At 54.9% G+C, this 113,698-nt stretch overlaps 5 protein-coding genes and 1 long non-coding RNA gene across 14 annotated transcripts in view; 4 read left to right on the top strand and 2 right to left on the bottom strand.

Moving 5' to 3' along the window:
- The window catches only part of FGF17 (fibroblast growth factor 17), a 15,670-nt gene extending 12,653 nt beyond the window's left edge, over window positions 1-3,017 (top strand). For both annotated transcript variants that reach the window (XM_074939998.1, XM_074939999.1), the window contains exons 4-5: window positions 1,541-1,647; window positions 2,261-3,017. In XM_074939998.1, coding sequence (XP_074796099.1) covers window positions 1,541-1,647; window positions 2,261-2,557 — 404 coding nt within the window. In that variant the 3' untranslated portion in view covers window positions 2,558-3,017. The remainder of the gene's footprint in view (window positions 1-1,540; window positions 1,648-2,260) is intronic.
- A 10,992-nt stretch (window positions 3,018-14,009) lies between these two features.
- DMTN (dematin actin binding protein) lies at window positions 14,010-49,782 on the top strand. The gene is made up of 16 exons (XM_074940324.1): window positions 14,010-14,158; window positions 37,018-37,081; window positions 37,880-37,936; window positions 39,876-39,950; window positions 40,441-40,596; window positions 41,903-42,011; window positions 42,487-42,543; window positions 42,662-42,814; window positions 43,182-43,291; window positions 43,480-43,585; window positions 43,972-44,036; window positions 44,774-44,822; window positions 45,979-45,986; window positions 46,655-46,714; window positions 47,112-47,192; window positions 48,647-49,782. The coding sequence occupies exons 3-16, from the start codon at window positions 37,919-37,921 to the stop codon at window positions 48,758-48,760; spliced, it is 1,161 nt and encodes a 386-aa protein (XP_074796425.1). The 5' UTR covers window positions 14,010-14,158; window positions 37,018-37,081; window positions 37,880-37,918; the 3' UTR covers window positions 48,761-49,782.
- Window positions 49,783-53,263: 3,481 nt separating this feature from the next.
- On the top strand, window positions 53,264-77,466 carry LOC141978208 (actin filament-associated protein 1-like 2). Of its 4 annotated transcripts, XM_074940115.1 has the most exons (17): window positions 53,264-53,376; window positions 63,989-64,117; window positions 64,818-64,910; window positions 65,799-65,875; window positions 68,194-68,293; window positions 68,808-69,025; window positions 69,637-69,816; window positions 70,728-70,823; window positions 71,462-71,561; window positions 71,830-72,041; window positions 72,446-72,567; window positions 73,044-73,164; window positions 73,331-73,436; window positions 73,853-74,002; window positions 74,223-74,383; window positions 74,956-75,066; window positions 75,200-77,466. In XM_074940115.1, exons 1-17 carry the CDS (start codon window positions 53,361-53,363, stop codon window positions 75,224-75,226), a joined length of 2,019 nt encoding a protein of 672 aa, XP_074796216.1. In that variant the 5' UTR covers window positions 53,264-53,360; the 3' UTR covers window positions 75,227-77,466. The 4 variants fall into 4 exon arrangements, with proteins under 4 accessions (XP_074796216.1, XP_074796214.1, XP_074796213.1 ...); XM_074940113.1 differs by lacking the exon at window positions 53,264-53,376 and having other exon boundaries at window positions 63,743-64,117; window positions 73,334-73,436; XM_074940112.1 differs by lacking the exon at window positions 53,264-53,376 and having other exon boundaries at window positions 63,744-64,117.
- Window positions 77,467-79,416: 1,950 nt separating this feature from the next.
- Window positions 79,417-98,481, top strand: FHIP2B (FHF complex subunit HOOK interacting protein 2B). Of its 4 annotated transcripts, none has more exons than XM_074940260.1 (17): window positions 79,417-79,544; window positions 80,756-80,834; window positions 83,026-83,195; window positions 85,476-85,580; window positions 86,117-86,239; window positions 87,263-87,496; window positions 87,708-87,904; window positions 88,565-88,673; window positions 89,864-89,940; window positions 91,353-91,548; window positions 92,299-92,468; window positions 92,551-92,688; window positions 93,578-93,668; window positions 94,050-94,187; window positions 94,866-95,006; window positions 95,262-95,362; window positions 95,745-98,481. In XM_074940260.1, the coding sequence occupies exons 1-17, from the start codon at window positions 79,500-79,502 to the stop codon at window positions 95,848-95,850; spliced, it is 2,220 nt and encodes a 739-aa protein (XP_074796361.1). In that variant the 5' UTR covers window positions 79,417-79,499; the 3' UTR covers window positions 95,851-98,481. The 4 variants fall into 4 exon arrangements, with proteins under 4 accessions (XP_074796361.1, XP_074796359.1, XP_074796362.1 ...); XM_074940258.1 differs by having other exon boundaries at window positions 94,044-94,187; window positions 95,745-98,480; XM_074940259.1 differs by having other exon boundaries at window positions 79,485-79,544; window positions 80,759-80,834; window positions 94,044-94,187; window positions 95,745-98,480.
- Window positions 84,373-97,740, bottom strand: LOC141978274 (uncharacterized). Its single transcript, XR_012636361.1, has 4 exons — window positions 96,953-97,740; window positions 95,251-95,404; window positions 87,786-87,921; window positions 84,373-85,155 (listed from the first exon to the last, which is right to left on the bottom strand). It is a non-coding gene; the product is annotated as an uncharacterized LOC141978274 (long non-coding RNA).
- A 241-nt stretch (window positions 98,482-98,722) lies between the features above and the next one.
- Window positions 98,723-109,006, bottom strand: NUDT18 (nudix hydrolase 18). Of its 2 annotated transcripts, XR_012636360.1 has the most exons (6): window positions 108,961-109,006; window positions 106,942-107,102; window positions 103,784-103,997; window positions 101,722-102,334; window positions 101,202-101,382; window positions 98,723-98,738 (listed from the first exon to the last, which is right to left on the bottom strand). XR_012636360.1 is itself a non-coding variant. In XM_074940262.1 (5 exons), exons 2-4 carry the CDS (start codon window positions 107,098-107,100, stop codon window positions 101,727-101,729), a joined length of 981 nt encoding a protein of 326 aa, XP_074796363.1. In that variant the 5' UTR covers window positions 107,101-107,102; window positions 108,961-109,006; the 3' UTR covers window positions 99,834-101,382; window positions 101,722-101,726. The 2 variants fall into 2 exon arrangements, 1 of the variants encoding a protein (XP_074796363.1); XM_074940262.1 differs by lacking the exon at window positions 98,723-98,738 and having other exon boundaries at window positions 99,834-101,382.
- Window positions 109,007-113,698: the final 4,692 nt, after the last annotated feature.

A 113,698-nucleotide genomic window follows, 5' to 3' on the forward strand; every position in this document is an offset into this window, starting at 1 on the left:
GTGGTCAAAAGTCTAACACAGCAAAACACACACAGTATGCAATGGTAATAATACTGTGCCTAGTCCCATCCTTTGTGCAGCGTTAACCTTTTCTTTCCTGTGTGTTTTGATGACACTGAATACTGGCAGTGGCCATTTTTCATCACCTGCCCACGTGAAGTGTTTGTTCATTGTTACCCGGGACAGAGGCAGAATTACTTAATTGTAATATAATTACTATTACTTCTGGCCTTGCCCCTAACAGCTTACACTATAACACACAATGGGTGGGAGGGGAAACAGAGAAAGAAGTTACTCGGCTGCAGACACGCACTTGGGCCAGGAGTTGACCCTATGTCCCCAACTCCTAAGCCAATATCTTAGCTACAAGAAAAGGAGGACTTGTGGCACCTTAGAGACTAACCAATTTATTTGAGCATAAGCTTTCGTGAGCTACAGCATCCGATGAAGTGAGCTGTAGCTCAGGAAAGCTTATGCTTAAATAAATTGGTTAGTCTCTGAGGTGCCACAAGTCCTCCTGTTCTCTCTGTGGATACAGACTAACACGGCTGCTTCTCTGAAACCTATCTTAGCTACTAGACTGTGCTGCTGTTTGTAAATAGATGCCTCCTTTATTTCCTGATTTGATCAAAGCAGCAGCCCTGGCTTTCACCCTGTCCTCATAGACCCTTCAGGTAAGTGGGCAAGTTATCTGTGCTAGGTATGTGCTTCCCTTTGCTTCCCGGATGAAAGGGGCAGTGGATTGCTAGAGATGTAAGAACAGAACTGCAAACCAGAGGCTTGGACACTCCAGCCATCCCCTCTGGCAGCTTTCCTGCTGGGTTACTGAAACTCTGATTTCTGTATCATGGTCCTGTTAGCTGCAGAGTGGAAAGCACCATGTACTGGGACAATTCAATGAGATGTGTCCCCACAGCCCCCCTCTGAGGCTGGGCACTGCTGTTATCCCCCTGGTACAATGGGGACCTGAGGCACACAGAGAGTGAGGGTGTGCCTACACTTCGACACTAATCTCCAGCTCGAGGAGACCTATGCACACTAGCTCTGATGGAGCAAACGTGCTAAAAACAGAGCGTAACCGCAGAAGCATGAGCAGCTAGCCACCCCAGCCCACATGCCTGTTGTTTGGGAGGAGTGCATACTCAGGGCAGTTAGCAGCTACACTTTATTGTTAGCACGCACAATTGGGTTCCTCTTCTTGAGCTGGGAATCCTACATCCAAGTGTAGATGTGCCCTGTGTATCTTGCCCAAGGTCACCTGGGGAGTTTGTGATATAGCAGGGAAGTACTAGCCAGGTGCCCTAACCACTGGGTTGTCTGTCCCCTAGAGCCGAGATAATGTAACCGCTGGTAGCGCGGTCTGTGTGTGCTGTTTGGGCATTTGTTTTTAATGCACTCCCTATGCTCTTCTGGATCTCTGCATGGGCCTGAGTGCGCACACTGACCCCCGGGCACGCAGACTGGCCGGCACTCACTCTAGCATCGGTGGAAGGAGTTTGGTTTGGTTTTCTCCCTCTCTCTCTTTCTCTCATCCTTGCAGCAAAGCTGATTGTGGAGACGGACACCTTTGGGAGCCGTGTGCGCATCAAGGGAGCTGAGAGCGAGAAATACATCTGCATGAGCAAGAGGGGGAAGCTCATTGGAAAAGTGAGTCACAGCCAGGGAAGGTGGGACAAGAAGCAATGGGCTTAATCTGCAGCAGGGGAGATTTAGGTTAGATATTAGGAAAAACTTTCTAACCTAAGGGTAGTTAAGCTCTGGAACTACCAAGGGAGGTTGTGGAATCCCTGTCATTGGAGGCTTTTAACAGCAGGTCAGAGGGATGGTCTAGGTTTGCTTGGTCCTGCCTCAGAGAGGGGGCCGGACTGGATGACCTCTCAAGGTCCCTGCCAGCCCTATGATTCTATGAATCTGGCGAGTCTTGATCCAGTTCCCACCCCCCGATTAGCATTATACAGCCCCCTTGCTGGGAGCCCCAGAACAGCAGCCAAGGACTGAATGGGACAGAGAGACTGGACTCCCTTCCTACCCCTGAGTGGTGGGGTTCCCTGCCTGGCAAGAGCCTGGGAAGCCTGCCCGGCTTCCATGAGGTCTGGCAACCCGGCACCCTCCATTGGCACTAGATCCTCCCAGGCCTTGATTCTGCTCCCACCGAAGTCCAATGGAAAACACCAGTGGCCCAGGATCAGACCCATCCTAACAACACTTAACCCCTTCCCTGCTGGATTAACCCACTCTCTCCCCCCTTCCTTCCCTCCAGCCCAATGGCAAGAGCAAAGACTGCATCTTCACTGAGATCGTTCTGGAGAACAACTACACAGCCTTCCAGAATGCCCGCCATGAGGGCTGGTACATGGCCTTCACGCGCAAGGGCCGCCCTCGGAAAGCCACCAAGAGCCGCCAGAACCAGCGGGAGGCTCACTTCATCAAGCGCCTCTACCGCGGCCAGCTGCCTTTCCCCAACAACGCCGAGCGGCAGAAGCAGTTTGAGTTTGTGGGGTCCTCCTCCCCGACGCGCCGGACAAAGCGCACCCGCACCCCGCGGCCCCGCACGTAGGGCCCTGCGCTTTGTCTAGTGCTGCTGACCCCTGCTGTGCAGAGGGCCGGGCTGTCTGCCCTCCCCGCCCACAGACCCAGGCTGCTGCCCCATGCTGTATGTAGGGCCGTGCCGTCTGCCTCCCCGCACACAGATCCACTCTGCTGCCCCATTCCGTACCTAGGACTGTGTGTCACTTGCACACCCTGTGCCCACCACTGTCCCATGCTGCACGTTGCCGTGTGTCCTGCCCTCCAAACACACCCATTGCCCCAGGCTGTACATAGGACTGTGCCCCCGCAGCACCCTGCCACTCCCCATATTTTATTTTACAAAGATGCTCTATTTTTATACTTCGATTCTCTTAGGCACAAAGAAATATTAACTCGAGGAGCAAGCGTCAGGTGTGGGGGGGTTATTTTTTGTATATAGATTAACCCCAGGCAGGATTCCCCTTTGTTCTAGAGCACCCCTGTGCCCACCTCCCCTGTAATGACCCCCAAGATTCAACACCCATTGCTTTGCCTGCTCTTCTGTGCAGCGATCCCTGCTGGGAGGGCAGCAGACAGCAACTGGTTTTGGAGACTTCTTCTGACCCTGTTCTCAGCATCAAAGGTGCTAACTCCACCGTGGCGGCCAAGTTCCTGTGGGACCAATCCTGGCAGCTGGTTGGGTTTTTTTATTCTACTACACGGGCTAAGCTCAAAACTTCTGACTGGTGCGATCTTTTAGACTGTAGGACAGTCTCCCCATGTGGACAAGTGGAATAAGACTGCCGAATGGACTGTAGGGAAGAATCCTGCCTTGGGATAGGGATGAACTAACAGGACTTTTTTCTCCAGTGTGCATGGATGGATCTAGCGAACAGACAGCCGGTATGCAGGAGACTGTCTGCAAGGGCCAACAAATCCAAGTGACTTGGAAGCCTGTAGAGCAGCAGAAGGGTTGAAATCATCCTGCCTTCCCAGAGGGGAGGTAGATGTCTGTCTGTCTATGGTACTTAGCTGGCCCCATTACTGTAGCCCCTCACAATCTGTAATATATTTATCCTTGCAACACTCCTGGAAGGCAGGGCAGTGCTATTATCTCCTTTGTACAGAGAGGGAACTGAGACACAGAGAGACTAAGACCTGGTCTATACTTAAAATATAGATTGACCCATCTACATCACTCAGGGGGATGAAAACATTTGCACCCCCTGAGCTCTGTAGTTAAGCCGATCTAGCCCCCAGCATAGACGTGGCTAAGTCGGTGAAAGAATTCTTCCCTCAATCTAGTTGCTGCCATTTCGGGAGGTGGATTATCTAGATGGAGGGGGAAAATGCACCCTGTGACTGCTGTATAGGCATGCTCACAATGACTTGCCTAAGGGCACCCAGAAAAGTCCGAGAAAGATCAGGGAATTGCACCTAGGTCTTTAGAGTACTGACTTAGCACACTAACCACTGGGCCATCTTTCCCCTCCTGGGTGGTTATTTCCCAGAGGGAAGAAGGTTCTGGGACTGAGGGGTGGGCGTTCCAGCATGGAAAAGTTGAGCACCACAGTTGCAGAGGCTAGGTCCCAGCACTTGTTTTCAGCTTGTCACAAGCCTCTTTATTTTATTTATTTTATTGTAGGGTTTTGGCTTCCCTTCTTCCCTCAGTCAGGGGCTTTCCTTTTGCTTCAAGAGACCAAATTCCCAACCACACTCTCACTTTGGAGGAGAAATAAAATGAGGAATCCCCGTTTGACTGGCCAGAGAGTGACCTGGCCTAGTGTGTATGATTCCCTATCAGGTAAAGAGAAACCACTTTTAGGTTTTTATAATAGATTCCCATATTTCCTTAAAGAGTTGACTGCTGTCGGTTTAGGCCTAAACATTTAGACTTTGGGATTTAAAAAAAAAAACCTGAAATGAATAAAAATTAATGTCTGGTGTGTTTTTTTTTATTTCAAGCACAGCATGTTCTGGGGGCTCGTCTGTATGTTTCTTTTGAGATGTAAGTGTTGCTCTGCTGTACGGGAGACCCAAATGCAGCAGCATCAGAAGGCCGGTCGAGCTGCACTTCCCAAGTTGAGCAAAGTACAAAGAGTTAAATAAACTGCACTCGTGGCAAAAAGCAAATGATTTTCTCTCCCCAGTGATTTCAGGCAGAGTAATCTTTGGCTCTATTTCTAAAGGGCTGTCTACACAACGCAAGCTACGCACAGGCTAGCGTATTCAAGCTAGCTTTAATCTAGCTAGTATTGGTAACGCTATGAAGTCAGCAGAGCAGGCTGGCAAGTTGCGTATGTACCCAACATCTGCGCCAGGCTCGCCTCGTACTATCCGAGCTGAAGCCCGCACTGTGCTGTCTTCGCTGCTACTGGTACCCACGCTAGCTGGATTCAAGCTGGCTCAATAGGCTGGCCCCTGCATCGCTTTTGCTGTGTAGACAGACCCTAACACAGGCACAGATGTTTGAATTTGTTTAATGCCTTAGAATTGTGGTATTCCAGTGCCACCCCCAGAGTCCGTTGTCCTAGAGGCTGCACAGGGGGATAGTAGGAGACAATCCTTGTGCCAAAGAGCTGAGGGTACAATTTTCAAAAGTGCCTGAGTGACTTGGGAGCCTCCGTCCCATTTTCAAAAGTAACGTAGGCCTTTAGGAGCCTGTGTTGTTTGAAAGTTAATGGGACTGAACAGAAGAACGGCTGAACTGGGTCAAACCAAAGGTCCATCTCACCCAGTATCCTGTCTTCTGACAGTAGCCAATGGCAAGTGCCTGAGAGGGAATGAACAGAACAGGTAATTATCGAGTGATCTGTCCCCTGTTGTCCACGCTCAGCTTCTGGCAGTCAGAGGCTAGAGACACCCCAAGCATGGGGTTGCATCCCTGACCATCTTGGCTAATAGCCATTGACACTGTTAAGTCACTTAGGTGCTTTTGAAAATTTTACCAGCCCAAATAGCCAAATCATATGGGGCGGGGGGATAAGAGGGGGGAAACTGAGGTACAGAAAAGTGAAGAGTCTTGCCTAAGGTCGCCCTGCAGGTCGGCGGCAGAGCTGGCAATAGAAGCCAAGATCTCTCTATTCCCACATCTGGTGCTATAGCCACTAGTCCACACTGCCTCTTGAAAAGCTAGAACCTGGTTAACTCTATTCGTTAATCAACGAATCCTATCAGTTTTCCAACAGCCCTTCCCCCTGTCACTCTCACCCCATTTCTCAGCATGGTTCTGAGCAGAGTGCCATGGTGAGGTCTTCTATTACCAGAGAGGAACAGTGGTTTTGTGATTCGAACTGGCGAGAGGCCTGACTTCTATTCCTGGCTCTGTCCGTGTCTTGCTCCGTGACCTTGGGTGAGCATTTACAGGAGAGGTCATTGATTTGAAGTGCCAAGGGGTGGGGGAAATCTTCCATAGTATTGAATCCTTACATCAAGACCAGGGCTCTGGTTCTGCTGTCTCTTACACTGGAGCAACTCCACTGACTTCAGGGGGTTGCTTCTGTCTTACACTCGTCTAAGTGAGCACAGAGTCAGGCTGTAAAAGGCTCTTTCTGAGATGCACTAGCTTCTCTGCACTGACTGAGTTTGACTGAGTGGAATTTTCTGGCTCATCTTGATGCAGGGACCAGACTGGATGATCACAGCAGTCCCTTAAAGGGCCTTAAAATCCATAATCTTGAGGCACCTTTGCCTGGTTTCCAGAGGTGCTGAGTACCTGCAGCTCCCATTGAAGTGAATAAAGCCCCCCAATTTAGCTGTCATCAGAAGCTAGTCCCAGCCTTGCAGAAAAGCATTACGCTCTAGCAAGCCGCGCTTTTCAGAAAGAACCATGGAGATTTTTCTACTGCCGCATCCTTGGTTATTTTTATCAGGTTTCCCCTGATGGACCTAGCGTGAGTGACGGGCTGATCACTGAAGTCCCTGGAAAGGCTTCCAAATGGTTTCAACGTGCTCTGGATCAGGCCCCAATTCAGCAAAGCACTTGTAGCTCATGCCTCAAGTTAAGCATGTGCTAAAGTCCCATTGAAGTCGAAGAGACTTCAGCCTCTGCTGCAAATAAAACTTGTGCTTTGCTGTGCACGGACAGTAAAGCCCCAGCTCTCAGACTCATGTGATCACACCATGTTGGGGGTTTTAAGTAAATATCTAACTTTTGTAGCTGTGGATAAAAGCACAAAAAGGCCCCCAAAACCCGAGCAAATTAAAAAACAAACAATTATTTTAAAAAATTAATCTCATGATTTTTAAGCCAATCCTGTGATTTTTGTTTGTTTGTTTTTGTTTTGAGGAGGAGAGAGCTGGCTCATCATGTTTGAACCAGACCTTTAGCAAGGTTCTATGCGATGGTGTCTCTTTAAGGCAAGGAAATGGGAAAAGCCCCTTCCTGGCACTAACTGTAGCTGGGTCAGGCTGAATACCTGGCTACTCTTTAGACACAGAGGGATTTCTGTGAGATCAAAGGGCCGCAGGGGCTGATTGAAAGTGGGGGCCTTGGGGAAGGAGCAGAGAGGAGGGGAGCTGGGGCCAGAAGAGGACCAGCCAGCCCGCCCAAAGGTGATAATACCTCTTCTTGTTCCTTGGCTGGAAACTGGCTCTAGCTCCTGGGAATGAGGTGAGAGGGGCCGTGTCTGTGGAGACAGCACCTGAAAGGGAAACATTAGACTCCAATCAATCAGCAGCAAATTAGGAGCAAAGCAAGGTGGCTTCCGTGCACACACAAAAGGGAGCTTTGCTCTGCCTCCTGTCCATCCGTTCCTCCCTACCCCCCATCGAAGCATGAAGGGCCCAGTGTGCACCATCAGGGTGACGCCGCCAGGCCTTAATCCCAAGGGGTGGATGCCATTAGAGGGGATTTGCATGCCATGTGTGTCTATGCATGGTCAGGGGCACAGGATACCGGCAATTTGAAATGAGTCTCACAAGGAGGGGGCATCATTCAATCAGACAGCGGGTTAATTTGTTCTTGGGAAAGAGGCTTCAACACCATGCTCTGGGGGCTGATGCAGTGCTCCTGTCTCCAGCTTCCCCTGCAGAGATACCGTCCTCTTTCCCCCACCTTGCTGCCCAGGATTGCCAGGTGCCCGCTGCTCTCTTCCCTGCTGTGACTCAGGGAGGGCGGAATGCAAACCCCGCTGGGGTTGTTGGAAGCAAACGTATTTTCAGAAGCCAAATTGCAGCGTCCCCTCTGAGATTCTAACAGCAAAGGAGAGAGAATGTATTCAAAGGGGTGGATTGGGCACTTTGCAGACTGTCTTTTTGTTCTGTGTCTGTACAGCGCCGACCACAATGGGGCCCTGATCCTTGACTGGAGTTCCTAGGGACTACAGCAATAATAATGATTATAATGAACATGCTTTATTTTAAATGCCAATTTCCTGTTAAATTAACCAAAGAAAGCAGCACAAGCAGAGACCACTTCTAGCACACTTGGAAGTCTTCTGCTTTCAGATGGGAGCTGGGTGGTCTGAGCACAACTCTAGATTACCAAGACCAGGTCTGCTGTTGGGAAGTACTGGTGAAATGGCAGTTCCCACCAACTGGCCTTGGATATGCCAGGGAAGGGAGGCCACATGTCACCACCACGGCAGCCCTTGCAATGGTGGCGGCTGTAGTGCAGAGGCTTCTGTTGGTTTTACCACTTGGCGATCTTGCCCTTTTGTGAGTAACAAAATTACCTTTTGGGGTTCTGGCTTCTTCTGGTTTCTGACTTCATAAAGTCATAGAGTTTAGGGCCAGAAGGGATTATTAGATCAAGTCTGACCTCCTGTATATCACAGGCCAATAAATTTCACGCTGTTACCCTTGTATTCAGCCTATGTCCCCAGCACTCCCCGCCAAGGGCATTATATCCTGGCATTTCATGGTGGCTTTCCTATTGTTCTGTTAATACTGCCAGCTCTGGAGCTTATCTTAAAGCCCCGGTTCCAGGAGTCATGTGATTACATGAGAACCTCAGCTTTCATTTTCAAAAATAGCATGTCTCTAGCACTCCCGGTTGGGGAGAAAAGATGAAAAAAGGAGATCCCTGCCAGCTCTGATGCCAGAAGGCCAGTAAACAGATCCTATCAAATACTGATATTTTAAATCTCATGATTTCTAAACCAATCTAATGAATTTGTGGGCCCTGACTCATGGTTTCTGAATGCTTGGAGTTGGCAATACTGCATACAGCAGAGCAGAGTCCACCTGACAGGCTGAGTTGGTGCGCTGACATGGCCATGAAGAAAGGTATAGGGCTTCGGGCCAGGATCTGTTCTTAGGGACACCAACATGAATCCAGAGCAGCTCCTCTGACTTAATGCGGTTACTCCAGCATAACTGAGCTCAGAGATATCTGATTCTCCTAACAGAACATGCTTGCCACTGCCAGCCAGGGCCAATCGTTCTCCATGTCTACTAAAAGTAGGACAAGAAGTTATCAGCTTAATCTGCAGCCAGGGAGATTTAGGTTAGATATTAGGAATAGGAACAACTTTCTAACCATAAGGAGAGTTAAGCTCAGGAACAGGCTGCCCAGGGAGGTGGTGGAATCCCCGTCACTGGAGGTTTCAAGAACAGGTTGGACAAACACCTGTCAGGAATGGTCTAGGTTTACTTGGTCCTTCCTCAGCATGAGTAGATGGACTGGGTGACCTCTTGGAGTCCCTTCCTGCCTTAAATTTCTATGATTTCAGGACTGCTTTCAATGCTGCTAAGCCCCCAGGATTCCCTTTGAAGTCAATGACAGCCATCCAACTCTTAAGGGGCCTGGTCCCTGAGGTGGCTTGCAGTGAGTTCCATGGACACCCCAAATCCACTGCTGCAGCCACATCGCCTCTTCCACCACCACCCGACCCGCGCCGTCTGACCGCTCCCTGTAATTGCTTTTCCTTCTCACAATGACGGGGCGGACGGGGATGAAGAATCTTAATCCTTTAACTGGGTCTAAAAAGAGCCGTTTACAAAGCTACACAAATATAATGCGGCAGGGATGCCGCTGAGGTAGGGTGAGGGGGAGGGAGAGCGGGTGGAAAAAGGGAAAATTATAACAGTTTGAGTTAAATGAAGCTTTAAAGCAGGAGGGAAATGCAACACCCAGTAATTACTGGCTAACAATAAGGCCAGGAGCCCGCTCCCAGGTGTGACAGTCAGAGAATTAGCACAGGGGCTGTTTTAGGGGCTGTTTTTTTTTTCTCCCTTCGGCCTCATAGAGTTTGGTTCTTGTTTCCACAGGAATTCGAGACATTCTTTAAACTCAGAAGGCTTTAAAAGGGCTGGTTTTGCCTCCCCATTCCCTCCCACCCCCACACACACCCCTATTTAGCCAGAGCTTCAAAGGTGGGGGAGTTCCCTTTGTGTAATCTCTGCTTTAATTTTTTTTCCTTCTTTCCATCCCCTTCCCCCCTTTTATTTTATTCCCCCCCTCCCTTCTCATTCTTCTTGACCTCCCCGTATAGAATGGAGTCTGAAGGGTGAGTCCTTTTTAATTATGGCTGGGGAAGAAAAAACTCACACTGTTTCTTTCTTGTTTTTTGAGGTGAGACTTGGAGAGGGGAGGGGCGGGGGCTGGAGGGGAGGGGACTGGAATGTCTTTCTGTGCAAAAAGTGCAGTCAAGGATATCCCACCCCGGCAGCATCCTGCAAAGCATGATGGCCCCCAAGTTAAAAGCAAAATGTCTTTCCCAAGGCTTTTCTCATCGGGCCGCTTAGTTCCTCGCCGACTCTGGCTGGTAGCTTGAAAGGTCTTGTGTGTGTGTGTCTGTGTCTGTGTGTGTGTGTGTATGTGTGCAGGGAGGGGTGTGTGGAGTGGGAGGTGCATTGGGACCCAGCTGGGGATGGAAGGGTCTCAATGCTGGTGAGATTAACTCGCTGGAAGGGGAAGTAATAATGGCACCTCTCATGCAATTAATAAAGTTAGTGGGGCAGGGAGTCTGGGAATGCGAGTCGGGGAGGCCGGCATGGTCGGAATGAAAGAGCAGATGCCAGCGAGGCAAATTAGAGATGAGCCCGAACCCCGGGAGCGTCTCCCCTGAGGCCACCCACCCCGAGCGTTGGGGGCAGAGAGGGGGATGGAACAAATGGACCCCAGATCTGAACCTGCCCCACTTCAGGGTTCGCAAAAACCAGGGCTGACTGATGAGTTTGCAAAGCATAACCTGCCTCTTGTTTTGCCCCACTTGCTCCAAGCAATCGCAGGATCAGAGGACAGGCAATTCCAGCAAGGAGAAATCTAGCTCTAGGCACTGGTCCCAGGAACCCTGGAGAGTCCCAGTTTCAGGGCACTTTGGTCTGGTCGGCAACTGAATTTGGTGGGGCAGAGAGGAGGTGTTCAATTAGATGGGGGCAGTTTGCTTTAGTCAGTCCCAGGGAAACTGGATTCCCAGGGCCCAATTCCCCACGGCACTGCGCCTTGTGCAGTCATTTCCACCAGTGAAAAGTGCGTGAGGAGGGAGCGGAAAGTACCACCCGAGCAGCATGTTTTGTGTTTGGTTTGCATGGGTGTAAAGGGCTGTACGTGGTACAGTCCCTTCTGCTTCTGTCGCGATCTACCATAGACTCAGCGTCCGAGGCATCAGCAGCACCGGAGGTGGGGAGCTAATGCTAAAGGTGGAGCAGGAACAGCAATAGGTTTGGACACAACAGACACTGGCTTCCAGAAGGATCCAAGCGGCAACCCCACTCTGCTCCCAATGAAACGCCAGCTGGGACTGGTTCCAGACAGGGCTGTGCGCCCTGCCCCTGAGAGTGCAATGATGATGTTCTGCAAGTGATTTGATTTGAGAGAAGGACAAGGGGAGGGGAGAGGAAGAGGCTCAGGCTGGGTCCTCCTGATTCTCTGGGAACTGGGTTTATCCTGTCCAGCCCTTTGCCTCTGACCATGAATGTGGGGGATAGGAAAAGCCAGCTCCAAGCACCGCTAAACTTCTGGAGCTTGGAATGTGGGTCTTCATGGTGGTACCTTGGCCCATGGCCAATTGTCACTGCGATTATTTGGTGCAATTAACACTGCTTCACCTGGACTGTGGTATGCTGGGATCCCGTTATCACTCTGGGCTCCTGAGTCCTTCTCTGCCTGGCGTACCCAAGAGCCTGTCTGCACTAGGGACCCTTGCATTGGGGTAACTATACCAGTGCTCTATTCCTCTGCTGCTTTCTCCCAGCTTTGCCCTCTCTCAGTGTCTTCCCTGCGCATTAATAACTACGTTAATGTTTAGGCTGGCTCAGCAGCACCTGGCTCTATCCAAACCAAACAGGTTTGTGACTGAGAAGAGGGAGGTAGGAGCTTGCTTCCGCCCTGGCCCAGGAAAGATTCCCACTGCATGAGTTTGCTGGCAGATCCCAGTGGGCAGGGCAGCCAGGGTAAGCCGAGCCGTTTGCCAGGGTTCCCTGGGCAGGGAGAAGATCCTAGAGAAAAGAAGGTGGGTGCTGGTCCATGACGGAGTCCCAGGGGCACCACGCTGCCTAACCGAGGCCCCACATACCCAGGAGATCTGGTGGAGCATGTAAGTGCTGCTGTAATGCTCTTTAATGCATATTGGTAACTTGATGCCAGGAGCTGAAAGGCACCTTATTCCTGTGCAGAACGAGCACCCTGTGAGTGCGACATGTTACTAAATCCAAACGTGGCATTTCACGCTCGCTTTGCACAGGTGTAAACAGCTGCACCAGGTGCAGGGCAATGGGGAATCAGGCCTGAGAGTCCAGTGATGCTGGCAGGACTCCTGGGTTCCATTCCCAACTCTGCCACTGGCCCCCCCACTCACGGGGAGCCCTAGGACTGCACCCAATTTGGAGAGACCTTTAAAATGATCAAAGATGAATGCAAAGAACCACAGATCAGATGTGTTCTGGGAGCTGGACAGAAACTATCATACAGACAAGAAACCCCAGGCTTCTCTGGGGCCCTCTGTGGGGTTCTGATGTGTCCATTCATCCCTGTGAATTGCCCCTGTACACTGCATGGCAATTGCCTGCCACATATTCACACCCCCATAGGCACCTGGAGTACCTCACCCTACAGCAGCCCACCCATCTCAGGCATCAGGGGGCTCCAGCGTTTTGCAATCTCCGTGGCTTGGAGTGGAAAAGGCAATTAATTCCGTCATGTGTTTGGCTGGTTGTCAGGGGAAGGTGTCTGGGATTTTTTCCTTCGTGCTCAGATCAGGAACTTCCCAGAGCATCTGTGTCAGTCTGTCCAGCTCAGAGCCTTTGGCAGGGACAGGGAATTCCAGGTGTGGTGTTTGTACAGTGGACGCAGAGGGGTCCTAGGGTTTCCAGTCACTGTTGCTTTTTGTTTCCCAGGCACTAACCTAATGGTACAATGACCAGGCAGCAAACACATGGCAGGAAACCCAAACAGATGTTTGCATTGACAATTAAAACAAAATTCAGGGCAGGGGGCAGTGAAACCAGCACAGGGCTGGGAGAGGGAGCCGCTCGTGGGCACAGGGAGTGAGACCAGCACAGGGGCTAGGCAAGGGGAGTCAGGTGGGGACCCGGGGATGAAACCAGCACAGGCCATGTGCTCGTGGTACTGGGGACCGTGCCTTTAAAGGCTGAGCTTCCCACAGAGAAAGTCTGGGTGGGGGCACTGGGAACCCTGGACACGGATGATAGCAGAGCTCCAGCAAGCCCTCAGCGATCACTGAACGCCACCACACGGAGGGTCACGTGGGGCTGGCAAGGCATGCTAAGTTTGTCAGGGACAGTCTCGAAAGCTTGTTCCACACTTACCCAGCATTCGTTCTGCTGTGTCCCCTCCGGCCCCTCACACAGGCTCTTGCTGCGACTGGGGGAAGGAGGAAAAGAGAGGGAAATGAAATACTGACCAGGCAGTACCACTGCTACTGAAGCCACGGTGTGTACTCGTGTGTGTGCCTAGGGATCGCTCCTGTGTAGATGGTGTGAGAGAGACACACCCCAGGCCTGTGCCACAGTGAATAATTGGGAGAAAAACTCCTGCAATTCATCCTCTGTGTGTGTCATATCTGCACAGCAGGGTGGGTGTAGGCAGTGTGACAAATAGACAGACACCCACAATGGAGAAATTGTGTGAGTGGATGGGTGAGAGAGAGAGAGAGAGAGAATGGGTGTACCTGGACCTCCCTGTGTCTTTCTGTCTCTGGGTGTACACAGGACTCTTCTGTACAAATTAGGCCCTGTATCACAATCCTCCCCATGGCAACACCGCGTGGCCCGGTGCAGAGTTGGGTTCATCCTGATGACAGGGTGTGGTGGGGAAGGTGCTGCTGGGGAGGCTTCTTTTAGGCCAATCCAGGGAGTCCCTAGCCTAGATTTAAAGCTCTGACCGGTGCAAGGGCTGTGGGGCAGGGAGCATGGAGAGGGAAAGGTCTCATTTCCCAGCCACTCCGAGGGACAGGGAATAACTTGCCCCCTTCCAAAGAGCCCCGGGGCCCTCACTGAATTCTCTCCCTGGCCCTTCCATGGCCACTCACATGCCAAGCAACCGGGGAGCCTGAGGGAGGAATAAGGAGCTGCTGCAGATTATCCCTCCTCGCCAGCTCTGCTGCTGCTGCTCACTCAAGCCCGGGTTGCTGAGAGGGGCGGTCGCCGTAGCAACGTGCAGCGGCGGGGAGGAGATGCTCAGAGCAGGGATGGCTCCCCATGGAAGGGCGAACCTGCCTGCAGCTAGGGACAGGCTCCCTTGAAGGTAGGTCCAATTTGCTGTGTCCCTCTCCTCTGCCTCTCCTGTTGCCATCCCCCCCTCCCCACCCAACACCTACGGCCACTGTGGTTGTCAAGTGAAGAAGGCTGCGTTTCTGGCTGGCTGCTCCTGCTTGCGCGGGGGAGGCCAGAGTTGGGTGGCAGAGGTCCCAAGCATAGGGGTACAGAGGGCTCCACCGTGCTGGGCTGGGGGGGTCCCGCATCGCCGGGGCGGTAGGGAACACATGCAGTATCGGTTAATCCAGTTACAAAGCAGGCACGGTCACAGGGGAGGGTGAAAATAACGAGGAGTCTTGTGGCACCTTAAAGTAAATAAATAACTAAATTGTCTAAATAACAAATGTATTAGAGCATAAGCTTTCGTGGGCTCTGACCCACTTCTTTCACTGGAGTGAAAATTACAGGGTGTGTCATTGATGGACTAAGTGTGGTGCTGGGACTGTGTGTGCATGGGTCTGAGTGACAATGTCTGTCAGGGCAGGCGACAGTGTGTCTGCATGTCCCTCTCCTGTACATATCTATTTAATAACACCTCCCAGCCCCAGACCTGGGCTGAGAATCCACTGCTAAGAATCCATCTCTCCCCAGAAGGGCTTGGGTGACTTCCATCCCTGTTTCAATGACTGCAGAGCACCCACACCCGTTCCTCGGGGGCCCCACGAAGCTCTGACAGCCCAGCCCAGGTGACGGGTTTGGAGATGAGGCTGTCTGAACAGATACATCACCCGGAAGATTTCTGCTGGTAGACGAGGCTGCGTTGCTTTCGTTGCTTAGTCCTCTGAGGCCCTGTGGCTCCTCCTTGGCAACCCCCAGGGCTCTCTGAGGGAACAAGAGTCTGAGCATTCAGCACCCTGCCCCCACAGAGGGGACTGCATGTGAGGTCGCACTGCCCATCACCAGGAGCGGTAAGGAACCCTAGAACTACACCCCTGGGGAGGGCAGCTCTGAAACTGGGCCGTGCATGTCTCGATCCTGGCCCAATGGATTAAGAGCCCCTGCAGGGAGTCTGGTTTGTTAATCGATGGAACAGGAGGGGCTGGGTTGAAGTTTCCCGCCTCTGATTTCTGGGCTGATTTCATTAGCTCCTCTTATTGACCATCATATTCTGAGGCGTTAGACATTAGTGGACTTTGCAGCATTCTTAATGCATGAGAAACAGGGTTCGCATGAGTACATTGGCCACGCGACGGACGACTATTGATCATTTATGGGGCGCCTGGCTTCTATTCCTGGCTGTGGCTGGGGGTGGGGTGTGTGGTTAGAGCAGCAGGGTGTGAGTCAGGACAGCAGTGTTATCCCTGTTTCTGGGCGAGCATGGGGTCTAGTGGCTGGGTACTATGCCCATACGGTAGAACTGGGCAAAGCAGTGTCTCAACATGGCTGCTGATAATTTCTCCCCTTTGCAGAGGGCTCTTGGTAAAAGGTGCCAGAGAAATGCCAAGTGGTGTTCTTGTCATTATTGGCCTCCTCTTGCTATACCTGCTTCCCTGCATGTCCCGAGTGTATGTGGACAGCTGGGATACTGCTAGAGACAGAGAGAGGCCTGAACCCTCCCTCATCCATCTCCGATAGTCTCCATTTCACACGGAGCTCTCTGGAGGTGGCCTGCTCCCTGACAGCTGGTGGTCTTAGAGTCAGATCAGGAACACCTGCCCCCGCACCTCCAGCTGCAGAATTGTCGGTGACTATTTAGTCTCTGAGCCACTTCCCTCCCTGCCCCCCGCCCCCCAGTTCTGTGCTGTTCAAGCTGTGTGGGGAGAGAGGCTACTGCTCTTTGCTTTCCCCCAGCTGTGTTGTCCAGTGCACTTGCAACCGATGATGATTAAGCAGTTGTTGCAAAGGAACTCCTGAAGGGGGAGCCCTTGGATTTATTTGGGAACATGGCACTGCAAAGAATGCCAGGTTGGGAAGTCACAGGCTCAGGAAGGTCAGAGGACAGGTCCCTTGCTAGGCGTAGCAGCCCCTGTTTCCTGGCTCTGTGGAGCCACGAGGGGTATTCTGGAGAGCTTAGGGCCTGGTTTTCATAGTCGGCGAGCACCCGCAAACGCCACCTGCAATGGATTGGAGCTGTAGGCGCCTCTGAAAATGAGGCCATTAATGTTTCCACCCCATCAGGGCCTACCTGTAGGGTCCCCGTCCCTTTGCATGTGATCTGAAATAGCAGGCCCCTGTCCTGCATCCGTGGGAAACATGCATTCTGGCATCTCAAGCCAGAGATGAACCCAGATCACTGTGCTAAGCGCAGTGGATTTGGATGGGACATGGATGGGAGACCTCCCAGGGAAATCTAAGCTGCTGCCAAAGTTGGTGCTGATGATTCAGCAGAGGATGCTCTTTCTTCAGGGTCATCAGTGAATGGGTTCCCCAGCCTTGTGCAAAGGGGTGCTGGAGGCACTCCCTCTTGGATCAGGTGCGACACCAAACCCCAGGTCATTTATGGGCATTACAGATCCTGCAGCATCTTTTCCATGAGATGGGGTGTCAGCCACAGTGTCCATGCCAAATTCCACCATGGGGTCTGCATTCTGCTTCCTTAGAGAGGGCTGTGACTCACCCTCCCTGCTCCAACCCCCCTGGAACTTTGTGGGAGATCTGATCCAAGTCCGAAGCCGGTCTCTAGTGTCCATACAGATACGATTATCAACCTAAAGTGTTATAGTGCTGAGTCCTAGCCAGCTGCCACCTTCCACCCCAGAGGCAGCTGCACTCCAACAGTTGGCAAGGTGGGGTGATGTGGGAGGAAAGGTGGGTCTAGACGTACACTATCCATGAGCTATAGCCAGCTGGAGCAAAGCCATTTCTGCAGGATGACATCCCGTTTGTCAGCCTGTTTCCTTTACATTGCATTGCCTGAATTTTCTGGGGGGGGAATTCTACCCATTGCTCCCCAACCCACTCCTCTCCCTTCCATTCTGCCATGTTATTTTTGGCACCGGCACAGAGCGTTTATTTCATTTTATTTTGCAACAACAAAAATTAACAGAGGGAGGGAGAGAGAGCAAGATGGAGAGCCGCCACCTCTCACAAATACTGCTTCGTCATGATGCTGGTTAATTCTCCTCTTGTTCAGAAATGGACTGAGCCAGCAGCAGAGGTGGGGAGCTGCACACACACACGCTCTGACTGGCTCTGTAAATCCACATTGCTATCACCACTCGATCCTTTGCAGGCACTGCCTCTGGGGCTGGGAGATATACACACACACACACACAGGACTGTCATGCTGTCAGATACACGCCAACAGCACAGCAGCTGAACCCAGCAAGGGCAGCCGGCTGAGGACTCGCTGGGATACTCCCAAGCAAGAGGCAGAAGGAGGGGAAGGAGAGGCGTTTTGCAGCAAGAGAGGGCAGGGGAGCAGTTCTCTGGGCTCCTGGGGCTTGTTGTTGTTATCGTTCTCGGCTTGTTTTTCGGGCTGGGAAACCATGCGAGATTCCTGGAAGAGGCTTCCATAGCCCCAGCTGGGTGAGTCAAGAGGGCTGCCGTGCAATCTCATTGAGCTCGTACTTGACCCCTGCCATGGCTCGGCAGGCATGAGGGGTGGGAGGGCACATTCCAGGCAGATGCTGTTCCACTCTGGTGCCTGTGCCCAGGACTAACCCAACCTGCAGCAAGCGAGTGTGCAGAACCGGCGGGGACTAGAGTTCAGCTGGTATGTTGTTAATAGCATCAACTCTACCTCCTCCTGCCTTTCCTTCCTCATCCTCTTCTTGCTTTGCTTTCTCCCTCCCTTCCCTCCCTGGCTGTTGGTGCTTTGCTCTTTCTTTCCTTCTGTCCGGCCTCTTCCTCCTCCCAGGCACCTGGAAAGGGGACAGCCTTGCTAAGTGAGGATGCTCACCCTCCAATGCCAGAAGCATCACTGCCAGCTACGACAAAATGTGTATTTTTCATAAGTGGCTTCCGAAATGCAGGCCCCACAGACAGCCTGGGCATGTGCTGGCCCGAGGGTGCTGCTGGTGATGTGGGGCAGCAGGGGTATGGTGCTGCTCGTGTGGAGCTAAGGTATTCTAAGCTGGCACTTGGTTGGCAGGAGCTGGTGTTGGTAGTATAGGCCAGGATGCTGGTGCCAGCCAGGCACAGATTAATAAGAGCCGTCTGGCTGGGCTCTGCTAAGGGGATCTTGCTGGGCTGCGCTGGCCTATTACTGGTTTGAGAGGCTGCTTAAAATGTTTTGGTTTTAGCGTTTTAATGCTCAGGGCTAAATGTTCATGCATAGGCAACTAAACAAGGCATTAGCACCCCAGCTTCGGCCCTGCGGTTAGACCTTGGGGCATATAATGAGCATTTGTGCTCTGAGGTTCCGAACCAAGCATCCAGGTGACAGGGGCGGCAGGTTTGTATAATTTTTGGTGGTGCCCAGAACGGGTCCAAGTCCTGCTCCACCCATACCTGCCTAAGGCCCTGGGAGGGAGTTTGGATGCGGGAGGGGTGCGGGCTCTGGGCTGGGGCAGGGGATTGGGGTGCAGGAGGGGATGAGGGCGGCGGGCTCTGTGAGGGAGTTGGGGTGTGGGAGAGGGTGAGGGGTGCGGCTCTTACCTCGGGCGGCTCCCAAAAGCAACCTAAGGCAGCTCCTAGGTGGGGGATGTCGGGAGGGGTCTCTATGTGCCGCTGTCCGCAGGCACCGCCCCCAGCCAATGGGAGCTGTGGAGTTGGCGCTCAGGGTGGGGGCAGTGCGCGGACATACACATCCCCCCCCGGGGCCACAGGGATGCGTCGGCTGCTTCCGGGAGCAGTGCGGCGCGAGGGTGGGCAGGAAGGCGCCATAGCCCCACTATATTGCCGGTGGTGGCAGTGGCGGCCGGGGCTCCTTTTAAATCGCCTGGGGGCAGCAGGCGGGGTCAGGAGATGCTCCAGGGCAGGTGCGTGGGGACAGCAGGCAGGGCCAGGGGAGAGACCTGGCCCCGCAAATTGGTGGAGCCGGGCCCCTGGGTCCTGAATATTCCTGGAGCACGGGCACCACGGGCCCATATAACTCACCGCCCCTGCCAGGTGAGGAATTTGGATGTTCTGGGGACCTGTGTTTGACAAATGAGTTCCCCAGCTCTCTTGAGCCCATTCCCCATGGGCTCAGAAATCCAGTCCAGTTCTTTTTCTCCTCTCAGGGCTGCATCCGGAGCCCATTCCAGGTGGGCACAGAAATGCAGTAGGTCCAGGCCTTTAATGTCCATTTCCTACAGAGACACAATTTTGTGACTAACAGGAAAGCTACAAGGCTGGCAGGCAGGCTGCTTCCACAGCTGCACAGCTCCCCTTCCCCCAGCCATAGACTCCCTCACAGCAACTGGCTCCCTACAGTTGCAAATTGAAATGCAGTTTTGGGCGTCTGGGGATGCTCCCAGAGGCCCTTGTATCATAAGGGAGTTCAGAAGCCTCACCTGGGACCAGCTGATTCCCAGGCCAAAACAGGAATGAGACAAGGGTTTGCACTGTTTGCAACTCGGGGAGAACTTCTCTGTGCAGAGAGTGAATGAGGTAGAGGAGGAAGAGCAAGGCCTGCAGAGTAGTGTCGTGTTAGGTGGAAAGCGGGGTATGGCTGTAGAGGAGGACATAGGCAACAGGCAGGTCGAGGATCTATCGTATGGGGTCAAGAGGAAAACATCTCAGAAGAAAAGTAGATTTTTGCTCCCAAGGGCACCGGTTTGAAAGCAGCCCAAATCAGCAGTGACCAGAAGCCATTCCCATCTGATAGACCTCATGGTCAGTGAGTTACAGGGTCTTAGTTCAGTTTCTAGCAGGACAGCATCTAGATCCCAAAAATCCCCACTGCGATTGGCCTTAATTTGCCTCCACCCTTATGGGCAGGCAGAGGGAGCAAACAGCCTGAGCTTAATAGGCCACTGAGACTGAACTCCCCTCTCATTCTAGAGAGGGATCCCTCTGGGGCAGGGCTGAGAGGCATGGGAGGTTGCAGCCCATATACTGTGGGGACACAAGGACATGGTGGGTGTTGCAGATTTTGGGATGGGATCAAGGTCTCATAGGCCCATCTGCCCCTCCCATCACCTATCCGATGGCACCGGAGCTGGGCCGGGACACACAGGCAGATGCCAGCGCCTCCTATGCTAAAAGAGTGGGGATACTACCCGCTTGCACAGTGGGGAAAGGGGAACTGGGATCGCTGCCTAGATGGGGTGACTCTCGTCAGGATCGAAGGACAGAGCTATAGAGCAGCCATGGGGCCAGCCCACTCATGTGCCTGCCTTAGGGTTTCAAGCATTGTCGGAATGGCTCTTCGATTCTCCCATGACAGGCGCGTTAGGGCACCAGAGAGAAATGCACGTCCCCCGGTTGAGAGATCTGAGCTCGAGCCACAACCTCAACTGGACACTCCAAAGTCTCTCGGCTCCAGAGCTTTGTTTTGACTCATGATCAAGGCCTTTAGCAAACTTCTGACCCAGGTCTGGGCTGGGATTTCAGAGTCCTCCATGTTCCTGCTGGGGGCTCCGATCCAGGGGGTTGGTACAGTCCCACTGGCAGGAAACTGAGAGGGAATGTTGGAAGGGCTGCATCTAGCCACACCCAGGGCCTGGCACTGCCACCCAGCTGGGTTGCTGGGACAGAAAGGGAAGAGCCCTTCCCTCTGTGATTCCTCCAGGGTGTGCCAATATGTAGCGCAGGTTTCCAGAGGCGCTTGCTGTCCAGGCTCTGGGAGGATGGTTTGTTTCTGTTGTTCCTCGCAAGCTGGGTGTGTTGAGCTGGGCATTATCAGCTGGTAGGAAGGCTCAGTTTCTTTGCCGCCCGGCCTCCCTATGCCCCTTCCACATCCTCAGCTACTGAGACCAGCTCTGGCCTCTTGGTGAAGCACATGCTGTTAATGCCCAGAGCTGGCTTGAGAACCCATTTGTACCAGAGCAGTAGAAGCTGAGAAGGTGGAACTGGTTACGGCTGCCAAGCTGAGACAATCAGAGTGAGAGAGGCCTGGGGAAATGCAGGGGACTCCATGACTCCCTCCTGGTGAAGGAACTTGCACATGGTTTTCTCTGACTTGTCTCTAAGGGGAACGCCTGCCTTATTAGGCCGTTGGTGGGTGTCAAACACCACACCCTCCTACCCCACTCAGCCAGGGCAGAAATCAAACCGTCCCGCTGGGTTTGGGCAGGATCAGCTGAGCTCAGAAACAGCCGCTGGCCAATGAGAGAGCCAAGGCTCAACTGTGCTTTGCTGTGGTGGGTGTTGAACTCCACTAACCCTGTCTGGCCCGGGGAGGGCGGGGGCAGCTGTATCCAGCGAAAGGGAGAGGAGAGCAGTGTTTGATCCTGCCATCATATGCAGGGAAGGCAGAGCAGTGTGTGTGTACATCTATCTATCTATGACTGCCTAAGAAGAAGTACAGCAGAAAGGGATCTGTGGGTCCTAGTGGATCTCAAGCTAAATATGAGTCAACAATGTAACACTGTTGCAAAAAGTAGTGTGTCCAGTTCTGGGCACCACACTTCAGGAAAGATGTGGACAAATTGGAGAAAGTCCAGCGAAGAGCAACAAAAATGATTAAAGATCTAGAAAACATGACCTATGAGATTTTAAAAATTGGATTTGTTTAGTCTGGAGAAGAGATGACTGAAGGGGGACATGATAACAGTTTTCAAATATGTAAAAGGTTGTTACAAGGAGGAGGGAGAAAAATTGTTTTTCTTAACCTCTGAGGATAGGACAAGAAGCAATGGGCTTAAATTGCAGCAAGGGAGGTTTAGATTGGACATTAGGAAAATCTTCCTGTCAGGGGGGTTAAGCACTGGAATAAATTGCCTAGGGAGGTTGTGGAATCTCCATCATTGGGGATTTTTAAGAGCAGGTTAGACAAACACCTGTCAGGGATGGTCTAGATAATACTTAGTCCTGCCATGAGTGCGGGGGACTGGACTAGATGACCTCTTGAGGTCCCTTTCAGGCTTATGATTCTATCATTCTATTTAGTGTTCACCATGATATCCCAGAGAGACCCCTCCGGCTTTGTGCTGTGCGGAGAGTGCCCAGCCAGGATGACATAGACCTGATCTTGGCTACCCCTGTGTGTTTCCTGCTCTGTATAAATGCTTTGTAAGGATAAGACAGGATCAAGGGGACAGAGCTCTCCTTTGTAGCTTGCTTCTTTGCTCAGAGCAGGAAGGGGCCTGCCAAGGAAACTCGCCCTCCTGAAGAATGATTCCCCGCCCCGTTTTCCACAGCCCCAGGGTGACTCCTGAGGGTGCCATGTGGTAAGGAGCCAAGCACTTCCTGAATCCAAGGCAGGTCGGGTTCAGCTGATAGGGCAGCTTTGCCAAGAGGGTGTGAAGTTAGGGACAGAGGGAGCCAGGTTTGCTCTGAAGCCCCCCAAAGAACAGCTGGCCTGTCTTCTTCCACCCAGCCACGTCCACAGTGTGCCCAGCGAGACGACTGCCTTTAGCGCGGCTGCCTGTTTCCAGCCTTGGCTTTGCGTCTCCACAGCAGCCGGCGGGGCCGTTGCTATGGCTCGGGATGTGGAGAGAGCTCTAAGCTTCTTTGAGTCGGCAGCCTGCAAAGGGGCTGCGGCTCCAGGAGGTGTGTGCAGGCGGGCGGCCAAGGCATCATGGCCCAGTTATCCCTGGCTGAGCTGGGGATGAAGATACCTGCAGTGCCCTCAGGTCTCTGGGACGCTGGCAGAAAACAGGGCAGGAGGTGTAGTGGGATTGGGATCACTTTTCCTGAGCTGGGAATTGGATTGGAGATGTCCCCTAAGTGTAGCTGGGAATGGGGCAGGGCCCCAGTGAGGACATGTGCAGAGTGTACCATCCTTATGGGCTGTCAGGGTCCCCCATGGGGGATCGGCTCCCGTAGGGTATGAGGGCTCCCTGCAGGATTGCCCAGGGAGGGAGTTGCCCGCAGGGACGGCGATGACACAGGGAACAGGCTGTCAGGAAGTGAAGGGGGTCCTGGAGTCCGAGGCTGCTGGGGTTTGGCTGCTCCCTGCCAGGCTGCAGTCACGGTCGTTCTGGACACATGCACGCTGGTGCATTCGCCCCACATCCGTGTCTACGCCTCTCTGGGTGCTGCCGTGATCAAGTCCCCTCCCATTCCCTTTACATCATCCCTTAGTCTGTTTCCTTCTGCCCCTAAGAGATGCTGTCATGGGAGGTCTCCCACGCCCCTCGCATACAGGATGAGCTGGCTAATCCCATTCTTAGCCCAGATTGCAAGTCACATGAGCCTTTTCCTCACCCCGCTGCATCACAACCACAGTCTCTCCAGTACCCAGGGGCTGCTAAAAGGGCATCGTCTCCCTTTGCAAGGCCATGGGGCCACTGGTGAGCTGCGCACTCAGGCACAGCAGAGCAATGGCGTCGGCGTCAGCAGGGTCACAGAGGAGTGGAGCAGAACTTGGCCCACTGCGCCCAGCTGACACGCTCTGTTTCCCGTCCCCGGTGAGAATGACAGCACTGGATCTGTGGGAGCTCATCTCTCCACGCAGGGAGCCTCAGATGCAACAGCGATGCTCAGTGCACGCCACAGCACTTTGAGATCATGGGGGGAAAGGCACTATTTAAATGCAAAGATCCCCCTCCTGCTCTGTCTGAGAAACCTGGCCCTGGTTCTTCTGGGCAAGAGCCACCCATCGCTGCTGCAAACTAGTACAGCACTTCCTGGGCTTGAGGAGCAATGGCCGCTAGCTCCTGCTAGAGCTCAGGAACCAGGGGATTATAGCAGTGTCACAAATATCCACCCGAGTCTCAGGTCTCCTGAACCGGGATGGTGAAAATGGCACCTCCCATCCCCCTGCTCAGCTCCGCTCAGCTGTAGATCTCAGAGTGCATTGCCAAGGGAGGTCAGATAACACAGTGCAGTGCAAAGAAAGGGCCGTATCACGCTCCCCATTTTACAGCTGGAGAAACTGAGGCACAGAGAGGGGGGACTGATTTGCCCCAGGTGAGTGGGGGAGCTGGGAATAGAACCCAGGTCTCACCCTTCTAGCCTGGTGGCTGATCACGGGATAGTGCCACCATGATCTCAGTTATGCAAGCATCACCTGCTGAGAAAGCACAATGCACCCTAGCCTTCACTCCCTCCCATGCCGTCTCTCTCTTCTCCTCCTCTCTGAAGAGACAAGGAGGCAGCCAAAGTGAGCAATACGCACAGGCTCTTATCTTGCAGAGCCTGACCTGGGAGCAGCAATTGACACAAACTTCATTTAGTACCAAGAAGCCTGTGGGGTGTGGGCACGCTGACTGGAGCCACTCCCTCTGCCTGGGAGGCTGCGGGCCAGAGCCTGTTTGATGACTGGGGGCAGGGACCCTGTGAGGCCCACACGGCACTTGCCTAGAAACACTCCCTGTTGCTCATGTGTTTTGCAGCAGCCTGCTTTCCTGAGTGAGCTTGAAGGGAGCTGTCTGCCTCTCCTCTCTCCTGCCCCATCCCACTGCTCGCCCCACAGTGAGTGAGAGGCCTCACCTCTGACCCACTCTGCTCGGGGAAAAAATATCCCACCAGCTGCCAAGTTTTCTGCCTGTGCAGCCCATATTTTAATGTGAATGAGTCATCCTTTCTCCAGCTGGCACCTCTGCCGGGTGATGCTAAACAGCGTGGAAGGAATAGATTGTCAATAGCACCGGGTTAGCATTGCCAGCCTCCCCGAAGGCGTTATTCCAACACATTCGGGAGGGACCGGGGAAGAGAAGCTGGACAAAGCGGGAGATAGATGCCGATAAACCCAGCCAAGAGTTGTGGATCTCGTTTCCACGTCTTCCCTGGCGCTACTGCCACCTCGCTGCTCTTCTAGCAAAGCAGTTGCACCAGGCATCCGTCTAGATCCCAGGAGCCGCTTAATGGGATACCTGCAAGTCCATACAGTCCCACAGGGCATCCAAATCACTGTCAGGAATGGGGGCACCTAAGCCAGACGCTAGGTCATGCAAGTCATGCATGTGGCCCAGCCACTCAAGCTGCCTCTGAACAGGAAGACCAAGCCAAAACCATCACACAGGGCATCCAAACCACTGCCTGGGCACTGGGGCCATTCTGTGGTGACCCCATGCCAAGTCCCTGCAGGGGCACCCAGTTCTGGGCATGGAATGGCAGCTCGACAGAGACTTCCCATGTGGCTTTGCCCAACCTCACCCAACAGACAGCAGCCAGGGGCGTGATGCAGACGTTCCTTGCTGCTCCAGGGTCTCAGGCTGCTCTTTGCTTAACTATCCCGTGCCTGTAGCTGCTCTTTCTCTCCAGGGGCTAGTTGCTTGCCCGGGATGCATGGGCATGGGGGGACAGGTGCAGGAACCGAGGAGGACATGGGCTCATGCTGCCTGGAGTTGGGGGAGCTGGGGGAGCTATGTTCTGACAGCCAAGTCTTTCATTCTAATGGGCCTAATTAGGCCGGGCTGACCACTCCGAGAGGAAGCTGGCTGCCTGGTGTAATGGATGGTGCTGTGCAAATGGCTGTCAAGGCAGAGAGCCTGTGTGCATCCGCTATCCCTGCTGCAAGTGAGAGCTGACTGCCTCCCGGATGGTAATTGATGTGCCATTATCACCGCTCGCTCATGGCATTAAGATTTCATTGCTGGGGCTGCGTCTCTAATGGACTTGGCAGGTGTTGGTTGGGGGCTGGGGTGGGTCCGTGCACACAGAACAGCCTTTCAGCAGGAAGCCTAGCGAATAGCTGGGAGCCAGAGTTCAGCGGGACCGGTGGGAGCTGTAGTGTAGACTGGCTCAGCTGAAGACAAGGTGGGAAAAATTCCTGTGCCCTGTCTCTGCTACAGCTTCCTCTGTGGCACCTGCAGCCGTCCAGGTGAATTAAGGCTCCCTTTTTTGTCAGGGAAGATGTGAACAGCATGTGCAAACTCGCTCCAGGATAGTAACACACCAGGAGAGAGGAGAGAGGCCCCTAGCCTGAGAATGGAGTGGGGACTGGCTACTGCAAAGAGAAGGAAAAAATTTGAGTTCCTTTACCCCTGCTAGTGTCCACTTTCAGTTCTCTTCCTCTATGGGACCACACCCAGAGCCTGTTCTATATGGGCACAGAAATCTGGCCCAGGTTCTTCTCTTGCCAGGAGGAAACAGGATGCTTTGTGATTAAGATACTAGACTGACGTTCAGGAGACCTGGGTTCAGGTCCTGGTTCTGTTACAGACCCCCTGTGTGATCTGGGGCAAGTCAGTTAATTGCTCTGTGCCTCAGTTTCCCATCTGTAAAATCGGGATAGTGGCACTGTCCTACTTCATAGGCAGGTCGTGAGGATAACCCTGTTAGTGTTTGTGGGGTGCCAGGTACTGGGAGGGAAGGTACTTGGATGAGGGCCATGCAAGTGCCTTGGTAGATAGTTAAGTTAGGATGAACATATGGGGTGGAGATGACACATTGTGTGGAGTACTCCTATGTATTTATTGAATGGCCAGGTACCTGTCTGAGAGAGGATGGGGGCAGGGTGGGAGTGTGGCCTGTTGGGCAAAGGAAAGGCCTGGATTTCAATGTGTGTCAGGACTCCTGGGTTCTGATCATGCTGTAAATTGTATGGGCTCTGGCCCTACTGTCTTCAACAGTAGTTGCATGCAGGAGTTGCATGCACATGGTTGATGGGATAACTGGACCCTTGGGTGCTCTGCCCCTGGCTCACTGAATGACCTAAGGCAAGTCATTTCCTCACTCTGTGCCTCAGTTTCCCACCTTTACCGCCTCCTGCAGGAACATGGGGCTTAATTCACTGACATGTGCAGGGCTTTGAGCTCCTTGGGTGGAAGCCTCTATAGACGCCAGCTTGCAGATGCTGGCTCACAGTGGATATTATCAGATTTCCCTCCCGCTCTCCAGGATATTGGCTCTAAATCCCCCTGGGGCGGGGAGGAGGAGGCAGCAAGGCTGGGCTGTGGCTGGAGCTCCTGTTGAAGGATAGCGACTGGAGGGCAGGTCAGCCCAGACGCTGAGACAGCAGAATCTTTATTCGGAAGCCCTTGTCTCTTCTCTGTCCTAGGAAGAAAGCAGGATGGAGAAGGGAGCAATTGCCCCTCGGGTCGACAGGGCTGGCCCCTAGCATCCCTGTACAGCAGGCGGGGGCACTGGGATGGGGTGAGGGTTGTTGGGGAGGGGCATTGTTGGTGTTTTAGTGGGAGGGGGTGGCTATCAGCGAGGAGGCAGGAGGAGCAGAACTGCAGGTCCTAAGGCACTGTCCAGGATGTTCCCCTGGGCTGGGTGGGGCACTGGTGCTCTGCCCATCCTTCTCTCCGCTGTCCTGGGGCAGCGCGAAGAGGTGTCCAGCCGGGCTGGGTGTGTTTCCCCAGCCCCCTTCCCCACGCGGCCACGTGCGTGCTTGGCTCGCGGGCCCAACTCCCCGTCTGTTTCAGGAACTTGTGACCTAGCATATCCCTCGCTTATTTATGGCTGTGAGTCTTTTCCATAGCAACCCTCACATGACGCCGTGGAGCGAGGGAGGGGGAAATGCCAGGGGAGAGAAACAATGAGAGATGGAGAGAAAGAAATAGAGGAAGAGTCATGCTGAGGAAGGGTGAGGGAGAAAGCGGGGATGAAATGCTGGGAGGGAGGGAGAGGAAACGGGGGTGGGTGGGGATGAGAAGGAGGAGAAGAGAGCGAGAAGGAGAGAGTGGGAGAAGGAAGGAAGAGGAGTGCATGAGCCATGCATTATACCCTCCCCCATCTCTCTCAGGCAGTAGCTCTCTGGAGGAGCTGCTCCTGCCCTGGCCCCTTGCCCACAGGCTGCCGCAAACTAACATGCTTGGCTGTTGTGAAAAGTCAAACCCCGGATTTCCTGGAGTGGGGGGAGCCGGCCTCCTAAATCACCCATGTCAGCCCAGCTTTGTGCACTGAGAACCTCCTGTCCCCAACTCCCCCCCGCCCCAACATTGTGCTCTGAAAGGTTACTATGCTGGCAGTGCTCAACGCCGCTCTGTTCTCTAATCCTCTTCTGTGTCTGTCCCGCAGGCTGGGGAGAGCATGGGACATCCTACTTGCCAGCCCCTGCCTGGGCACCACCCTGCTCTGCTATAGGAGCTGGGAATCTGGGGCACTTTCCCCAATCTCCCAAAAACCTTTCTAGGGGTCGGTAGGTTAAAGTGGCCAAATGCAGTGATCTAGCTCTCTATCATCTTTTGCATTCTGGTTTGACTGCATGACTGAGAAGAGCTTATTGAAGGAAAACTAAAGTTAAGGGATTTTTGTTATTTGATTATTATTACTATTATGAATTATGATGAGACGCTGAGATGATTGATTATTATTATTATTTGTATCCAGGATCCCAATTGTGCTAGGTGCTGCACAAACACAGAGAAAAAAGATGGTCCCTGCCCCCAAAGAGCACACAATCTGAGTAAAAGCAGGCTAGCAGAGTTTTGCATTTATTTCTGAGCATGGTAAGGTATCTTGTGGCAGTGAGTTCCATAGTCTAGATCTAGCACCTGTCAAGGTTCTGTTTCCTGTACATGAGTCTCCCACACTGGTTGACAGTGTCACAGTTCCAGTGGACTGGGGCTGCTGTGAAAGGATGTTCCAGTGGTTTGGTCACTTGTCTAGGACTTGGGTGGGACATAGGTTTAATCCCTTTGTCTGCCACAGATTTGGACAAATTGCTTAGTCTTTCTGTGCCTCAGTTCCCCACCTGTACAATGGGGATATAAGTGCTACTGTACCTCCCAGGGGTGTGTGAAGGTAAACACCTTTCAGAGCGAGAAGTGCTTGGAGATCTGCTGAAAAGAGCTGGGTGTTACTCTTCGTGGGAGGCTGTGGTCATGGGGGAAGAGGCATCTCTTAGGTAGCCAGTGGCAGGCTTTGAATGTCAGGAGAGAGCTCCTGGACTGCGCTCTATGTTTTGCTAGGGAGCCGGTGCAACTCCTGGAGCTCCTGGGCCATGTGGCTAAGCAGACAGGCTGCTGTAGTTTTCTCAGGGCATGTGGCTTCATCCTTACATAGAATAAACCCTGGAGGTCACCAGTCATCTCATCTGTGTCTCAGAGGATAGGGCACAAGCCACTGGCCAGCTGCGGAGGATAATGGGCACCAACAGCACCAAGGAGCCCAAAGGGGTCCCAAGGCTGCAGATTGGTTGAGCCTGAGAGGTGAAGGCTCAGTAATGGGGGATGCTTGAGGAGAAGGCATGTTCTTCCAGGTGCTTCCCCCTTCCCACCAACATCACCTCCGGCTTGCCTGCTGGGCTCAGCGTTAGCCAAGCGCTCTGGGTCCTGCCCGGTGCTGATCTCAGCCCACTGCTGGGAGAGTTGGGTGACAGGGCTGTATACCTTGGAGGTAAGGAGCCACAGGGCTGGATAATGCTGGCACTGCAGCCCGCACTGGCTCACCCTCTTCACGCAGATGCTGAACAGCCTCAGGGAGAGAAGCAAGCCTGGCAGGACAGCGCAGGCCTGGGCTCTGGAGAGAACTGGGCATTGCCTTAGCTTTCCCACCTCCCGAGGATTTGGCTGGCACTTGGTCAAACCCATCGGCGCCATAACTCGGTGCGGAGCATGGGCCAGTCCCAACGCCCACAGCCCCGTGCTGCTCCACCCAGCTTTGCTTGGCTTTCGGCTGTTCCTTTTCGGCAACCAGTCTCAGTGCCCAGTCCCTGTGGTGCTGGGGGATGGATGGAATCAGTTTGCTCCCTGGTGCAGAGAGACCTGGATCCCAGCCCCCGGTGGCTCACAGCTGGCCTGTGTGAGAATCCCAAACATGGGTAGGATCCAGCCTTATCTCTGATGGCACCCGCAAGCAGCCAGCACGTGTGCACTCAGACTGCCTGCCAAGGAGAGCCCGAGCGGCTGGAATCACTGGCCCAGGGAGATTGGTGGTTGCTATGGAGAGAAAGGCTGCTGATTTGGGCGTTGGCACTGCTGTCTGCTCCAGATAAGTATGTTCTGGTGAAGTGCCCTGAAAGGGTGGGGTCTAGGCCACGGGAGCTGAAGGCAGTAGGTGAAAGGGACAGATTCTCGGGACAGTTACAGCTCTGCCTGCCTCCTCCTCTGGGCCTCTCATTTCTGTCTGCCTGCCTCCTTCTCTTCATCTACCGTGTGTCAGACTCTCCTGTCTGTCTAATCGTCACCATGCACATCCTTCTCTCCAGGTATCCCTCTGGCTCATTCTCACTTTTCGTCTGTCTCTAATCTAGCTGCTTGTCCCTTCCTTGATCCATCTGCCGGTCTGTACGTCTGGAGTCCTGTTCTTCTTCTCCTCATCTGTCTCGCCATATATATATTACATGTCCATTCGGGGCATGGGCACAGTGAATTGGCGGATGACTCAGGGTGCATGCAGAGCCCAGTCGTGCCTTGTATTGATCTGTGGCTGGCAGGCCAGCAACTGGGTGGTTTGAAAGGTGTGCGGCCCAGACGCTGTTATTGCGCAAGGGAGAGTCTGAAATGTTCCTAAGCAACTGCCATGTCTCTGAAGGAGCTCACCGTTCCCTCGATGGGAAACGGCTTTTGGCTGTTTCCAGCCAGGACCTAGATAAGGGCCCCAGGGAGGGAGTGAACCCCTGGGCCAGGGCATGGGGAACGGGTCCGATGGGAGCTGGCAGCTGCAGGCACATGGGGGGCAGCCAGGGATGGAGAGCAATGTTCTCGGTGATTATTTTGGATAATGTGATTATCATCTACGAATACCCACGGGTCTGCCTGGCGGTGAGGGCCAAGCAGCTGCTTTTGTCGGCTTTGTCAAAATGTTCCAGCTCAGCCAGATGTGACTCCCGTGACCCAGTACAGATAGTTGCCTGGCCAAGCATTGAGTGGGGGTGAGGTGATCCCAGCCTGCATGCAGTCTCTTCCGATGCTCCAGCTTGCTGATGCTCCCCTGGGCTCCATATAACTACCCAAGACTTGCTCCTCCTTTCCTGGCCTCCCTTCCTCACCCTGATTTCCTTCCTGCTACTCTCCCTGGACCATAAGAATACCTGTCATCACACACTGGGATAGTGGTTCATCCCCAATTTTTGTGCCAGACATGGACCACCTGGGACATGTTACCCCGAAGGCAGTGCCCTGCACTCACTTGGAACATCCATGGAGGAGCACTGAGCGGAGCATTCTGCACCTCACATGGAATTAGATATGGTGTTACATTGAAGCGTGTGACGTACCACTGACTTGCACGGATCACCCCAGTGTGTGTGTGGGACATGGCTTAATGTGGAACTTCTCCAGTTGATATGTGGGATGTGGCTTCACAGGGTTTCTCCCCAGTGGATACCTGGGATTGGCTTCATGTATTGTAGATCTTTACCATTGAATACGCAGGATGTGGCTTTATGTGGATTGTCCCAAGTGGATACGCAGGACATGGTCTCATGTGGATTGTCCCAAGTGGCTACATGGGACATGGAGTCACATGGTTTGTTCTTATTGAATACATGGGGGAGCTGGCTTTATGTGGATCATCCCCAGTGGATACGCAGGACATGGTTTCCTGTGGGTCATCCCCCGTAAAAACACGAGATGTGGCTTCATGTGGATTATCCTTACTGAATATGTGGGACTTGGCTTCGAGTGGATTCTTCTCGTTGAACATATGGGGAGTTGCTTCGTATGGATTGTCCCCAGTGGGTACATGGGAGGTAGCTTCGCATGGAGATCATTCCCATTTAATACATGGGACGTGGCTTCACGTGGATCATCCCCAGTGAATGTGGCTTGATGTGCATCTGCTTCATATGCTATGTAGGAACTAGCTGATAGTTAGGTTGGGTTTGGTTTAGCTAAACAGAGTGTGAAATGTGCTTACGTCACCTACTCCCGTTCTTTGTATTTCCAAATATACTACTTGCTGCCAGGCACCAGGAGAACTTGGACTCATCCAGAGGGGCGGTACAACGGACTAGGAAATCCATGAGATTTACACACAACAAGGCTGCGTCCAGGACATTCGTGGTTCCTGAGATTCCAGTGCACAGTGTGTCCCCGTGCGACAGGCGTCAGCTTCCACCGAAGCCCGAATCCCCTTTACAGCAGGTGGCCTGGGATTTCCAAGGGCTCTCCTTATCTGCTAACAGCAAATCCCAGTGTCAGGAGGAGCAGGGCCTCTGCTGAAGCCATTCCCAGGAAGTCAGGGACTCCACCCCTGGCTTTGCCTGCAACGGTGCCTGTGGAAAGTCTGAGCTCATGTATCCTGTGCTAGTCAGCTACTCAGCCGGCCTGGTCCCTACAATACATCGTTATCTAGCTAGCGTCCCCCATGCGCCCTGCTGTGCCGTGCTGCCGCACAGAGAGAAAGAGGCTTTGACAGGCAGACGAAATAGTCCTTTGCCCTTCCTGGCGCCGTCCATTGAGGATTTCGTTGCACTTCACAGGCACTCATGAATTAAGGCTCACAGCCCCATCCCTGGGAAACATCCATCCCTGTTTTATAGATGGAGAATCCCAGGCACAGAGAGGGTCTGGGTGCAGCCTCTGGAGAAGGGGAGAAGAAGTGGGGCTGGATTTCTGTGCCCACCTGGAATGGGTTCTAGGTGTGGCTGCCTGGCCAGAGGAGAACCAGAGCTGCATTTCTGCCTCTGCTGGCCTGGATTCTGGCAACACAGCACCAAACCAAAGGGTTATTTGGAGTGCGTTTCTGGCCCAGAGGTGGAGAGATTCCCAATGAGACTGATGAGCCCTGATGGTGACTGTGTCTCCTGGAAGACAGATCAGGGTGACATATCCTGGGACCGGCGGATGCTCAGCCTTTGGGGGACCTTAGTCCCTCCCCTCTTCCATTTCGGGAGGCAATGGCTGAGTGTTATAAGCCTCAGGTTTGAAACTCCAGGGCTCCTCAGAATCAAAGGCTAAAAGTCCAGCAGGGCCACTTCAGCTTTTCAATATTCCATGGTAAAAAAACGCTGAGTTCCAAGAACGTATTGCATGTGAGCCTCTCCTGGAACAATGGCCTCCGGTGCAGGTGTGCAAAATTCTCATTATACAGGGGTACACTGCACCTTGGTCCCAGATAGCACTGCTGTGCAATGAGCTGCATGTCACCCCTCCAGCCCAGCCCAGAGGTGGCCACATCTCAGAGTCCCATCAGGGTGACAGTTTCTATGGAAACTTAAGAGATTGACTCAGTGCAAGACAGTGTAGACCCTCCCCATTCGGCATATGAGGATTTTTTGCTCTCTCCCCACTCCCGCCCTAAAGGAGAATTTCAGAGAAAAGCAAGAAACCGGTAAAAAAAGGAAAAGAGGGGAATACAATCCCTCCCCTTCCCATTCCCTCCCTCTGACAGCGCCAGCCCCTTCTGTGCTGGGTTCTTTTCCTTCCCAGAACTGCACGGCTGCCTATTAGCACTCCAGGGCCGTGTGCTAAGTGCAGCCAGGCTGCTGCCCTTGCTCCCCACCGGGGCCTTCTGAACCCAGCGTGCTGGCTGGGACAAAAGGCGTAATTAACTCTGCTCTGTCAGCGCCCGGTCAACAAGCGCCTGCGATAACAGGCCTCGGAGCTGGGCCCTGGCACAGGACCACCTGCCCAAGGCAGAGCGGGGCCGGGGGGGCATGCTGCAGTCCCCGCAAAGGGGAGACAAACTCCTGCTGAGGAAAAGCCAGACGGAGCGGAGCCTGTTCGACTCCGCTGGGCTGAGGGAGGCCGAGGCCTCTGAACAATAAACCCATTGTGTCCCCCCCTCCCCCCGCCTGGAGGGCAGGACTTACCTACAGCATCAGCGGCTGGGGATGGCAGGTGAACAGGCCTCCTGGGCTGCATGCTTCAGGTGGCATTGCTGGGGGAGTCCCTTACAGACTGCCAGACAAACGCCAGCCCGGCCTGAGCCAGGGCCGGGAGGGGAACTGGCCCCGGAGGGGTCTTGGCATGTCTGGGTCTGCGCCATGCCTGTTATATGAGGGAAAGGCGAAGGTCTCCCGACTGTTGTCAGGGAGATTGAGGCAAGGCCTGGGCTTGTGCTGATTGGCTCAGAGCATGGAAAGTGCTTCATTCTCACGACCGCTCCGCATCGGGCCCCGCGCTTCTTTGGATAATCTGGGCCCAGGCGTCCAGAGCGCCGTGTAACCAGAATGAACCCTCACAAGCCCCTGCACTAGGTCCTTTTACAGATGGGGAAATCGCCCTTTTACAGATGGGGAAATTGAGGCATGGAAGAAAAGAGGCCACTGATTTTGGGTGCCTCGGGGTTTCACCAAGCAGCTTCCGCGCATCCAAAAATCAAGACAATCAGCATGAGGAGCTACTGCCGAAAAGGTTGACCTGCTCCAGGTCACCCCACAAGCCTGTGTCAAAGGCCCCCTGGGGATCCTGGCCCCTGTGCTTAGGCCACAGGCGTGTTTTCATGTGTCCTCTGACAGCCGTAGAATTGAGCTTGGTTTGGATGCTAGTTCCCAGAGTCTGGAGGAGGACAGTGCTGGATAAAGGCTCCCCACTTTGGTCCCAAGCAGGGCCCGCGGAGCCCTCCCTCCCGGAGCCTCAGCAGCTGGCGGCTGCTCTGAAGGCCGAAGCAGATGGAACCCAGGAAAGCTGGAGCATATCGAGTCTCTCCCTTAGAGGTGGCACATGCCCCCTCTTCCCTGCTGTGGGCACTGACAGACTGGCAACCTCTTGCAGCCTGGGAGGCGAGGAATGGGGGAGATGGAGGTGTGTGTAATAACTGGGCAAATTGCCCCCCACCACAGCCTGCAACACAGGGAGACTAGAGATGGCTCCGGAGTTGGATTACTCTGTTCCCCGCTAGCCTGGCCCAGTGAGACAGGCCACGACTGCAAGGATGCGTTTTCCAGGCAGTGGGTTGGGGGGGGGGGGGTATTGATCAGAGATGTCTCCAGCTGGCAAGTGCGTCTGGAGGGCGAGGCTTGGGTTTCAGCTCTCAGGACAGAGAGCAGCTCGGGGAGAGCGGGGGCCGCAGAGGAGACGCCACTTGTGGAGCTGATGAGGTTCTGGCTGGGAGCGGGGCTGCTGCATAGCTCTGTTGTGTACTGCCTCCCCATGTGAGAGGTGCCCAGATGATGGGGAGGGTGCACCAGCACTCAGAGATGGATCAGAACCGGAGCCGGTAGTCTGACCCACTCCCAAACTCCATGGCTCAGGTAAAATGGGACCCATGTCAGAACTTCACCTCTGGTGGTGCAAGATCCAAACCCGATTGATGAGGCTTTGCACCCTCCAGAACAGCCCTGGTTTTGCCCATCTCTGCCTGGCTATTAACCTTGGGGTATTGAGGGGTTGGCAGTAACCCCTGACGGGGGTGATGCTGTAAGGGGGGAAGAAACCAGAGTCTGGGGGTATCAGAGCCCCACCAAGCAGTCATGTTAGGGGGCACTGCCAAAGACTGGGGACTGGAGACATCAGTAGGCCCCGGGGGGGCACAGTAGAGCTTAACACCTGCCTCACTCCATCTCCCTCGTCCAGGTGCACAGAGTGATGGGGGCTTGTCCAGAGAGCAAAGGGACAGACTCAAAGAGAGCAGAGAGGATTTCCCAAAGGAAGGGGAGTAGGAAGGAACCCCCTTTTGCAGGGGTGGGGTCAGCGATCCGTCCCCACATGTACCCCCTGTAGCAGTGATTAATTTGTAATGAGAGAGGTGCCAGGGCTCAAGCAATTCTTTTACTTTCATAACTGACACAGCAAGCCCAGAGGTGCCGGAGCGATGAACTGCCAGGGCCAGAGGTGCTAGGGCTCAGCCCTGGCAAGCTCTGGCACAAATGAAGCACTGCCCCGAAGGGCCCCACCCTCCAGAGGCACAGGCTGCCCCATGGCTGCGGAATGGGCTGAGCTGCTCCGCTGTCTGTCTGCTGCCCCAGGGACTTCCTGGAAAGCCCTTGTTGACCGGACTTTATAGTCGGAGGTGGGGGGAGCTGGGCAGGGCCGGATAGGGAGAGCGAGCACGTCTGTGTCATTGCTGAGAGCTTGGGAGGCATCCAAATGCACTCTCTGTCACTTCCCATTGTCCCAAGAACAATGGCTCAAAACAAGTGCAATGATCCCACCGCTCAGTGCATGGAAAGACTCAGCAGTGGAGGGTCCTGCCTGGCTGGGAGCCCAACTGGCTGAGATCACTGCAGGCTCACCGGCGCTGCCAGGTCCTCCCTGCCCACGCCCTGAAGCGGTAGAGCCATCTCTCGGTGTCCTGGGCTCTGAGCAGGCGGTACGTGCTTCAAGCCAGGCCGTCTCCCCATACCCTTGGCTCTGGGCAGGCTGTGTGTGTTAGCTCAAAACCGGGGCTAACTGACAACTAATAAAATGTAACTGTAAATGGGGACTCATTATTGAGCAGGTCTGTTTCCAGTGGGGTCCTGCAGAGATCAATCTGTTCTTGGCCCTACACTATTTAACATCTGTATCCATGGCCTGGAAGAAAACATAAAATCATCCCTGATAAAGTTTGCATATGACACAAAGACTGGGGGAGTGGTAAATAATGAAGAGGACGGGTCACTGATACAGGGCAATCTAGATCGTTTGGTAAGCTGGGTGCAAGCAAACAATATGCATTTCAAAAATGGAAATGTATACATCTGGGAACAGTGTGCCACTCCGCCATGCCATGTGGGAGACTCGGGCAAAATTCCTGCAGGAAAGGGTTCCCGCCCTGGGCCACACAGGAGGCTGGCTAGCTCACCAATTCAGGTCTCTTGCTCTCTGGGTGGGGAGCACTGCACTGCTTTAGGGAAAGGAAAGCTTGTCCCTGCTTAATAGACCCTGCTCTGGCCATTTAAGGAGCTACACTAGCTCCCAAGGGAACCCCATGCAGGGAGAGTGCTGCTCAGTTGGTGGGGGATGCAGGGTCTGAGGGTGGCAGAGGTTTCAGTTTCCCCTCATCTGATATGTGGTTCATGGACACCTCCCCGGGTGTCTGCATCCAAGTTGCCCTGGCTGCAGAGACCGGACCGTGGGAGAGGTGGTGTGTGGGTGGGTGTGAAGGGGGGATCAGCACGCCGTGTCTGGTGTGTGGAAGGATCTCACCTCTCCCCATCTCTATCCCCCATTGCAGAGGGAGCATCTGACCCGCAGCCCAGCCTAGGAATCCAAAGGGATGTGGAAACACAGAATCACTGGTACGTAAACCCCTCGTCAGCATCTCCCCGCCCCTCAGGAGAGATGGGCCAAACCCAGAGTTATGTATCCAGCTCTCCCAAGCCCTCAGGCTGAGGAGATAGTGGGACCCACATCAGAACCGCAAGCCTCATCCCCCCACCCCATTCCCCTTCCCAGCTTTGCCCCCTCCACTGTGCAGCCTCCTGCTGAGCCTGATGATGAATATTTCAGAGCCCTGCTGTGTGCACCTCACTTTGCATTAGCATCAGATGCCTGCAGGCGGCTGGCTTGGCCCGGTAACGGGGCGAGATGAGAAGCCCAGGGAAGCCGGGGCGGCTGCAGATCCAAGGAGCCGAGAACCAGACATTGCTCAGTGGCTGCATGCAGAGGCCCCTTCTCACTCCCTGATGGCTTTGATCTGAACCTCTCGGAGTCTTGATTCCTCCCCATGTACACACGGTCCGGGCTCTCCCTCCTTTATTCCTCCATCCCCTGACCCACTATGGCAATGTGCCGGATGGACCCACCCTCGGGGATCATTGCAGACTCCTGTCCCCACTTGAGACAGGAGCAAAGGTCTAAGCAGCAGCCTCACCCAAGCAGATCCGCCAGGCCAAGTTCTGGCATCAGCTTTGCACCACAACTGGGCACAGGGGCGGCAGGCTGGGTGCCCTCCCCCCCCCGAGCTGTTGCCAGGACCCAGGGGGTCAGGCAGCTCACCCTTTGGGACCCTGAACAAGGGTGGAGACCGTAGCAGCAGGATGCCTTTGCCCAAGCTGATTGCTGTGAACGAACCTTCCTCCTTCACCCCCTTGCAGGACTCTGTGCATGACCCGGCCCTTCCCGCAGGCGACGGAATGGAAAGGTTACAGAAGGTAAATGAACTGGGTCAGACTCTTCAGGCCTCCTCTTTGCAACCACCCCGGACACCCTGGTCAAGGCGTGGGGGGGTTGGCATGCTGGATGGCCCCATATAGGAATGCAGGAGGCTTTCTCCTCCAGGGGGCCACTTCAAGCCCAGTCCCTCTCTGTTTGGGGGCCTCATGACACTAACTGGTGGGTCTCAGTGTGCTTGCTAGCAGACAGGTGTCCACAGCACAGAGCCGCTGGCACCAGCAGGCCCCATAGTTGGCAATCTCTGCAGAGAGATCGAGGGCCCCTCCTGCTGCTGCGGGGACTGCCCAGGTGCATTGGCAGAGGGCACAGGAGCCAGCACTATACCTGCTCTGAGGGTGTGCAGTGGCAGGAGAGAACCTGGGAGCATCCCCTGCCCGGTGCCACGCCAGGTGATGGGTAGGTGTCAGTTTCTGAGCAGGACAAGGGGTGAGCTGGCAAAGGCCGTGCTTGGCCCTTCTGCACTCAGCATTGCAAGGGCCACACAATTGCATGCTGTTAATTGCAATCACTAGATGCTTCTGAGGAGCTGGGGCATGCAGTTGCTGTTACCGGAGAGCAAAGGAGCAGGGTCTAGTCTTCATTCCATCGGCCGTAGGGGCTCCGCCCCTTGCTAAGTGGATTTTGGGCAGACAGCACCACCTAGTGCTTACTGCAGCTCTCATGGACACGTCTGCTGAGGCTGCTGGCAGTGCCCACCTGTGCACACCACTGCCGCCTGCCCCAACAACGTGACCTGCTTTGGGCTGCGGGAGTTGGAGACCTAGCTGTGCTGTATGGGGCAGGAGCTGCAGATTTCCCTCAACTTGCATGGCAACTCCTGACCTGGACCTGCTGAGTTTTAATTTCTAGTTGAACGTGATTTGTGTTTTGGGAGGAGCTGCAGTTCATAGCTATTCTCCACGTTAAAGATGAATTGTTCCCTGAGTCCCAGCCTTCCCCACACATGCCATGAGTCTTAGGAACGCAGGGACTGCCAGACTGGATCAGACCTGTGCTCCATTTAGCCCAGTATCCTGGCTTTGACCAGCTGCTTCAGAGGAAGGGGAAAGAAACCCCAGGGGGCAATTATGGAATAATCTCCCTACAAGGGAAGATTCTCCCTGACCCTCAACAATTAGAGTTGGTTTGTGCCCTCAAGCAGGAGGGTGTTTGTATCCCCTCTATTTTCTCCTGTCCTGTGGGTGTTCTTGTGACTCATATAGAACTCCAAGCCTTTTTGAATGCTGTGTGCTCTTGGCCTTGATAGTATCTGGTGGCAGTGAGTTCCAGAGGTTCACAGCCCCCCCCCCACCTCGTCAGTCAAACCTGAGAGCATATGTAGGCAAGAAAGTGCCAAGGAACGGGGATATCAGAGGGCTGATGTCCTTCTGGATTTCCTAGGTCTTGCTCTGAGGATCAAGGCCCTCCTCCCTGGGAGTCAATTCCACTGATCTCCAGCCCTTCATACAGGTGCAGTGGTGGGAACACACACACACACACACACACACACACACACACAGAGGTACACAAGCACACTCGCACATGCACGCACACACGGATATGCACATGCAAATACACACACATACACACAAAATCCAGGTACAGGTGCACACGCATGCACACACACTATTCTCTGCACCATGGCCTTCCCCCTCCAAAGCCATATCTAGCCAAATGGTGCTAAATTGACATATCCAAATGGCACATCCATATAATATCCAGCTAGGCAGGGTGGGGCTGTTGGGTTTGGGACTGTAATTCCCACCTGGAAGGGAGTGAGGCTCAGCAGACGATGACTGCTACCCTTGGCATTGCTGCCTCTCTGTGTGCCTCTCAGTGGGAGCTTACCTGGGTTTTCTCTTGCCTTGACCTGTCGGCTGCATTGATGAAGCCAGCAGCGGAGAAAGAAACTCACAGAGGTCTCTCCCTCCTTTCCAGCAATCTTTGACGTCCCCTGGGAGTGTCTGTTCCTCCCGCGGGTCCAGCGTCCCAGGATCACCCTCCAGTATTGTGGTGAGTGCTGTTCATGTCACATCTCCCTTTTGGGGGGGTCTCTAAAGCACCCAAACTCCATGTGGGCAGCGTAATATAGCGATCAGAGCAAGGTCATGGGAGTCAGGACTCGTGGGTCCTGTTCCCGGCTCTGGGAGAGGTGTACGGTTTAGTGTTTAGAGCAAGGGAACTCAGAACTCCTGGGTTCTCTTCCTCACTCTGGGAGAGAGTCTGGTCTAGTGCTTAGAGTAAGAGAATGGGAGTCAGGTGTCCTGGATTTTAATCCAGGCTCTGACCTGCTGTGTGACCTTGGGCAATTCCCTTCCCCTTTTCTGTGCCTGTGTTTCTCCATCTCTAAAATGAGGAGAACAATCCCTTCCCAATTCCCAGATGGGCTGTGAGACCTCAGCTCCATGCAGGAAAGCATCGTGGACCCTGCCCTGCACTGGGAGAAGCTCAGACACCTGCTTGAGGCTTTTCTGGTTGAGAAGGAGTTTTTCCTCCTTCACAGGCCAGAATGGACAATGAGGTTCTGGGCTACAAGGACCTGGCAGCCATTCCCAAGGACAAGGCGATCCTGGACATCGAGCGCCCTGACTTAATGATCTATGAGCCCCATTTCACCTACTCCCTCATGGAGCACGTGGAGCTGCCGAGGAGCCGAGAGGTGAGGGTGTCTCGGTTGGGGCCTGGTCGCTCTGTGTTTGTCCCCTCTCTGCCAAACCCCCATCAATGGCTGAACCAATGTAAGCTCTGTGGGCAGCTCCCATCTGGCTAAGGGGAGATGCTTTCACCTTGCTGGGCTGCTGGACAGGGATGTACCAGAAATCTTTACTGCGTATCCCAGTGGTTGCAGGATGGGTCAAGTAAATGGCATCTGTCTCTCTCTGCTTCCTCCCACAGCGGTCCCTGTCCCCCAAATCCATCTCTCCTCCTCCTTCTCCAGAAGTGAGTACTCCCACACCTTGCCTCCTGCTTAGTTGTCTGCAGGCGTCGCTTGCTCACAGGCAACAGAAACCCACAGAGCCTGAGGTCCAACCAGCCTCCCCCATGATGTGCCTTGTATTCTAATCACTGTGCTCTCGCTCCTATCCTGATCACTAGGGAGACTGCGGAGGGGAGGGAGCCTCTGGGCGGGTCTACACTATGTGAGCAGGGTTTGTGGACTCGCTGTTTCCAACCCCAGCCATGATAACTTGTCCTACACTGCGAAGACCTTCTGACTTGGGTCTGCTGCTTGAGCTGCGTCCGCACTGCTCAGTGACAGGGCGTGGACTGGGACTCGGGCTCTGACCCACCCCCCTAGTAGGGTCCTAGGAATGCAGACAGATTTGTGTGAGGATGGAAGGGGGCTTGGGCTCAAACAAGGGCTTAGTGGCTGGTGTAGACATCCCCCTGCAGAGGCTCTACCAGGGCAAGGCATTACTGGGACAGGTGTCAGGATTGGTCCCTGACGCTGCCTGGCTGACAGATCAATGGATGAGTGGATCCATCTTTTCCAAAGGCTACTTCCCCACTGGCTCATCAAATGGCTCCTCCACTGTCCACACGCCATGGCTCTGTCTTGAGCATCCGCACTACTGGCTGAGGTGAGATCAGCTAGTCCAGAAGCTCAGAGGAGTCAGAATCCAGGGGCTTAGGTTGCACTTGGACCCTGATTAAACAGGAGAGTTTTAGAGGCTGGATTAAACTAACGAGCCCTGTAAAAGGTGAGGCAGATGGACAGCTGGACTTCCAGTATGCCTTGAGGCCAGCTTTGCCATGTCTCACCATTCCAAGCACTGTCAGTCTTTCCTGAGAGATCCGGGAGAGATTTCCCTCCCAAGGGTGGGACTGAAATATTAGGTGCAGTCTGGGCTTGGCAGTTACGTCTCTGTCTGAGCAGGCAGCATGGGCCACTGTCAGAGACAGGCTGCATGGGGCACTGGTCTGTCCCGGGGCAGCAGCTGCTCTGACACGGGCTCTGTTCACAGGTCATCCGGGACTGGATGGAAAACAAGTCCCTAGGAAGTGCCTCCCAGGCACCTAGTCGCCGGACCAGCAGCACAGCCCGGAGTGGAGTGCACCACTTCCACCGACCTGGTACGGCCCACACCCTGCCTGGGGCTCGCCAGGGCTCCCTGCATGGGTGCGAGGGCAGCAGGACCCCAACTTCAGGGCCACACACCACACTGAAATCCTAACCAGAGACCCAAGACCAGACCCTGCAACCCCATCCTCCCTGCTCCTACTCGGGTGCCTTTCCCCCTCCACCAGCCTGAGTCAGGTGAGCCTGGAGCCAGCACCTGAACCCAGCTCGGGGACTGGGACCCACTTGTCCTTCCTCCCAGATCCCACCAGCGTGGAGCAGGGAGAGCGCTGTTCCGTATACCCAGAGAGCAGGGACAGCAGGAGGGCAAGCCTCCCCCACCAGTGGGACCCTGCCTCCTCTAGGAGTGAGAAGGAAGCTCAGCTGCGGCTGCCCATTGGGGCCAGTGGTGGTGGTGGGGCTGGCTCACTGAGTTGCCTGCTCGGTCACTGGTATTTCTCACCCTCCTGTTCCCCTCCCCTCCTCTAGAGACCAACACCATGGAGCTGAACATATACAAGAAGCCGCCAATCTACAAGCAGAGAGGTGAGCGTGGCTGCTTCCTCACCCTGGCCTTTGGGTGCTGGGTTGGGACATTTGGGGGAGGGGGCGCAAGGCGACGGGGAAGCCAGGCCTCAATTTTCTGTCCCTCTGTCTATTTCAGAGCCCTCCACGGGAGCCCCACAGAGCAAGCACATGATAGAAGACCAGATAATTGAGTGCTCCAAGTTCCCTGCAGCCCAGGCCCCGGATCCCAACCAGCCAGCCAAGATCGAGACGGATTATTGGCCCTGCCCTCCCTCCCTGGCCGTCGTAGGTAGGTGATGGCAGGGTGTTTAACCTGCAGGTGGGCGACTCTTATCAGCCCCCTCCCAAGCTGAGCGGGGTCAGTACTGAGATGGCAGACCACCAAGGAAAGCTGAAGCGTTGATCTGAGTCAGCATCGAGGCCCCATTATGGTGACTGAGGGGGCTGGGCAGATGGGACATACAGCCAGGGCCCTGACCTCTTGTGGTCATGAAGATTCCCTGGCAATTTTTGCTAGCCCAGGTGTTGGGGTGATGCATTCTGCCTCCCTAAATTTCCCCAGTGGGGAAAGGATCCAGCCTCCCTCTATCTCCCTGCCCCCTTGATTCAGAGTCTTGCTCTTGCCCCGCACCCTGATGCCCTCTCTGGGTCCCCAGAGAAGGAGTGGAGACAGCGGAAGGCCTCCAAGAAAGGCATGGAAGAAGAGGAGGATCTCACGGAGGAAATGACTAACCTGCGTGAACTGCAGAAAGAGGAGCTGAGTAAGGTAGGATGACCTTGGAGGTGCTGGGGCTCCAGGAGGGCTGAGTCCTGGACTGTGCTGGGACTTGAGGGGGCTCCAGCTTGGAGGATGCTGGGATTTGAGGGGGGCTGCTCCTTGGAGTATGCTGGGGCTGGAGCGGGCTGCGTCCCGGCACTGAGTCCTACCTGACCCTGACTGCTCCTTCTCCTCAGGTCACCTCAAACCTCGGGAAGCTGATCCTGAAGGAGGAGATGGAGAAATCTCTCCCCATCCGGAGGAAAACCCGCTCGCTCCCAGACCGAACACCCTTCCACACCTGTGCGTGGGGCCGGGCAGTGTCCCAGACATGCCCTCCTCTCCTCTTCCCCCTCTCTGATGCTGAGATCCCCTCCCCAGTCCTTTCCTGCCATCCACGGTAGCAGCATCCATTTTAAGTCGATACCCTGACAAGTGACATTGTTTTGGTATCGTTCCAGGTGTTGGTTTTATTTAAATATTGATTGTTAGTGGCTGGGACTGGAGTAGCCCAGAACTCACCCCACAGCCAGCTCTCCTGGCCTGCTCCATGCAGCACCCTCTGCTAGGAGAGGCCGGGGCAGGAGTCACGGGGCGCTCCCCCCGGACCATCCCCTGCACTGCTTTGTACTAGGATTGCTGCAGGAACAATCAGCCCAGAGGTGATACTGGCTCTTGCTCTTTTTCAGCTCTGCACCTGGGGAATTCCAGATCCTCCACCCTTCCGGCCTATGGGAGAAGTACCCTCAGCAGGGTAAGGCACTGGGCGACTGCAGTTCCCTACTTCACCCTCCCCTTGCCTGCTGTGTCCTTGAGAGTGTGGTATTTTCCACATATTGTTCTTATCCGTTCAGATGATGTTCAGATCCAACTGGTGCCAAACAGAACCACTCCACCTGGGCTGGGATCCAGCCTACGGTGCCCGAGCCTAGCCATGGCTGGGCTGTGTATCCCTGGGGGGTAATGTCACAGGCTGGGACAGTCAGGAAGAGAGCTTGCCAGGAATTGAGAGACAAAGCCAATCAGCCAGTGAGAGCAGCTGGCTCACAGCCCTGCTGGTAAGGGGACCCAGGGCCTTACGCCTTTGGGCCACTGGTTCAAATCTGGCCCACGTCAGCAGTGATGGAGAGTCATTACCACTTTCTGGCTGTTCGGAGTCTTGTGTGAAATGAGTTTGTTGGGTCTCAGTCCAGCCCCAGTGGAACAGATCTCCTTGTCACCAAAACCACTCAGACTCCGCTCTTCCCCTTGAGCAAGGCGGAGGGCAAGGCGGAGAGCAATGCAGGGGGAATCTTGCTGGGTTGCCCCCTGGGATGCAGCTGCTCTGAGGGTGCAGAGGCCCCTCGTTCTTGGGGCTGTCAGCCTGGCCCTTCTCACCAGCTTCCAGCTGCTTCTTGCGTCAGTCCAGGAGGCAGTTTCTATCCAAGCACCCTGCCCCTCTCAGAGGCACTGCTACCCTGGTAGCTGATGCTGTCTGATTTCCTTTTGCAGCTGCAGTCAGCGGAGTTCAGCCCAACCAGTAGTGAGAAGGGGAGCCCAGGTAAGAGAAGCATACGGCACAAGGGACAGGTGCAGGGGAGATGTGTGTCTGGTCTGGTCTGGTCTGGTCACTCAACCAGAGATGCCGTTCAGAGTCATCAGCATCAAACTCTTGCTCATCTTAGCTGGGCCTGTCGGCCTGATGGGGGCGCTGTGTCACACGCCCCGTGGGCCAGACCCCACAGCTGGTGTGAATCAGTGCAGCACCCGAGCACTAACGGAGATGCACGGGTTTACACCAGCTAAAGGATTCCAGCTCATCCCTGCCCCCATTCCACTGCTGATGAGCTCTGGGCCTGGTGCTCTCTCTTCACCTCTTGCCCAGCCGCACAGGATGCTGGCAATAGCTGCCCCCACTCATTATCCTTGGGAGGAATGGATGGATTTGGTCTGGGTGGCCTCACGGCATCGGGGAGGGCTGGAGACCGAGTCCTGCCATTCCAGGGCACCAGTTTAAATTAGGCCTGGGATGGTAGCTTGCAGGAGCCAGGAGCTGCCAGCTGTCGGGAGGCCCTTAGCTGCTGGGTCTCAGTCCCCTTCCCAGCTGCAGTGTCCACCTGGCAGCCCCAGCAGAGAGGCCAAGGGCTGGCTGGCTGGTGGGAACGCCTTCCCCCCTCACCCCTAGACATCGGGGCACAAGGCAGTTGCTGGGCAGGGAGTGGGGGAAGCCTATCCAGCTGCTGCCACGCTGTGCCTGTTTGGGGGCCTTTGCTCCCCAGCCTGTCCCACGCTGCTGGGGTGGGCCGTTACTCATGCCAGTGGGCGTCAACGCTCAGCCCCAGCAGCTTGGGCTTTGCAACCAGGCCCCGAGTGACCGTTGTCTGTTATCTTTGGATGCTGGGAATTCCAAAGCTTTGTGCAGCCCACAAAGGGTTAAATTGATACCTCTCTGCTCCCTGTAGACAGAGAAACCAGGCAAAATCCTCAGCTGGCGTAAGCTACATTGTATCTGTGGGCCAGATCCCCAGCTGGTGTAAAACCCACAATACTTCCATTGACCTCCTGCCTATTTCCACCAGATGAGGATCCAGCCCCTTGTTCTAAATGAGCTGGGACATACAGTCCCTGCACCCACAGCTGGGGAGTTGCGGGGTGGGGATCCTAGCAGGACGGCTGGAGCTGGGGTTCTCTGAGCCCCTTTTCTTTGTGTTTTGCAGGCCTGCAGGTAAGCGGTCGCCCTGCCGCTGAAGGGGAGACACTGGGAGCGGTGATGTATCTTGGGGGAGGCGGGGGAAGTGCCCCTCCCTTCCATTGCATGCTCAGCCTCTCCCAGCCTGGCTTGGCTGGCACCAGCTGCCAGACAGACGGAGCTCAGTGGTGCAGGGCTGGAGCTGAGACGCAGACAGGACTACTGGGAAGGACAGGGACTGGAGCAGGGCAGCAGGGAAGGGAGTGGAGTGGCAGCACCAGAGAAGGAGAGAAGGGCAAACTGAGGAGACAGAGAACCCCAAAGAGGCAGGATGGGAGGTAGGGGGAGAGGGAGACAGCAGAGGTGCAGGGGTTTAGGAACTCAGGTGGGGGCAAGGAGACAGCAGAGATGTGGGGATTCAGGAGCTCAGGATGTGGGAACAGAGACAGGGATTTAGGAGCTTGGGTGGGGGCGGGAGGCAGCAGAGACACAGGGGTTTAGGAGCTCCGGGTGGGGAAGAGAGAAACAGCAGAGATGCAGGGGGTTAGGAGCTTGAGTGGGGGCAGAGTGCCACCCTCTCCAGTGCCTAGGCTGAAGCCCATCACCCTACTGTTATTAAGGTCCTTTCGGGGAGGTGGTGGGGACTCTGGCGTGGGAAGCCCTGTATGCCAGCCCAAGACTGACTGGGGGTTTGCTGTCTGCAGAATGGCCAGCGGGGGAGGATGGACAGAGGGAACTCCCTGCCCAGCATGCTGGAACAGAAGGTAAGAGCCATGGCTGGGGGCTCTGCAGGCCCGGGGCCAGGGTACAGGGTGGCCTAGCCATGGGTTGGGATGCTCACACATTTGCCTTGTTACCTGCTGCTGGCTGGCTGGTGCCTGCAGGTATGTGAGGTGGGGGACATGCCCCAGTGCAGGCTGAGCTGGGGGGTGTGGAGCAGCAGACGTGCCCTACTGCAGGCTTTCTGTGGGTGGTGGAACATGCCCCAGTGCAGGCTGAGCTGGGGGGTGTGGAGTAGCAGACGTGCCCTACTGCAGGCTTTCTGTGGGTGGTGGAACATGCCCCAGTACAGGCTGAGCCGGGGGTGCAGGGTGAGAATGGGAACAGGGACGGGCATTTTAATGAACCCTTCTGTTTACCTGTGTTGTCCCTGGCTCTCAGATTTACCCCTATGAGGTGCTGATGGTGACGAACAGGGGTCGTGTGAAACTGCCTCCAGGAGTGGACAGAACAAGGCTAGAGGTGCGGATGGGGCATCTCGCTTGCCCCTGCAGTGTCTGGGCCAAGGGGAGGGAGCGGGGCCAAGGAAACCACAGCTGACAGATCCCCGGGGCTGGGTGGGGGGATGGTTCAGGGTAAAACAGCTGGAGAAATACACAGAGGGGAAGGGAATGGGGAAGAGAGAGTTAATGCTTTGTGGCCCCTGGACTTGGAGCACCGCCTGCTGCCACCCCATCCCCGAGCTGCCCTCCCCGGTTGCCTCTCTCCTGCACACCCACAAACAGCTCTAGGTATTTCATTCTCTTGTACCCATGCTAAAGGTGGAAGTTAATTCGATTAGAAAAGGAGGGAGCCAGGCTCTTGCCCCATGACTACATGGGGTGGGCACCTGCCACAGGGGCCCGGGCACAGCAGACTCCATGGCCAGCACCTAGAGTGGGTGCATGCATTGTGAGGTCAGGGACTCAGCTACCAGGGCGTGGGCAGCGTCTGCTGGAGCCCAGAGAGAAGCTCTGGCATTCAGGCCTGTTCTCCACACCATGTGGCAGTGGGTTAGCTGAAGGCATGATGTTAAACCGAGGTGACTCTGGGCCTGTCTGTGTGCAATCAGAGGTGTGACTGCAGCAGGCACAGACATCCCAGAGCTAGCTTTGATCTAGCTACGGTGGGTACCAACAGCAGTGAATCTGTGGCAGCATGGGCTGTACAAGCCCACGTCAGGCAAGCTAAACTGCTGTAACCAGTTTAAAGGCAAGAAAGAGAGTCTACACTGGGGTTTGCATTGGTTTAACTAAATCATTTTAAAACTGATTTATGTTAAACTGATGCAACTTCTGTGTGTAGACATGTCTAGTGTGAGGGTTTGTATTAGGACTGGATCGGAAACCGATTTTCCATCTTGTGAGAAATTCCATCATTTCAAAAAAAAATTCTATACCAAAACACAACAAAAACAAAAAATGAGAAATTTTTTGAGAAACGAAATTCCACTTTTTTGTTTGTTTTGCGTTGATCAAAATGTTTTGTTTCAATAAAATGGTTTCATTCTGATTTTGATTTTTAAAAATATTATATAAAATAAACAGTATTTGAAATGAAAAGTTGTTTAAAAATGGAAAATTGAATTTCCCCCAGCAAAATGCAGTGGTACACGCACACGTGTGCTCACACACGTACACTGATCTGGCACAAACACATATACACACAAACTGACCTCACACGTGCATACACACTGATCCGGCATTAAACCACAGGCACTGATCTGGGACAGGCACACGCACAGATCTGGTGCACGCACACAGAGATCTGGTGCATGCACACATATACACACAGATTTTGTGCATGCGCACACACACACACACAGAGATTTTGTGTGCACACATGCACCAACACACATACACACACTCTGATCTGGCACATGCACACACATACACACACTGACTGGTGCATAACACCCCCTGTTTCTCTCCCTCCAGAGGCACCTGTCCCCAGAGGATTTCCTGCGTGTCTTCGAGATGTCCCTGGAGGAGTTCAGCAAGCTGGCTCTGTGGAAGCGGAACGAGCTGAAGAAGAAAGCTTTCCTGTTCTGAGCCTAGTGCCCAGCCTGAGCCAACCCTAGCCGTGATCTCAGTTAGTGTCAAACACAATCTCGCATCACAGCTGCTTTAGGGCTACTGAGCCAGTTTTAACACCTGCCTCCCCTCCCCGAAGCCCCTCAGGCACGTTGATCCCTCATTCCCAGTTTTGCCTCTCCCTGGGGGATATCGGAGAGCCCCTCCCTGCCCAGACGTTCCTCCTCACATGCCCAGGGGGGCTGCTGGCAACACTGGTGGGCTACTCAGTCTGGGTCTAACCTCTTTTAATGGAGCTAGGGGAGGAAGAGTTGAACAAGTGGCGGGAGGAGCAAGCAAACCCTAGTCAGCCAAGGTCCCTGGGCTGGATGGTGTGTAGGGGCTTCTCGGGGGCAGGGCAGCGGTGTCCCTCTTTGCCTGTTGGGGACGCGGCTGGTTCAGGCAGGATGGGAGCCATAGCTACTGGAGGGGGCTCTGGCAGGGGCCCTGGCTTTGCTCCCCCGGCTCAGCTTGGGGAGTGGACAGGACAGAGACACACCGTAGTGCTCAGTTGCTGGACGCATGTTGGTTTAGGTGTAAGGGAAGTCAGGGCTACTTCTACCTTGCTGCTGGGCCCTGACTGGCTCCCTTGCTTCAGGACCCTGCTCCCAGCCTTACTGCTCCTCTCGGGGCCAGCCTCCCTCCCTGTCCACACTGGGCAGGGCACATGTATACATCTGCATAGCTGTAACCCTGACGGGGCTGCCGGGTGTCGCCATGGCTGTGTTTCTGAGTGGCCGGTCAGCAATGGGGTTGTCATTTGCCTACAGTAGGCTCCAAAGAGCCACGATTTTCATTAGCAGCCACTCCCCATAGACCCACCCACAGTTGGGGCCCCGTCCTTGTAATCAAGCAGCCCTCGGTGGAACTGGGAGGGGGCACAAGAATTTCTCGCTGGAGAGAACTGGAGAATCAGAACCAACCCTTCTCAGGTCACCTCTGTCTCGTTCTCGCTCGGCTGCCCCTTCCTCTCCCCACTCCCACCACCCCTCCCTCTAAATTCAATCCCTAGGTGGACGTGACCGAGCACCTCCCAAGTTCTCAACCCAATGGCCCAGGCTCTCAAACCGCAGGGCTCCCCATTAAGGCTACAGCCCCCACACCCCACCCCTTGCAGCTGCCTTTGGGGGAGGGTTGCTCTCAGCTCCATCATTTCAGGCCTTAGTAGTTGATGATTTTGCTCCTGCCCCTTTGCAGAGCCTCAGTCGAAGCCCCGTGGCTGCCCTGCCAAGCCCAAGGCCCTTCCCCAGGTTTGGCAGAGGAGTTTGCCTGGGCAAAGAGAGACTCAGGGCTCGAGGCTGGAGCCTGGAGGCAGCTCATCATGTTCTCTCCAGCCTGGCATGTAATCTCTGGCAGCCATCCCACTCTGTCCCCCTCAGGCTTCCCGGCTAGGATTTCCCCCTCTCCGTGTACCCCATGGGGCAGCAATAACCCTCTGCTGTGGAAACCACACCATTGGTATACTGCCACAATCTGCAGGCTGTCCCCTGGTGACGCACCAGGTGATGTCCGACTCTGGCTTCCCCGCCGCAGTGCATAACCAACCAGGGCTCAGACAAGCCAGCTCTCTCTATGCCCAAGGATGGAATTTCCTCAGGTAGTGACAATATTTTAGAGCTTGTGAGGGTGAGGGGATGCCTGTGTCGATGCTAGGTGAAGGAGCAGAGAGGATGCCAAGGCAGGAGACTCTGAGCAGCTGCATCAGTAGCTAGGAAGCCAGGCCCTGCGCAGTGACCAGCAGAGACTGATGTGGTGCCGATCCCTTGTGGACCCCGGCCTCATCGCCAGGCCCTGGAGTTTGGAAATAATCACCCAAGATTGCTCTGCAGCCTGCACACAACACGCCACGCTCCCCCCCCTCCCCCCCCCGGCCCCCAAACCCCATACCCCGCACGCTTCAGAGCTGCCTGCAAGGAGCAGTGTGTCCTGGAAAGGGCAGGAAACTTACCAGTATCCTGGGGGGTTGTTCCACGCTATGCTTCTTGTTTGCCAGAGGGCGAGCACAGCTTCCAGCCCAGCTGCACTCCCCACCTCAGAGCCACCTTTGAGATCTCTCAACCAAGCAAAGAGTAAAAAGCTGAGAGACTCCCCCTTCCAGACAGTGCATTGATCAAAGGGGATCCAATAAGCCTATGTTTGGGTCAGCTGGCCTGTCTCGGGCAGAGCCTTATCCAGCAGGCCAGGAGCATTACAGAGGGGTGAGCCACGCTTTTCTCTGAAAGGTCAGGTGTTGGCAGGATATTGGCCTGGCAGCCCGCTCCTGCACATTGAAGTCTGTGGGAGCTCCCTATGTAGGGCACATGCAGGACAATCCAGTGGTCTGATCACCCATCCCATGTGGGCTACAGCACCTTACATGCCTCCAGGAACAAACCCAAGGAGCTAACAATTTCCTTTGCTTTGGGGTCTTTTTAAAAGTCAAAATAACCAGCGGTCAAATAGGGGAACTGGCCCCTCAGAGCCAAACGATTTCCTGGGCTGCTGCTCCTTTCAGTCCCCCTGCTGGGTCCTTTTTCTACTGTGCACCACATCTGCTCCCCAGCGCTGGCCTGAGACCCACTCCCTCACGCTTTCCCTTTCCGTTTCCAACCACTGCCCCACCACTACACTCTGTCGGGATGTAAAGAATGTAATTTATTGGGAAACCCCTGGCCCATACTTGCCTTTCACTGCTACTTATACAACATATCTATAAATATATATATATAAATATGGATTTTTTTTTCTGATTTGAATACAGTGATTCCCCTTTCTCTGTTTATTTTTTGCTGGTGTCGGAGATTCCATGTGAGAGTGATTTTTTGCTTATAATTAAAGGTGAAATGGCTTTATTCAACACCCACCTCTGCTGATTTTCATTCCTGTTTGCTTCAGAGTGGGATTAAATATCATTCTGCACCTTCCAGACAAGGAGAGCAAAGCAGTTTGCAGGCCTTAAGAAATTCAGCCTCACCCACCCAAGAGGGGATATTTGTAATTCAGTGTTACAGGTTGGGAAAGCGAGGTCCGAAGAGGAGGGACTTGCCCAAGATGACGCAGTGTGTCAGAGTCAGGGATTGCACCCAGGAGTCTGGACTGCTCATTTTTTCTGTTCTGGCCACTAAACTTTATTTAGCTCCATGAGCTAGGAATAAAAACCCAGGAGTCCCTGATTCCTAGTCTACTGCTCTAAGCACTAGGAAACATTCCCTCTTAGGCCGCTGACCCCCTAGGCTTGAGAGCCAGAACTGCAGTCCAAGCCATAACATCCACACTGCTATTTTTAGCATGCTAGCTCAAGCCCCATTAGTGCAAGTTTGTCTAACCGGGCTGGAAGGCTGGCTCCCAGCTGCAGTGCGGACACACCAGAAGTGTCCAGTTTTTTATAGGTTTCAGAGTAGCAGCCGTGTTAGTCTGTATTCGCAAAAAGAAAAGGAGGACTTGTGGCACCTCAGAGACTAACCAATTTATTTGAGCATAAACTTTCGTGAGCTACAGCTCACTTCATCGGATGCATACTGTGGAAAATACAGAAGATGTTTTTATACACACAAACACCCATTTTTTCATGCTTTGTGTGTATATAAAAAGATCTTCTACACTTTCCGCAGTATGCATCCGATGAAGTGAGCTGTAGCTCACGAAAGCTTATGCGCCAATAAATTGGTTAGTCTCTAAGGTGCCACAAGTCCTCCTTTTCAGTTTTTAATACTGATCCCTTGCCATTTGCAGTGTTTCCCATCTGGATGCACTTCCCAGCCGCTAGCGAGTTAAGTCTCACAACTTGTTCCCCCTCCTCTCTCTCACACACACGCAGGGGACGTCCGCACTGCACAAAACCCATGGCAGACACCCTCAGAGCCCGGGGTCAACTGACTCAAGCTGGTGGGGCTTGCACCATGTGACTAGGGGGTTAAAAGTAGCCGGGCAGGTGGTCCTGCACAAGCTGTGAAACCCGGCGGGGATCCCTGTGAGTACCGCCATTTCCGGGGCACAGGGCACAGGCCGGGGAAGTTGACTTGCCCAGGGTCACAGAGCAAGTCAACGGCAGAGCCAGAAAAAGGACCCCGGACCCATTCCCACTGCCCCTACATTTTGACACCACTCCTTTTGGACTGGGTTTTCCCAGGCCCGGGCTAACCCCCGTCCGCATTCCACAGCCCTCTTCTGACTCGGGTCAGGGCGAGCCGTGTCCACATTGCAAAACAACAGGGCTGGCCCACGCGCCCCAGTGGGACCCTGGCTCAGAGACCCGCCCCGCCAAGCGCCTCCTAGGACCCGGGTCCCGAGGGCTTAGGTGCGTGGGCCGCCGCGGCGGGGGCTCGGACCCCAACCGGAGCCCGCGCCTGCAGCCGGCCGCCGCGCCCTGCAGGTGGCAGCGCTGCTCCGGGCAGTCTGCACAAGCGGCGGCGGCTGCTGGCGCCGGCGCCGGCCCTTCCTCCTGGAATCCCGGGCCCCGGGACGTGAGCTCAGCCCCCTCCCCTCCCGGCATGGGCTGCGCTGGGGCCGGGGCTCCGCCGCTCCTGTGCGCCCGGCTTCCCCCGGCTCCGGCGCGATGTGAGCGGCCAGCGTCGGAGCCTGCCCCCCCGCAGCCAGCGCCATGGAGAGGCAGAAAGGTACCGCTCCCCTGGGCAGCCCCCCGGGGGCTGGGGGCCCGGGGCTGACGGTGGAGGGGGGCGGGGGGCGGCGTGCAGGGTGCCAGTGGGTGGGATTTGAACTCAGCACCGCGGCCTGCGCTCGCTGGGCGCCCATCGGTGCCGGAGCGAGGGGTGCTGGGGGTGGGGGCTGCCACACCCCCCCCACCCCGGCTTGAAGTGGTTCCCCTCCTATCCAGGGTTTGGTTCAGTGGCTGTCAGCACCCCTCGAGCTTGCCCCAGCCCCACGGCTGGCACGTGCCCGCTGCCGGGGTGGTTAGAGGGCGGGCGGCGGGTCCCTTCCCCATGCGCCGGGGTGCGCGTTGCCCGAAGGGGCCAGGCGTTGACAGCCATGGGGCCGTGCGAACGTGCCGCCGATGCCTTGCAGCGGGGGCTCATCGGGAAGCCCTCCCGGGCGGGTCTCTGCTCTGGGGTATTTGGTTGGGAAGCCGGGGGCGCTCCAGGGGTGAGGGCTGTGACCCATGCCCGGAAGAGCCCTTCTCTCTGCTGCTGGGGAACACCGAGAGGGAATTCCAGGAACTGCCATGTCTTCTCTGCAGTCGTCCTCCCTTATCCCTTCGTGGTATGAGTCATCTCGCAGTTGGCCAGCACAGCTCAGAAATCTGGAGTCCAGGCCCTGAGCCGCTGAGATGGCTCAGGAAGCAGAGATCAAATTAGGAGAACCTGGGATTGGAGGGAAGCGATTTCCCTGGGAATGGGGGGATACAGAGGGCCTCAGGGTCTCACATGCAGGTGCCGAGCTCCCCACAGCAGCGCTGGGTGTCAGAGTGGGATGCTGGGGGTGAGATGAGATCCCTGCAGAAGTGGTCGTTTCTCCCTCCCTTGCCTCTGCTGCATAGGGGGTGATAGTGCAGGAGGAGACTTTATCCGGGGTTGGGGGGTGGGAGTCACATCCCGATCCTGGCTGATCTCTCTTTAAAGGACTGACAGAGGCCCCTGCTGCGGGTGGTTCTGTCTGCTTTGTGCACCCAGCTCTGAGCCTTGCATCTGAATTTCTGGCAGCTTTCCCAGTCCCTAAAGGTGACCTGGGGAAAAGGTATCGAGATCAAGCACTAGCCGCTGAATGGCCTTAAAACATTGGCATCTCAGACACATCCCAGTCTTCCTTCACCTTTTCTCCACCACCCTGCTATTGCTGGGAATGCACTGCAAATGAGGGATCGCTGCATCCCGACATCTCTGGGCTATCCAAAGGTTGCCTTGACTGTGCTGGCTCGGTCCCAAGAGGCTCTGATATACCCATGTGCCCCTGGTGGGATCTGGCTAAGAGAGAGCCCTGCATACGGAGCTGGGATGCTGAGATGTGTCGCATGCAGGGTGTTTGTGTGTTTCCTTGCAATAGTGCACACTTTTAGCAAGTGTTTAGCATGCTGATGCTTTTACACTTGTTAAAGCCAGCCCCTTGGGGCTCACCTGGAAGCCAGCCCCAACCCATCCCGGCTTAGCCAAGTTTTGTCTCCCTCTGAAACTCAGGCTGTTATTATTTGGCCGTGCGGTCGAGCAGATGGGGCATCAGACTGGGAACCAGGACTCCTGGATTCTATCTCTGACTCTGCCAGTAATCTGCTGGATGATCTTGGGCAAGTCACTTCCTCTCTCTGTGCCTCTGTTTCCCCTCCCACCCATTGTCCATCGTAGATTGTGAGCTCTTTAGAGCAGGGGCTGTCTCTTACTATGTGCTTAGCAGGGTGGGGCCTTGGTTTCACTTGAGGCTTCTGGGTGGTACTGTCAGGTAAATAATAATAGAGGTCTCAGTCAAGGATCAGGCCCCAGTGTGCTGGGTGCTGCACAAACATGCAATATAAAACCAGTGTCTGCTCTGGGGAATTCCCAGTCTGAGATGGTGACACACAGATGAACAGATCAGTGTGTGTGTGTGTGTGTGTGTGTGTGTGTGTGGGTGTGGTGGGGGGACGAGGACAAGATGACAGTAAAGCCTTTGCATAAATGAGTGGGTTTCGTGGGCTTCGTTCCTTCTCCTGCTAGCATTGCAGGAAGACTGTGTCCCTCAGCCAACACCTGGCTGAATCCGGTGACTCTGGCTTTTGCACTACTTTAAAAAGGAGGAGCGTGGGGCTGGTCCCATGGGGACTCTGGAGCTGGGTGATGGAAGCCACAGGAGCACACCGGGGTCTATGGCCTGACCCCTTTCCCTGGGGTGCTCAGCACCCACCTCCCCTGAACACGGGCGCACGCCTTCAGGGCACATCACCTGGAGCGTCTGACTGGACAGCAGCCCAGCCCTCGCTGACAGCAGCAGGGGAACGAGGTGTCAGGAATGGGCTGGTGGAGGAGCTGGATTTTCCATGTGCCTTTCCCTGCACCGTCTAGACTTCCCCAGCTCCACAGCAGTTCCTGTTCTTTGGGCGGGGGTGGCCACTCCTGCGGTCCCAGTAAGGGGCCTACTAGACATGGGATTGGGGCATGGGGACCTGGACAGGGCACGTTGCTGCAGGCGGCAGCTATTGTGGGAGGAGACGGGAATGGGGGCAGATGCGTTTACCTTCAATGGCTCTTTCTCGCCATGGAAACCGCGGCACCTGTTTTCAATCTCTGTAGCATTTACTTGGCCCGGGATGTTTGTGGATGGCGCGTTGTCAGGGGCGAGTCGGAGACCCCTTGGATTGCAGCAGCCAGGCTTGCAGCGCCAGGGAACGACGCGCACAGCAGTGCAGGCACGCTGACACACAGGCGTGAGCACACGTCTGCAGGCACACACGCTTGGAGGCATGCAGACACAGCCATGTGCCTACGCGTGCAAACCCTGTCATTTAGACAGCCACCTGTGCACACGCAAGCCTGCATGCACGTGTGACAAAGCGGGTGAGTTCCATACACATGGGTGCACACACACCTTTGTGCACGCATACCTGTGCGACAAAGCATGGGGTACACCTGCTCTCGTGCACACACAGACAAGTCCATCATACTAAACCCATGTGAAATGCACTGCACGCGTGCACAGAGCTCTCCCGTTGCTGACATTACAGAGCAGGAGCTCTGCTTCCCACAGGCCTGTGGGCGCTAAATGCTCTGACTCATCCCTTACACGTTGGGTGGCTTCCTCCCCCAGTCCCCTGTCATATGTTCCTGCAGTGCGTTGCCTGCTGGGTGCCAGGCGGCGGGTGAGCCCCTGAATGAGCTTGTGACAGACCATCATTGACATCGGGGGAGCTGGGGGGGAGAGAGTTCAAGGCAGGGCAGGTCCTGTCGGAGCTGGGCCTCTTGCTCAGTGCTGTGGGTGCCAGCGGGCGAGGTGTGGGGTTCTGGGGAGCTGGGGTTGTGGGGGACAAGGCACTAGCAGGCCCGAGGCAAGAGTTGTGGGGAGATGTGGCCCCAGGGCTGGGGTGTGGGGGAGGAGGAGCGGTGCTGGGAGTGGAAAGCTCGGCAAAGGGGATGTCATCACAGAGGAATTCAGACTCTGCTGGGGGTTGGGGGAGGAAAGAGGGAAGTGAGGAGAGGGGGAGAGAGGAGGTGGGGAGACCAGAGGGGAGCACGAGGGAGTGCACAGGGCCCCCTGCCTGGCCTGGCAGATCTGGGCTGGATTCCCTTCCCTTCCCGGGGGCTCCCTGGATCTGCGCTGGAGGAGCATGCTGGCTCTGCTTGTGCTGTGCACTGGGATGTTTCCCTCGTCTGAGTTCTGCCTCCTTGATTTCCAGAACCCCCCCGCCCCTTCCCAGCGCCCTGCTGCCCCTGGACAAGGTGCAGGGAATTAGTCATTATCCCCTTCCTCCCTACCACCCCCTTGCCCTGTTTCTAGGGAAGTCCAGATGTTTGGATCTCCTCCTGCTTTGCTAAACCCATCTCCCTTCCAGATGTTTTCTCTCCTCCAGGCAGTGACAGTTTGCACACGCTCCCTGCCTGCCCTTGCGCCCATGTCCCAAGTCCCTCCCTCTCCTCTGAGCATCTCTCTCTTTGTCCCAGGGCCCTGCCCTGCTCTGCAGCACCCCCTGTGGCAGGTGCATGCATTGACCACTGATAGTTCAGGGGCCGAAGCATGGGCTCTTCAGCATGTCTGGGGAGGATCCAGGGGTCAGGCAGGCTGGGAGGAAGGCACGGGAGCAGCAGCTGGGAACGGGATGGATGTGGCCAAGCTCCTGTTGAACCCCAGACTGACCCAGGCTGCAGGATTGCTGAGCAGTGTCAGAGTGTTTTGCTCCTTTAAGCTGCAGATGGGGCCCAGGTAGGACCCTGGGGCTCTGGGAATGCAAGGGGGTGACGCCAAATGAGAGGATGATATACAAAGAGAAGTGAGCCCAAGCTGCATAGAGAGTGGGCCGGATAAGGGGAATCATGCATCACTCAGCGCCCCATGGGGGAGCCCAGCAGACCCTGCGCTGGCTGACTGCCCACCTCTCTCTCTTCCTCTGTTCCATTTCCCACATCCGCCCACCCACCCTCCCTTGCCATGTCACCGCTGCTTCGCTCTCCTCTTCCCTTTCTCCCAGTCTCTGAGCCGCTCACTGGTCGTTCTCCTCCCACCCTGCCAGTGAGTTTGTGCAAAGGACAGGCAGGGAGCTGGAATCCCCACCTCTGCCAGCACAGGATTCCTTGCAGTGCTGAGAACCAGGTTCCCCTCAGCCAGGTGCTTGCTCCCCCTAAAACCGCCCTGATGCCTCTCCAAGGACCTGGTCCGTCTACCACTCTGCTGTATCCCCAGCCGTTTACAAGGCAGATCAACATTTGCTCTCTCTCCTGGATGCAGCCAGGCCTTCCTGAGGAGTCACACCGCATGACTGGTCCGTATGGCGTGAGGTGCGGGAAGGATTTCACTTTCTTCTGAAACATCAGCTATTGGCCTCTGCAAGAGGTGGGTCGTGGGACTAGATGGGCCCACTGGACTGATCTGCAGAGACCAGGGCTTGGTGGGCCTATTGGTCTGACCCGGCACAGCAGAGAGCAGTGGGGACCAGGCTGGACCCACTGGTCTGATCAGGAATAGCAGAGAGGTGGGGATACTGAGCTAGATGGGCCGGGCAGGGAGGTGAGACTATCAGGCTAGATGGAGGGGCTGGTTCAGCAGCGAGGAAGGATTCTAGCTCAAACAGATTTGTGGTCCAATCTGTGGATTAGGGAGCGGGTGGTGGGAAGGGGCAATGGGGGAGGGACAGATACACAGTTCTATGTTCTTGACTGGCGTGGCCAAATCTGAAACTGGAATCCCATGATGAAATATGACCTCGGCTTTTCTTGCCCCGGGGGAACATGGGACAGCAGGTCTGCAGCCTTCAGAACTACAGGGTGGGGGTGGGAAAAAAGCACAGTAAACCCTTCTGTTTTATGAGCCAGGACTGGGGAGGTGGGAGGGGAGCGGGGGCTGTCTTGCTTCTGCACACTTGGCAGCTCCGTATCAGTCTTTCCAACATCCTTGCAACACACGGAGTTTGGGCGCCTTTCCCAACCCTCTCCTCTGCTTGACCATCCTGTGAAGAAGCCAGGACATTTCCTCGTGCCACTTATTGACCACACGACTTACCATGGGTCTGATGGTGCACACTGTGTTCACTGATCATGGCCCCTGTGTCAAACCACCGGCTTGGATTATGCATTACATCCTAACCAATATAGCTCCAGCTGCTAGCTGATGTGTGAGTGCATCAGGGCAGGGCTGGGCACATTCATGTTTGTTTAGCTGCCCCCGTGGAAATGTTTGGGGGCAGTGGCAGCTCCCCACCCAACACTGCAACCCGATCTGCTGCTGGAGAACGTTAAAGCCGCTGAAACTGGAAAAGGGCAAAGGAAAGAGCAGGAGACATTGCCTAAGAGCAAGATCTCTGGGTACATCCACACTGTAGCCGGAGGTGTCCTTTTCCAGCTTGCGTACCCGGGCGTGTGCCAGCGTTGATTGAGCCCACGCACTAAAAGAAGCAGTGTAGCTGCAGTGGCAAGAGCTAGCCACCAAAGTCCAGTCCCATGTGAGATTGTAGGTAGCTATTAGGGCGTCTAGCCGATCCCACTGCCCGGGCTGCCATGGCCACACGGCTGTTTGTAGCGCACTAGCTCACAGCTACTGCCCTGCATGTCTACCCAAGCTGGGAACCACACCTCCAGCTGCAATGCAGCCGCACCCTGCAAGGCTGTAGAATAGCCCCCAAGGGAAGTGGTGGGAGCCCCATTTGGACTGGCCAAAGACCGTCCCGTGGGGAACAATCCTTCCCTGTTTCCTGCTGGGATGAACTGTGTGCCCCGGTAGAGTCCGTCCACTGTTGTGAAAGGAGGCGCTGAGTGTGTGTTGGCGCTGTCCCGCCAGGGTGGGTGGCCAGACTGGGGGCTAAGAGAGGTGAGTTATTCCCTAGCCAAGTAGGTGAGGAGGACGGAGGAGAGAGTGACGTGTCTGTGGATGGAAAGGTGCTGGTGTGCTAGAACAGAGGTGGAACGGGAGTGTCATCGGGAAACAACATGGGTCTGTCAATATGACTCGAGAAGCCGCCGACCTGACCGTCCCCAGCTGGAGGGTAAGGATGGTGCTTCATCTGTAGCCTTGTCCCAGGCAGCGGGGCAGGCCGCTTACATCGGATAGACTTGCAGCTGATGAGAACCTTCCCCCCACTGTGCCAGGCCAGGGCAAAGGAGGAATGTGATGCAATCTCTCCTCTCACTAACCCTTGTGACTGGCTCCCGTGCGTGACCTCCCAGGACTGAGCCCATAGACCCATGAGGAACCTGTCTGTGTTCAAACGTGTAGAGGAGCAAGGGGCAAACAGAGGGACTGAGCACGTGCCCCAGGGCGGGTGAGTGCCCTGAGCGTCCACCTGGGTTCCAGGCCTTCCCTCACAGCCCCTGCCAGCCGCACTCTGATCGGGAGAGGGGGATGCAGGCCCGTTGGGTTGGCAGTTCGGTGCTGCTGGGGGAAGGCTGGGCTGTGTGCTTTGCAGAGGGGGTGTGGTGGAGGTGCTGAGGGGTAGGAGTGAGATGTGTTTGAGCTGTGTGTGTGTGTGCTGGGAGGAGGGCTGGGTTGTGTGTTTTGGGAGATGCACTGAGAGAACAGATGTGTGCGTTTGGGAACTTGTGTGTGCAGAAAGAGGTACATTGGGCTGTGTGCCCGGGGGGGGCATGGTGTGTCTGGGGGCGCTGTGTACCTGGGGGTGCAGTGTACCGGGGAGGGGTGCCCTGGGGGAATGTTGTTTTGTGTTCTGGGGGTCCTGTGCTGTTTGCCTGGGACATATGTTTCCTCATTAATCAGATAAATGACTATCTGCGTAAGGACCTGGGGAAGACAGATGGAGCTGCCCCTGCATACTTACATACCAGGAACCTTGTGGGGCCCCTCTGCCTTACCCCCCAAGGGTCCTGGCAGGGTCTCGTTGCCCCCCCCCGGGGTGGGGTCCCACTCATGGTTGTGGGAATGCCAGCCAGGGGGTGGAAAATCTGGGGGAGCTGTTGACCGTGATGTGTTCAGAGACTCATCAGGGAAATGCCATGGGGAGCCATCTTAAACCCTGCCCCCGCTCCCGCTGGGCCTGGAGACATCGAGCTGGGGTTAGAACAGCTCTGCCTGCACTGCCCTCCCCACAGGCCCCACAATGCGGCAGTTCCCTACGGTGGGGAGGTGCCCAGAGAGCAGTGGGCACTGTCACCGCCATGGGGAGCAGGGCCCATGGGTTTTCTTGTGGCTTGTCACCTCCGTGAGGGGGGTTCCAAGGAATCGAGTCAAAATGGGCTTGATCTCAGCCCTGTCCCACCCTCCTGGGGGGGCAGGGAGGTTCCCGGGGGGGTGTGGAGGATGCCCTCTTTGGGTAGGGTCAGGGTGGGAGGTTGAGGAGGCCTGGGGTGGGTCCTTTAGGGCAGGCTTGCCATGGCTGGGCAGAATGGGCTCGCCGGAGCATTCCCAACATTGCAACTGATCCAGGCAGCAAATTGCAGCTTTGCGTTCGGGGGAACCAATGAGGGAACATCGGTGCTGGGGGGACGAGGAAAAGGCCGCCCGGGCCCCGGGCCAAGAATCAGTGGGTTTCATCAGCGGGGCCTGCAACATTTTATCACAGCTGGGAGCGGGGAGTGGAGCCGAGAAGGGAGACGCAAAACATTTCCAGATGCATGGCGGAGAGGGGGGAAGAGCAGCCTGGCAGGGCGGGTGAGGAGCAGCCTGGCAATGGGCAAGCAGAACGGGGGGAGTCTGTGTTGCCCCCTCTCTGTGGGGACGGGGGAGCTGCTGGGGGTAGGAAGGGAACATGGGGAAAGCTGGCAGCACCACCCAGGTCTCCACCCTGGGAGGAAATTTGGCTGGGCGAGAAGTGGAGCAGGGGCAGCGCGGTGGGAAAGGGCCAGCTCTGGGGATCTGCTGGCGATGTCAGGCCTCTGCAGCAGAGTTCAGGCGGTGGGCAAGCTGTGACCTGGGTGTCTCCTGCGTGTCTCCCTATGCTGTGCCCTCTGCTCTGTGTCATTCCTGGGAATGCTGATGGGGATGGTGGGGTTGTAAACTGACTGGGGAAGAGGGAAGAAGCACCTCCTCCACCATATGTTCCTTGAGTGCAGGAATTTGCTACTGGGACATAGAGCAGACACAGCTGTTTGGGGCTAGAATCTGGAGGGCCCCTTCCACTATCCCACCATTTATGGCCCAGGTAATGCTTTGCATCTCTTAAATGGCTGTGGTGAGAGTGCCAAACCCTGCTGGGGACCAGGCTCGCCCAACTCGCTGTGCTTGTGACCCGAGCCGGGATTCGAACATGGCTTTGCCGAGGTGTAGGAATCCACTGAGCCATCACCGGGCGAGGGACAGATTCCAAGGCTTTGGGTCAAACCCACAGCTCCTTTCTGGGTTTGCCATCCCAGTGCCAGGCTGTCTGGAACAAGGGATTGCTTCTGGACACAGGGCAAAGCCAGGCAGGGATTAGCAAACTCAACGCAAGGGGTGGTTTGCATCTAGGTTCTGTGTGATTGGAACCCCCGAAGTTCTAGATTTTTCCGGAGTGCTGAGTGCCCACAAATTCTGCGCGCGTCAGTGGCAGCTGCAGGTGCTCAGTCCCTCTGCAAACCAGGCTGCTTCTTTTGGTGTCAATCTGTAGGCCCCCAAATGTGAACGTCTTGGGCTAAGCCTGTAGAGGAAGGAAGGAGGATCTCTGGGGAGGAAAGATAGTCTGGAGGTCATGGGCCTGGGAGGCAGGACTCCTGGGTTCATTCTGTGCTCAGTGTGGGGAGTGTTGTCAAGTGGCTAGGACAGGGAGCATAGGCTCCATTCCCAGCTCTGTCACTTACTTGCTGTCCAGCAATGAGCAAGTCACTACCATGCTTTGTGCCTCAGTTCCCCCTGATAGCATGGGGGGCAATGATCCATTCAGAATCCCTCTTGTGGTGCCAGGTGCCTTGGAAAAGCCAATGTTCATTATCCCCAGAGGCTGACGGGGAGGGAGTCGGGGATGGGAAGTGAGTGCAGGCCTGTAACCCAGGACGCTGCTGGCTGGCCCCACAGCACTTAGCCCTGGCGCAGGACAGGCAGGCTCTCCCTGGGCTTTGCCTTTGTTCTGGGCTGATTGGGGGCTTTTATTCCTCTTTCCAAGCCATGCGAGGGGGCGGCGGGCAAATGCTCTGCATTGCACCGGGAACACACCAGCCTTCATCAGCTGTGCTGTTTGGTGCAACATTAACGCCCCCTCCTTCCCCTTCTCCCCTCCCTCCCTTTCGGTGCGTGGGATGTCAGTGAAGGAACGGAGGCTTCTGAGCGCTTGTTGGTGGCAGGGCACAATTGCCCCGCTGTCTGACAGAGGGGGTCACGGGCGAGGGAGGGGTAAAGAGGCCTCATTCAGGCAGCAGCCCAGGAGACAATGCCGAGACATTCCCCAGCATCGCTAGCCCGGCGAGGGAGGACTGGGAAGTGGAATGAAAGGAGAGATGTCACCAGAGAACTTTCCAGCCGCCTCTGCATCGTTGACATGCCCTGGCCAGCCTTCCCCAAGGGGGCGCTCCGGTTCCATCCCACGTGCTGCCACCACCCTCTCCAAGGCACTGGGGAGCCTATGGTTCAATCGCTCTCTGGCAGGAAACACCGAGTTAAACTCACCCTTCTGCCAGTCAAACCCCATATTCATCTCTCCTCTCAAAGAACCTGGAAGCCCAGTCCCCCAAACAAGCCTGCTCTTTTAGTGCGGACATAAAGGGCCTTCAGTCTCCCACTGCTGCTTATTCTCTCCTTGTCGCCCCCTTCGGTCACCCTCCCCCCTTCCCTAGCAGCTCTGGGTACCTCTTGTGTCCTCCTCTGAATGGCAGGATTGTGCTGCAAGCTGGGGTCAGGTGCAGGAGATGGGAGCAATGAGTCTGTTCGTCCCCAGATGGCCCGTGGGCGCAAGGAGCCAGTCCTGGGCCAGCCAGGATATAGAGAGCAGGGGACGGCAAAGGGATATTTTTTCTGCTCCTTGTTGAGGTTGAAAGACGCTTGCCCCAATCTTGGAAACTCCGGCCCTGGGCCTCGCCCACCGTGCGTTGACCTGTCCTGGACACCCAGTGCTCCATGCGCTCGGCTGGGTGGCTCTAAGACATTCCCAGGGGGCTGCTCTATTGGGATCCCCCAGTGGGGGCAATGTGATGGAATGGTGTTCCCCTAGTAACTGCCCTGTTCCTTCTGTGTTGCCTACAGATCTAGACAAGCTCCTTTTGGACCTAGAGTCCTTCCTGCTGATCCTGGACCGGGAGAACCTCAGCTACATTGCTCAGGCCAAGAAGAAATCCATCGCTGAGCTACTTTCCAGGTTCCAGAGCCCTCCATGTATGTATCCTGCTGCTGGGGCATAGGTATCCAGAGACAGGTGATGTTGTGCTAATAACCCCGGGGGGGCGGCTGTATCCTAATAACTCCACAAGAGGGAACCTTTCTGTAGCAGATCCGATTTGTTCTTGCAGCCCTGTCCATTCCCACAGGCTCTGCATGCTCCCTGGAAACTGGGCCAGCCAGTCAAATGACTTCTTTGGTGCTCAGCATAGTCCAGCTCTCTGGATCTTTGCTTATCCAGTTTGTCACTCTCTGTAACTTTGCTTACCAATGAGATTGTCCCCTTGGGCCTGCCCAGAGCTGGTTCAATTTAGCCCTTTTTCTTATCTGTGCCTGACCCCGACCTTCTTCCAGCATCCCTGTTATTCCAATGGGTTTGCCCAGCAGGTTTACATGAGCTGCTGATGGGGTGTCTGCAAACTGTTCGCTCCGGCTCCCGGACTGGAGCTGCTTTCGGCAAAGGAGAATGATGCATCGTGAACAAGCCATTGCTGGACTCAGTCTCCAGACCAATCCCCGTTCAAGTCCCTAGAACTTGAGGTTCATTCGGGATTGTCTGGGATCCCCCAGCACCTGCCCGCCCAGTCATCCGACCCCATCCGGAGCAGCAGCCTGATCTCAGAGCTTTTATCCCCCACTTGTTTGTGGTGTTAGTCCCGTCACCTCCTGTGATCCTGATCCGCCTCTTTCCCCACAGCAGAGGACGCAGAGTACATGATCATGCGCTGCATCTCACCCTCCTCTGGGAGCAGCGCCTTCCAAACGCCAGCTGACCTGAGCCCGCGCCAAGGTGAGCAGTGGAGTCAGTAGCATCGGGGGGACGCGAGAGGAGTCGCACGAAGAGGGGGTTTCCTAATTATATATGTCGGGCCAGCCCCTGCTCTCAATGACACAGCTGTGGAGCCAGAGGGACTGCAGTGCAGGCATGAGCACCTTATGCGTGAGATCAGAATCAGGCCGTGTGGCTCGAGGCCAGTAACGGGTTTTCTGCCAAATATGCAAAAGTGGCCAGTGATTTCCGTTGCCCTCGTTTGAGACACATGCAGGCACCCAAAGCTGGGCACCCAGAGGCACTGGGCATGTTTGAAACATCAGCCTATGGGATGGTGGCCGGGACTCTCCGCTTTGGCTTAGAAGGTGCTAACACTGTAGCCCGGTGGCTCAGCTGGCTGCAAAGTGCTGAAGCCAGCCTGCGGGGACGTCCACCCCCTCTGAGGGGAGTCTCAGCGCTACCCATTACTATAGAGAGCCTGGAGCTCTGTGCTGCACGACGGCAACTGCTCTGAGCGTGGGCCCAAGCTGCCGTTGTGGGCACTCAGCTAGTGGCCAGGCCCACTCAGCTGCCAGGCTGCAGGATTTGGGTGCCCAGCTTAGGGGTCCACATTTGCAAACTGGGCTCTATTAGTGATGCAGACTGAACGATCTCAAGAGCTTTGGGGCCGGATCCAGCTTGCATCGGCTCCCACGGAGCTGGATCAGGCTTCTCTAGCTCCAGACACCGGGTCTGGCACTCTCTCGAGGATCTTCGGCCCACTCTTGGGCCTCGAAGGTTTGGAGCAGGGCTGAGCAGAGCAGCTGCAGCACACTCAGCATCCCGCGGCATCCGAGCGGGGGCTCCCGGCTGCAGCTGGCGCCAGTGGCTGGTTGAAATGATTTTAATCGTTACCTTTCTCGGCAGCAACCTCGTCTCCAGACCCGATGGGAAGGGGAGAGTGTGACTCACCCGCTGCCAATGGCCAGTGCTCCCCAGGCGGGGTAAGTCTGGATCACTCCAGGTCAGGAAGCAACGAGAGGGAGACAGAGATCTCTGTTACCCCTGAGGCCCAGAGTGGAGTCAGTGGGTGAGCGCTTTGCTAACTTCCTGGGGCAGCGGCAGAGCCTGTCACACTGTGGATGCCTTGCTGTGCCCGCTCCTAGGCCAGCCCCAGGCACGGGAGCATCCCAGCCCCTGGCCGTTGCTGTGACAGGGCGTGGGAGAGGGAGACCCGACACAGTTTCCAGGCAACACTGCATGTCCCTGGGCTATGGCCCTGCTGCCTGCTCAGGGCATAAAGAGGGAGCAGGGAGCGTGGGGAGGAATGTTCCCATGCAGCCTGCCAGCTCTGCATGTCCAGCAGGGCCTGGGATGCGTGCATGTCTGGTGGGGAATCCAAACGGGCAGAAACAGGGGCTGTGGGGAGGCACATGTGACCCCCCCCCCACCGCGTTTGCCCCTATGACCGCTGGCTGCAAGCAGGGGCGTGGTTTGTGATTGCACCCTCTTGATACAGATGAGAGCGGCTGGATTCTGCTCCTGCTGCTCTTGGATTCCAGGCTGATGGTGTAGCCGAGCTCAGAATCCAGCCCAGAGTCTCTAGGGGCTGAATGTGGGGCAGTGGCTGGGGATTGGGGCGACTGGCTGAGTGTGGGGGAAATGGGCTGAGGGAGGGTGATTAGAGGCAGCATCAGGGCCGCGGGTCAGGGGCTGGGGTTCGAAAGGGCTCAGGGGGCTGTGTCAGAGGGTAGGGGAAGGTCCCTGCATGAAGGAGATGGGGCAGGGGTCTGTCTTTTTTTTCTCTCTTGCCCCTTTCCTCCCAGCTGCCCCTTGGGCCCCTTACCATCCCTTGTGCAGCTCAGGATACAGGGGTCATAGTGAGGCCTCCGTACCCCACAGCCCCGGCCTGAGGCCTAGGGAAGGGCCTGCTTTGGCTCCCAGCCTGTGGCAGCGGGAGCTGGGCTTCCCAGCTGCTGGGCTGTCAGGCCCCTTCGCAAACAAGAGCAGATGGTTTGGCCATGAGATCACTGGGGAACCGGAAAGGAACAGGAGCGTCTGCAGCACAAACTGGGAGTTTCCAGAGAGAGATGTGCAGAGGGCTCCACTCCCACCCGCTCAGGTGTCCAGCACCTAAGGAACAGCCACACGCGGCACTGGCCAGGGCAGGACCTCATGGGCACAGTTTCTTGCATACGGGGATGTGTTGCAGTGCTGCAGTATTGGGTCCGTTGTACGGCCGAGAGCACGAGACACGTGGGATGAAGCAGAAGTGAGTGCGCTGTACTGCAGGGGAGGGACACACATTACGTGAAGCGCAGCACTGTCTGTTGCATGCGCAAGAGAACGCGTTGCATTACGTCCAACAGCAGGTGTTGCATTGATTGCCACAGAGCCAAAGTGTAATTCTTGTGGAGAATGGGACATTGCACAGCATGCAGCAGGGGCGTCTGCCATCACATGCTGCACGGGACGCACTGCATTGCGTGAAGAGAGGCACATTTCATGTGATGCAGCAGGGGAAGCTGGCTGCTGCGTGCGGCCGAGGGTGCGTTGTGTGCAGCAGAGACCGGGTGCATTCCCATACAGTGCTGCGCCCTCCGTTGCAAGCAGCAGGATGTTGACTTGCTTGCGTGGTCAGGGGACTGGTTGACAAGCTGGCATTTCCCCGGGCTCTGAGCAGACATGCAGCTCCAGCGGAGCTCTGCTGCTCTTCTGGATGTGGATGGAAGCAGGCAAATGTGGGCTCCAGATGAGGCAACAGGAACCGTGGCAGGGGGGGAGAGGACCACCCCCCAGGATGCGATTGGCAGGAACAAGAGCGGTGTCCCGTGCCAGAGCGCGAGATGCTGCTGACAGATTTCAGAAGCAGTTAATTTGGTAGCTAAACAGCATGAAGGCAGCGGAGGCTGATTAACCATAGAGGCCACTTTAGGGGCAGTTAAGTTGTGAAGGAAGCAGAAATCCGAGCCACGGGCATCAAAGGCTCTTTCATCTCAGTCCTGTCCAGATGCAGGGCTCCGAGTCGGCAGACGTGCTGGCATGGAGCAGGGCGATTGAATGCTGGGGGGGGAATCCGTGCTTGCTCCAAGCCCACATCAGCCTGGAACAGGGAGAGAGGGAGCTCCCAAGGTGGAGATTGAGCAACTGCCCAGGAAAGGGGGTATCTTGAGCCCACCCTTCAGTATGCAAAGGGAGGGCACAGCTCCTGAAACCTCTCCTGAACCCCCAGGGGGCTGGCAGGCAGAGTCCCACTGACACCCCGTGCCCTGATACTGCCTCCCTTGGCTGTGTCAGGCTGAGTTCTCCCTGCTCTTTCTAGACAAACCCGTTGGGCGTCCTGCCCCACCTCCCTAGCCTGCCAGCTGAGGACTCCTACGAGGAGGCAGAGCCCATCAGCCCCGAGGGACATATGAGCCCAGGTAACCAGCCCCTTCCTCTCCGAAACCCGCGGGAGGTGGGAGCAGCTGGCAGGACATATCCTCTGCAGCGTGTGTAGACCAGCTGCCCCTCACGTGTCTGCGCCATGCCTGTCGCACATGGCACACTTGTCGCACAAGGCCCATCAGCTGCACTGTATGCACCGGGGGGGCCTTCAAGTGGCCCCCCCTTCCAACAACTGTGCCATGCCTGCTGCACCTCTCTTGCACGGGGCACCCCTGCCGCACTTTGCATGCCTCTGGCCGCTTCCCTTTTGAGGCACCCTCCATGCTTGTGGCACGCAGTGCTGCCTCTTCCATCTAAGGCCACGTGGGCATTGACTGTGACGTTCCCCCAGCCCCGCTCGGCTCCCTGCCTGGCTCCCAGCACCTGCGGCGTGGCGCGCGTCCCAGTTCAAGCCCTGAAGCCCCTGGCACTGGTGGGGCAGCCCCTTGCCGACAGGCAGCTCCACTCTTGCCAGGCGCTTGCTCAGCGCCACCCTTCCACTCTGGGCAGCGGGCGGCGGGGACACGGACAGCAGCCACTACGAGTCATACGGCGAGGACGAGGACTGCGTGAAGGACCGCGCGCACTACATCCAGTGGCCGCCCGCCGCTGGCACCGCCGAGACTCCCGCTCGCCCCGAGGCCCAGCTCTGTGGCTTCCTCTGGAGGAAACGCTGGCTCGGGCAGTGGGCCAAGCAGCTCTTCATCGTCCGGGAACATGCCCTGCTGGTGAGCGTTGGCTGGGGCAGAGAGGGGCGGGAGCACTCGCAGGTGGAGATGGCTTCCCCGGGCACGGCCTTGCCCCTACTGTGGAGACCGCGTGGGCTGGGGTGTGTGCAGGATAGTGTGGGGGGTGACGGGGCTTGGCAACAGGCGCCCGAGGGGTGAAGAGTGCAGGGACGTGGAGGTGGGACCAGGGAAGAGCTGCAGGGTAAAAGCATAGGTGAACTGAAGTGCACTCGGTGCCCTGAACCTGCCAGCCCCCTAACCTGCACACCCTGCACCCTGACCCCCCCAAACCCCAATCCTGAACCCCCATCCCCCCAACCCTGAACCCCTAAACCCACAGACCTGCAGACCCTAAACCCCCATCCTCCCACATCCCGAACCCCCAACCCCCATCCTGCCAAGCCTGGGCCCTAAACCCACAACCGTGCAGACCCTGACCCCCCATCCCTAACCCTGAAGACCCCCACTCCCATATCCCGAACTCCAGCCCCACAACAGGGAGGGTCAGGGTTGCGAGTTCCAATTCCAAGCCCTGCTCTCCCCAGTCTCGGACCCTTGCGCTCCCCCCAGCCCCCTGGCTGAGCCGTGCCCTTTGCCCTGTGCTGCCACAGTGCTACAAGTGCGCCAAGGACCTGCAGCCAGTGCTGGAGCTGGACCTGCACGGCTGCCGCGTTGCCTACAAGGCCAAGCGCAGCAAGAAGATGCAGCACGTGCTGAAGATCACGGGGGCGGCGGCAGAGACGCTGGTGATGGGCTTCCAGAGCCGCCAGCAGGCTGAGGACTGGAGGAAGGTTTGGAGGTGTTACACCCTGGCAGAGCTGTGCATGGAGGGGGGCCATGGGAGTGGGGAGGGCGAAGAGTGGCCTCTGCCACCGCCTGGGAGCCCCTGTGGGGGACTGTGGGGCGGGGGAACAGCTCCTGTATGGGTGAGACTACATGTTGGGTGAGTCTGCGCTGCCCACTCCCCTCTGCGGGCGGGGACGGGCACCGTCCCGTCAGGGCCCCGCGCTGCCCACTCCCCTCTGCGGGCGGGGACGGGCCCCGTCCCGTCAGGGCCCCGCGCTGCCCGCTCCCCTCTGCGGGCGGGGACGGGCCCCGTCCCGTCAGGGCCCCGCGCTGCCCGCTCCCCTCTGCGGGCGGGGACGGGCCCCGTCCCGTCAGGGCCCCGCGCTGCCCGCTCCCCTCTGCGGGCGGGGACGGGCCCCGTCCCGTCAGGGCCCCGGGCTGCCCGCTCCCCTCTGCGGGCGGGGACGGGCACCGTCCCGTCAGGGCCCCGGGCTGCCCGCTCCCCTCTGCGGGCGGGGACGGGCACCGTCCCGTCAGGGCCCCGGGCTGCCCGCTCCCCTCTGCGGGCGGGGACGGGCACCGTCCCGTCAGCTAGGGCTTGGCAGATAAGTTATGGCCTGGCTCCCCCTGCAGGCCAAGCTGGGTGCTGACAGTTGTTCCCGCAAACCTCTCAGAGCTGTGGGGCGAGCCAGTTCCCCTTCTTGCCAAGCTGCAGTACGTCCCCACACAGGGTTCCACAAGGAGTTTGCATGAGAGAGCGGTTTGCAAGCGCCGTGGGGGCTCTGACCCTCCCAGCAGTGCATGCCCTGCCTTGGAAATGACTCTGCTCCCGAGGGGGCTGGGCTCCCACTGTGCCTGGGGGACCGGGACCCCCAGCTGCCCCGTCCGTGGCTGTAACGCTGTCGCTTTCTTGTAGGTGATTGAGGAAGTGAGCAGCTCTCCTCTCAGCAGGCCTTCTGCCCACAGCTCCCCGGCACTGCCCAGCTCAGAGCAGGGCGGGAACTCACGCCAGGTGAGTAGGTTCCTTAGCCATCTCTAGCCCCTGCTACCTGGGATCTTGGGTGCTCTCACACCCCTCTCCCTACCCAAGTTAGCATCGTTGTCCCTGTGTTCCGGCAGGGAAACTGAGGCACAGGGGAGTGACTTAACCAAGGTCACATGGTGAGTCAGTGGCAGAGACGGGAATAGAACCCAGGAATCCTGACATTCTCCAGTGTGATAACTGGGAGGCGAGACTAGAACAAGGCGCCCTGACTCCTAATCCCTGCTATCCTATCCTGTCCTGAGCAGCTCCTTCTACAACAGGCCCGGCTTGCTGCTACCCACAGGAATGTTGTGAACCCTGAAGAGGGACTCTGCCCTGGGATGTGCCCACAGCTTGGGGGGCATGCCCGAGGGCACAGCCTGACCCATGAAATTCGAGGGAGGGAGATGCCCTTGTGAGACTGGACAGCACAGGGTTGTTCCTTGTGGCATGTTGTGCCTTTTGAATGGTCCCATGTGATGGGGCTTTCTCCTCCCTGGGGAGCTGCCCCCCATCTCCTGGGTCTGCCCATGGAGAAATCTCTGATGTTCAGCCTGAAATTCCCTCTGCTTATCCACTCCCCTCGCCTCAGTGATCATTGTCTGCGGCACCCGTGTCTCTCTTAGGTGAGAGGTTCCCAGTTTGGCTCTGATTCAGATGAGGAGAACTCCCCGGTCAGCCCCGCTGCAGCCGGCTGCATCCCAGCTGGAGAGCCAAGGAAAGGAGGTGCGGTATGGCCCAGCCCGACCACTCTGTGCAGCATCAGTTACCCCAGCCATCCTGTCTGTGGGACCCAGGGCTGGAAGAGCCGGGGTGCTGGGTGCGTTGGCGGAGCCGTGGGGTAACCGCACGCAGAGCCTGTGCTCTCACCCCAGACTTCCCTGAACTCCTTTCCCACGGTCCCCGGAGGCATCAGCTGCAGTTTGTGCTGGGTGGGTGGGAGCAGGCAGCGGGGGCGCGTCTCATAACGCGAGGCCTTGGGGGCACTCTGCAGGTTTCCTGGACGTGCTGCTGAAAAGCCAGTGGCAGAAGCTGTGGTGCAGGGTGGAGCAGGGCGCCCTGCGGATGTTCAGAGACCCCAGCTGCACTGAGAGCCCTGAGTACGCTGTGCCGCTGGCGGGCAGCAATGTGACCCCGGGGGCTGACGCCGGCCGACGCCATCGCATCCACATCAGCCAGCAAGGCAGAGAGGTCGCCGTCCTGCAGGTGCGTGGTGCATCTGTGCTAACCCGTATGGTGCTGGCGTGGGCTGCAGCCAAGCTGTAGCAGAGAGACCATTAGTCTGGTGGTAGGGGGGCAGCCCTCACTGGCAGCATCCCGCGGATGGTAGGAACAGGATCTGCCCTCCCTTCCTGGAGCTCCAGATGGTGCTGTGGTCACACAGACGTAGGAGCCGCACTCCGCGCCGATAGTGCTGTGCATGGAGAGACGCAGCAAGGAACCAGCCTGTTTCCCCCACCCTCTGCTCTGCCTGGTCGTGCCTGGTCCCTTTCCTGCCCTTCTGGCTGCCGAGCCAATGCCATTCCCCAGAGGAGGGCATCTCCCTGGCCCCTCCCTCATGGTTCTGGCCCAGAGCCGATGACTGAGCCCTGTCCCCTTCTCTGGTGCAGACCCACTCGGACGAAGAGAGGGACGTCTGGCTGAAGATCCTGCAGGTGGAGAAGGGAGTGGAACCAGCCTCTGTGTATGAAACCTCAGTCCTTGGAGATGCCCCCAGCTCCGTGCCTGTGGGGTAAGGAGAAGCTGGCCCCTCCGTCCCGCAGCACCCCCGAGACACAGTGCCTCTTCAGAGCAGCTCTCCCTATTCCCTATCTTTAGGTTGTCCCAGCTCTGTCCCTCCCTCAGCCTTCTTTCCATTCTCCTTCCCCCTCTGCTAAGGCAGGGGACCTGGCTGCCCATGGGTGCCTTTCCTGGGACAGAGCCCCAGGGCACAGGATCCTGGCGGCTTCTGCATCTGGCACTGCCATGGGGACCCAGTTACAGAACTAGTGCATGACTGAAGCATGTGCTAGCCATGTGGGGGACAACCCATGTTGTGTCTGGACCCCTGGTGTTACTGCTCAGACGCATAGGGCAGCCAGGCAGCACTCATCAGGCCCTGCTGTGTCTGATTCGAAGCGCTCACGGGCCCCAGGTGCTAAGCATGGAAAATCGCCACCACTGATGGGTGCCCAGAGTCACAGGGCTTCCTCTATGCTCTGCCTGCAGGGGCCTGCTGCTGCGGAGATTCCCGACCCCCAACACCTACATGGACGACCCCTTCGGGCAGCTCCCGCCGGCGACACACTCCAGCCCAGTCTATTCCAACGCGGATATACTGCACCAGCTGGTAACCTCCACGTAGTCTGGCATCTGTAGGCATTTCTAGCAAGCGGGCCAGCCCCTTGACGGGTGGAGCTTGGCGAAACTCCATGGGCTGGGCTGCCCCCATGGGGATCTGGGCCGGCGCGTCTGGCCAGTTGGTCCACAGGCTCCTCACTAGCTTCTCTTTGCAGCAGCAGACCTTGGACAGAGCTGCCCAAGACCAGACGCAGAGACTCCCATGTGCCCTTCCCAACAGTGCCTTCAGCAACCCCCGGAGCAGAGCTCCGGAGGAGACAGGTGAGTGAGGCTCCCTCTCCCAGCACGGCAGGGACCTGGCTGTACCAGGGGGCAGACTCTATGTCCTACAGCAGCTGAGCGCGGCCCCATCTCGGTAAGAGGCACCGTCCCAGCACTAGTCGGCTCCCACGTCTGCCACAGCATGTGCTGAGAGGGTATCGCTGCCTCCCTGGAACGGGCTGGCTCCAGTGGGTCTCAGGGTGGCGCATGCGTAGAGGAGTGCCCCTCTGCTTCTCATTGCCTGCTACAGAACAGCTCCCCTGCCCTTGGCCCTGGGCACGTCCAGGATTCCCCTGGGCCCCAGGCACAGAGCGGCTCCGGCTGTAGGCTGGTTCAGCATGCCCGGAGGGGGAATCCCTTTCTGAGTGCTCACGGTCACACAGCCACTGACCCCTTTCTCTCCCATGCTCTTCCAGCTGCTCCTCCAACCGGCCCGGGCAAGTCTACGAACGAGCAGTGGGTAGAGGTGGCCCCGGAGCTGAGGAGCCGGGATTTTTTCCAGTCCCAGCGGACGCTGACACAGCCTGAGAGGAAGGGTGCCCCAGACAGCTTGGATTTCTTAATTGGTATGATCGCTGCACAGCCTCAGGCAGGTTGCTGACCCCCTGCCCCTGTGCCAGGGGTTGGCAAGACTTACCCAGTGCAGGAGAGGGCTGGGAGTGTTGAGCCATGGGTGTCCTGCAACTCTCGGGGCATAGCTGTAACCCAGAGTGAGTCAGGGTGCCGGGATTGGGCCTTCAGCTTCCCGTGTGGGTTCACATGGCTCCACGATCTGCCTTCTTGCAGGTAAGAGGGCCTTTCCCAAGCTGGAGGAGAAGGTAGGGCAGCTGGAAAGAGCATGCCGGATGAAAACCAGGCTGAAGGCCGGCTCGGAGATGAACCTGCTAGCCATCGGCAAGTCTCTGAAGGGCCACATAGCCACTGCCACCAGCTCAGCAGGCTCCGAGGTAAGGGAGGATGGAGCAGGATGGGTGAGAGCCAGACACTGGGCAGCCATGAGACAGAACAGTTGTGGGCTAGAAACGATCAGGGGCTCTCCTAGGGCTTCCTGCCTTTCTCTTCTCCCATGTCTTTCCCAGCATCATCTCTTCTCCCTCTTTCCCTCTCCTCATTCTGCTGCTTCTCTCCTGTTCCTTGAGAAAGTCAGGTCTACCTTAGGTCCTTCTTTCTTGCCTTTAGACAAAGTGGGGAAGTGATTCCATATGGAGGGGGAGCTGCTATGGCATGTGTGGGGCCCCTAGACAGGGGGAGAGGTCTGACCACAGACTGAGCTGGAATGGCCCCAGAGCAGTGGTTCTCACCCTATTTACCATTGTGGGCCGCATATGTGGGCCGCATCCAGTATTACCTATATGGCCCTGAGGATGTCACATGGGCCGTAGCTCTGTGCTGATTGGGCCACAGATTGAGAACCACTGCCCTAGAGTCCCTGTTCACAGCTAACCCTCCGGACAGGTTGGAAAGAAGGGCAAAAGGGGGCTCCCACACCCACCCCTCTTCTCTCCACCCTTGTGTGCAGGGTTCCTTCCTAACACCTCTGCTGAAACGCACCACCTCCACCAAGAGCGCCCTGAGGCGAGCGCCTTCCGTGGTCATCATTGAAAAGGGGAAGGTTCTGCAGAAGAGAAAGGTACTGAGGAGCATCCCCTCTGCTAGGGAGGGTCGTGCTGGGGGTGGGGGAAAGGCCTGGCTCACCTAGCACGCTCCCCCCGCCCCCCTCAGGAAATGGGAATAATTGTCCTTTCTCCATCCGTCTCTTTCAGGAATGGGAGATGAAGTCTGCCATGTAATTGGCCCCTTCCACCCGCTGAGCGTTCCCAAAGGCAGGAGACATTGCACTGTACATATACATATCAGACCGTGCGTCTATATATGCACACTGCATGTGGATCATGCAGAATAAACTCTGAATCTCTCCTTTTTTTTTTTACCGTAGTTATCAGTGTTACAATAACTCTTTTTTTTATTTTTTAAACTGACTGGATTTTTATAGGTTGTCTGCAGTGGCACTGAAATGGGGGAAAGGAGACCGGGCTGGGTGAGGGTGGGCTCGCCCCAGCGTTACTGGGTCGGGACTCGTCACAGCAGAATATCCATCTGGTACCATTTTCCAGGGAGCAATTCCGCAGTGGCTTGCGACCTCATTAGTCACCAGCACTCTCCTCCTTGCAGTTGATGTGACAGAGTGGAGCCAAGATGGCTTCTTTGTCTGCATTTACAGAACCTTCCTGCAGCTTCAAATTGCATAGGCTGGTGCTTCAGAAGACAGTTCTCTTGAACGGCTCCTGACACATGGGTTGAAAGGATGAGAGCAAACGTGAACAACACCTTCAACGCTGGAGTCCACCCATGCTGTTAGACCCTAAAGAAAGTGGAGATGCAAACAGAATACTCTGGGCTACCTAGCCAGGTTTCTTGAGTCCTTTGAAGTCTTTCATGGATTTCCTCCACTCCTCTTTCTAGCAAACACCTTTCTCCATAGAGATAACAGCCCTACTTTTGGTTTCCAGATAGACACAGACATTTTACCGTGCAGGGATGGAATGATGCAGCTCTTCGATAATATTACACGCATTGTGCAGCTGGGCATGTCTGAAATCAGAAGAGTGCTTCTAACTGGGTACACTGGCCATACACCCAGGAGTCTAAAGGGGAGGAGGAGGCTGCCAGGAGGTATGCATGCTACCCTGAAGTGCCTCCTCTGGCCAGCTGTTCTTGGAAGCCCGCATGTTGGGACTGAAAGGGAACATGAGTGGGGACCGAGAGGTGTGGCAGCTGCTTTTAAAGTGGTCTGTGGTGATCACAGGTTTTACTAAGAGGAGAGACAATCATATAGCCATTTAGAGACAGGCAATTCACTTCTTTTTGAAACATCAGTGTCCATTGAGCTAACACCCTGTGGAACAACAGTAGGTGCCAACTGTGGTTTAGTGGATCGAGCACAGGGCAGGGAGTCAAGACGGCTGGGTTTTGTCCTCGGCTCTGCCACTCCACAACATTGGGAAAGTCTCTTCCCCTCTGTGTCCCTCAGCTTCTCCCTCTATCAAACAGGCCTAATGACACTGACTCACCTTCATAAAGCAGTCCGAGATCTGCTGGAGTCAGCAACAGAGCAAGGGCAAAGTCTGGTTATTAACTCTCTCCCAAGCCTGAAATCTCAGATGCTGAGTGAATATTTAAGACTGAGGCATGGACACAACTTTCATTACAGCAAGTGGCATGAGAGTAACTGCATTGAGAATAGTGGAAACACAGGAGCATTGATTGTATTTATCTTTATAGGGACTCAGTCAGCTTCACGGTAATCTGTTGTGAATAAACGAGTGCCTTGTGTTACAAATAACACCTTTAGGTGATGAAAAGAATTTTTCAAAATATAGAGAACATATCATTATTTATGTTCTTTGGCTAAGACTTGGACAACGGAAATCAATTTCACGTCACTTTCATTGTCTGGTTCTGATCCGCAATCAGAGTTGCCGTCCCCTGGGTCTGCCCAGAGCCATGTTGAAGTCAACAAGGCTGCAGTTGACCCAGTGTGACAGCCACCCCAACACACCTGGGATGGAAACAGACACCTCCAGAGCTAAAAGCCTGAGTCGCTCCTGCTGGGCTATAAGAGATTCCCATCCTCAGTGGAGCACAAAGAAGAACTCATACCACACAGTGCCTAGTGGGTTTCACAAGGGCTTGCTCATGCAGAATCAGTAACTTACAGGATCAGGTTATAAGAACCTGACTGTAATCTAAAGCAAAACAGACTTTGTTGATTTCCATTTGTTGATTTCCAATGTTTGGGCTGCAAACCCTGCAGGAGAACTGTTATTTGTTTAAAAGCAACTGTTTGCATTGGATTTTGTTTTGTAATTGTAGAAATATTTTTTCTGATGTTCTTGAGTTTTTTAAAAACATGCTTTTACCAAATGGAAACTGGGGGGACCGGGGGAGAGGAAATGTTAAATTGACAGTGTGCCTTTGTGTAACTTGTTAATTCAGAAAGATGTGAGGGTTAGATTGGGGAGGTGGGGTGTCTTTTTTGTTTGTTTTTTTTGCTGGGGTTTTGGGTTGTTTTTAACAAATTATCATGTCAAATAAATGTTTCAAACCCCACCTTTTATCTTGTAAAATGCACGATACTTGGAGGGGTTTCCTTTAGTCTGGTTTGTGCAGTGATTTTGTGATAGGGGAAATATTGATTAGGAACATGGCTGAGGTTCAACAGCCATTTTGGTTCTGACCCAGGGTGAGATTAAAACCCAGGTGAGGTGAAAAAAGCTGGTGCATGAAATGGCTGGATCCCCAGTTCTCCTACCCCACCCCACCATCTCTTCAAGTTTAAAAATAAGACATCCACTGCTGGATGGAAATAAGGGGAAACCACATGGAAAACGAGAGAGCGCTTTACTTTAAAGGACGTTTTAGGGAAACACCACTTCCCATAGCAGAGCAGTGGATTTTTCCCTCAAGGGCACAGTTCTGCTGCCCTCCAGCATACAATGCAATTGGCACAAGCAGCCACTGAATATTTAAAAAACAGGAGGACTTGCGGCTCCTTAGAGACTAACAAATTTATTTGTTATTTATTATTACGAACGCTTATTGCTCTAATAAAATTTGTTAGTCTCTAAGGTGCCGCAAGTACTCCTGTTCTTTTTGCAGATACAGACTAACACGGCTGCTACTCTGAAACCTGAATATTTAAAATGGTATTTATCAGTTTTAATGCATTTTCAATACATCTTAAAATAAGGGGTGGGGGGGGACACCCTATGTCCTCCTGACTCCAGCTCCCCCATACCCTCCTGCCCTGTGACTCCCTCACCCAGTTCGCCTATACTTGCCTGATCCCCTGCTCCCCCATACCCCAGGACCCCTCCCCCATAGCCCCCTGCTCCCCCATACCCCAGGACCCCTCCCCCAGCTCCCCCATAGTCCCCTGCTCCCCCATACCATCCTGATCTCCAGCTCCCCCATACCCCCCTGACCCTACCCCCAGATCCTCCATGCCCTCCTGACCCCTTCCCCAACCTCCCCCATAGCCCCCTGCTCCCCCATACCCCGTGACCCCTCCCCCAGCTCCCCCATACCCCCCTGGCCCTACCCCCAGATCCTCCATGCCCTCCTGACCCCTTCCCAAGCTCCCCCATACCCCGTGACCCTACCTCCAGATCCCCCCCGACCCCTGCTCCCCCATACCCTCCTGATCCCCACCCCCAGATCCTCCATACCCTCCTGATCTCCTCCCCCAGCTCCCCCATACCCCCCCTGACCCTACCCCCAGATCCTCCATGCCCTCCTGACCCCTTCCCAAGCTCCCCCATACCCCGCGACCCTACCCCCAGATCCCCCCTGACCCCTGCTCCCCCATACCCTCCTGATCCCCACCCCCAGATCCTCCATACCCTCCTGATCCCCTCCCCCAGCTCCCCCATACCCCCCTGGCCCTACCCCCAGATCCTCCATGCCCTCCTGACCCCTTCCCCAAGCTCCCCCATAGCCCCCTGTTCCCCCATACCCTGCGACCCCTCCCCCAGCTCCCCCATACCCCCCTGATCCTACCCCCAGATCCTCCATGCCCTCCTGACCCCTTCCCAAGCTCTCCCATACCCCGCGACCCTACCCCCAGATCCCCCCCGACCCCTGCTCCCCCATACCCTCCTGATCCCCTCCCCCAGCTCCCCCATACCCCCAGATCCTCCATGCCCTCCTGACCCCTTCCCCAAGCTCCCCCATAGCCCCCCGCTCCCCCATACCCCGCGACCCCTCCCCCAGCTCCCCCATACCCTCCTGATCCCCTCCCCCAGCTCCCCCATACCCCCCTGGCCCTACCCCCAGATCCCCCAGCTCCCCCACACCCCCCTGATCCCCACTCCCCTCCCCCCCGCTCCGACCGTTTTGCGCCTGCCCCGCCCCCCGCACCGCCCCATCTCCCCGCTCGCGGGGCCGGGAGGCCTCTCACTCCGCCCCGCCCCGCACAGGCCGCCGGGTCCGCGCTTCCGCCAGCTCGGGCCGGGCCCCCCCGTCGGTGGCCGGGATCCCCCGGCGGGCCGGGCCGGCGCCGCCATGTTCAGCCGCCTGGGCGCCTTCCTGCAGCGGGCGGTGGAGACGGTGGGGGCCGGGCCGGGCGCGCTGCGGCTAGAGCGGGGGGGGCGCGGGGGCGGGGCCCGGGGGGCGGCGGGGAGTGGGGTTCGGTTGCGGTCAGGAGATGGGGGGGCTCCCAGGGGGCTGGGGGGGCCGCCTCCTGGGGTCAGGGTTGGGGGGCGCCCAGGATTGACCCCCCCCAGGTGTCAGGGTCAGGAGATGGGGGGGTTCCCAGGGGGCTGGGGGGGCCGCCTCCTGGGGTCAGGGTTGGGGGGCGCCCGGGATTGACCCCCCCCCCAAGGTGTCAGGGTCAGAAGATGGGGGGGTTCCCAGGGGGTTGGGGGGGCCGCCTCCTGGGGTCAGGGTTGGGGGGTGCCCAGGATTGACCTCCCCAGGTGTCAGGGTCAGAAGATGGGGGGTTCCCAGGGGGTTGGGGGGGCCGCCTCCTGGGGTCAGGGTTGGGGGGCGCCCAGGATTGACCCCCCCCCCCAGGTGTCAGGGTCAGGAGATGGGGGGGTTCCCAGGGGGCTGCCTCCTGGGGTCAGGGTTGGGGGGCGCCCGGGATTGACCCCCCCAAGGTGTCAGGGTCAGGAGATGGGGGGGGCTCCCAGGGAGCTGGCGCCTCCTGGGGTCAGGGTTGGGGGGTGCCCGGGATTGATCCCCCAGGTGTCGTTGAGGGTCAGGGGATGGGGGAGCCTAGAGAATTGGGGCTGGAGGGCAACTCCCGGGGCCAAGGTACTTGGGGGGGGCATCCAGGATGGATCCCCCCAGGTGTCAATGGGGTCCTGAGATGGGGCAGCCAAGGGGACTCGGGGGTCAACCAAGAACCTAGAAATAGGATCTGAGTTGGGCCCCCAAGGGTGTCATTGGGTGTCAGGAGATGAGGCCACAGGGGACTAGGGCTGGGTGCATCCTACTGGGTACCCTCGTTGGGCCCCAAGGTGCTATTGGGTTCAGGAGATTGGTGCTCTGGGGAGGGGGAGAACTGGGGGCTTGGGGCAAGGATGTCCCAGGGGATATGGGGTTCAGGGTCGGGAGAGGGGCCCCATGGCACACTGCTTTGGGGTCTCCTCTCCTGACCCCCATGTCTTTTGGGACGCGGGTTCCCAGGGAGCAGGATGCTAAGAGGATGGGGGGAGGGTCTGAAGTGGGGAGACTCTCCTGTGACCCGGGCCCGTGGGTAGATATGAACAAAGGGCTCTCCAGATCTGCTAACGCCCGTACCCTCCTCTCTGCAGCAGGAGCCCAGCATTGACCTGCTGGAGGCATTCACCGAGCACTGGAAAGGGCTCACTCACTACTACCTAGAGACCACAGGTAGGTGGTGGGCGAGGCTGGGAGTCCGGGCTCCTGCGTTCTATTCCCAGCTCTGGGAAGGAGCGTTGCCTCACTTTTAGGGCGGGGAGTTTGCAAGTTAGGACTTGGGGTTGTCTTCTCAGCTCTGCAAGTTGATGCACTGTGAGCGTTTGGAGAAATCCTTTAACTCTGTGGTGCCTCAGTTTCCCTCGCTGTAAAGGGGAGACAATGAGATATACATGGGCAAGGAGCTGGCGTTTGTTGGGGTTAATTCATTAACATGTACAAAATGCTTTGAGAGCCTTGGCCCAAGAGTAGAGCAAAGTGTTAATGTCTCCATCATCCTCTTCCTGGGGTCAGTGCAGGACGTTCCAGTGAGTGATAATGAAAGGCCTGCTGAATAGCCCATAAAAACCCTATCAGCAGAAATGTTGCCTGCAACCTTAAAATGTCTACCCGCTGTTCTATATATGGCACACAGGTATTGCTTCTTCCCACCATGAGGGCTGGGAGGTCGCGTCCCTGGGCATTTGTAGATATCTGATACTCTGGGCCAGAGCCTTATAACAATCAGTCTCTGTTGCTCAGAGATGCTCTCCCAACATTTTGAGAATGGCTGGACTGCTCCTGCACTAAATGCTATGGCCAGCGTTTCTTATACTTGATATTAAATTGGGTCTGATCTACACAGAGATTTTGCATGAGGTGTTTTTTGTAACTGATACTCTACACTGCTGCAGCCCTCACAGCGCATACAGGTACACTGGCATAACGTGCTTATCCCGGTATAGCTTAGTCCATACTAGTGTAATTGCATCCACACTAGAGGGAGTTGTACTGCTGTACACTTAAAGGCACAGTTATCCTGGTACAGTTGTGGTGTGTTGAGAAGGCCTTAGGCCCCTAACTTTATTTAAATACCTAAATATGGATTTATGAGCTTAACCTTAGACTCCCAAGTCTGAGAAACGTTGACCTTTGTTCTTGGCTAGGCCACTGGTGTTTTTCTATTATAACATTGCTGCTTAGTGTCACTATAGTTAATTGTCCATCAAGGGCTCTATTCTAGGGATGATAATTTTTAAACCAGCGTCCTAGTTGCTTGGGGTGCTGCAGAGATCAATATCAAAGTGAAAATTACAGCTTGGAAGCCAAAGGGGAGGGGTTGGGAGGATATGTTTTAAAGTCACCTCTGCAAAATAGAATTTTCAGATTTTTTTTTTTTTTTTTTTTTAAATACATAGGTTTGGGATGAAATTAATTGTTTTGTTTTTTTTGGTGTGTGTGTGGATTTATACCTATTAACATTTCCCCAAAGTTCAAACTTAGTTTACAAAAGATCTCCAATTGAGAGGCATGATGATTTTTTAAAAAATTGCTTTTGTTAACTTCCTCTGGGTTCTACCAGTCCCCGGGAAGAAAACACCCACTTGTTCTTCTGTTACAGGGAGGGGAAGGTTTTAAATTCACCATTTTGGAGTCTTCCACTGTGTCTTAGAATGTAGAGAAAATCTTTCTAAAAAGGGCACTCCTGTGTGGTGTGGAACAGTGCCCCGGGTCCTGATGCCTGCAGTAGGAATTATGAGTAAAGCATTAGTTTTACCGGATTTTTTTCTTAGTGTTTATGTTTCATTTGGGTCTTGGTTAGTGTAAGGCCTGTGACTGTGCTGCCCCAGGCTCTGATCTCATCAGCTCTTTTGAGCTATGGCCCTAGTCCTGCAAACTGATCTGTTTGGGCATATCCCTGAGCTCACAACTTCACACTGACACAGTAACAAACCAGTTCCCCAGCACAGAGGTGCTGGTTTATAGCTGAGACGTAAAACTGAAGTCCTGGCCACTTGTGGATTTAACAATCCCATGATGCTTTTACAAGTGTAAGGATGTTGGCTCCAGGATCTTGACTAAATTGCTTTGTAGGTAATTACATTCTGACCATCTTCTGTTGGACATGCTTGCTATTCACTTCCTGTCCCAAACTATTATAGCATTGCTGTGTTGTTGTAGCCATGTCGGTTTCAGGATATGCTGTGCACTATTAAAAGAGCTGCCACATTCCATCTCAGAGTTACGGGGGGGGGTGTATGTGAAGATGCTTTGGGTTGGAAGGGCCTGTGTAAGTTTGATAGTCAAATGGAGCTAAAGGCTTAATGCCTGTTTTACCAGGCATGTAGCCTGTTTTGATTGGGATTTGTATATGCCTTCTCTTTAGATGAAAACACCCCAGTCAAGGAGACCGATATCCCCTGGCGCCTGAAACAGATGCTGGACATCCTGGTGTATGAGGAGAAGCAGCATCCAGCCGGAGAGACAGGGCCTTGTTTGGAATACCTGCTGCAGCACAAAATCTTGGAGACCCTCAGCACTCTGGGGAAAGCAGAGGTGTGTACATCGTGTTCCTCCCCCGGTCAGCCATGCACAAGCCCAAGACAAACACCACTCATTGCCCTAGTGGTGGAATTGTGTTTTTAGTTGATTTCAGTGACTACAAAGTCTGACTTGTTCACAGCAAAGAAGTATAATTTTAAGGAACTGAGACCAGGGTAAAATTTTTCAAAGCATATCTGTGATTTAGGAGTCTGAAGTCCCAGTGTCAGAAGCCACTTAGGCTAGACTAGGATTTGGAAGGTGTAAGCAGCCTGTTAGGCACATGGCCTTGTCTGCACTACACAGTTAATATACGTTAGATAACGCCTTTCAAATTCTAGGCTAGACAGCACTTTAGGAGCCTAAATCCCACTGACTTTCAGCGAGACTAAGGCCAGGTCTTCACTAAAAAGTTAGGTTGACCTAGCAACGTTGCTCAGGGGTGTGAAAAATCCATACCCTTGAGTGATGTAGTTAACCCCCAGAGTGGACAGCACTAGGTTGATGGAAGAATTTTTCCATTGACCTAGCCACTGCTTTCTGGGGAGGTGAATTAACTAGAGGGATGGGAGAATCACTCTCATTGCTGTAGTCAGTGTCCACACTGAAGTGTTACTGCGGCTAAGCTGCAGTGATTCTAGTGAAGATCTAACCTAAGGCTTGGTCTACATCTAAAACTTAAGTCAACCTTGCGACATCGCTCAGTGGTGTGAAAAATTCACAACCCTCAAAGACTTCGGTAAGACACCATTAGGCTGAAGAATTTTTCTGATCACCTAGCTACTGCCTCTTGAGGGGTTGGATTTACTTCTGTGCTTCTGGCATTGTAGCAAGTGTCTGCACTAAGCGTGACAGTGACATAGCTGCAGCACTTGTAGTGTAGACATACCCGTAGGCTCCCTAGGCACCTGAATCACTTTTGGAAATGGGACTTGGGCTCCTAAACCACTTAGGCACCTTTTGAAAATTTTCTCCGTATGCTACAACCTTTGCTGATGTGAGCAGTGTTTACTCAGGTGAGTAGTCTCGTGCTCCATGACTGAGGATTGCAGGATCAATCCTTTGATTTGCAGGAAAGAAGTGTTTTTAAAAGGACTTTATCAGAGTAAATATCAAAAACTAAAAGTTATAACCATACTAGCCTGTGTTACTCATAATAACTTGGCTTATTGTGCTATAAATGATCTTTTTTTTTTTTCCCCCAAACAAGGAAACAGTAACTGGAAATATTAGTCTTTATTGTCAGGTTTCAGAGTAGCAGCCGTGTTAGTCTGTATTCGCAAAAAGAAAAGGAGGAGTTGTGGCACCTTAGAGACTAACCAATTTATTTGAGCATAAGCTTTCGTGAGCTACAGCTTTGTTTATAAAAATCAGTTGCACTCAGTACTGTCTACCCTTTATCTCTACGATGATTCATTCTTGCTTGTTTTTTCCATTTCATCATGTTGTAGGACTGATGAATAACAACAAACCTTTTGAAAATGAAAAATAATCTAATTGATTTTTTTCACCATAGGGCAGCTGAGAAGCTTAATTTATTCAAGTGAAGTTCATTAAGCAATATAAATTAATTAATTAATGTTTGTGAAACACTGTGAAAGCCTTAAAATGTACATTAGAAGGGCAAAGCATTATTTACTTCTGCTATTAGGGTATTTTTATGTATTGTGCTGAGCTGGGATAGTGATCTAAGTCTGGTCATTTTCACTGCCGTTTCTAGTCTGTTTTTCAATGCTCAAATGGTTTTTACCAGTGCTGAAGGGAAATATTTACTTCCTAAACCAAACCAGTTTTCGCTTACATTTGGGTTGTGAAAACATGTATTCACACTGCCTTTGGGACTAAGTGTTTGTCTTAACGTTATCCCAGAGCATTCCCTTTAATTTTCTCACAGTTCAGCTGGACTCCAGTTTGTTTCTCTCACACTTTCTTCATGGTTGCTTGAAGCAGGGACAGTGTAGCCATACCAGATTTTCTGATGATAGAAAAGAGATAAAATCAATAATAAACTAAATCTTGTTCTCCACGAGCTTCAAAACCCTCTGTTCTTGGAATTTCCCTGCCCATGTAAACTTGAATACCCTTGTGGCGTTTTAGTCTTCTGCATTAGCTGCAGTATATAGGGTGCGTATGGCTAGATGTTTGCAGCTCTTACCTCTGTCATGTTCCATACATTCGCTATCTATCTGTGGCATAAGGATTGGCTCAGACACTTTGTATCATGTTTCCTGTGGCACTGAAGGGGAATGTTACTTAACTGACAATTTACTTCTCTCTCTCTCTCCTTGCTCTCAGTATCCTCCAGGCATGAGGCAGCAGGTGTTCCTCTTCTTCAGCAGAGTCCTGGGACAGGTGCAGCATCCACTGTTGCACTATCTGAATGTGCACAGGCCTGTTCAGGTGAGTGTGGCTTCTGCTTTCTCTTTGGCTTGTCACAGCTGCTTTCTGAGCTGTCTTACTGCAGGCAATGTAAAGTGTGCTCCTTGCAGCGCTCGTCCTACCTTTCCTCACTTAGTGGTCTGATGGCCTACGTTTCTGATGAGCAATGATGTTAACGTAGACCCCATGGAGGGCTCAGTTCCCCAGTGCATGCACCTGGTGCAATGTTCCCCAGTGCAGAGTGTGTATAAAATATGACCATTCTGATACCCAGTTGATAGTGGTGTAAATCACTATACAGGGTTCAGGGCAATGATGAATACTTTGCTTTAATATTACTTTGCCACAATGTGGGCTATTACCTGCTCTTTTGTATATCAGTGTCTGTATGACTGATACGGGCACACATTCCTGGGGAGTGTGCCCAACAGCCTCTAGTGAGGAGGGAAGAATGCCCATCCCCAATGCCAGCAAACCCCTTTCAGCACTGTTTAAGCTCAGTTCTACCACCTCTTCTATTACTGTGAAGGCTGACCCCGCCCTGTGTCCTTCCACAGAAGCTCCTTCAGTTCGGCAGTGATGCGCTAGGCTCTGCTAGTGAGAAGGAAGAAGTACAGTTTGCTGCTGTTCTGTGTGCAAAGATCAAGCAGGATCCTGCTCTGCTCACGTACATTCTGGAGGTAAGGAGCCCTCATTGGCACCTGCATGCCATCTCTTGCTTACAGCAAGGTATTGGCCACTGCTGGAGGCAGGCTTCAGGGACCAATGGGCTGATCTGCTAGGGTATGATTGCACGATTGTCTGAATAATGGGATTTCCACAGGGTAGCAAGCAGACAAATCTCACCTCCATATATCACGGACATTGCCCCAGTGCTGCATGCCCAGTGATGATGCTGAGCTCCTCCACAGCTGAAATCTTGCTGGCTTCTTTAAAATTAGGAAAAATGTCTAATCCAGTGCTGGTGGTGACCTGGATTGTTTCCATTTGACAGCTGTTTGGGGGGCCCTGGGTGAAGCGAGTCAATCTCAGTCCAGTTCCCAGTGAGCTGATGTTCCTGCCACGAAAATAGCCATTGTGGTTGCCACTAATTGGCCCCTTGATTGGTAGTCTTAACAAAGAGACCAGGGGACGTGGAGGCTCGGCACCCCTTTCCCTGGTGCAGGGGGCGGAGAAGGGGGATCCATCTCTCCCAGACGGCTTGATGGGATGTGTGAAGCTTGCTTTGTCACCGCTGTACCTGTTCTGTGACTAAAGGCTTCATTCTCCAGGATCATTGATCAGGCAGTTTAGAGCGGAGGACTAGGATCTGGGATTCCTGGACTCTCTCCTTAGCACCACCCCTGACCTGCTGTGTGACCTTAAACATATCTCTTCACCTCTCTGAGCTCCCCCATCTGTGGAATGGGGATAATATTTACTTCCGTACAGCACATCGGGGAGTTGTGAAGATTAATGTTTGCAAAGGGTTCTGAGATCCTCCGTTAAAACGTGCTGTGTTGTTTTATTATCTGCTTAGCTGAGCATTTCTAGGTGTTTTTGCAGTATATACGTACCTCGGTATGTTCGGGTACATATTGCACCTATCTAGCTTTCTTAGTATTCGCTGTCTGTACCTGGGATCAGACCCATTTGTGTCAATGCTGGAAGCACTATTGCAATGATGCTAACTGCTCTCTCTCTCCTGTTTCTTTATTCTCAAGGGCAAGAATCTTCTAACTGGGAGCCCACAGGGAGATGCCGGCAGCAGCCAGGAAGAGAGCTTGGCTACCAACGGGGCCCTGACTGCATCTCCTGAGCCAGACAGAGAGAGCTCTGTGGGTGATGCACCCTGCGCTAGCCTGGCAGGAAAACCACAGAATTCTGTCTCCAGCTCCTCCCCTCTGAGAAAGGAAAACAATCTGATCACTTCCTTAATCAACTTGTGCAAGAGCCAGGTACCGACATGGGGCAGGGGACAGCAGAGGGGTGCCAGGCAGCGAGTAGGGAATGATCCTGCCTGTCAGTGGGATAGAGCAGGTTAGCGTCAACCTTGGTGTTCCATTCACCCGTGAGCTGGGGAGGGGAATAGACAGGGTTGGTGCTGTAGTAACACCTCTCTCTCTCTCTCTCTCTCTCTCTCTCTCTCTCTCTCTCTCTCTCTGGCAGAAGAGCAGGGTTGCACTAAAAGCTCAGGAAAACCTGCTGCTTCTCATGAGTGTCGCTCAGCAGGCAGCTGCCACGTACCTGGTACAGAACAGCGCCCTGTGCTGTCTGGTGACTGATCACCTATGTGACCTGTACAATGCCGTCCCTACTTCAGCCGATCCTGCAGATATCCTCTCCCTAGAGAGAGTCAGCTGGAGGTAGGACGTTGATGGGTCTGTAGGAAGATAATGAGAGCCTGGGGTAAATCCATTCCCAGCCTCACCACAAGGGAATGACCCTACCAGCTTTCACTCCTGGGCTTCTCCCTGGAAGTATTGGGCCCAGAGAAGACTAGTGAGATCTGTTCTGCAGGGGCTGCACCCAGGCTCCCCTGGACCTTGGCAGGATTGAGCACCTCGCAGGCATGGGTACATAGTAAGGCCTGCTAGGCTGTGGTATCATCTCCAAGGGGGACTACGGGATGGCTCAAGCTGGGTAAGTCCCTGGAGAATAGCGACAGTGTGGTGTCTGCCCTGGCTCAGGGGGTACAGTCTAGCAGAGGTCCTCCACCTCTTCCCTACAGGGACCCCCTTCCCACTTAGCAATATGGGAAGAGGAGGGTGGTCACCACTACCACCCCGGGTGAGTCATGATCCCAGATGAGAGCTGCTGGCCTTGTTGCTCTCTCAGGTGTTTTCCATCTCTGGTGTTCTATGCTGTATGGACCAAGTGAGGATGTTGAGAGAACCAGCAGCTTCCTTCACTGCTGTCACTCCAGAGAAGAGGCCTCCCTCCCCCCCCAAACATACTGTAGCCCTTGGATGATGCTTTGGAGTTGATTCCTACAATGTCCTTCACCCCCTTTGATCTCTTTGCAGGTTGCAGAATAACTCTGCCGATGAGGCCTCCTTCCCAGGAAAGGGGAGCCTGGATGCTTTCTTTAGCTGGTTAGATTACTGTGATCACCTCATGAGAGAGGTCCACCCGGTAAGAAATAAGTGACTCCTCCCTATTGCTTATTGTCTTAGATGAGCATTCCCATCTCCTCTGCCCCAGAGGGTGCAAGTCTCTCTCTCTCGAAAGACAAATACACATTTACATATGTGGGAAGCCTGATATTTAAGGAATCCTAACTGGAAGTCTTAGCCCAACCTTAGATGCAGTTTTAGGCACCTCCAAAGAGCCACTGATTTACAAGAGTGGATTGGAAACTGGCTGAGTTACACTTGTCCCACCTACAGCTAAACATTTTGTGCCCTTTACCAGATGAGCTGCTGGCAGTGGAGTTAGACTGCTGCAGCGTAAGGCAGCCTCACTCATATCTCTGCTAGAACTCAGGCCAGGCCACCTGTTTTCTTCCTGTATTTGGTAGACAGCCTCATTAGGCCACTACTAATGGACTTATGAGCCATGGATGTGATAGTAGATGAGCCTTTGGGAACCAAACTGTGTCTTGTCTTGACTTATGGCTAAAATTCTCCTTGGAGAAGACAACCTATGGTGCCTTTTTGAGATCCACCAACTTCAGTGGCTCCTGGACTATTACATCCTGACTTTTGTGGCTTGGATTTTGGGTTTGCCACGTGTCCTTAAATGTTAGGGCAGCCTCAATTTCATCAGGCCTGTCTGAGAGTCCAGCTTGCCACACAGCTGAAGATCTCTGTGAAACTGCATCAGAGTACGATGATATTGCAATCCTTGTGTGATATTGTGAAAATCACCGTGATGCATCGTTGCCACACGTAGCTGCAAGATGACAACATGCACTTGCTAAGGTCACAACAGGATTATTTTGTCCGTATGGGGACATGTTAAAAAGTGGGAGCCTTCCTGCATGACCCCAGTCTAGTGGTTTGTGGTTGAACCCATTTAAGAAGACCCCAGCATGTTCTGTCTCCATCTTCTAGCTACCAGGAAATGCTTTCCTTTAATAGGAGTGCCTGGGTCACTTGGCTCCAGAGTCTCTGTGTGTGCAAGAACCACACAGCATCTGTCAGCCCTGGCCAAGGAGTGACGTGGCAGTCGCTCCCCATGTATGTCAGTGACCCCACCACGCTGAGAGAAACTTTAAGGAGCAGCAGAGTCTCTGCTCTTGTCATGCAGGAAGGAACTAGGGGAGTCGTGGGAATACCAGGCAACTGGTAGCTCGTTACTGACTCTTCATTTGTGACCATCAGGTAGTTGCAGATGCTGTAACAGAGGCCATTGGTGAAAAGCTCTTCCAGGGGATTCTGCAGCCACAGCTCTTGCAGATGTGAGTACGTGTGTCACACAGGCTGAGGGGCCAACTGGCTGTTCACCAGCTTCCTGTGTAAACTGGGTTTGGGGGGATGTCCATGGTGTGAGGCTGAGCTGGTCTGGCACCCACACCAGGCATGAGAGGAAGGGAAGTGGGTTAGTCTTGTGGTGAAAGTAGGGATTGGGGAGTCTGGGCCTCTGGGTTCGGTTTCTGGCTATGGCAGCAGCTGGTGTTAAACGAGTCACTGCTTTGGTGCCTCAGTTTCCCCATCTGTAGAATGGAGTTCATGCTGCATTCGGGCTTGTGAGGCTTAAATAATTCCCATTGGAAAAGTTCTTTATGATCCTGGGATGGCAGGTGTGGTAGATCAGAAGGGTGCATAGCACTCCTGCGAGGAGGCAGCTCCCCAGCCACGTGCATCCCTTTCAAACTTTTGTGGAAGTTAGTCTGTCTTTTTAAAAAAAAAAAAAAAAAAAATCCTCTTCCTACACTTTAGTGTAAAAGCCAAACGCTTGCCGGCATAATGGAACATTCCACTGGCGGGATTCTAACCTTGTCTGCAAGCTGGGGAATTTGAGTCTGGGAAGCAGAGGAAGTTCAATAGAGGGAAAGGCAGGAACATCTGAGTGTGCGGGTGTAAAATAAAATGGATTTAGGGAAGAATCAGATCTCCTCTGTCGCAGGGAGTGTTTTTGGCACAGTTTTCTAATGCCTTTAGCTGTCATTTGAAGCGGTGTGCCTTATTTTGTCCACGCTAAGAGAGGGAAGTGCTGAGGCCAGTGGTTGGTTCTAAGCCTTCTCCTGCAGCTCACAGAGCTGGTGTGCTGCTCAGGGCCCTCCACAGGCAGGAGCAGAGCTGGCCCCTGACAAGATGGAGTTTCACACTTGGCTCTGCATTTCCAGGCCTTCGGTATTATTTTGGACTCTTTTCTGTCCCTGCATAGTAAACTCCCACACTCATTACACCTGAACTGCCCAGTCTAGCCTCTGGCTTTGGTATTTCCTTGACCCACTTCATACACCCTCCAGCTGCTGCAGTTGCCCATGCGTATTTCTAAAGAGAGACTTTCTCCTTGTGAGCTGGAGTAGGTGGCTTTCCAGATATCACTCTGCATTATTTTCACATTGCTCTTAGTGTCCCAGAGGCAGTGACATCTTAGGGTCTGAGCAAAGCGCGGAGTCCTGGGTTCTGTTCCCAGCTCTGTCATTTCCTGTCTCCATGCCTCGGTCTCCCCATCCATCAATGGGGACAGTGCTACCGGCCCACCATGGGGCGGGGTATAGAGCTTTATTTGTAAAGTCCCTAGAGGTTCTTGGGTGGAGATGTTATCTTTAGAGCACACAGTTCACTGTGCTGCATGTGTGCTCCGAGCAGCTGCATGGAGATGAGCAGCAGTAATTACTTTCCCTCTGCCATTATTTGACAGGTCTGAACTTGGCATCCTCACCTCTACTGCAATGCTGACAGCCATGGTGAGGCAGATCAGTGCTCCTGTCCTGCTCCGGGAACTGGTGACATTCCTGCTGGGCACAGAGAGGCAGCCAGAAGCCATCACTGACTCTGCACAGCAGCACCTCCTACGCTCTCAGCTGATAGAGCACTGCAACCACCTGTCTGATGAGGTGAGGCTGTGTCTGCATGCAGAGCTGCCACCCGCAGTCTCCCATGGTTCTGCCCCCTCCCCTCCTTTTCCCGTGGGACCCCAGACTCAGCTCTCATTAGCTAAACTCCCTCTTGGAATTTCAAGGGGGGACCATGTCCAGACCTAAGGCCCTGCTCCCTTGAGATCATTAGTGATGCTGTGGCACCTTGGTAGGAGTTGAGGTGTCCTGCCTTAGTTCCAGGCCAGGTTATTGTATTCAGTCTCCTTAAATTCCCCAGGCAGTTTGTCAGATACAGGATTTTTCACTCTCGGTCCTGAGCAGTCAGGCAGTGTTGCTGTGTGATGGCTTTGGGATATTAATATCAGTATCTGTCATCTAGAAAGATCCCAAACCACTTCAAACACTCTGGATTTACTGCACCCGTGGAATGCAGCCACCTCTGGGGTGCAGCACCCCTGCACATTGCATGCTGTACAACAGTAGAATGCTGGGGCAAACCCCTGCTCCTGTCAGCCATGCTATGAAATCTTTAATGTCCTCACCCAGCAGACAGGATCCCTTGTTTTTAAGGTCTCCTCTGAAAGACCCTCCCCCAGCTAACTGCATGGGAACTCCATGTATCAACCCTGGAAGGGATTATGATCTGAAATGGCCCTGCAGGGAGTGCTGGGATAAAATGGTAGTGGTGGCTACGTTTTAGTGGTGAATGCTTTTCAGGGGAGTTTTAAAGACCAGTCCCACAACTGACCCCTGGTTCTGTCCCTGTAGATCAGCCTCACTACCCTGAGGCTGTTTGAGGAGCTGCTCCGGAAACCCCATGAGCACATTGTGTACAGCCTTGTGCTGAGAAACCTGGAGGAGCGGAGCTACATCCTGCGCAGCCAGCCAGGGCAGGAGGAGCGGAGCACCCATGAGCAGGACCATTGCGAGGACACACTGTAAGTGGACAGAAGTGGGAAGCGCAGAACCTGGTGGGCACAAGCTGGGGCTGCAATGTAATGCCTGTTCCTGGCCTTGCAGGGAGCTGGAGGAAGATCCCTATTTCACCGATGAATTTCCAGGTATAGGCTTCCGGACATGTAAAAAGCCAATGCCATCCTCCCCCCGGGGGCCTGCCAGGCCTAATGAGAAGACAGACGTGAATGAGATTGTTCTCAGGTAGGGCTGCGTGAGCTAAGAATCACGAATGATAGACCATGCACTGAATGTCCAGCACATATTTGCCTCTTTGCCTCCCCTCCACAGGCTAGCTCACGGCTTCGGTCCAGCCAGAAGGGTGGGGTGGCTTTGGGTAACCCAGATGCATGAAGGGCAAGGTAGAGAAGAACTCAGTGCAATTCCACAGCCGCTCTGGGAGCCCCTGCTCCAGCAAGGGCTCTGTGGACTGGTAAGCTCCCTGCTCCAGGGAACATGCCTGGGCTGGGAGGTCTGGTAGTTAATTTCAGGAACACCTTATTTTGCTGTTTGGAATGAAAGCAAGTTCAAAAATACCCAAACTTCTGAAAAACCCAACTCCCTGAGTTTTGGTCAGCTTGCATCCTGCCCTACCCAGAAGCCTTCCATAACAGGCTAGACCCTTTCCCATATTGGTAGCCATGACGGGCCGCATCCAACCCTCTGGCTCACGTAAATTGGGCTATTACTTTGAACTGCAAAGGAAGACCCCACACATGCTCGTTGTTGGGCATCCCATCTACGGACAGTGTTTTTCTGGTACATTGTTACCAGGAGACCAGCCCTAGAGCTTTCACTAGCCTAAAGCTAATGGGCATTGGCTATCCAGCCCCTCTAGAAAGCTCGGAACATCGTACCTAGCCTGCGGCTGGGTAGCTTCAGGACCAGCAGTAACACGGGGTATGCTGGTGCCTGCTGTAAGGCACAGGCTAAGTGCCTTACTGGGGAGACCACATTAGGAGCTGGGATATCAGTCCCAGTAGGCCAGGCACATTCTGCATCTGCTACACTCGCCCCGCCCCAGGCCTGGGCAACATCAGCCTAGGGAGAGATTTGCGTTGAGTACCAGCTCCTGTTGGCTTCTCTCTTTCAGCTTCCTGGGCCTTGTTCCTGATGAAGCAAAGACCTCCTCCTACCTGGAGGAGGCAGGATATGACACCTATGTGCACGATGCCTTAAGGCTGGTAGGTCATTGATGGGGGCCCCGTGCCCCCTAAATTCTCTGCTGCTCCCACCCCCCATCAGGACTATTCTACCTGCCACACACAGCACTCACTTTGCCCTCCTGTTTGTGCCAGACCTGGCTGAGATTGGGCATACCCACTGCTCAGACAGGGTCGCCAGTAGGGTTCAAAGTCTCTTTTCCCTCTCAGCCTGGGATTCCCTGTCCCATTCCAAGTGGAGATATAATGCCTTTGATCTTTAACAGTGCCAGCTCTATTGCCAGAGCACCTGTGTCCGCCTCCCACACCCAGCCTAGTTTTAGAGTTAAGAGTACATTTGAAGTCTGCTCAGAATTTCAGAGAGCACTTTGTCCTCCCTCATGCTGCTTGTGTCAGTTTCAGGAATGCTCCGCTAACATATCCTCATGGCACTGGCCTCAGGCACCAAAACCTCTGGAGCCCTGTGACCCACAAGCAGCATTTTATGAGGGCCACTTCCTGAAGGTGCTGTTTGACCGTATGACACGGATCCTGGATCAGGTAAGGTGAAAACTGCAGCCTTGTTTTGAGCCCAGGAAATCTTAGTCCTAGCCTGTCCTCGCTAGGAGCTGGAGTGCCAGCACTCTCTGCTGGAGGCAGGGCTTCCTCTGTGGGGTAACCAGTGAGCATCTAGCCATTCTGTAGGATACAAAGGTATCAGCTAGTGACCACAACACAGGACTGCGATCCTTGATCCGCCCCCCAGGCTTCGGCCAAGTCGATGGGGAAATGCAACTATTGAATTGAAGCTGAGCCTCAGCAGTGTTCAGCTTTGTAGACCCTGCCGGTGACCTGCAAAAGCAGATCGGTGCCCCCAGGAGCACCGGTCACCATCAAATTAGGCCCTGATCCTGATTAGGGTTTGTGGGTGCTCCTGTAATACCAGAGATCTGCCTCACTGGAAGGTAGTTTCAGGCTCTTATTTTCCTATTTCTAAATGAATGAGAGGGACATGAGGTTGCAAGCTGGCAGCCTCCACCCCAAACCCTGCTTCACCTCCAGCATTTATAATAGTGTTAAATATATAAAAAAATGGTTTTAATTTACAAGGGGGCGGGGGGAAGGTCACACTCAGAGGCTTGCTGTGGGAAAGGGGTCATCAATACAAAAGTTTGAGAACCACTGCCTCTGGGAAGGCCCTTCAAGGGAGCGATCTCATATTTTGTCTATGTTCTGCAGCCCTACGGACTGAACCTACAAATGACATCAGTGCTGTCCCGCCTGGCCCTCTTCCCGCACCCACACCTCCATGAATACCTCCTGGACCCCTACCTGAACCTTGCTCCTGGCTGCAGGACACTCTTCTCTGTACTCATCAGGGTAACTTCTCCCCATGCCAAGTCCTTGATGGGGCATAGGGGTTCATGTAGACGTTAGTGTGCAACATGGGGGGAGGGAGATAACTGCAAAAATAAGCCCCTTACCCTTGCGTGAAGCTGCCAACACCTGTAGGCTGAGTGGGTCCAGAGCAGAGTCCTGGACTCAGGGAAAGGATGTATGTATGGAGTGCTCTGAACCCAGAGCTGTGGGGGCACCTCTCCACCTGCAGGGAGCTAATTCTCACCTTCTCCCTAGGTGATTGGAGATCTGATGCAGAGAATCCAGCGGGTGTCTCAGTTCTCAGCCAAGCTGCTGCTGGTCCGGAGACAGTTAATGGGGCTGGTCCCCGAAGAGCAGTAAGTGCTTGTATTTGTCTTGGGGTACCATCAACTGGTGCCCTGCAGCGTGTGTAACAAAGTATCTGTCTTAGCAGACATTAAGCCTCAGGGATATGATAGCCCTCTAATGCCAAGGAAACTCCCCTCATCTCAGCACAGGGCCCCACTCCAGTGTGCTTGATACATTTGGTTGGCAGGGAACTAAGTATGAGCAGTCTCAGGGTTTTTTGGTAACACTCCTGCCCCGTGCTAAGCTTTCTGAGATGGGCTGGGGCACTGGCTCCCACCCTTCCCCTTCTGCATGGGGTGGTGGAACATTCTGCACTCCAGGCAAGGGAGCTAGCTTCTCCCTTCTCCCACCTGTGCAGAGCACTCAGCATTTGCTTTGGTTCCCTTGTAGGATGGATCACATGACCCTCTTCCAGGGAGTGGTGGTGCTGGAGGAGTTTTGTAAGGAACTGGCAGCTATTGCCTTTGTGAAGTTCCCCCCTGAGGGCCCTGCGTGAGCCCAGCCTCCAGCTCTCCTCACCTGCTTCCTGGAGAGAAGATCCAAGTGCAATGCCAGCAGGCACTGCTGGAATGGGGAGATGAGTGCTCCATGGCTCAGGGGAAGGTAGCACCACTCCCCATCCGCCTTAGCTGAGACCTTCCTGTATCACTGGCCTCCAGAGAACATCTGACTCCCCCCTGTGCACAGCTTACCACACTTAAACTATCAACCAGCCCCTCTCCACAGAGCAGCAGGGAACCAGGACTCTGCAGCATTGCAACAGAGGGCGACTCCTCCAGACAGCCTCAACATCTCACTCAGGTTTGATGCTTCTCTTTCTGGGGGAAAGGGACTCTGCTTCCTACCTTACAAAACCAATGGTTTGCTCAAGTCATTGGTGGAAAGAACCTGCTCAGTGTTCAACTCTCAAAGCTGGCTGGGAAAGCACGACTAGGTGCATTGAGAGCCCTCCACCATTTCTATCTTCTGCCTCTTAGGATCAGAGTGATCAGCACCTACAATCCATGCTGCAAGATTTTTATAGCTCCTCTTCCAAGTGCCTAGGGCTAGCACGAGGGAAAGAGATCAGGGCAGTGTCTAAAGCCCTGTGGAATAGAGAGATCTACATAGGGCCCATTACAGTAGGAGTGCACTGCTCTGGTGTCCTGGCAGTGGGCCCAGAATAAACTTCTTGGTAACTGTAGGTGAAGGAAGGATCCAGCACATTGCAAAAGTGGGTGCTAAATCAAACCACCACCCCACTACAGAGGCCTACTGGCCTTGTTTCTGGAAGGGTAGATTCCCAGGTGGAATCCATCCAGCCTCCTCCATGTAATGAACACAGGGACAGACAAGGGAGCCAACCCCAGCTTTCCAAGACTCTTCTTCAGGCCTTTAATCAAAGTGCAATGTCTCCAGCTGGTGCTGTGCTGGACCTGGAAGCCTGCAGTCAGACTCCAGCCATGGCACTTACAACACCTTGCTGGGCGGGTGGCCAGCCTCGCTCCCAGACCTTCCCTCTTCCCCTGCAGTCCAAAAGGGATGCTGGGTTTTTTGGGGTAAAAAGCATGTTCCCAACCCCAGCTGTAAGAGAGGGATAAAGAAGTGACTGGACCTACCTCCCAGACAGGTCCTGAGGCTTACTCCATTGGTTTTCACATGTTTGGGGATCCTGAGCAAAGCAAGGCAGGCACGATTAGTGTGACAGACGAGTCCCACTGGGCCCTATGCGCTGCTGTCAGGGGGCTTTCTGTTAAACAAGCTTTCATTTAGTCTGATGCTCTTGCTCGATAGCGACGGGGGCCCTGGGGCAAGGAGGAAAAGTTCATTCTGACTTTGAACTGGCTCCAGTTGATGCTTTCCATATGCTCTGACAAGAGCCACTGTGGGTCTGCCAGGCAGCCGAGACATGAAAGGTTGCTCCTTGTCCTCAGCAAACCTTTGGAGGCAGCGCTGCGTTCCATCACGCTTACAGCGCCTCGGCTCTGGCTGATCAGAAAATGGGACAGCAGCCCTCAGGCAGGTGCGGCTCTGCCCTGTCTTCCTGGAGGTGGGAAGGCACTTTGCTTTAGTTCAGCAGGACTGAGAGTGAAGCAAAGCCTTGCAAAGCAACCTGCCCCGTTGTGAAAGGAAACTCAGAGCTACCTCTAGAGAGCAGGAGGCTTCCCTCACAGATCCTGGAGAACAGCCCCTTAAGAAGCCAGGAGGGCTGGAGCCCAGCATCAGCTGAGTTCTCACACTTCCCCGGTGTTTCCCTATAATGGGCCAGATTCTTACCTGATGTCAGGCTTCATAGACCTACACCAGCTGAGGATCTCGCCCACTGCTTTCCTGGGTAGCAAGGATGAATTCGTAAAGTGCTATGGGAATGAAGTTAGCAATAGTCTTTTTATACCAGCAATACTACCCCATTTAACAGGGCTGTGTCTCTACTCATAGATATTCACACACCCTGCAGAATCCCAGCATCTCCCTCTCTTCCCTTTGTGCACTTTGGAATGTAACAAACACTTCATCACAATGCAGCGAAAGGTCTCTGGTAACTAGAGCTGTCAGCCAACAAGAGAAGATACAAATTACTGTATTTGGGCAGTGCCTAGTACAATGGGGCCCCACTCTTGGGTGATCCCTAGGCACTACCATAATACATCTGATTAATAACATGCTGTCGGGGCAGCTTGTAAGCCTGGCAAATCTCACCCCAATTGGGTTCTTGACATTGGTATTAAGTGCAGGGTGGCTGCTTAGGGGCACTATTTAATGTTACTGAGGAAGACAGATCCTTGCCTGATAGAGCTTAACAGAAAAAGCTGTTTGTCCTAGAAAATCAGGAGATCATTGGCCTTCAAAGACATTAAGTGATGCAGTATAGCCAAATATGCTATAAGAATTATCTTGTATTGCCTCTTATCAACCATGCACAAAGGTGTGTAGAGCTGGCTGCTTGGTAAATCTGGGTTTGGTGTTATATTTATGGCAACTGCATGTGGTAAGTGGGTACAATGAACTGGCAAATGTTACAGTACCACCTTTTCAGAACTATGCACTTTTAAACGTATGGTGTGTAACACAACCAACTGTAAAATGTGTGCCGTTTGTCTGTACATATGTACCATGTACAAGTAACTTAATTCCTCCTGTGGCAATAAAGTGATGTCTTGATAAACTTGAATCATTGGGCTCCTTTTCCCTTTACAAACCTCTCCTAGCACAATTACAGATCATTCTTTTCCAGCTGCACCATATCTTTTTAACGACCTAGCATCTCAATTAGAGGGAGCTGGCTTCTATTTGCAGCTCTGCCACTGTCCTCTATTTCCCTCTCTGTAAGAGTGCTAGTACTTACCCACCCTTGGAAGTGTATTACGGTCCTTACATTAAAATGCTTCCTGGCCTGTAGCAGAGCTGAAATACAAACACATGTAAGCACGGGGCAGACGCACTCTTTTGTGGTACATAGGGGGGATACTGCCACTACACATTTTGTTGTTGCTGACTGAACCCCAAAGCAGCCTCCCCGCTTTGGGCGAGACTAAGGCTGGACAGGTTTAAACAACTGCTCTAAAAAAAGGGGGGGGGGGGGGTAGGGGAGAACATGAATCCCTGGCGCAAGGTTAGAGTGCAGAATCAGGTGGCAGTAGCACACGCAGACCCTATACTGTTTCCTGAGTATAGGTGGGGCTTGGCCTGATTTTAATGAGAGATACATGTATTAAAGAGCAGGGCAGATTCCAACTTGAAAGGGCCTATAGCTAAGATTTGCAGAGTGGACCAGTGACTTGGGGCACCCACACCCCTTGAAGGGCCAATCAGGCCCCTCTAATGTGGCTCAGACTGGACACCCACACATCGCTGGGTGCCTCGGCCTGCATACTTTACATGGCAGCCCATTTCCCTCTCAACTTGGGAATGGAGTCCAATTGGAGTTGCATCTGGAACACAGCAACTGAGATTTTTGGAAACAGGGAACCTACCTTCATATTCTGTGACCTGGTTTTCAAGGGTGCTGACTGAGCCAGCAGCTCCCAGTCACAGTGATTTCCCTTTGAAAAGCAGCCATCCTACCCAGTTATCCATTCCAGAGTCCTCTGATGCTCATTCGCCTTCCCTAGCATTCTCACAACACGTTGTGTAGCTTTCAGGCTTAATATGAATATTGGCACCAGGCACAAAACTCTGGGTCAGTGAAGCCACTTGCTCAGAAATTTCACAGTAAACAACACTGGAAGGGACTCAAGAATAGCACCGGAGGAGGAGAAACGCATTCGCCTGCCCCGCAATGACCCTCTGGAGGAGAGCTGGGCGAAATCTTTCAAGCAGGACTTTTTTTTGTTGGGGGAAAAAAAAATAATGCAGGATTCAGTAAATGTGTTGATTTCACCCAATTGTTTCAGTTGAAAACACTTTCAAAGTTTGGGGGAATTTTAAAATGTTTTAATTTGAAACAACTTTTCATTTTCAAAATTTCCATTAATTTAATTAAAAATGATAAATGCTCAAAAATAAAAATGTTTCATCCAGCCCCCCATTGGTTTTATTTCCAACTTTTCAATTTCATCAAAACAAAACTTAATTTTTGGTTCAACCTGAAACAGTTTGTCAGAGGTGGCAGTGAACTGAACCAATTGCTTTGCCCAGCTCTGGTGTACAACGGGAAAGGAGGAAGCATCCCCCTGCAATGGCAGAGAAACTCACGGCCTAGCAGCAGCACACGGATCACAGGCACTGGCTGGGGCATGCTCAGTCTCTCTCTAGCCCTCCCCTGTGGAACTGCTAAGGCAGCTGGAGAGCCCTGTGCTTTCTGCACCTGAATGGGAGTTTGGGGTGAGAAAGCTAACCACTCCTACGTTGCTAGGCAGAGTGCGGTTCTCAGTGCCTCAGCAGGGCTCAGGCAGTAAGTGGAACCAGGGCCGTGGCTTTCAAGGCCTGTTTTGGAGACCAGCAGAACCTGCCATCCCCTGTGGCATGAGGGCTTCTCTCAAGATGGGCACATGCTTTACAAAGACATGTACATCACGGTTCTGAGCAAAACCTCAAGTTGACCATAGAGCTGCTGGCACATTTGCTCCTGCACAGGGCTGCTCACGCCTCATTTCACATGGACTGAGGCAGTCCAACCCCCTTTCAGGCCATGCAGCAGAGGGAGGTCTCTGGTTCCCTATAAAAAATGAGAGCCGCTTGCCCAGCTGTGAAGCTAAAAGCTCTACAGAGTCCAGCAAACTTCAGGCTCCATCCAGGTCCTAGCAGATACACTCAGGACCAAGAGGTGGAACTCCTGAGTTTTATTCCCAGTTCTGCCACTGACCAGCTGTGAGAGTTTAAGCAAGTCACTTCCTTCTTTGTGCCTTAGTTTCCCCAAACTAACATGGGAATGCTATCAGCCTTCCCGGGGTATGAGGCTTGGCTGTACATAAAGTACTTTGCATGAGAGGGCACCTTGTTCTTAGCCCCATCCCCAGAGCAGGGAGCAAAAGAAACAGGAATGTACTGCTGCCTTCCAACCGAGCCCAGCGGGCCTGACTGACTCATTCTCCACAGCACATTTGCCATGTCTAATAAACTTTGCATTATGCTTCCAAACACAGCCCTGCTTTAATCCCAGCAAGGAACAACATTCAACACTACAGAGAAACGGCCCTTTTTATTTCCAAGCTCCAGCTGTAAACAAGCTGCCTTGGCCGGCTCTCTGCATCCCGCGTCGAGGACATGCGGTACCATGAAAGGGAAGAGCCCCGGACGCTGGAACTTCAGCTTTAGGAGCTGCAGTCTGCCCAAAGGTCACATCAGGTCAAATCCCGAAAAGTCACCCCCCCCATCGTGGTGCTGCGTGCCCCCCTCCGCTGGATGTAGTGAGGGGGTTCCACTCACCCTTCCATAACCATGCTGAGGAAATGGGTCTGTGGTTGGCAGCGGCTGGGTAGGACGTGCCCTGCGGTGAAGCCATGCATCATCCTCAGGATGGCTGCGTGGGGACAGCCAATGGCCATAACGGGGTGAAGCGTGTCCCATGCCCAGGGAAAGGTCTCTGAATCCAAGCTTCAATGAGACCCTGTGGGAGAAGAGCGAGAGGGCAATATTTAAGCATCAGCGCACCGTGACACCCTCTCCATCTACGGTAATGGTGTAGCCCAACAGGCTTTAGCAAGGGCTCACCTGGAATTATTATAGGGTTCACTACTGACACCTATCACCCTAGTACGTCAGCGAAAGAGGCCACCCAGCAGGTCCCAGTAAATGAACCCAGGAACTGGGAGCAGGACTCCTGGGTTCTATTCTCAGCTTTGCCACTAATTTGCTTTGTGGACTTAGGCCAGCCAGTCCCAGTTCCCCCATCAGTGAAGAGGGGAGCAGACCAGCCTTAGAGCGGAGCTCAGCCAGCATTGCTTACTTGTGTCAGTAGCTGTGAATTGGGACAACGGCCGATGAGCTGAGCCTCTGGAGGATTCTGCTTCTCAAGTTGCTCTCCTCGATCTTCCACCACTGGAAGCTCTCACCCTGCAGCTCTGGTGGCATCTCCTGGGTGCTCTGGTCACCCTGCGTAACAGTCAGCAGCACGTTGAAGCAAACACCGTCAGATTTCCCTGCATTCTTGCCCAGGTGCTGCAGCCCCAGGACCCCATGGGCCCGGACAGTCACTTGCGGTAGCAGGCAGCATTCCTTCAGCAGTCTGCAGGCTGCTGCCTGGATGCTGTTTTGGATTTTGCAGGGGGAGTTGGTGCGGGCACACACCGGCAGGTGTGGGGCCCCTACAGCACTCAGCAGCACCCACAAGTCACCGGCACCATTGGTGAACGTAGCCAGGAGCCTCTGGCAGATCAAGGCACAGGGCATCTCCTCCGGCAACGTCATGGGGTGGGATGGGCTGTCTCGGTATCGCACAGCAAGGTCCATAAGGGGCAGGATATCCCGAGCTCGCAGAGGAAGGGCAGGAGATTCTCTGTCCCACCACCTGGCTTGGAGGGATTCAGCATCTGCATCATGGGGTGCCTTCAAGGTCCCGCCTAGGCAGAAAACAGAGTGTGTCTGTGTAGCACTCAGAGCAGCCTGGGCAGCAGTGCCTGGGGCACGGAAGGGGTTGGCGGGGATGTTACATTTCTGCAGATCACTGGGTGCTAGAGGAGGGGGAGGGAGGAATCAAGCAGTTAAAGGAGGCAGCTGGGGCTCTTTTCCAGGGAAGGAATGAGGATTTGGGGGTATAAAACATCCTTGGTTTTCCCTTCATCATCCCTACAATAGGCCGTAGCGCCATGGCCAGAGCTGGGAAACATGGGCACCTCCCGCTCCGGCCATAGCGCCATGGCCAGAGCTGGGAAACATGGGCACCTCCCGCTCCGGCCATAGCGCCATGGCCAGAGCTGGGAAACATGGGCACCTCCCGCTCCGGCCATAGCGCCATGGCCAGAGCTGGGAAACATGGGCACCTCCCGCTCCGGCCATAGCGCCATGGCCAGAGCTGGGAAACATGGGCACCTCCCGCTCCGGCCATAGCGCCATGGCCAGAGCTGGGAAACATGGGCACCTCCCGCTCCGGCCATAGCGCCATGGCCAGAGCTGGGAAACATGGGCACCTCCCGCTCCGGCCATAGCGCCATGGCCAGAGCTGGGAAACATGGGCACCTCCCGCTCCGGCCATAGCGCCATGGCCAGAGCTGGGAAACATGGGCACCTCCCGCTCCGGCCATAGCGCCATGGCCAGAGCTGGGAAACATGGGCACCTCCCGCTCCGGCCATAGCGCCATGGCCAGAGCTGGGAAACATGGGCACCTCCCGCTCCGGCCATAGCGCCATGGCCAGAGCTGGGAAACATGGGCACCTCCCGCTCCGGCCATAGCGCCATGGCCAGAGCTGGGAAACATGGGCACCTCCCGCTCCGGCCATAGCGCCATGGCCAGAGCTGGGAAACATGGGCACCTCCCGCTCCGGCCATAGCGCCATGGCCAGAGCTGGGAAACATGGGCACCTCCCGCTCCACAGCTAAGATGGCTGGGAGTGCTCGTGAAAGGATGGAGTGGATGCGAGGACCCTGCCATGCAGGCTACCACTACAGTTCTGCCAGTGCAGCCACAGAAGCTGCAGCTCCCTCTGCTATTCCAGTCCTGGCTCCCCACGTACAGCCCCCGAGCCAGTTCTAACCCCTCCTGCGCCAGAAGCAGTTTGGGCTCAGTGGGAAGTTATGGTGCAAGCCCAGCCTAAGATGCCGTAGGGGGGGAGGGTGCAGTAGGAAGAGAAGCTCCTCTGAGCGCCTTCCCTTTTCTTTCTGCTCAGAACTGGAGCCAGCAAGCTGGACACAGCCCCACACCGACACTCCTCCTTTGGCTAGCTCCAGGAGGCTCCTCTGCCTCTTGCCCCATGCCCAGGGCTGAGCTTGCTGCCTGCAGTGTCCCTCGCAATCCCCACACATTTTAGTCCCCAACCCCCACTGGGCGGGGGTAGGAGTAAGGGGGAAGCACCAGTTGGCCGAGCGAGGAAGACGTAGCGAATCCAGATGGAGCCTCTCTCTTCCACTGCCAGCAGGGTGAGAGGCTCACACTCCAGCCCTGTCTCCTCCTTCACCTCCCTCTTCATGGCCTCCAGGATAGTCTCGTTGGGCTCCATCCTCCCGGCAGGCAGGTACCACGTCCCATAGCACTCGTGCTTGGCCTCCTGCATCATCAGCACCTCATTCTAGGAGAAAGGGAAAAAAATCCCAGGTCACACAACATAGAGCCATCCCAATGGGCAGGGACCAGCCCCATTCGGATCACCCAGCTGCATGGGGGTCTCAAAAATCACAGGACCTTGTTCCCAGCTACAACAAAACTTAGGGCCTCCGTAAGACTCTTCCCTACAGGCCAATTCTCCAGTCCAGTTTTCAGTGTCCCAGGAGGTGTGGGTTCCACCAGTTTCCATGGGAACCTAAGAGGTGTCCTCCCTAACGTGAGATCAGTTAGGAACCACGGAGTTCCTCCACACCGTTCACTATTGTGTATTTCTAAGTTTAAAATGGCCCAGGCAATATGACTGCTACCCCTTCCTTTGGGAGAGTACTCCACAGCCAGAGAGATCCCACCTTCCAGCTTTTTCTGCTCTCAGTCTACCCTACATTGCCCAGCCCAGCCCTGAGGCTTTGGAAAAGGAAGATAAAGGAATGTTTTGGTTGGGTTTGTTTGTTTTTTTAAATGACAACAAAAACAGTTTTTACAAACACACAGATACTTTCCCCTACAGAACATCTGCCATCAAACCCTTCGGATTCGCACATGACAACCAGAATGGCTAGAAACCAAGGCCAAACCAGGTGCAACATCATTATGTGTTGTTTGCACAGCACCAATGGTATATGCACGTCAGGGCCTTAGAAACAGGACATTAGGTGTTGCCAGTAGAGCTATGCCAGCAAACCCCCCCGAGCGGAGATGCAGATTATACTGGCAAAAAGGGGTTTTGCTGGTATACTTCATGCTTTTGCTGTCAGCAAAAGAAGCTCTCCTGGCAAAAGTATCTTTTTTGCTAGTATAACTGCATTTACACAAGGCCTTTTGTCAGCAGAGACATGCTGCAAAAAAACCAGGGCGAATAAAAATTGATTTAGAAAAATAAAACAAAGTTTTATTTAAATGAGATTTTAAATTAAATACATTTTTCTTTTTAATTATAAAATGACGTTAGCCTATGATAAAGGCCTACTCTTACTCTGCTCTACTAAAATCATTTACATTAAATTAAAAACGGTATTGGCTATTACAAGTTTGCTGCCATGGTTTAAAGTAAAGTCAAACCACCGAAACAGTGGAAGTCACTGACGAAGCACCTGCAACCAGAGTTTGCGGACGTGCTAACCCAGCTTTTGACAGCCTTTCACAGCTTAGCCTTTTATTAAGTAAATCATTGACTACAGCAGGTACAGAGAGAATATTTCATTTCAATTAGTTCAGTTCAAACTTAAGAAACCAACCAGGAGTGGTAAAAGTATGAATGTTCCCCCCCCACAAACAAACACTAGGCATAAGGATGAGAGCGATAAGTTCTAAAGTTTTGAAGGACATGGACCAGAAAAAGTCACTTCAGTTTACTAACAACAGATACTTCCTTTGTTTCGTAAACCAGTTGGTTTGAAATACAAAACTTGTTTTGATAAACTTTTTTTCCTGTTCCCATTCCCAACTCATTTGAGGGAGTTTTATTTAACTAACAAAAACAATTATTTTAAAATGGTTTTTTGTGCATTTTCACTTGAATTCCAATTTCCGTCCAAATAGAGCTTGACACAAATCACAAGTAACAAAATTAAATCCTCTAGGACAGTGTTTTTCAACCTTTTTGATGCCAGGGACCGGCTTGCTGCCTCCCTAAACTGTGTCAGGGAGATCTCGGGGACTGGCACCAGTTCATGGACTAGTTGTTGAGAAACACTTTCTAGTACAGTAGAACCTCAGAGTTATGAACTGACAGGTCAGCTACACACTTATTTGGAACTTGATGTATGCAATCAGCAGCGAGACAGGAAAAAAAAAAAGCAAATACAGAACAGTACAACATTAAAAGTAAATTACTAAAAAGAAAAATTTTTAAAAAGGATTTGACAAAGTAAGGAAACTCTGTGCTTGTTTCATTTAAATCAAGATGGTTAAAAGCAGCATTTTTCATCTTCATCGTAAAGTTTCAAAGCTGTATTAAGTCAGTGTTCAGTTGTAAACTTTTGAAAGAACAATCATAACGTTTTGTTCAGTGTTACAAACATTTCAGAGTTATGAACAACCTCCATTCCCAAGGTGTTCATAACTCAGAGGTTCTACTGTATAAGAAATGCCACATCATTCACCACTTTCTAAATAAAAAATGTAAAAATTAAGAATTTAAATAAAATGTATGTTAAGCGATAAAACTGTTTAAATATGGTATTCTCCTGGTTAGCAAAAAGAAACAAGTTTACTTAAAGATTTATTTAATTGCAAATCAGTGTTTTCATCACTACCAACCAATGAGAATCAACCTTTGTTAGGAAAGTAACTAAAACATACATAGGCAAAACCAGATTAAAACTTATCTGTTAAATTGAGGTTCCCTGCTGACTGATTTAAATCAATCCACCCTGGCAAAAAAACCAAACCAAAACAAAACAAACCACCACACACCTCTAGCTGATGTTGCTATGCCGGCAAAAGTTTCTAGTGTAGACCTGCCTTGGTTGTTAAAGGAGATTTAACTGTGTTATTAGTAACACAGATAAGGAAGTTGGGTCTCATTCCACCTTCTGCTACTGACCCACTGTGATATTGGGCAAGTCATCTCTCATCTGTGCATGACTCAGTTTCCCTAAAGGTAACATGGAGAGACTACCCCCCCCCCTTTGTAAAAGTGCTTTGAAACAAACCTGTTAAGAGGGTCATACTAGTGCTAATTAATTTTAAAACACAGGTCACAGTTTTCAAGAGTGGCCAGTCATTCTGGGGACCAAACTACGAAAGCTTGAAGGAGCCTGATGTTCAGAGCGTAGCGTGAGTGCTCAGCGCTTTCTGGACTGTGGATGCTCACCCTGCAGTGACTGGATACCATGGTGATGGGCACCACAGGAAACCCCCCAGCCGTCACTCTCATTCCCCCAGCCAGTGCTCCAGGGACCCCTCACCTGGTCGTTAAGCAGGACAGCCAAGACGATGTAGCAGGCGGTCTTCCGCACTCTGACAGGGTGAGCGGGCACGGGGGCAGAGTCGTACCTCTCCTGCACCTCCCAACCCCTCCCGCTCAGCACGGCGTCCAGCTCCTCCGCCAGAGCGCCACAGGCCATGGCTGCAACACAGCAAACCCCACAACGGCTCACTGGCACAAGGTGCAGCGACAGGAGGGCACCAGAGGGCTGTGGTGCCGGGGAGCAGGGTGACCTGAGAGGCCCAGAAAGCGGGGCTGGGGGACCAGAGGGACACAGAGAGCAGGATGGGGGGGGGGGAGGAGGTACATGGGGGCTCCAGAAGGGCAGATCTCTCCCCACACCCAAATATTCAACTGCGCCTCCCCAGTCCCAGGGAAGGCGGGTTATTGGGGGAAGGCAGCAGTGAGACTGAAATGCAAACGCTTCAGCCCACGGGAGGTTTGCTCCCAAAATATCCCCAACCCTCTGCACTGACACCTCTCTTTGGGGTGCGCAAGAAAAAGGGGGCACCCCCAAGAGTGGGAGAGGGGTCAGAGTGTGGCATGGGGAGGGGGGACACGCTGAGAACTGGGAAACTGGGACCTGGGGGGCAGAGAGAGGGGCCCCCTGGGAGCTAAGGGGACTTGGGGGGAGGGCTGGGAGGCAGATGGAGGGGCTCCCGGGGGCTGGGCGGGCTGGTGGGAAGGGAGGCGAGGCTGGAGTTGGGGGTCAGAGAGAGGAGTCCCTGGGGGCTGGGGGGCATGGAGGGGGGCTGGGAGACAGAGGGAGGGGCCCCCAGGAGCTGGGTGGGCTGGAGCTAGGGGGCAGAGGGAGGGACCCCGGGGGCTGGGCGGGCTGGTGGGGGGGGGAGGCTGGAGCTGGGGGGCAGAGGGAAGGGGCCCCGGGGGGCTGGGCAGGCTGGGAGGGGAGGCTGGAGTTGGGGGGGCAGAGAGAGGGGCCCCCAGGAGCTAGGTGAACTGGCGGGGGGGCTGGGGGGCAGAGGGAAGGGGCCCCGGGGGGCTGGGCGGGCTGGTGGGGGGGGGAGGCTGGAGTTGGGGGGGCAGAGAGAGGGGCCCCCAGGAGCTAGGTGAACTGGCAGGGGGGCTGGGGGGCAGAGGGAGGGGGCCCCGGGGGGCTGGGCGGGCTGGTGGGGGGGGGAGGCTGGAGTTGGGGGGCAGAGAGAGGAGTCCCTGGGGGTTGGGGGGCATGGAGGGGGGCTGGGAGACAGAGGGAGGGGCCCCCAGGAGCTGGGTGGGCTGGAGCTAGGGGGCAGAGGGAGGGACCCCGGGGGCTGGGCGGGCTGGTGGGGGGGGAGGCTGGAGCTGGGGGGCAGAGGGAGGGACCCCGGGGGCTGGGCGGGCTGGTGGGGGGGGAGGCTGGAGTTGGGGGGCAGAGGGAGGGGTCCCTGGAGGTTGGGGGGCATGAAGGGGGGCTGGGAGACAGAGGGAGGGGCCCCCAGGAGCTGGGCGGGCTGGTGGGGGGGGGAGGCTGGAGTTGGGGGGGGCAGAGAGAGGGGCCCCCAGGAGCTAGGTGAACTGGCAGGGGGGCTGGGGGGCAGAGGGAGGGGGCCCCGGGGGGCTGGGCGGGCTGGTGGGGGGGGGAGGCTGGAGTTGGGGGTCAGAGAGAGGAGTCCCTGGGGGTTGGGGGGCATGGAGGGGGGCTGGGAGACAGAGGGAGGGGCCCCCAGGAGCTGGGTGGGCTGGAGCTAGGGGGCAGAGGGAGGGACCCCGGGGGCTGGGCGGGCTGGTGGGGGGGGAGGCTGGAGTTGGGGGGCAGAGGGAGGGGCCCCGGGGGGCTGGGCAGGCTGGTGGGGGGGGAGGCTGGAGTTGGGGGGCAGAGGGAGGGGCCCCGGGGGGCTGGGCAGGCTGGTGGGGGGGGAGGCTGGAGTTGGGGGGCAGAGGGAGGGGTCCCTGGGGGTAGGGGGGCTGGGAGACGGAGGGAGGGACCCCCAGGAGCTCGGTGAACTGGAGGGGGCCCCGCTGGGAGCTGGGGGCGGGGTCAAGACCCCCCCAAACTTACTCGTCTTTCCCCGGCCGTTTCAGCTCCCTTCCCCTCCCACCCCGGAAGAGGCTGGTAGCTTTCCGCTCCCATTGGCCGGCCGAGACACCACGCTCACCTTCCATTGGGCGGGATCGCTGTCATTCAGGCTGCCCACGGCCGAGAGGCGGAGCTGCTCCTTAAAGGGGCCGCGTGCCCAAAAGGGTCGCAGTCTTCTGGGGCGGCCTCCAGAGGGACACGTGGCCACCCTGGCCCCCTGCCCTGGGGGCGCAGGGTCACCCCCGACACCCCAGTGACCCTGGGGCCCCCTCCATGGAGGGGGTAACAGGGCAGTGCCAGCTGCTCCTGGGGCACTGGCGGAGGGATGGGGCAGTGCCAGCTGCTCCTGGGGCATAGCTCCGCGGGCTGGGGATAGCCAGGTTACAGGGGGTAGCGTCAGCCTCAGGCAGGGCCTGCAGGAGCATCCATCACCCCCCACTCAAATCCGAGAGCTTTTCCGCGCCCTTCTATGCCTGCCCTCCTTTTCCTGGGGCTCCCCAGCTGGGGTTCTGAGGGGGTGGGAGTGGGTCTGAAAACCCATGGGCTCCCCCTGGCCCACCACCACGTCCTCCTTGCTGCAGCTGTCACACCAGGGACAGCATTGGCATCACTGCCCCCGGAAAGGGGGAGAACCAGGGCCTCGCCGCATCCCCCAAACCCTCATGCCTGCCATCTGACAACAGCCAGGACAGAGCTTCCTTGGTGTTAGCAGGTGAAGTCAGGGAGCTCAGAGGTACAGAAAGGGCACCAGCACCCTTTCCCGCATAAGCTGTACTCGTTAAATGACAGGTATCAGCATTGCCTAGCCCCCAACAAGCAGGTCAGCCTCCCCCGAGCCCCCCACTCTATCCCCCCATAAATCAACACACCCAATCATGTCTCGCCAACAGTTTATTGAGGATGACTCCTTTTAACACTGATTGTAGGAACTCTGGATGAAATGCACTCCGCCTCCCCTGCATCCAACCAGCCACGCAGCGCAAGGCTGCCCTCACCCCTATATATTCACACACTGTCTGACTTGGCCGGGGCACACCACTGCCTTACACCCAGAGCCCAGGGACACCTGGGAGCGGGAATCCCGGTCCAAAGAGAAAAGCTGGAGTTAAGAATGAGGACGGTTTTGTTCTGGGTGGGAAACGGGGAGCAGGGGAGGGAGGGTACAAGGCAGGAAGGCTGAGGTGAGTGAGAAGGAGAGATGAGGGGGAAGGAAAGATGTGGAGAGAAAGCGTGGGGAAGGGGAGAGGTATGCAGCCAGTGCTGAGTGCACCAGTGACAGCGATTGGGGGGAGATGGGGTATGCAGGCCGTGCTGGGGATAGAACAGCAACTGTCTCTGTTTTCCAGAAGCACAGTGGCCTTGGAAAGTGTGTGAGCACCCCACCCGCCCCCCACAAGGCAGTGTACTCATCTCAAGTGGCGGGGAGCAGGGGAAGAGAAGGAGACCAGTCTAGGAGTTAGGACACCAGGGTCCTGTTCCCATCTCTGTCAGTGACTTGCTGTGAGAACTAGAGGACAGCGGTACTCAGCTACCTTGTCGAGGGGCTGTGTGGCTGAGCCCATTGTCTGTGAACTTTTTGAGATCCTGGGATGAGAAGGGACACGTGAGGCATGTCTGATTCCCAGATTGGTGCTTGTTCTCATGAGACTGACAGCAGGGGAGGACAAGGCCTGCTTCGACTGTGAACTCCCTGGGGCAGGAACTGGCTTTTTGGTCTGTTTGTGCAGCACATAGCCCAGTCGGGTCCTGATCCATGAGGGGGGCTCCTGGGCATTTCGGTAATACAAACAAGAATGAGTGGGAACTGGCCTCAGCCCCACCAAACTCATTTCACTGACTAGCTGCAGGATGGGAAGGGCTACCATGCAGGGCTGGTTTTGAAGTATCCACCTAGTCGTGGAAGTTCCCTCTGCCACCATCAGTCTCTGAACCCTCCCCACCCTTCCTTCGGCTCCAATGCCTGGAGCCAGGGGCAGCGTTTCTGAGGCTTTTTGCTTGCCTCACGCACAGGGTCTTTGTCTCCTGGAAAAAGGGAAATCCCAGCTAGCGGGCGGGATCAAGCCCTGGCCTCCCAATCCAGAGTCACAAGCGGCTGGAGGTGCCTGTGGAAAGCAGGGGGGGAGCGCAAGGCCCAGCCAAGCATAGCAGCACTGGCCCACGCATGGCAGCGTTCACCGGGCCAGCAGCCAACAGGAGCATCTGGGCTAAACTTACCCAATCGCCTCACTTCACAGTGTCTAATTCACAGCAGCCTGAAATGGCCGGCTCTTAATCTGATAGGATTGGCTGCTTTATCCCTCCCTGACCCTGGCTGACCCCGCCCTTGCAGGCTAAGCTCTCAGCTCTTCCACATCTGCAGGGCGGAGCAGGGGCCCTGGGAGGATGGAGTTTATTTTAGCTGGCGGGCTGCTGCACGGTTGCTGTCCAGAGGGTGCTGACGAGACTGGAGGATTCTAGCACTGGAAGGAGCCCCGGGTCTGGAGTGGCCTGGAGGAACTGTCCTAAAAAGGAAACAGGAGTGGGAGACGGGATTCCCCCTTCCTCCCTGAGCTCCCAAAGGGTGTTGAGTCATCCAGCCAGGCTAGGGCTGTGGCTTGCCAGAAGGGAAACAAGAACTTTGACAGGGCAGCCAGGGAGGCTGTGTACAGGGCTGTCGACTGGGCCTGTTGGGAGCAACAAACATGGAAATCTGACACTTCCCCTTGCCAGCCCGTCCTGCCCCAGGATCTCATAGTGCTTTAGGAACATCAGGGCGCTCAAGTCCCCTAGGAGGTCACTCAGCATTATTGACACGATCAGGTCAGGGAGAGATGGGAACAGGACTCAGATCTTTGGACTCCTACCCCTGCTCTGATCCTCATCCCTGACTCCGAGGCAGTCTCCCCAGCTCTAACCACTAGACACCACTCCCCTCTCACGGTTGGGAATAGAACCCAGGACCCCTGACTGCCAAGCCCATTGCTGTATCCATATTACACCATCCTTCCCAGGATGGCCGCACCGAGAGCCCCATCCATGAGATGGGCCCATTGCCATGGGAACTGGACCCTCAAAGGGCCTGGCGCTTTTGGGGAGAGAACTGGCACTCTTTAGAGCATTGCTACCGATACGGCAAGCACCAAATGCCATAATCCCAATGGACATCCCTTGGGAGATCACAACCAGTGTGGTGACATCATCAGGGCAAACCTTCTGTGTGACGACATCAAAACGAGCCCTGAGCCACAGGGCACAGAATGAACCCTGGCATGACATCATCAAAGGAAGCACAAATGCGAAGACACTGCACACCACGACATCATCAGAATAAGTTCCTGGTGTGAGGCCAGCAGAACAAGCCAAGGCCATGATGCCCCAAATACGGCCAGCCAGTGCAGTGTTACAACTCGGATGAGACTCTGTGATGACCTCATCACAAGCTGCAACAAAACACGATGCCCATCACCACCAGCATCTCCAGTGATGTCACTATGCAGCGTCACCATGGGCACCCCACACGATGCCAACAGGTGGGAGGGCAGCAGAGCTAGCAAGGAAACGGGTCACTCACCTGCTGCGTATGAGAATGGCCCCTGGCTGCCCGTGCGGGGTCCCCCATTCACATGAACGGCACCACAGCCCTTCACCGAGAGCACAGTACCTCTCCGTGCCCCAGAACACCCTCATCCTGCTCAGGCCAGGCATGGCTGTGCCACTGGAATCCCCGGCAGGGAGTTACATGCAGCTTCCCCGCCATTGTGTATTGGGGAGGGGGTTTCTAAGTTGGCCATTCCCTTCCTGCTCCTGCATCGGCAGAGCAGCCTCTGGCCTGCCACACGCTTTGGAAAGGGTTAAGCAGCAGCCCGGGCCCTAAGGTTTAATTACAAAGGGAACTGCTAGACTTTTAATCCCTTGGCCTCCTCCCCACACACACTGCCAACTGGTGTAGCAGAGAACAGATGGGAACAGGCCCTCCGGCGATTCACAGGCACTGGGGGAGGAGAGAGGCTCCACTCCTTTGCACAAGCTGGGGCCGCCCTTGTGCTGCCTGAGACCATGGCAGAGGGAGAAACCGAGGCAGAGCCTGAGAGTGCAGAAGCAGCCTCCCACCCTTTCTGGTGCAGAAAGAGCAGAGAGCTGACGTGACCCCCCCACCCAAGTAGGGTTGCCAACATGGTATTTCAAAAATAAGGGACTGTTTTCTTAGCACTCCCACCTCACCCCTCCTCCTGATATTATCATTATTAATAATAATCAGCAGTACTCACCTACCCTTGCCAGGGGTATTTCTTGCTGCTCTTTGCAGCACTCAGCAACTCCCAATCTTGTTGCACAGAGATGAAAAAATATAGGATGTCCCCTGTAATAAGAGACCATTGGCAACCCTACGCCCAAGCCACAACCTCCTGTGTGCTCCAGGCCTCTCTGCATTGGTCCGCAGGGCTCTAGGGAGAGCCCAGATGCTTGCTCCCCTTGGGAGGTGACCTCACAAGTGCATGTGCCACCTTCCTCCTGCCTTTGTTACTCCTGCTGGGAGGGACCGCCAGCCGGGCAGGATGGGCTGTTGCAATTACTGCATGATCTCGCCCCACTTAGCTCGCTCAGCCGCCCTGCAGAGCAATGAGAGCGTGGCCTGGAGAGATGCAGGCAGACAGGAGAGTGGAATAAACCAGAGGACCTGTTTGATGCACCGATTAAAATGGTGTCTGCTGCCAGGGGGAGGAGGGCAGCAAGGGCAAGA

Source organism: Natator depressus, chromosome 26 (genome assembly GCF_965152275.1).
Source record: "Natator depressus isolate rNatDep1 chromosome 26, rNatDep2.hap1, whole genome shotgun sequence".
In the NCBI taxonomy this organism is placed as follows: Eukaryota; Metazoa; Chordata; order Testudines; family Cheloniidae; genus Natator; species Natator depressus.

Bases quoted from the DNA above. Each gene is read 5' to 3' on its own strand.
- DMTN (XM_074940324.1), top strand. The intron at 40,597-41,902 runs GTGAGGGTGTCT...CTCTGTTCACAG, and splicing joins AGCTGCCGAGGAGCCGAGAG to GTCATCCGGGACTGGATGGA. The intron at 47,193-48,646 runs GTGCGGATGGGG...CTCTCCCTCCAG, and splicing joins TGGACAGAACAAGGCTAGAG to AGGCACCTGTCCCCAGAGGA.
- LOC141978208 (XM_074940112.1), top strand. From the start codon at position 63,937: ATGGAATGGTGTTCCCCTAGTAACTGCCCTGTTCCTTCTGTGTTGCCT. The intron at 64,118-64,817 runs GTATGTATCCTG...CTTTCCCCACAG, and splicing joins CAGGTTCCAGAGCCCTCCAT to CAGAGGACGCAGAGTACATG. The intron at 72,568-73,043 runs GTAAGGAGAAGC...CTCTGCCTGCAG, and splicing joins CCCAGCTCCGTGCCTGTGGG to GGGCCTGCTGCTGCGGAGAT.
- FHIP2B (XM_074940258.1), top strand. From the start codon at position 79,500: ATGTTCAGCCGCCTGGGCGCCTTCCTGCAGCGGGCGGTGGAGACG. The intron at 85,581-86,116 runs GTGAGTGTGGCT...GTCCTTCCACAG, and splicing joins ATGTGCACAGGCCTGTTCAG to AAGCTCCTTCAGTTCGGCAG. The intron at 89,941-91,352 runs GTGAGTACGTGT...ATTATTTGACAG, and splicing joins CAGCCACAGCTCTTGCAGAT to GTCTGAACTTGGCATCCTCA.
- NUDT18 (XM_074940262.1), bottom strand. From the start codon at position 107,100: ATGGCCTGTGGCGCTCTGGCGGAGGAGCTGGACGCCGTGCTGAGCGGG. The intron at 103,998-106,941 runs GTGAGGGGTCCC...CCTTTCTCCTAG, and splicing joins CTGTCCTGCTTAACGACCAG to AATGAGGTGCTGATGATGCA. The intron at 102,335-103,783 runs GTGCTTCCCCCT...TTTTCTGCCTAG, and splicing joins CTTCCTCGCTCGGCCAACTG to GCGGGACCTTGAAGGCACCC.